The sequence below is a fragment of the Vombatus ursinus genome, unplaced genomic scaffold, assembly GCF_900497805.2.
Source record: "Vombatus ursinus unplaced genomic scaffold, bare-nosed wombat genome assembly UNPS02014802.1, whole genome shotgun sequence".
NCBI classification, from domain to species: Eukaryota; Metazoa; Chordata; class Mammalia; order Diprotodontia; family Vombatidae; genus Vombatus; species Vombatus ursinus.
The window spans coordinates 19,337,600-19,481,778 of NW_020954580.1; the positions used below are offsets into that span (position 1 = coordinate 19,337,600).

The window sequence follows — 144,179 nt, forward strand, 5'->3', positions numbered from 1 at the left end:
AATGGCTAAATAAATAGGACACGTAAAAGCAAAACAAAAAGGAAAACTGGGAAAACTTGTATATACACATTTATTATAACTATATATTTTTTAGGTGTTCATGAGTACAAGTAGACAAAAGAAGAGAGCAGAAGGGGACTTTGAGGAAACAATGGAAGAACTGTTATTACAAAGTTTTGAAAATTGAAAATAGCTTTATGTATTGTTTCACATTAGCTTGTTAATTTAAAAATTAAATGAATTTGTTTTTTAAAAAAAGAGTTGCTGTCTGGTTAAATTAAATTTTAAATTTAATTTGTTTTCATAAAAAATAAAAAGAAGTGTGCTTCAGAGGACATAGAGAAGTAGCACTGAAGCCAGCTTGAATTGGTTCATAAGTGGCTATTGATAAATTTTTAGTGTGAGCATCTACATCTCAGAAATGAACAAACACTACATATCAGGGCTTGGTTTATTGGTTTTTGATTGACTAAGATAATGGAAAAAATGGTAATAATACACATTAAACTTAAAATGTGCCCAGCTACATTTCCCCCCCATGTTTATTAACATGGGTATTATTAGCATACCCCTTTGAAACAGTTTCTTAAATCTGATGTAGGAAAGAAGAAATGAGATGGAAAAGTAACTGCAAGTTAGATATTTACTTAGGACCTCCCAGACATTTATTTTGTTTTGTTTACTTAATACAAATACATTATTTATATTAAGTCTTTGGCAGGAGTCTGATAAATACAGACCCAAAAAATTGAGCAAACCGTATTTATATCATTAGAAAAGCCAGGTAAGCACTCTATAAATAATGCCTCACTCAGGAGCTGCCCATCATGGTTAACAGGCATAGCAAAGAGGCAGTTTCCCTAACAGTTCACTATCAGAGTTAGCCACAAAATGAGGATCAAAGACCTAAGCTCTTATTTTTTTATCAAATATGAAGACAAGGGATAATTTTTCACTGACCTTGTGAGTGTGATTTGTTTGTTTTTCTACTCATGACCAGTTAAAACTACATAAATAAAAGGCAGATTGATCTTCTTTGGTGAAATAGCTGATAAATCTCTGGGTTATCTCTTTATTCTGAGAGAATAAAGTATAGTGGAGGGGTACCAGCCATATGTCAATCTGACATGAAAAACAGAATAATATGATGTCTTCCAAGGGCATATGTCTGTAACATAATAGGAAGCTAAAACTTCTCAAAACTGATGAACACTACCCATTTCTGGTAAGTCACATCAAGACAAAAGATACTACCAGAAGAAACTTAGAAAACAAAGGCTATAAAATCAAAGGCTATAGAAAACTGAGGATATTAGAAATGTAGATGTAGGGGGCAGCTAGGTGGTGCAGTGGATACAGTGCCAGCCCTGAAGTCAGGAGGAGCTGAGTTCAAATCTGACCTCAGACACATAACATTCACTAACTGTGTGACTCTGGGCAAGTCACTTAACCCCAATTGCCTCACTAAAAAAAAATATATATATATATATAGATAGATAGATATAGATAGATATAGATGTGCTTTTCTTTTCATCACTGTCACTAATGAAAGTACACAGAAGAAAAAAATTGAGTTTGGGAAATTAACGTCTCATTAATAAGATGTTTTCTGTGAATAATGTTTGAATTTTGGGAACTTTGTGTATAAACAATAAAAGAAACAGCAGGTATTGCATGGTCTAAAAGAATAGCACCAAAATAAGTGGCCAAAAGATACCAACAATTCTCAAAAGAAGTATTTTGAACTATTAACAATTATAAGAAAGATTGTTCCAAATCACTAATGATCAAATAAATGTAAATCAAAACAACACTAAGATTTCATCTCATATACTGCAAATTGGCAAATATATAAGATGGGAATAATAATTGGACAGGAACTGTGGGTAGAGCTATAAATTGATCCAATCATTCTGGAAAGCAATTTGGAATTATGGTAAGAGAGTAACTAAAATGTCTACACCCTTTGACCCAGAGAGCCATCCCACTATTAGAACTATACCCCCAAGGACATTAAGTTAGGTACCATATACAACACAACATTTATAGCAGCAAACAAACCAAGTAGATACCCAACCATTAGGAAAAGGCTCAACAGATTGTGGTACACAAATATAATAAAATATTACTGTGCTATAAGAAATTATGAATATGAGAACTATAGAGAAGTATGTGAAAACATATGAACTGATGCAAAGTGAAGTCAGCAGAACCAAGAAAATAACATACACAATAACTTTTTTGTTCAGTCATTTCAGTCGTTTGACTCTTTGTGACCCCATTTGGGGGGTTTTCTTGGCAAAGATACTGGAGTGGTTTGCTATTTCCTTCTCCAGCTCATTTTACAGATGAGGGAACTGAAGCAAACAGATTTAAGTGACTTGTTCGGGTTCATACAGTTAGTATCTGAGACCAGATTTGGACTCTCAAAGATGAGTCTTCCTGACTCCAGGCCTGGCTCCCTATCTACTGCACCACCTAGCTGCCCCTACACAAAGACTACAACAATGCAAATGGAAATAACAAGAAAATGAACTGAATGCTATGTAATTCTGGTGGCCAAGCCTCAAAGAAGAGATAAAAAAATATAACTTCCTCTCTTCTTTGCATGTACATCATTTCGTGGACCAGGAGACTTGGTTAATGTGATGGTTATTTTTACTCAACTGTTTCTTCCCCTTTCTTTGTAACAAAGGGTGGCTTTCTGGGTAGAGGAGGGTGGAGGAATATATTTGGAAATGAAAATAACCTTAAAACAAAATACATCACTAACATTTAAAAACAGAATAGTGCCACAAATGCTGAAGCTCAGAATTATCTGAAGCTGGGGATGGATGAAAAAGAAGTTTAGTTGCGTTTTCTTTTTAACCTGTGTTGAGGGAAAGAGGAAGATAAAAGAAGGGACAAGACCCCTGCTCTAAAACAATGTGTGAAGCTATGATAGATGACGCAAAGACAGAATTCTGTTTTCTACACCCAGAAAAAAGAATTTTGGACTAAGGACCAGAAAGGGAAGAACAAAAATGATTAATAGAGACTTGAAACCCAAAGGTAAACAAAGAGATTTCAAAAGAACAGTAACTGTGCCATTAATTAGTTTGAGTCACTAAGTCCAGATGAACTTAGCAATTAAAAGAAATAGCAGATTGCTGGAAAATCAGGAACACAGGATGAAATATACTTCCTGCTTCCTGACAGAGAGGTGATGGCTCCAAGATTCAGAATGAGACATAGATTTTCCGACACAGACAGTGTGGGAATTTGTTTTGCTTGACTATGAATATTTGTTGCTAAAGTTTGATTTTTCTTTTTTTTTTTTCAGGGTGGGATGATGATAGGGAGAGAAAATAAATGCTTGTTAATTGAAAAAAGGTTTAGAAGAAACCCTTAATATACCAAAAAAGAAAAGGAGGTGCCACAGAACTAAAGAAGGGCAAATGTCCCCATTTAAAAAAAGGGGAGAGGGGAAAGAATGGAATCAAACTGTTAACTCAACTTTGATTCCTGGTAAAATTTTAGAACCTGTCATAAACCACATAATTCAGCTCTGTATTCAATGTGCAGTTTTTCCCAAGATAAGTATACCTCCATTATAACAGCTCAGCTGGGAACTTTTAACATCATCTGACCTCAGTTCATATCTAGCTAATAGACTAAATGAGGAATATAAATTGTAACAGGAAAATATCTATTGGAGACTAAAATAATTAGCAAAGAGGTAGTTTAAAAAAAAAGATATCAACACACACACACACACACACACACACCATGAGAGTTAGTATTTCAACCCCAAGAGGATTGTGGGGAAATTAATACCCTCTGATACTCATGCTCTAGTGAGGGAATGGAACGGCAAAATGGAAAAATTCACTCATACCTTCTCTGTAATTCTTCTCAGCATGTTCACCAGTCTTTTCCAGGCCAATCAATCACAACAGAAGATCCTCTGTGATCTTTCAGCTCTTTTTCAGTAGCCAGATGCTGTGTTACTGCTGTCCCCCTTTCTGTACCAGGTACTGCCATAATCATCCTCTCCATGTACTTATTCGGCCTTCCTCCCTTCCCTAAATCTATCCCTCTGCTGAAGCAATCGCCCTGAGACACCTAGTCTCATGGGAAATGAAGTTCTAGGAACTTTAATCAGATCCAACCTTGAGGCCTAGAGCATTCTAGAAGACACAGTTCTTTCACCTCAAATGTTTCTCTATTGCAATATTACTTAAGAAATAGCTTGTGAGTATTTAGAAAAGGGAGTAATGATAACTATGGCTTCATCAAGAATGAGGAGATTACCTAGCCTTGTATATTAAGAAGGTAGCTGGGAGGAAATCCAAGGACCAGAATAAGGAAGCATGATAGAAAACATCTGGGTGAAGATCAACAGAGGAAGAAAAAGAAATGATATTGTTATTGAATATACTATAGACCACCTAGACAGAAAGGGGAAGTAGATGAGGAGTTCAGAAAACAGAACACAAGTTTGACCCAGAAACATGATATAATGGCTATGTAGGATTTTAATTATCTAGACATCTGATGGAACCCCATCTTTGTCCACTTGGATTGATTTTTTTCTTTTATTCACCTTCATAACTAATTCATTCTTCAAAATATGGAGGAACTAACAAAGGAAAATCCTATTCTACACGAACTTCTGACCAACAAGCTGTAACCATTCACTGGTATAGAAATGATGACTATATTGGAGAGAAATGACCACTATAGCTAAGAATTTGTCTTAGAGGAGAGAAAAATAGGGTATAGTGTAGGACGCATTCTATATTTGAAAACAGATTTTCAAGTGTTCAGAGAATGTATAGTTAGGATACTGTGAACTAAAATTCTAAAGTGAAAGTTAGGCTGGATGGAATGGGAAGCTCTCAAGAATAAAATTCTAAATATATGATTAGGAACAATTTTGATGCAGACAGAAAAGAATTACCTAAACAGACCAATGCAAATGAATAGAGAACTCACCAACCAAATTAGATTTTTTTAAAAGATACATATTGAAAATGTGAGGGAGGATAGGTGAATAAAAAATGAATATATCAGTGCAGCATATTCCTTTTAGTTCTCTTCAAGTTCTGCTTTATCTCATTTTTTTTTCTGCTCCTGTTCTACCTTTTCCTCTTTTCCTCAAATTCTTCACTTTCCCCTTCAGCAAAAATTTTTTTTTCATTAAACCTTTCTTTTCCTTCAACTTATTTCCTTCTCCTTCAATTTCTCCTTAATTCTTCCAAAATATTTCCTCCCTAAATTCAATTTCTGGTCTGCTTTGCAATTCCAAAGGCCGTCAAGCCACTTTCTTAATTTGTTTTTGTTCTTCACTTTCTCTTTCTTCTTCAATTCCTCTTCTCATTTTTTTCCCATGGAAACTAGAAGAAATAGGGTATCAAGCAAGACAAAAAAAATCATAAAATGGTATTTGCCATTTTATCACTGATATTCAGCTTTGACTCTATGAGGTCCTTTGATTATTCTCCTTACTTGGCACTCCTACTTTGTTGAAACCCCCTTGATGATCAGTTATAAGCTGCATGCCAAGGGTAGAACTACATAAGAAGTTACCATGGATACCACCCAGAAGGCACAATAATGCTTTTCCCTGGCTCTACCTATGCTCCCACCCTGCTTGCTCCACAGGTGTTACTGCCAGGTCTGGCCTACCATAGGTGAGGGCTAGGTTGTTCTAAAGGAACATGTAGGTCAAAGGTCCTAAAAGTTCTGGTTGGACTATGTAGAACATGTGATAAGAGAGTGAGTAGGGGTCCCATTCTATTACCACATCTATAGGAAGGAATAGTCCAGATCTTGACCAGTGAATTTCCCTCAGTTGGTTACAGTAGGAATGTAGATGGTGATGATAACTCATGTTTTAGAAGTTATACTTAGGTCTTTGACCTATGTATAATTAATTAAATAATATGTTTGATAACTTTTAAAACAATTAAATGTTCAAAAAGCTGACACTTTATAGTCATTACTTTGAAAGAGGAAGAAACTGGTGGGGTCACTTTGTTTGGTAAACTGGTCTTCAGTAGGAAATCCATTGGTGCTCAAGAGATCTGATTTTTCTTCTTCCTAGAATTCATTTCCTCAAGTCTCTTTTTTCCCTCATCAGCCAGACTATTATCTCAGCCCTATAATTTGTGCCTCACACCCTAATGGTCTATGGTGCAATGGTAATTTTTTTTTATTCACTGGGCAATTTTCTGAAAATGGTGCTTATTGCATAGTTTGGGGGGTTAAAGCTTCAAGAGCAGAAGCAAAATGCTAAATAGACTCTTGCTCTTAAAGTACACTAAATTCGTATCCATTGGAGACATTTTGTTCATTTTAGCTAAGATTACATGTTCCCAATGCTGTTGCTAACTACTTCCAGGGAGTGCAAGGCAGGTCATTATTATTCAAGTTCAATCTGTTCATAAATCAAATTCCTCAGCATCCAGATTCACGGACCTCATTAAAATCAAATGGAAAATAGTAGCCAACCCAAAAGGCGAGCTTGGCATTGCTTTGAAAAGTTGAAATATGATGGCTCATTATTTTAAATGTCTCATTATAGTAATTGCATTTCATCAAATGTGCCTGAATCTTCCTATCACGTCATTATCTAATTTTATGGAAAATTTTTCTAAATGGGATGCTGACACTTGATCTCAGATTCTTTGTCTATGTGCCGATTTCTAAACCTACATCATAACAAACAAACTCTAAGCAGCTATGGGTTAGATTTTAGTTTTAGCCTTAGTATTCTGAGACTAAAAATTGCCACAGCTGATTATATGAAATCAGATTTCATTTTTATTCTTTCAGCTTAAGATTTCATCTTTTAAAAAGAAGACTTGATAAGGTGTTTTCATGTCCGTTGAAATGGCAATAAAATTGTCACATTCAAAGTAACCCGGTATCAGTGGAATGAGCATATTATGGCATATCATTGTCAAGAGGAAAACCTAATTTTAAAGCCAAGGGTTCTCACTCCTGAGATCAGAAGTTCTCAAACTTTTTGATCTTAGGACCCCTTTAAATTCCTAAAATTTATTGAGAACCCCAAAGAACTTTTGTTTCTGTGCATTATATCTATTAATATTCACCATATTTTAAATTATAACTGATAATTTTTAAGATTACTTGTTAAATCATCTTAAAATGGCAATAACAAACCAATTATATGTAAATAGAAGTAGCATATTTTTATGAAAATAACATTAAAATAACAAAAATAACTTAATGAGAAGAATGGCATTGCTTTACATACTTCTGCAAATCTTTTTAATGTTTGGCTTAGAAGAAGACAGCTGAATTTTCATATCTGTTTCTGCATTCAATCTGTTGAGCTGTGCTGTTCTGGTTGAACTGTATTATGAAAAAAAGAATCCCAACCTCACACAGATATGTAGTTGGAAAAGGGAGGAGTATTTTAATAGGCAAATAACATCTTAGTATTATTATGAACATAGCTTTGACCTCATAGACTCCCTAAAAGCATCTCAGGGGCATACTTTGAGAACCCCTGACCTATCTTTGTCAGCCATGACCATGCTAAAGAACTTTGGTACCATATTTATAGCAGCTCTTTCTGTAGAGACAAAGAACTAGAAATTGAGAGATGCCCATCAATTAGGGAATGGCTGATCAAGTTGTAATACATGATTGGAATGGAGTACTACTGTTCTATAAGAAATGATGAGCAACCTGATTTCAGAAAAACCTGGCAAGACTTATATGAATTGATGCAAAGTTAAGTGGGCAGAAGTAGAAAACATTGTACCCAATAACAGCAATATTAGACGATGATCAACTATGAATGATTTAGTTATTTTTAGCAATACAGTGATCCAAGACAATTCTAAATGATGAAATTCCACGATGAAATATGCTATCCACCACCAGAGAAAGAACTAATAGAGTCTGAATGCAAATCAAAGCATACTATTTTCATTTTCTGTATTTTTTGTGTGTATTTTTTTCCTTCGGATCTGTGTCTTCTTTTACAACATGACTAATGTGGTAATATGTTTTACATGATTAAACATGATATATCTAATTGCTTATTGTTTCAGGGACGGGGGAGGTGAAGGAGGGAGGGAAAAATTTGGAACTCAAAAATTTTTTAAATGAATGTTAAAAGTTGTCTTTACATGTAATTGGGGAAATAATGAAAATGTTATTTTTTAATAAAAAAATGATATTTGGCACCTGTGGCAAGAGTACTAAGAACCACGTAATTCTTTACAAGAAGAGCTAAAATATACAAATTTACATCTAACATATATGTATATGTGCTGGTCTCAAGTCCTTAATCAGTTCTATGGATTTCTCACTTCTGTCTTTCCTCATTCCTTTCCAACCTTGCTCCTGAGCTCCTTCAGCTATCAGTCCTCAAAAACACCATTTAATAACGTCTTAACTATGGTCAGAAACTTCTATAGGTCAATTGACCGTATGATCTGTGAGATAATGTTCTTTTCTAAGAATACACTACTGATAGTTAGTTATTTCTCTCCCCTGGCATGCCCTTCTTACCTATCTGAAGTCTACCCATTCTCCCAGGCCCAGCTGAAATTCTACTTCCTCTGAGATTCTTTTCCTAACCACTCCAGACTATAACTCTGACCTCCTCCTATTACTTTTGTCATCCTAAACTCTCCCTTAACCCAACATAGACTTCTTTGTACTGTGTGTCTTGCGACTAGATTTGCCAATCATTTAAATAGTTTATTTTGCAATTCATTCAATTGAACTTACTAATGGACTATGTGCCATCAGCATTTATGTCAACAAATATTTATTGAGTATCTGCTTTGTTTGGTGCTAGAATTATAGAATCCCAGAGTTGGAACAGACCTTGGAGAGCATTTGGGTCAATCCCCTGGCTGATAGATATATCCCCATGAGTGATACAAAGAAAATTCTAAAATCTTATGCATAAGATATGATCCCTGGTCTCAAGGAACTTAAAATTTTGATTGCAAACATAGTGGTGTATAAATACTAGACACAATCATATGTGTTGGTTAATAAATTATGGAATTATGGGAATTCAGTTGGTCTACTAATGGAAGTGGTCTGATTGACTAGAATGCTAGAGAACAGATACCCTTCCTACTGTCAGGAAATCAGTTCAACTCATTGGAAAAGGGATGGATTTATCATGAAGGAGGTGGTGAAGATTCATCCTTTTAAGACAAGGTTCTAGGGGTTAAGATCAAGGGAATGACCATTTCTGTGTGCAGCTATAGTGGGGTAGAGGAGTAGGTCATGGGAAATGAGTAAGTTAAGGAACCTGGAGGTTAGGATGCTTGAGGGAATATCAAAATGTACGTTGAAGTCCCTTAGTATGAGGGCAGAAACTGGGGAGGAGAGAAAGACTGTGAACCAGGCACTGAAATTGTTGAGGATGGAAGGAGAGCATCCTTCCATCTAGCTAGAATTCTGGTTCTAGCAAAATAGATTGAGCGTCAGAGAACCTAGACTGTCTTCTGACTTTGTGATTCACTTGTGGATTTATTCTGACCATCCCTTTGTGGCACAGGGATCCTTTGATAAAGTGAAAAAGACAGCAGTTTTTATTTTATAGTGAGGGCCTTGTGATGAAATTATATACATGGACTTTCCTCATTAATACTTATGTCTATCTCAGTTGTTTCTGTATACCGAACCATATTTTATATACCATGTTATCTCTGGAATGCTTCATGGATAATAATCTAGCTTTCATCTTAAGCTTTCTCCTTTCCCAGGACTTACATCTCCTTGCACTTACGGCTTTCTTGACCTACTCCTTCCAGTACTGATTGCAATTTCACACATACCCCACTCACTCACTGGTCATAGTAGGAAAGCTGGAATACTCCTTGCTCCCCATTGCCACTTCCAGGCTTTCCCTCTCCTTTGAGATTCATGAAATCCACATTTATCACAAGATTCTGGTGGCTGTTGTCTACCAATCTCAAGGATGCTCTCCTTCCATCCTCAACAATTTCAGTGCCTGGTTCACAGTCTTTCTCTCCTCCCCAGTTTCTGCCCTCATACTAAGGGACTTCAACATACATTTTGATATTCCCTCAAGCATCCTAACCTCCAGGTTCCTTAACTTACTCATTTCCCATGACCTACTCCTCTACCCCACTATAGCTGCATACAGAAATGGTCATTCCCTTGATCTTGCCATCACCCACAAATGTATCACTTCCATGTTTACATGTATGACCATCTGCTAGTCACTTAACTTCTGTTTGTCTCAGTTTCCACAACTGTAAAGTGGGAATACTGATAACAGCACCTACCTCCTGGGGTTGTTGTGAGAATAAAATAAGTTAATACTTTTAAAGTGCTTAGCACAGGCTCAGATTCCTAAAATCTAGCCAATAGCTTACTAATGTTCAAACTCCTTAAGAGTCTGCCCAATTTGACTGATGTTCTAATAAACCTTGTCTTTGGCTGAAAGAAGGCTTGGGTCGAATTCTTTCAGGCAGGACCTGAATATTGTGATTCTGGGGTCCCAGGACCCCTAAACCCCTAAACCGCATCATTTTAGTGGCCGGTATGGGGAAACTGCCTAACTCCAAGTTCTTCTCCCGCCAAGACTGGAAGGTATGTAAGCCTCCTCCCTCCCCTCCTTTCTTGCTCTGCAGTTGGGGTCGCTCTCTAAACACCAAGGCTTGGAGGTGCTTTTCATGCAGACAGTTACAAAGCTGTCTCTCACTCGGCCTAACGCTCCTAGGCTCTTGGTCCGCCGGGTTGGCTCAAGGCCATTGACCTGGGTACACCTTCCGCAGCATAGAGGACAAGAATGGACACCCTATCCAGAAGTGTAGGCCCAATTCTGTCAGTTCTATTGGCGCTAGAGAATTGCGGAAAAACTGCAGTTGCTTTTTGGTTCCCTGAGGCTTACTTACTCCCTTCCCTCTGCACCTCTGAATCCTCCTTCATGGAGGTTACAGGGAAAGTTAGAACAGCTAAAAATAGCTTGGCAGATTCTGGAGGTTTTGTGATTGATATGAAGCAGTTTTGAAACACCTGTACAACCTGCTCACTTCCTTCCCTTGAATCAAGAGGGTATCTATTAACCCCTCTCATAGGAGAAGAGAGTTTCACCCTTTACCCCTCACCTTTGATTTCCCCCTCCCCCACCTGGGAAAGGAAGGAGGGGGTAGGAGCAGCAGCTACAACATGCCCCCCCCCCCATGGCCTTGGGCCCTAGGGAAACCTTTGCCTGGAAGCATCACCCAGGTTCAGCACATCCTGTTCAAGGTAATGAAGCTAGCCTCCAAACTTGGGTAAGCACACTCTTTTAAATTTGTAGTTTTAACTGTTAATGATGAGATGTTGATTCTCTGTATAAAGTAATTTGGAAGTGCATTTAACAAAACTGAAGTCACCTGATTGGTAATGTTTGTTTCAAGTTTCAAATTGGTGAACTTTTTGTATCAGTTATGTCAAGCAACTTTTCATAATTTGGTTACTGCTAAAATAATTTAGCTATTGTTGGTTATTGTTTTAATGTGTAAACTAGCCAAAAAGCTTGTTTGGGTTATGTATGGCTTGCTGAGAATTTGCAAGTGTATAGAAATCTCTAATGATTGGCTTTTTACACCAGGACAAATTTAAGTTTGAGATGTAAATCCTGGAAAAGTTTTTCCTAAGCTGTGATTAGTAAAACTTGTTGTTTGAGATAAAAGCTCATAGGATTTTATTTTGAGTTGTCTGATGGGTCATAATCCATCGATAATCAATAATCCACCATCTGAGAGAAATGCCACCATCTGAGAGAAATGCCACAAGCTGCTCAGAGAAGGTGATACTGGCAGGAAGTCCCCATTATGTTCTTTTGAAAGGGAAAGTTACCCACCTGGCTATTCCTGAGTCTGTCTATGAGGTGGATTTGATACTGCATGGTTGGAAAACTGAATTATCTGAATCCAAACAGAGCTAAGGATGTTTTATCCTCTCATATTTGGGCCCTAAATCTCTAGTCCCTGTTTTATATCTGGGCCCTGCAGTCTTTTCTGTCAGATTTATGTCTTCCAGACTATAGGCCATTCACCTACACTTGGTAGAAAACAGCGAGTACCAGCCAATGTCCCCAAACCTTGCCTTATATTTCACTGAAAAAATTGAAGCCTCCCTGGATGTAGCCTGTGCTCGGTTCCAGTCAACCACCTCTTTGGCGCCCCCCCGAGGCAGGGACAGCTCTACACCCCTTGCCAGTAGGAAGCAGTTTCAGAAGCTGAGACCTTCACCCCTTACTCCAAAAGAATTTGGAGTATTTGAGGGGGCAATGGGATGGGGTCGGAATCTGGGCCCCAGAAAGGAAAAACCCTGGACTTTCCCACATGGCCAAATCTCTGGCAGTGGCCTGAGGCTATAATCCCATCAACTGGCCTTTCACTGGGGCTATACCCAATCTCCCCTCCATCTTCTTGCCTCCCTATGGCTCCAGGCCACTTCCCACCCTTGGTAATTCTATTACCTCATGGACTACTTGGCTACTCCTAGATCCCTCCCACAGTCTTTCTGTATATAAGTTCCATCTTGTCTCCATTAAGATGCTTAGATTCCTAAAATCTAGCCAATAGCTTACTAATGTTCAGACTCCTTAAGAGTCTGCCCAATATGACGGATGTTCTAATAAACCCTGTCTTTGGCTGAAAAAAAAAAGTGCTTAGCACAATGCCTGGCACATTTGGGGTGCTATATAAATGCTAGCTATTATTATTAATTATAATATTTTTATGAATTTGGAAATTCCTTTATCTTATCACAATCTGTTGTCATTTCATTTATCCCTCTGCCTTACAACCCTCCAAATATGTTTTGTCCTCACTGTGATCTCCAAACACTCCACTCCCTCACTTCTTTCCCAGGCCATCATCCAGCACTGACTACACTCTTCTCCCTTTTCCGTCTTGTCAACTTGATGAACCAGTTCAACTCTACACTGTCCTCTTCTCTCCATTTCTTCATTCCCTTGTCTTATTAAAGCCCTTACCCTGCAAAAAGTCAGCCTTGGATTTGTCCCACCATCTGTTGTCTTTGATTCTACTCATGCTGCTGAATGTAGTTGAAGAAAACAATGAAATTGTACTAACTAGGCCCACTACACATTTAGATTATATAAGCTCAACTTCACCCTCACTGCAGCACGGTAATCCTTTTAGCCCTCTCTAACCAAATCTCCACCCCACTCATCATAGGAGCTTTTCCAAACCTTTCATTCTCATTCAAACCTCCCATAGCAAACTCGCACCCTACACTCTCCACTGAAAACCTTGCCTTATATTTCACTGAAAAAATTGAAGCTGTTTACCAAGAGCTCCATCTTCTTCCCTTCTCATCTTATGTCATTCAGATGCCTTCTGTCACTTTCTCCTCCTTCATCCCCATCTCTCAAGAAGAGGTGGTCCTTCTCCTTGCCAAAACAAACTCCTTTACTTGCACAAGTGAAAGCGAAGCCGTTCCATCCCACCTTTATAGCAGATCACCCCCTCTGTCATGCCTGCTCTCTCACTTATCTTCTCTCTTTCCCTGTCTACTGGCTGCTTTCCTACTGTCTACTAACACTTCCATGTCTCCTCCATCCTCAAAAAAAATGTTCACTTAATCTATGCATCTTGGCTAGCTATAATCCTATATCTCTTTCCCCTTTTGTGGCTAACCTCAACTAACTCAGCTCAAGGCCAAAACAACTCATCCAAGTCGCTACAGCTCTAAAGATTTTGTCCATGAGAAACAATTCACTCAAGTCAGACAAGAACACAAGGAGAACTCTGTTCTTCTCACTGGGAAATAAGAGCGTTGCCGTACTTTAGAGTTATAATTAGAAAGTTGTTGAATGTTGATAAAGAACGTCCAGTAAAATGCATTCGTAAAATGCATTCCTGCTGAGTTCCCTCACACCTCAGACACTGCTTTTCTGACAGAAAAGGGAGCTGCTAAACAAAATCTAATCCTATATTTGATAATACCGTTAAGCACACTTTATAAAAAGATCTCATCTCCCTGATGCTGTATTTCCAGGGGCATGAAAACCCAGTGTGGAGCTGCTGGCACATCTCATCCCTACCCCACCCCCTCTACCTCACTCCCAAATCCAAGAGTTGCTTTAGTCACGAGGGCATTACAGTGCTGAGGAAAGTCTTGGCATCAGGCCAGTACCAGTGTTCAGTAGGATAAAGACCTCAAAGTCTAGCTTCCTGACCATGCCTGCCCTGAAGAAACAGGGCAGAGAATGGCACTAGCATAATGAGGCAGTTGTCCAGTTGTTATGCCAGGAAAAAAGAAAGAAGTCATTTTTTTCTATTTTTGACAAACCTTTTAAGATAAAGATAGCTTTTTTTTTTTAATAAAATGATCTCTTATCCCATGCATAAATTTATGCTGTGTTAAAAGTAAATAAACAGGAAAAATAGAAATGACTTTCATTAACAAAAATAATTTAACCTACAAAGTATTTCTGTAATGTGATGTAAGCTTCAGGATACTTTGAGCAAGAATGTTATTTTAGTATTAAACAGTAAGGGGGGAAAGAAATGATTTATTTTGGATCAATATACTGCAGCAAGAATTGACAAGTGCTCAAGAATGAAGGGTCAAGTTGCAGGCCCTTGTTCTTCTTTCCCCTGGAAGCAGAGTCTGGACCAGTCTGGACCAATGCAAGGAGTATAAGAAACATTCCTCACCTCTAAAATATCCCCCATGCATTTTGCCAATTAGAAAAATGTTATGATACCAACCTCTTCTTTAAAATATTCATACAATCAAAGTTAAGCATATCAGCTATTCTCACTTTAATGTGAATTACTTGAATCAGACACTTAGGTTGTTTTTCTATCTGAGATCAGCTACACAAAGTACTGAAGTTTTAATCATGGGAAGAAGAGAGAGAGGGAATGAAAGATATTTTTGAAGCATGGGTTAGAGGACAAGCTTGGGTGGAGTGCTAAAGTGGGAGGCTATAAATACCAAGAGGGTAGCATGACAGTATTGTGGGAGGAAAGAGCACCTGAAATTAATAGACAGGCACAAAAAGAGAGGATAGCAAATGTCCAAGGTGGAAAAAATTATACCACCTTCAGCCTTTGGCTCAGCTTAGAATGCCTACTCTACTGCACTTAAATAAAATAAAATTTTAGATTAAAATTTTAAAATTAAAATTAAATTAAAATTTCAGATAAGATTCTGACAAAAAAAAAAACCAACAAAACATGGATATATTATTGTATCACATCTGTGGCTCCAAGATCTGTTCAGTCATAATGAAAAATGAGTCTCAAAATAAAGTTCTTCTAAAAAATACATCTTTTTCCTTTTTTCCATTCCTTTATCCTTTCATTTCTTCCTCCCTTCCTTTCTCTCTCCCTCCAGGAATCAGTGAATAGTGTGGGAGAGATTTTTTGTGTGTGTGTATGTGTATGTGTATGCACATATGTGTATTCACGACTTTCTCTGCTTCTGAAATCATCCCTAAAGGAATTTAGGGATAAAAAATGAATTTCAGTGATCCATACAGAGAAATAAATAGAAATTAGTCTTGAGAAGAAGAATGATGGTATATACATTGGTGCTAAATGGTCACACTGAGAAAGGGGGTTACCCTGGCCCTTAACTGATACGCTGGTGGAATACCACAAGGTGAGGTGAAAATATGAAGATCCCCTCAGGGAGAAAGGACACCACCTCATTGGATGTCAGCACCCAGGGGTAAAGCCCCATTTCCACAGGTTAGTTATGGCTCTAGACTCAGGACACAAAAAATGTGATCTACATACTCAACATGGGTCTGCCCTTAATGCCCTTAATCATTGACTATAGAAAGAAGAAAAGGGTACATATGAACAAAAAATATATTTATAGAAGCTCTTTTTGTAGTGGCAAAGAACTGGAAATGCAGAGAGTGCCAATCAATTGGGGAATTGTTGAACAATTATGTTATATTAATTTAATGGAATACTAAAGTGCTGTAAGAAATGATAAAAGACAGTTTCAGAGAAGCTTGGAAAGACTTACATGAACCGATGAAGAATGAAGTGAACAGAACAAAAACAACAATTTATAGCATAATAGCAACATGTAAAGAAATACAACTCTGAAAGACTTAAAAAATCTTATCAATGCAGTGACCAACCAGAATTCCACAAAATCAATGACAAAGCATGCTATCAACCCGCTGACAGAGAGATAATGGACTCACAGTGCAGAATGAGATACACATTTTTGGAAATGGTCCATGTGGGAATTTTTTTTTGTTTGACCATAAATTTTTTGTTACAAGACTTTGTTTTTTCTATTACAGTGGTAATGAAGAGAAGGAATAAATTGTTGTCAATTTAAAAAAAGAAAAGAAAAATATTAACATTAGCTATGAATCTCTAAAATGAATCTGTCCTATACTGTTTTAAAACCTATAACCTAAAAAAAAAAGTTCAACCTTTGGGGGATAGAATGGATTCTATATCACCTCAGTGCAAACAATATGATAAATACTTGTCTTTCAATTAATTTATCAGTTGAAAGATTGTAGGTTGAACATTTAGATGGAAACAGTTACGCTTCCTGTTTGAGTTTGTCCCTTCCTGTCTGTTTATAATGTCACCAAATAGCAGGAAGTGGGAGAGGTTAATTTTTTTTTTCTCTTCACAAAATTCACATAACACACATGTAATTCAGGTAAGTATTGCCTTTGCCCATGCTGGAGTTCTCTGACATGGCTTCAAGTACCCATAATGGAGAGGCAAGGGAGCTAGCATTCATTGGAGTAAAGCATAAGACAGCAGAATCCTGTGAGACTTGTACCTAGATGATGGGAGTGTGATAAAAGGCATGATATTGGAAAGAAGATGGAAATCAGCAGAAGGGAAACTACACAGAAAGGGGGTGTTCCTAAGGTGCCCTAGATAGCGTGCTGAACTGGGGCAATACATTGTTGTGGGACAAAATCTAACGAGCCAGAGAAACTAGCATTTCAGCTTGTGATCTGCGTGTTTGAGCTTTGGTAATTACAGAGGGTGGAAACTCAGAAGATTTATTCCATATGAAAGGAACTGGTAACCCAGAACCAGAGCCAAAGTAAATATATTCCCAATTAGCTGTACTAGATCTTCTTGCTGGTCATGGAAAGTGACCAATTAAGAAGAGATGGGGAAACAAGTGAGTTTCCTTTTCCTAGTCATCAAATTGCAGGAGGGATAGTTTTCCTACCTCTATGTAAGTTTTCCTTGAGAGTTTTCCCCCATTCACCACCTCTGGAGATGTTGTTTATGCCTATATATAAATGGGGAGCTGAGAACAAATCTACTGCCTGATTATTTTCCCCTTGTTATCTATTTTTAATGTCCAAATCCAATACTTTACTATTGAATTTGGGCTTACTTGGTCTCTGAGTGGAGAATATTTCACTGATGGGAGCTCAGGCTATAATTGCATAACTGGTGACTCAAAATATTCCATTGAATTTGGGGGGAAAATTGCAAGAGTATGAGTATAAATTCAGGAATACATTTTGTTGGTGGTTTGGTGATTTAGTCGTAGATATTAGGATTGGATACAATAGATAATTTGGTCTTATTTCTAGGTAGTGTTTTCTTTTCTAGCATACTGCTCTCTTTTTTAAAATATTGGCTCTAAATCACTACTGATTAAAGAAATGAAAAGTAAAACAACTCTGAGGTACCATCTCATACCTATCACATTGACTAATATGATAGAAAAGAAAAATGATAAATGTTGGAGAAGATGTGGGAAATTTGGAACACTAATGCATTGTTGGTGGAGTTGTGAACTGATTCAACCATTTTGGATAGCAATTTGGAACTATGTCCAACGGACCATAAAACTGTGTATACCCTTTGATCCAGCAATATCACTACTAGGTCTGTATCCCAAAGAGATCATAAAAATGGGAAAAGGACCCACATGTACAAAAATATTTATAGTAGCTCTTTTTGTGGTGGCAAAGAATTGGAAATTGAGAGAATGCCCATTGAATGAGATACAACCTCTGTGAAGACTTCTCAGGGTGGTGATGAAAAGACTGTCTCGAAACTAGAGATAGGCTCTGAGAGAATGAACAGGCCATAAGTTTAATTCGGCCCTAAACCCTCTCCTGATTGCCACTGCCACGTCAGCATTAGGTATACTAAATAAGGACACGTATGTTTGGATTGGCTATACCCTGTTTCCTTGTTCTTTGGGAATGGGAAAGATTTTTGCACCTAGAATGTAAGCCCGCCTCCCAGCCAATGGGAGTAAGGGATAGTGGCAGGGTGGGAGTTTCTTGTTTGCGTTAAGATATATAACCTTGCTTTGTCTTTTGTGCCTCGGCTCTCTCCTGCTGGTAGTATACTGGAGGAGTAGACGCCCTTTCTCGCGAGATTGTAATAAAGAGTAATTTTTGCTTCCTTGAGAAGTCTCTGAGTTTAATTGTGTTAGAGTTGCTGTACCACACACCATCAGTTGGGGAATGGCTGAACAAGTTGTGGTATATGAATGTAATGGAATAATATTATTCCATAAGAAATGATGAGCAGGAAGATTTCAGAAAAACCTGGAAAGACTTACATGAACTGATACTGAGTGAAGTGAGCAGAACCAGGAGAACATTGTACACACCAATAGCAGCATTGTGCAATGACCAATTTTGATAGACTTAGCTCTTCTCAGCAATATAATGATCCAAGACAATTCCAAAAGACTCATGATGGAAAATGCTATAAACATCCAGAGAAAGAACTATGAAGTCTGAATGCAGATAGAAGCATACTATTTTCTCTCTCCTTTTTTTTTTTTTTGTTGTTTTTTCTTTCTCATGGTTTTTCCCTTTTGTTCTGATTCTTCTTTCACAACATGACTGATGTGGAAATATGTTTAACATGATTGTACCTAAAATAAAATAAAAAACAATTATGATCTTAATATAAAAAACCAAAACAATTAGTCAGACTTGCTTCACAACTATTTTAATCTAAAAAGCTTAATTTTTAAGGTTCAAAATGTCATAACTTTTCAGTCAGGATTCTTTGTCCTTTCACTTCTATTTATTTTTCCTCTTCTATAGTCATAGTTCACGTGCATTCCATTCTTCTCATTCTTTTTCATTTTGCGTTATTTCATTAAAATTTTGTATATTTAAATTTTTTATATTTATCATTATGAATTAAATGATAGATAATATTTCATAAATTAACATACCCCAGTTTTATTTAACCATTACATGTTATTAAATTTTTAAGTTACTTGTAACTACTACTTTGAACTGCCAGATTGTTTTCAAAAAAGATCTACCGGTTTGCAACTTCACCAGCAATGACTTCTTTTTCCACAACTCTATCAATAGGAAGTTTTTATTACTTTTGATTAGTTTTCCTAGTTTGATAGATGTGAAGTAGTACCTCAGTGCTATTTTATCTCTTTGATTTTTAATGAAATTAAGCATTTTTCCGAAGTATTGCTAACGATATGTTTTTCCCCTTGAAAACTGCTTATGCAGTGTTTCTCATACCAGTTAGTGATTCACTGAGGACATTGTGTCTCAATAGCATCAAGTGGGAGAATGAGAAAAATAATTATTAATTACCAATTACTAATATGGGGGGATCCAGGATTTGGGTTCTTTTTTTTCCCTTTCTATTTCCTCCTTTAGTTACTAGGTCAAGGTCTCTGAAGGACAGGGCTGTTGATGAAATTGGGTTCATTCTTGGGTTGGACCCCACCCAACTGGGAAAGTTTAGTTTTGATTACTGGATAAAGACCATCTAGGTGAATTCCAGCCCATTGTTTAACTACATAAGTGGTTTGGGTGGAGGATAAATCCTTTTTTATAGATTGCTGGAGGCAGAATGATTCCAGTAGAGATGAGTCTCTTTGTGCAAGAGCTACATAATCAGTAAATCCCCAGCCTCTCATTAAAATAAGCCCGTCCCTCATTATAATACTCATTTTCTCATTAATTGTTAACCAATCAGCGTTGATTTTCACTCATCAGGAACACCCACTCTTCCTAGGGTATTTCGGCATTCAGGTGACCCCAAGGTTCGTCTTTGGTTTACAAGAGAAAGCCACTGACCTCAATCTATTAATTACTTGCTAACCATAATTAATAAATTGATTAATTACCCAGAAAAAAAGTGTTCATAAACTTCAAATATTTATCCATCGTAGAATCATAGTGTCTAATAGCCCTACAGCCTGCAACAAATTACCCCCTGTAACTGATTCTGGTTTTTGAAAAATTTCCTTTTCCTCTTCATCCCCAGCTAGAGATTTACATGAGTAAAGTGAAACAGTGTCAAACAATTATGAACTTATGAAATATGGATAATTCATAGCAACAACCAAAAAAAAACTTTCATGGCCTGAATCATCAGATCAGGGCTAGTTAACCCTTTTTGTGTGTCATATACCTTTTTGGTAGTTTAGTAAAGCCAATTGACTCCTTTTCGAAAAAACGGTTTAAAATGCATAAAATTAAACATGTAGTATTACAAAAGAAACCAATTATATTAAAATAGCTATTAAAAAACTCAAGTCCATGGATTCCCAGGTTAAGAACCCCTGATCTAGAGTGACTGATGATACTATACAGCTTAGATATAATGGGTAAATGCTCAACTGTACAGGCTTGCTTTATAACAGCAGATCCTGGGGATAATAAATAATAAGAATTATGCCTTTGTTGTAGTCCTTTTCTGAAATCCTGAAATATTTGAAATCGTCCTTGCTGGAATCCTCTACTATGGGACCTCAGTGATTGGTGGCTCCCTGCCTATGACATCAGAGGTGACAAGTCAATAAGATGCACCTTCATTAGACACATCCTCCGATCCTTTGCTATAAGATACCTTTGCTGCTTTAAGTATCCCCAGTTATAGTTGGGTCAGTCTGTAAACAATTATAACAACAATAACTCCTTTGAACTTCATCATGCCCCCAGGAACCTCATCATCCTGCAAGATTGCATCAGCCTTAGTACTCACACCTCACTGATATCCTCTGTACTCTCTACCTGGAGGCCTGAGTGGAGAGCTTTTTCCAAAACCTCCATTTAAGGAGGGCTGCCGGGCAAGCCATCTATTTTCCACCCAGCTGCACTCCTCTGGAGTGCCTTCACACTGGATACCCCCTCCCCTTCTTTTCAGGTTCCTTTTAAGTGTTGTCCTTCCCCATTAGATTGTAAGCTCCTTGAGGGCAGAGACTGTTTTTTTTTTCTTCTTCCTATTTGTATCTCCAGCACTTAGCACAATGCTTGGCATATAGCAGACATTTAATAAATGTTTATTGACTGATTAATAAGCATTTATTAAGCACTTAGTGTTTATCAGTCACTATGCTAAGGGCTTATTGCTTTCAGCAATGACTGGGTTGTCAGGTTCTATGAAATCCGTCTAGTCCTAATAACTCATGCAAATAGCCTTCAGCCATGTAATATATATCCAACCTACTACTTTTACCACTTTCTTTAGGTCAGTGCTTTAGATATTTAGATTTCTTTCTTACAAAGCACTTAGCAGAGTGCCTGACACATAGCAGGTGCTTCATAAATGCTTATTGAATGACAAAGGTACTAAGGTCCTTTACTGTAAAGATAGTGAAAGAGCAGTCAGTTTGGTATCAGAAAACCCGGGATTTGAATCCCAGCTCTATTACTTATTACAAATATTACTTGTAAGTATACTTATTACTTATTGACCCCAAACAAATCACTTAATTCTCATCTATAAAGTAGGGATAATTATATTGGCACTGCCCTACCCTATAGAAATTATGTGAGGATGTACTGAAGTAATATGACCAAGACATTTTGCAGTTGTAGGGTGCTATATAAATATGAGTTGTTATTGTCATTAGACCTCTGGTTATCTTAAAAAAAAAAAAAACTCACAAAAGCCAAGATAACCCTCTAGTAAGGGGACTCACCAGGGCCAATATTCCACCCCATCAGTTATTGCTGCAGACAGATGTGCTGGAAGGGTAAGGGTGGAGGTGGGTATGCTCCACAACGAAAAGCAAAGCTTCAATTTTTCCAGAGCAGTAAAATCCTCCAGATTGCCCAAAGCTAGTCTTAAAATACACAGGGCAGTTCCCTAGAAGTGAAACCATTTCTTATTCTTATGTATTGGCATTCTTTCTCCGAAGAACCTTAAAATAAAAAATAAATTATTATCATTAATTCCATTGTTAGAGGACATCCTGTAGATAGATAATTGGCAAAAATTAACATTTCTTTTACTCATTAATGGAACACAAGGAAACTTGGACTTGGTTGGGAAATCTGTAGGTATATTTTTATCACTACCTGACTTTGAAATGATTTCCTGAAATCTGCAACTATAAATAAAACTCATTTCAAAGATCATTTGAAAAAGCCCTCTCTGGCATTTCTAAAACACCTTACCACCCAATTACTCCTTATGCAATGTGATTTTTTTTCCCCAGTGGTTCCATACATATACACATAAATGTATGTGTATGTATATCTATATATCTTTTCCCCAAAACTGAAATGGAAGTTAAAAAAGGAACCTTTCTCCCTTGTTTAAAACTGCACTATGCAACCCACAGTGTCAATTTCCTTTCAGAAAGTAAACCAAGGTTACTCATATACACAGGCACCCTGACCAAAATTATTCCATTGTGTAATATGCATACTGCTTGTCTCCCAAAGTAGATGATTATGGAGAGCAGCAGGGGAGGAGGGGAAGAACCACATTCACAACTAGTTCCAGAGAGTTGTATAAAAGCTGCAGAACTAGCATCCTTCCTCATCCACCGTGTCATTTCAAAAGCCAAGTGAGGAGGCTGGGAAAGCTGTGCACTACAGTTGTTCTGAAATCCACACTGTTTTTCGTTCTGGACTCCAGAGGTTACACCCAGGATCACAATAACCTCTCTTTTGGACAGAAAATTAACTGGTAAGTGGGTTCATTCTTGTACTTTCCTGTTTGTTTTCTCCATAAGTTAACACGTTTGCAGTTGATTTGATAATGATTTTTGTAGACAATTTATTTACCTAACAAGATTAGAATGAGTAACAGCTAGCAGAAAAGGGATCATGATACTGAAAAAGAAAGAAACATAAAGAGAGAGAGAGAGAGAGAAGAATTCTCTATTTGCAGGCTCACTCCAAATTCATATTCTTGGTCTTATGTCAAAAGTGTTAAGAGATCATGCAGGGTTTGCTGTAGCTGGAAATTAACTCTGAAATTTCAGAAAAGAAAAAAATAGAGCAAGGAGAAGAAAAAAAATTAGACACTTCAAGTCATTTTCTGAGCCTTTACATAAGTAAGAACAGTCTATAAGTTTCTATTTAGAATACTTGAAAGCCCAGATATAGTCAAATAACTTTTGTAAAGCTCATTGTTGTGATGTTCAGCACGACTGTTCATCTTCACTAGGTGATAAAATGGCCAAGAATCTAAGTCCAGTTAGCAGGTGGTTATTTTAGGAAGAGGTTTTGCAAAAAGGCTTCACTATATTTCTTTTGGTGTACCTGGATTTACCACATCCCACAATTAATAGCATGCTGAAATAATCATGCATGTAAATGACATGCAAGTAGTAGTTCAAGTCTGGGTTCTTCCTAATGAAGGGCTAACAGCTAATTATAAGATCGTGGTTTATGGGGCTAGTTGAAGATTAAGTAATTTTTGCATTCGATTCAGTTAAACTTTACAAACCTCTGTGACCCCACTGTGTTCAAGGCATTTGTAATTAGTTGCCTTTTACTGGCTAAAAAGCAAGGTTTCACCTGTAATTTTTCTCTTCAGTATCTAATATTCTCTTTCCAGGTTAAGATCTACTTTTTCAATGAGGAATCCACAGGCTTGTTACAAAATTTCTTTCAGGATATTTTTACCAGCAGACTTATTTGTGTTTATTTCTTCCAAAATCCAGTGAAACTGCCACCTCCTTCTCTTAGCTCTCAGCAGTAATTTCTTTCTGAATACTTCACAAAGGGTGTGCTTTTAAAGTAATTAAATGGCTTAAAAAATTCTCAGAATCAAATGAAAGCCGGCAAGTCTATTTAGTTTCTAAGAAAACTTCAAGCATTTTTCTTACCTGCTTTTCTTTGCCAAATAAAGCTATCCTGTCACTCTCCCAAGGCTTTACAACAAAATATTTCAACATCCTCCCTTCAAAATCTGCCTCTCTGTCTCTTTTAGTGATGAAGTTCCAGCCCTCAGGTTCTTCTGATGAGGAAAAACATAATGGGAACTTACTCTATTAATCAGTGTGAACTTAATGTTCATTGAACCACTCAGAGGTTAAACCTTTAAGCTAGTATAGACTTTTCAATCCTAATTCACTTCTACTTTTTTTCTGGATAACCTTTTAAATCAGGGCTTCTTAACCTTTATTCAGTCATGGACCTCTTTGGCCATATGGTATAGTCTTGGGATCGTTTACCTCAGAATCATATTTTTAAATGCTTAAGAAATGAATAAAATGCATATATAAAATATATAGGATTATAAAGGAAACCAATTGTATTGAAATACAGTTATTAAAATATATATGTATTTATGTGTACATATATACACATACATACTATATATACATATATATTATATATACACACTTATACAGGCCTTTTTGGAGTAGTATAAGATATATATATATACTCATATATATGTGTGTGTGTATATACATATATTTTATATGTGTATATATACATATCACATACTACTCCAATAAGGCCTGCTTCCATTCTTTTTTATTGGACAGATGGTGTGGTCCAGCTTCAGCTGAAGCCCTTGATTATAGCTCCTTCAGTACCTCAGAAGAAGAGTGGGCTCTGCAATGATCTTTTAGTTTAAAATCCCAAGACTTAAAAAAAATTAGCTCTCAAAAATAAAAACAATAACATGTAATTGGGGTGAAAATATATTAAATTAGGAGGAAAAACCCTAAAAATATCCTTAGCCATGAACCCAACAGGAGTCCCTAATGGGGGGGGACCTTTCCAGCTATTTTTCCTTAAGGAGTGGCCAATATTGATCCCTGAGGTCCCTTATATCTCCAAAGCTATGACCCTATACTATCCTTAGGGACCACTTGGAGAGATGTGGACTGGATGCCAATACAGTATATTAGCCTTAAAACTGGTTGATTGATTGGATCCTAAGTGAGTTAACAAATGAATTGATGTCAACCTGGACTGAAGTCTGTGGCGTATTGTCACAATGCTCTACCCTTTACTCTATATTATTCAATAAATTTATTTAATAGATGGCATATTTATCAAATTTGTAGGTAAAATGAAACTGGAGACACTAGCTAACACATTGTATATCAGAAGAGACATTCAAAAGAATATTGACAGGCTAGACTGAAGCTAATAAGATGAAATTTTTTCTTACATCTAGGTTTAAAAAAAAACTACACGTACAAGATGGAAAAATCATGGCTAGAAAGTAATTCACATGGTTTTGAAGTTGAAATGGCCTTTGTGGTCACTTAGTCCAACTTACAAAAAAAAAAAGAAAAAGAATGGCTTATTTTCTTCCTCCTAGAATCATGGCAATAAGGCCTTCTATTCCCAGTAGAAGATTATTTATAGCAGGTGCCAAACTCCCTAGGACATAAAGCAGGATTCACCCAGCTAACTGGTACCATCAGGCTTAAACTCCTAGAGCTAGGGTCTCTCTCTTGTAGACTTCACTCTAGCTTAGGTTGGGCATTCCTTGGGTAACCAGACTCATACCCAAGCCTGGTGGGTTTTGTGTCCCAACTACTTAGGCACAACTCCAGCTTAGTTGAGAGAATTGTTAGTGCAAAATTGTATACATAAACGAGGGGCAGAGTTGATGAAAGAGGTTTGGGGAAAAGGAGAGAGCATTTATCTTTGAGAAAGGAAACATGGTGCCAAACTCTTTTTAGAACCAACTCTAGACATATGAAGAGAGAAAGAAAGATTTCGGAAGCTGCAGACATGTAAGGGAAGCCACTTCCTCAATACATCCTTGATTTCCAGCTACCCCTCTTGCAACTTTGGGAAATTTCCTCCTGGGTGAAATCATGACCTTTTTCTTGGTTTGAGTTGTGTTATCTCACTCTGTGTATTTTTTTTGTGTGTGTGTTTTCTTTAATCTGTAACTGCTCTGATTTCTGTTAGCTATTTGTTTGAATAAATAGGTTTACTTGCAGTCCATTATTTGTGGCAGTTTTCGGTGTAACCAGTATTTGGGTAGGAAGGAGTTAAACCTACAGGTGTAAGCTTGGGATAACCTTTTCCCCAAGATTCTTAAATGCATCCAGGAAGCAGCTTTTGTTTTGAATCAGTCATTCCTCTAGACTAGTAATATTGAGATGGACAAATAGATATAATTCAAATCCCATGTGAACATATAGATCTTACATGGGCACACAGTGCATATACCTTTCAATTATAGCTCCCAGTTTTAATCTCTGATGAGGAGACTATACCTAGCCATCTTCCACACATGTAGAACAGGAAATGGAGTATTGTGTTCCGGGAAGAGCAAAAAAAGGCCAGTTTGGCTGCAAGGTAGAGTGTTGAGGGGAAGTAACGTGAAATCTGTCTTTATTCTTAACAAACTGCCAACATTCTAGGGTTCCTCAGTTTGTCAATTCCAAAATTCCTTCCACTCTCCTGTGCAGATCAATGGGTAGGGGAAAAGGCAGAGAAACAAAGCTAAGCCCAGGGAGCAAGGACATTACCTTCCCCCAGCCTAGTCTTTCCTGCCTTTAATATATATCTATATGTACACATATAGAACACACATACATACATGTGTCTATATATGTACACATAAACATGTATACATATATGTCTACATACATATATATATATAACCAGTAAAACCTCAAAAAGCTTTAAGTCTCCAGCACAAATAGGTAGAATTGTTTCCAAATGCACCTCCAATGCTCTTGACTCTCCCTCACTAATTTTAGCCAGTCACTGGCTGGTTGGTTTTATATCAATAATCAATAAATTGTATTGATATTATATATGTAAGTTATATATAATCAATAAGTTACATCAATAATTACATTTACGTCAATAATAAATATTGATATAGTATATATAATATGTAAGTTATACATACAATCAATAAATTACATCAATAATTACATTTACATCAATGATCAATAAATTATATTGATACATATAACTTGCAAGTTATATATATAAAGTCAATAAATTACATCTGTTCCCTTCTCTCAGCTCACACAACTGCCAACACCCTAGTGGGGCCCGAATCCCTTTTCTCCAGGACTATCACAAATGCCTTTAATTGGTCTCCCAGCCTACAATCTCTCTCCTCTCCAATCCATACTCTGCACAGATGGTTGGTAAATTGCTGTTCTTGAAGCACCAAGTCTGGTCGTATCGCTCCCCTACTCATGAAGCTTCAGTGGTTCTTAGGATAAAATATAAATTCTTTTGTTTGTCCTTTAAAAGCTCTTCTTGGTCTTTTTCCAACCTGACTAGACAGATTTCACGTTACTTCCCCTCAACTCTCTACCCTCCAGCCAAACTGGCCTTTTTTTGCTCTGCCGGGAACTCAATACTCCATCTCCTGCCCTCATCCTTGAGTGGGAGGATTGCCTTCCTCACCTCTGACTCTTGGAATCCCTGGCTCCCTTCAAGGCTTAGCTTAGTTCTCCCCTACATAAAGTCTTTCCTGACCCTCTCTCTTTTTAGTGCTCCCCCCTCTTTGAATTTACTTTGTAAATTATTTCTCTATGTAGATGTCCTGCCCCACTCCCACCCCTCCAATATATGGTCAGCTCCTTGAAGGCAGTTAGCATGGGGCATTTGTGTAAAGCATTTTAAGGTTTACAAAGCGCTTCACATATATTATCATTTGATAATAAATGCTTACTGAAAAATTTCTGTCATTGATAACATCTAACATTTATGTAAAGCATTTTAAGGTTTACAAAGCGCTTCTCGTATATCATCATTTGATAATAAACGCTTACTGAAAAATTTCCATCATTAATAATATCTAACATTTATGTAAAGCATTTTAAGGTTTACAAAGCGCTTCTCGTATATCATCATTTGATAATAAACGCTTACGGAAAAATTTCCATCATTAATAATATCTAACATTTATGTAAAGCACTTTAAGGTTTTACAAAGCACTTCACACATATTATCTAATTTGATACATCTTGGGTCATCATTTGCCATTACCATGTGACATAATTCTTATAGCCACCACAGAGCTCCAATACGTCGCAGCATAGAGGAGAAGGCATTGAACTAGCAGTTAGGTGACCTGAGTTCTAGTCTACATTTTGCTGCTTGATTAAGCTGCCTCCCACCTCCAACACACTAGCTGTCACTGAACTTCTCAAGGCTCTAGGCCAGTGGTATCGAACTCAGAAATTGTTGTTGTTGTTGGGTCATTTCAGTTGTGTCCACCTCTTCGCCACCCCATTTGGGGTTTTCTTGGCAAAGACGCTGGAGTGGTTTGCCATTTCCTTCTCCAGCTTATTTTACAGATGAGGAAACTGAGGCAAACAAAGTTAGGTGATTTGCCCAGGATCATATAGCTAGTGTCTGAGGTCGGATTTGAACTCAGACTTTCTGACTCCAGGCCTGGTACTCTATTCTCTGTGCCACCTAGGTGCCCTCAGATTGAGATGGGGGCCACTAAACAGTACATAAAGATCCCTAAACCATATATAAGGATGCCTGAGACTACATGTTGAATTAGAAAATCACATAATAGACATTATCTACGTTCTATTGTATTTTCATTTACTTAATTAGTTATTTAACTGTATTTAATTTAATTATTTAATTAACTATTTCCAATTACATTTTAATCTGATTCAGCCTGAACTTGGGAATGTTGTGGGCCACAATGTAGTGTCTGATACCTCTGCTTTAGGTAATTCTCTAATGCAATAAAATATAGAGAAGGTGCCGACGTTCATTGGTGGAGGGAGTTTCCTCCCCTGGGAGTCCCTATACATGCAGAGCAGGTTAGAAGGCTAAGAACTACCCAGAGGCCAGACTTGTTCATCAGTGAGTGAAGCTTTATTGTGGCAAAAGCAAACGGAACCAAGCAGTGTCAGGAAGCTGGTTAGTCGTTGAGAGAGCCAGGATTCAGGTTTATATTGACCCAGGGTAGTGGATTTCTGAGGAACCTGAGGCAAGTTCTAAGAAGTTCCTCCCCAGGGGAGGAGTGCGGAGTGGTTTTCCTTTTATGGGGCTTCCAGGGAAGTGAGGAGGTGGGTAGCTTTTTCCAAGGAAGTGTGTTTTGCTTTTGTTTTTTTTGTGAGGCAATCGAGGTTAAATGACTTGCCCAGGGTCACACAGCTAGTAAGTGTCAAGTGTCTAAGGCTGGATTTGAACTTAGGTCCTCCTGACTCCAAGGTCAGATCTCTATCCACTGTGCCACCTAGCTGCCCCTAAGGAGGTGTGTTTTGCCCCGTTGACACTCTCGATCAAATTCGGGGGTTATTGCGCATGTGCGAGGGAGCATTTGCGTGCTCAGGAAAGGTCCCTTAAACCACAAGGCTAATGCTAATTGGATGAGCCAGAGCCGTGCTCTGGGTGTGGGGAGAGGATAAGATGATGTGGGGGAATGGAATCACCGGTCTGGTTCCTACCTCTGTAAAAGAAAGAAACTGGATTGGATAATCTTTATGGTCCATTTCTAAAATTCTACATTTATGTTGGTCTGTGGGAAAGTTTTATGAAAATAACAAAGTTACCAGGGAGAGACAAAAAGGCTGAAGGCCACGCCAGACATGCAGGCTCTTTGCAAAGGCCAGAAATAAGTGAATATCTGGACTGATAAGAAATAGGGCATTTCTGCCAAAGCATCACTGTGTAAAGGACTCTAAGTGTGACTAGTTTTAAGCAATTTTTTAAAGTATATTATTGAGCTTGCAATGACCAAGTGTGAAAAAGGGAGCGTTGTTATGTATTGTCCATTAAAACTCCTCGTATGTATTTATAACATTGTCCTGCCCTCATTCAGTTTCACGTTAATCTTGTCATCCTTGTCATGATTCCTATGCTTTTTAGATATTGGTCTTTTACTTTCGCAAAGAAATTTGATGTAAGGAATACAATTTAGTTTACTTTCTAAATTTTATAACTTTGAAATGAACATGTAATTTGGTTTTCCTAAGAGAGGGAGTTAAAAAGGTACTTGATGTACAGCAGATGTAGGGGATGGGTATTTATTTCTTCACACAAAAGGAATGATAAACACAGAACCCTCACAAGACAAAAACCAAGTTAAAACAGGCTTCATTAACTTATGACTATTATTGCAATTCCCTGGGAAGATACTTAAGCCTCATCAGCACACAAAGCCATTTGTGAATACTGATTAGGCATTTCACAACTGTTCTACCCTGTCTAAACCAAGAATCAGCAAACTATGACCACAGGACCCAATCAGGCATATGGCCTGTTTTTATATGGCCTGATAGCTAAGAAATGGTTTTTATATTTTTAAATACAATAAAACTTTATTTAAAATTGTTAAAAAAAAAACTCCTTAACTCTTGCCAGCTGTACAAAAACAGGCAACAATTTGAATTTGTTTGTCAATGCCTGGACTCAATAACAAAAACAAAACAAAAAACAAAAAACAACCAGGTTTAGGCCAATCCCAATATAAGTGGCCATGTTTTCTGATGAGGAATCTTTTTCTGCTAACCTGCTGTATCTACTAGACTCCGGACTTCCAGGACTATCAAATTCATAGAGTTACCTCCAAGCCTTGCTAAAAAAAAAAAAAAAAAGGCAGCCAGGAACCCAGGAGCAAGCTCAGTTAAGTGCTGTGGGAGCGGTGGGGAGATAGGGGGAGCAAAAATACAGCCTACGTGCCTACCTCCCCTCATGGAGAGACTAGAAACAGAGCACTTTACTTGCTACATGGGTGAGCAGAAGCAGTAAAAATTGAGACGGAAGGATTCTCTCCTTTTAAAAGGTCCACTGAGTCATCAGCTCCTCTAGATCAGCAGCCAATGATTATATCATGATTCCAAAGCACCTATGCCTTTCGGCACTCAGCTAGCACAGGGAAGCTGCCAGAAAGAAGTTCATCGTCTCTGATGTGCCCAAATGCTGAGTCACTTCAGCCTCAGAGTCCCCAGAAGTTTCCGAGGGAGACCCTGGTAGATAATCTAGGGGTGCCCCTACAGGCCAGTTCAACTCTGCAAAATGGTATTTTAAGATCAATCGGACAGACAGGTGTAAGATGGAGGATGATACGGTGTTGCAGGTAAAAACTCAGTTGAAGCTCTTTTAGACAAGCAGAATGGGAAGGCATGGGGCCTCCCTTAACCTCAAGAGGCTGAGGCATGTTCCTACTACTGAGCAAAACCATATTACCCCTTGGATATAGTGTTGTTCAGATCCTTCCCTTGTTTCATCTCAATATGTCACACTCTTTTATAAATCTCTGCTTAGGTTCAGGCGGATGTTTCTGCCATAGCCCACAAAGACTGCCACCCAGATCATCATCTTGCTTTTCTCTTTCCCTGACGGATCTCTGATGTACCTACCTGATTTGGCAGCCCTCTGCTTTGAATGCTGATGGGGTCCTCTGCCTTGTCCTTTGGGCTATTTTCTCCATTGACGGCAACCTATGATGTTGTATTTTTTAGAAACACCGTTGGCTGGGGAATCATAGAATCTCAAAGTTGGAAAAGACTTCAGGGGTCATGAATTCAACCCATGATTCACATGAAAACCTTCAACAACACTCCCCAGTCAGTTGTCGTAACAGCTGTAATTGTTAGGAAACTTTTTTTTTTCCAAAACAGCATCATTTAATCTTCTTCTTGCAGTTTCCGCCCATCTTTTTTAGTTCTTTTCTCTGGAGCTGGGCAGAACATGTTTAATCTCTTTTCCATATGACAAAATACTTGAAGACACCTGTCATGTAACCTTCAAGCCTTCTCTCCTCCAGACTGAATATCCTTAGTTCCTTCAACCAACTGATTCACAAGTGACATAGGTTCAAGTACCCTTCACCATCCTGATTGCCTTCTTTTAGAAACAGTTTATCCTCCTGAAATGGGATGTCCGGAAAACAAATATAATATTGCAGATGTTATTCTGACTAGGGCAGAACACAGTGGGCCAGTGATTTCTTCTTCTCCAGACACTCTTTTAATGCAACCCAAAATCACATGAAAAGCAAAATGAAGGGCTAAATAAAGACTAGTGTCTAGCACTAGAGTGGAGAAGTCTTGGTATGGTAGGAGCAATATTACCCGCCTTCCCCACCTTTAGCTTTTCCTAAGACCCTGTCCCATGCACTAGTTTCTCCAGAGTGTTGTCACTCAGTCATTTCAGTCACGTCCAACTCTTCGTGACCCCATTTGGGGTTTTCTTGGCAAAGATACTGGAGAGTTTCTCCTTCAACTATATTAAAATTATCCTCAGATTGGGTCAAGGGAATAAGGCTCATTAATTTACCTGGCTTCTTGGTCACCCAAGAGTATAAAAGAAGCCTATCCACATGAAGTAAGGGCCTGATACTCTTGGCAGATATCCTAAGTCATACAAATTACCACGCCCTTCCCTACTGACCAGATTCTTTTTCATATGGAGGCCAGAGGGGCCTCGTTTACCCAAGCTAAGTGCTGTATTATTATTGTACTTCTCTTCTATGCTATGGCTAAGTAAAATTTTTTTGCTAACTTATGGTTGTATAGGGGAATTCATCTTCTTGGGACAGACATAGCCATCAGCAGGGGTATGATGGCCATGGGTCAGAGATAGGAGGACAGACTGAAAGTAAAGAGATTTATTATCATCTTAAGGAATCTGCTCTTGCTGGCTACAAATTCAGATTTCTGAATTTGGTTTTTGCAACCTTCTAGGCAAGCTTGAAGTGAACAGCCAATCAGCCCATTCAGAAGCAACTTGGAACAGAAAACTAAAGCATTTCATAGAGGGATGGATGACAAAAAAGGGAGCCCAGACAAGGAAGAAAAGGGGAGTATTTGAAATGGAAATAGCAAGATTTATAATCAGAATAAGAAAACATTCCCTGTTCAAGGGCAGCAGATGAGGGGGAAAGACCAAATACTTTTACAATTGTGAAAGCAGTCCCTTTATCCAAAGACAGCAAGTAATAGTTAAAACAGAGGATAAAAGAAACCATCATTTTACTAGTAGATAGTGATTGCATAGTGGCCTAATATTAGGCCACTAGATAGATGGGAGAATTTCTACATTGTTAGTACATTAAGATATCACAAAATAATTGTAGTTCCTATTTTTCCCCCAGAAATATTTCATTTTTTTTTTACATTATCAGACCTAAGCTACCTGGAGACTAGCTTGAATCAGGCCCTTGCTAAAATACTTGGGTTTAAATTTTGCCTCTGGTATATACTATGTGACCATGGGCAAATAGTTTAACTTCTCAGTACCCTAGCAATGCTTTTTTTTTTTAATTAAAAAAAGTATTTTCAATTAGCAGAAAACCTATTTTCACTCCCTGCCATCTCTCCTAACCCCACTGGGGGAAAAAAAAAAAGGAAAAGTAAGCCCTTGTGATCAATAATAATAGCCAAGTAAAACAAATTCCTGCACTCGCCTTGTTCAGAATGGCATGTCTTCCTCTGTACCATGAGTCCACTCCCTGGTAGGAGACGGGTTTGTCTTTATGGTGTTGTTACTATATAAATTGTTCTGCTTGTTCTGCTCACTTTACTCTGTATCCATCCATGTAGGTCTTCCCAAGTTTCTCCGAAATTATCTTTTTCATCATTTCTTACAGTACAATAGTATTCCACTAAATTTACATAGTATAATTTGTTCAGCCATTTTCAAATTGATAGCCTTCCCTGTAGTTTCCTTTTTTTTTTTTTGCTACCACAAAAAGAGCTGCTATAAGTGTTTGTTCGTATGGGTCCTTTTCCTCTTTCTTTGATCTCTTTGGAGTAGAGGACTAGTCATGGTATCCTAGAAAGACTCTTTAGGAAAACAAAAGTTACTGATGAGTTATGATCTGTATTAGCAGAGGGAATTCCCACATAAGTAACTGTACTAACAAAAATCATCAAGCTAGGCTACCTCCAAAAATCTGTTAGCTTTTTTTGGTCACCCCATTTGCTCATATCAAGATTATAGTCCTCTTAAGAGATAATATTTATAAAGCATTTACCATAGTGTCTGACACATAGTGGGTACTTAATAAATATTTGTTTGCTTTGCTTCTATTCCCTTAAGAAGTACAGATCTTTTTTTAGGCAATCCTTGTCCAGCCATGCCTCCCAGTCTTATTCTTACAAAATAGACTGAAAAAAACAACATTAACAACAACACTTAAGTGTGGGACTTTACTTTTGCATTTCTTAAATGTTATCTTATTAGATGTGGCCTATTATTCTAACCTTTTGGGATATCTTTGTATCCTGACTGTCATATAGTTTGTCCACTCTCTCTCTTGGTTTGTGTCATTTGCAAATTGAATTAGCATGACATCTTATATAAAATAATATAGGGCCAACCACAGATGCCTGGATACTTCCTTCCATATTGATATCAAGCTATTAATTTTTAAATAATATTTTATTTTTCCCAATTACATGTAAAAATAATTTTTAACATTCATTTTTTTAAATTTTGAATTTCAAATTCTCTCCCTTCCTCTCTCTCCTCCCCCCTCCCTGAGACAGTAATTTGATATAGGTTATACATGTGCAATCATGCAAAACATACTTCCATATTAGTCATGTTGTGAAAAAAGACACACACCCCCAAAAATAAACCCAACAAAATAAAGAAAATGAAAAATGGTATGCATTGATCTGCATTCAGACTCTATCAGTTCTTTCTCTGGATATGGATCCATTTTGCATCATGAGTCCTTTGGAATTGTCTGATATCAAGCTATTAATGACTACCTTTTGGGTTTGGCCATCCAACTAGGTCCATATCACCATAGCTGGACAATTATCTCTCCCACCTGTGTCCAGCCACACTCTTTCTATGGCACTGAGGTTAGTCTGCCATGGCCTATTTCAAATGAAGTCATTCCTGGCTCTTTGTCCCGTCCCGCGGGACATCAACGGAGGTCCGGACCTGTAAAAGAAGGAGGGGAGCAGGGGACACAGGAAATGGAGACAAGACAGGCTTTCTGATCAAGTCTCGTCTATTGAAGGCTAGCTCAGGGTAGTTATACACACCGTAAGAGGGAGTGGGGGAGTTCCATCACCGGTATAGGGGCGGGGTATTCCAGGAAGAGGTACAGCTTTGTCCGTAATTTGTTCTTATCACAAGGACCACCAAAGGTATAGGGGTATTCCAGGAAGAGGTAGTAATTTGTTCTTATCACAAGGAGGCCTTGACCACTGCAACCTAGTAATTTTCCAGAGGTCATACTGGGCCTGTGGTCCCTTACAGCTCTTCATGATCACTATTTGCTCCTTTGGCCATTCAGTAATCATCCTTTAAAAATACATTCCAGAATTTTGCCAGTAATCAAGGCCAAGCTCACTGACCTATAGTTTACAGACTACTGTTCTCAATTTTTCTTTTTGAAAACTAGGACATTTACTCTTTCCAGTACTGTGGCTCCTCTCCCATTCTCTTCAATCTGGCAAAGATCACCTACTTAGCAATTACTTCATTACATTCAGAACTCTGAAATGTAGTTTCCTCTGGAACTGATGACTTGGGTACATCGGGAGTAGGCTATCTCTTAGCTATTACTCTCTGTTATCTATCTCTGATCTTTCCTGTTCAAAAAGCAATTCTCACTGGAGGAAAAAAGGGAAAATAAATGTTGAATAGTTCTACCTTTTTTATTATTTTTATCTACGTTTCCTCACACACACCTTTTCAGGTTCCTTTTATGAATTTTCTTCCCCTTATTAAAATGTAATCTCTTTGAAGGCAGGGACTACTTCTTTCCGTTTGTACTAATATTCCCAGCATATAGCACAGTGCCTGGAACATAGCAAACACTTAATGAATGTTTGTTGACTGTTAACTATTATCATTATTCTCTTTTCCCTATGAGGTCCTATTCCCTCTTCTTCCCAAAATAACTAAAGGAATGTTAGTTTTGCTGATCTTAAAATTAATTTCCCACCCCAGTTCATGCTGAATTTTAGTGCCCCTAATACTATTCTTATAGAAATTTCCCTCTCTTTTCTATTCTTCTTTTAAAAAATAAAATTGAACTCCATGTCTCTTTAGATAATTCCCTCATTTCTTCTACATTGTAATGATTTATTTTTGTGTTCTTAGAATTTCATTCTTGAGAGTTTCTGCTCCTTCTTATGCTTAGGCCATGAAGTGCTGCAGAAAAAGAAGCATGTTAATGCGCTGTTAATGGAGCATTGCATTGGTCCAGCCATTCTGGAAAAGCTATTTGGAACTATGCCCAGAAAGCTACTAAACTGTATATATCCTTTGACCTATAAATACCATTACTAGGCCTATACCCCCAAAAAGATCAGAGAAAAGGGAAAAGGACCCATATGTGCAAAAAGTATTTTAGCAGTTCCTTTTGTGGTAGCAAAGAACTGGAAACTAATGGGATGCTCAGCAGTTAGGGAACAGATGAACAAATTATTGCACAAGAATGTAATAGAATACCATCGTGCAGTAAGAAATGCAGAGATGACTTCAGGGAATCCTGGGGAAACTTATATAAGTTGATTCAAAGAGAAGTAAGCAGAACCAAGAAAACCATATAGTAACAACATTGTAAAGACAAACAATTTTGAAATGCTTAAGAATTCTGATCATTGTGATTCCAGGAGACCATTATTGGTGTATACTACCTGTCTGCTGATGGAGAGATGATGGACTCAGGATGCAAACTGAAGCATATACTTCTTAAATATGGCCAAAATGAGAGTTTGTTCTGCTTGGCTATGCATAGTTGTTTAAAAAATTTCTGCTTTTCTTTCCTTTTTTTCCCTCCCATTGGAGTGGGGGAAGGTGGAAGGAGAGAAATTAGATTATTTTATTTTTTGTTAATTGAAAATAGTTAATTTTATAAAGAATTTACGGCCAGGGGATTCGTACCTAACTTTTCTCTAAATTTGAGGACCTTAATTCTTTAGACTATAATTATAATGCATCAGGATATCAGGCCAACATCGTCCCTACCCATTTTCTGCCCCAGAGAGGTAGAAAAGAGAACATAGGGAAACATTGAAAGCAAAGAGATTAGTTAGGAGATATTTCAACAGTCTATGTACAAGATAATGAGGGGCTTAACTAGAAGAACAGCAATAGGAATGGAGAGAGGAAGTTATGGATATGGATATTTTTAGGAAAAAATAATTGACATTATGATGATTTTTTTGAATATGGATACTAAGAAATGGGAAAACAAAGCATAGATAGATCTCTATGGATTTGATTTGAATAGTAGCATTGAGAGAAGTAGGGAAATATGGATAACTAATTGGATTTCTGAGAGAAAAATAATGACTTTAGTGTTTGAATTGAAATGATCAACAAATAACTGCATTTCCTCTTGAGGAAAGTGGTTTGTATTTCTTTGCATTGCATTTTGAAAGACATGGTGGATTGTAGAATAACAACACCTCAGGGTTTGGTTTGGTTTGGTTTTTACCAAATTGTTCTCTTCAGTTTGGTTCTTCTGCCAAAAGCTCAATGAAAAAAAAAATCATTCGACTTTATTTCAGGAGAAATCTCTGTCTCAAACTTAACGTGTGACTTTTAAACAAAGTAGTCCAGTCAGCTGACATATTTCCAAACTTGAAAGAGTTAGAAAGTGAAGGTCCAATTCCTACTGGAAAGTGAACTTACTCCATTTGATAAAATATGTATCATCCTGTCATTTTCCATTTGGAAAACTTCCTAAGAATTTTAGAGCTTTTATACATGGGATGGACTGCTGTGGGGTGGTAGCTTCTCCTCAGGGGACTTCTTCAAACAAAGGCTTTATGAGGACCTCAAGTTCCTTATCTGTAAGGTAAGGATATTAGATGTTATCATTTCTCAGATCCCTTCTAACTCTAGCAAACTATGATTCTTTGAATTGTCCTTGTCTCTATGAAAAATAATTTTCATAACAAATTTTGTTGTTCAGTAGTTTCAGTCATGTCTGACTCTTCATGATCCATTTGGGGTTTTCTTGCCAAAGATACTAGAGTACTCTGCCCTTCTCCAGCTCATTTTAGAGATGCAGAACTGGGGCAAACAGGGTTAAGTGACTTGCCCAGGGTCCCACAGCTATGTGTCTGAGTCTGTATGAGTCTGAGGTCAGATTTGACCTCAGGAAGATGAGTTCTTGACTTTAGGCCTGGCACTCTATGCACTATGGCACCACCTAGCTGCCCCTTGTAATAAATTAGGTCATTGAAAGTGAAACCAGATTTGTGTAGCCCCATCAGTGTTGATTTATAATATGTTTTGCTCTTAAGAAGAAACATGATGATGGTGTAGTAAACTTTCACCCTTCTAGAATGATTAAAGACTAAAGAGTTCTGGTTAACTAAATATTCTGGTTGCCTAAGAGTAACCACAGACAACTTTCACGGATAACCAACATCAGAGAACAAAAATGCAAGGAAAAACACAATGTTACAATAATACAATGGAAAAAACACTGGACTTGGAGTCAAGGGATCTGAAGTATGATCCTAGCTCTGTCACTTAATCTTTCTGGGTCCTACTTTCCTTATCTTTAAAATGAACTTGGGAAATATGGAAAATTCGTAACCATGTTTTATCTACTTAATTCACCAGAGATCTTTTAGTTTTTTTTTTATATTTCATGAAAACTAGTGTAACATTTAGCCATCTGATATCTCTCACTTTCATATATGACTGACCCTTCTTCCTTTCTTAGGCTATGCATGTCCTTACTATTTTTATGGTATCTTTTTTGTAACTGTCATCACAGTTAATATGTGATGGCAGCCTAACTGCCCCATGGTTCACTGACAACTATGATACTTTTGAGGCCATGGGGTGCCCCATGCTTTGTACCTGTATAGCATTTCCAAGAGAAAATTTATATTAACAGTGGTGTTTTGAAGCAGTCAGCAGATTAGGAACATTGAAAATGCTGTGCAAATTAGCAGGAGTGACTTGGATGAAGACCCAGCAAAGGAGGCAGAGATAGGAAGGTCAGGTAGGTAGGAGGAAAACCAGGAGAGAGAAGTGCTGGGAAAACCTAGAGAGAAGAGAATATCAGGGAGAACAGTTATTCTACAGAGAGGTCAAGAAGAATGCATCCTGCTAGCTTGAGTCTATTCAATTCCAGGCTCAACGCATTTTCTGTCTATAGGTCTTGTCCAAAAAATACATATTGATAGAATACCCATCCAACTGCATGTCATATTCTGCACAATATGTCACTCAGTCAATAAGTATTTATTAACCCCTTACTATGCTCCAGGCACTGTGCTAAGCACATCAGGTAGAAAGACAAAAACATGCTCCCTACCCTCAAGGAACTCCCATTCTGATGGGAGAAACAACATGCAAAAAGAAAATGTGTACATACAAGATAAATATAATGTAATAGAAGGTCATGTCAGAGGAAAGGCAGTTGTAGTAGAGGAGGGGGTAGAGGGAGATGACCAGTAAAGGCTTCTTGCAGAAGGTGGAATTTGCTGGATCTTGAAGGAAGCCAGGAGGCAGAGGTAAGGAGGAAGAGCGCACCAGGCATGGGGGCAGCCAATGGACAAGTTTTCACCTCTAATTTTCTCTGTGTAAATGGCTAGGCTAGTCTCCATCATTTATCCTTAATATATGAAATGACATGAAAGGATTTCCGCTTAACTGAGAACAAAAGATTACAAATTATTTGGCAAATATAAAAGCTCATACTATGTCTGCTTGATATTAATAATATCAGCCTAGTGAGAGGCTGTCTTCACTTCTCCCCTAATAATGATTGCTTCTGTTTACTAACAGTTCTTGAGCTAACTGAAGACTTGAAAAGAATTAGCACATTTCTCTGGAATGAAAGATACCTCTTCTCAGTTCTCAAAATTCTCTTACCACCTGTAAAAAGAAAAGAAGTAAAAATAGAAAGAAATGGACTTGATAATTAGTATTTACTTACTTTCTCTCCTCAAAATCTCTGCCAAAGCTTTGGGAGGGGTGTGTTCAGATGAAAAGGAAAACAAACAGCTGCTGTCCACATGCCAGAGTTCAGTCCTTCTGAGCTTCTTTGCCTGGGTCTCCACACCTCAAAAATAACTGTCCAATTCAATGACAAAAAACAAGCAAATGTAACCCCTGTCCCAAAGCCCATTGGTGTGGGACTATCTCACAAACAAACAAATAAAAAACCAACAATCTGGCCATTTGGTGTCACTTTCCAAAACAATAAGTTCACTAAATTTTTCACTTTTCAACTTTCTGGTGGGTTTTTTTTTAAAATAAGCATTTATTAAGCACCTATTATGTTGCAGGTGGGCAGCTAGGTGGTGCAGTGGATAAAGCACTGGGCCTACAGTCAGGAAGACTTGAGTTTAAATCCACCCTCAGACACTTACTAGCTATGTGACCCTGGACAAGTCACTTAACTTTGATTGCCTCAGTTTCCTTATCTGTAAAATGAGCTAGAGAAGGAAATGGCAAACCACTCCAATATCTTTGCCAAGAAAACTCCAAATGGGGTCACAAAGGATCAGAAACAACTGAACAGCAAAATGTTCCAGGTACTATCACATGCACTTCACAAATATTATCACATTTGATCCTCACAGCAACCCTGGTAGGTAGATGCTATTATTGTCCCCATTTTAGAGATGAGAAAACTGAGGCAGACAGAGGTTCAGTGACTTGCCTAGAGTTACGCAACTACAAAGGTTTTGAGGCAGGATCTGAATTCATGTCAACTCATTGTATAGTGCCACATGGACACGAAATGCAAACTCAGTACCTCATTTAGTCCCTGCATCAATCTTGTGAAGTTGGAAATGTTCAGTATTTTATTGATAAGGAAACTAAAGCTGAGGGGTTAAATCATTTATGCAAAGCCACACAGCTAGTAAGTAATGTAGTTGGGACTCTAGCTTCGGTCTACTGATTCCAGGGACCATTTTAGCACACCCCATTGTTTCCTATGCAGAGTCTCAGTCTCTGGATTTGATTGTCATTCTCCACTCTCTCATGACTTGCATTGAGAGCTGGAAGGAAGAGATAACTGCTCTTCACAAACAAGCTCCTCACTTCTGCCTTGCTTTCCCTACCTGACACTAAAAATATCATCCTCACTCTTTAATCCCAGATCTTCTTTAACATGACTAACTGTAAGGTTAGGAAACAGATAACAAGTTGTGCAATGTGAAAGCCCTTGCATTTGATGATAAGAAAAGCTCCACTGTGTTCCTGCCATTTTACGTAGTGTTTTTTCGGAGTTGTCTTTGATACAAAATGTCTATAACTGCCAAACCACCTGGAAGGGTTTCAAACAAAACTTCTATAACTGCCAACCTGTCTGGAGTGGTTTCAATAAGGCTAGAATTATAGACAAATTCTTAATTATATATAGTTGTATACAAATTCTTAAAATATAAATGATGGTCCATAGTACCTTTGGGCTCACATGGATTGTGCTTACCCTTTGGGGTTTCAGAATAACTATATAATGACTCATTTTGCTCCCAATCAGACTTTGCCCTGGGAACATCAGAATTTTGTTCATGCCACCTCCTGGGTCAGAATCTGAGCTTTTTACTACAACTACATTACTTACTAGCTGTGTGGCTTTGCATAAATGATTTAACCCCTCAGAATCTGAGTTTTTCTCTGAAAGGGCCCTTGAGCTCCCCAGAAAGTACTAGGCTAAAAAAAAAATAGATCTTAGGTTTTATTTAAGCCACTATCCATAAAGGGCTTGTACCTGAGCCCATAAACAGTCAAAAACAGCACCCCTTTTCTCTCTAGTGGATGTCTCTCTACCTTCCCCAAGGACTTACATACATATCCAAACTTATTAAAGTACCTGAAGGAAAGGAACTCCCAAACTCCCAAGGGGAAAGAACTTATGGTTACTCTCTAAGCTTCAGTTTCCTCCATAAAATAGGAGGGCAGTCAAAATGGATAAGATTTTCTTTTCACATATCTTCATTCCCACTTAAAACCAAATCTGGTTCTCCCCAAGGTACAACAAGGCCAAAGCAGAGTACAATATTAAATCAAAAGATTTTTTAGAACTGAAGGAAACCTTTGAGATGACCTAGCCCAGGTCCTTCATTTTACTGATGTAGATGCTGAGATCCAGAGTAGTTAAAAGAGGCTGCATTAAACTGTGTTCTTCTTAAGAGCAGGAATTGTCTTTTGCTTTTGTGTTCCCAGCATTATGTGTGGGGCACATAGTGGGTACTTAATAATATTTATTGACCGTCTGACTTAGCAGGTGCTGCTCTAGACTTACTCTTAGCTATTCCCAGTTTTATATTAGCTCCCCAAAATATTGAGTATAATCCATTTTTTTAAAATAGGGCTATTTCTTTCTGTGCCAAATGGACCAACTCTTTAAGTGGCTGACTGGCCGGTTTCTTAAAAGATGATGATTTCTGCCTTAAACAATCTTCAGCAGATCAGAAAACAATTCCTCCATCAAATTAAAGAGGAAAAAAAAACCTCTGAATTTTTCTGAAAAAAAAAATGCTTTCTCTTATTGGAGCTAACAGCTGGTCTGTTCTCTCTCACAGAAGGTCATGACAGTAAGAAACCAGGTTCTATAACACCAATAGTCATCAGGAGAAGGGAATTAATCTACAGAAATCATTCGGAGATAAATAAACTCTCCCTAATAGAAGACAATCAGAGCATCATCATTACATCCTACTTTGTAAAGGAATGTACACAGCTTCAAGTTAGCAGTAGGAAAAAAAAATTATCCTAATACACTTGGAGTGGTATCAGTCAGTTGACATTTCTTTTAGTAATAAACACAAATCCAAAAATGTTATCTAAACTAACCACAAATAATGTTGTAAAATCAGCTCTTGAGTTACAGCTGTTGGCCATTAAGTAAGCTGGATGCCCAAAGGAGTTGCTACTTTTCAACATAGACATCTGTCAATAGTCCCCCACTTCCTGCCAGCAAGGCTTTCTTAATAATAGGTCCAATAGAGAACAGTATCAGCAAAGTAAAAATCTGTGTTTATGTTTCATGTTGTTGTTTTTTCTGTCTGTACTTCAAGACTTGCCCTTGGTTTGACAGCTCTGGATGAAATAAGAAAAAAATGGTGGGGGAGGAATAGGATGATGGTGCAAGACGAAGGAGAAAAATGTAGGAAAAGAAAATAAAAAGAGTTAGCAAATGAGAAGATGGTGGGTGAACCGGTAAAACTGAGGAGGAGAGAAAAGAAAGAGGGTGACTTAAGTGGAGGTAATTGTTAATGGCTATGCAAAAACCCATAACCTGGCAGGGAACTCTCTCTTTTCATCATGGGGCTCTAGCATCCAGCTCACAAAGACCAGATTCAGTCCTGGGAGTGGCTGACCCCAAAGAGAAGGGTCAGGCATATTCTCACATTCTCTGGCTTATTATGCCCCCACCCCAGAGCAGCACGGGGAAGGCCACAGGAAACCTATTTTTAAAATTGATTACTGTGAATATTCTTGGGAGCTAATTAAGAATGACTCGTGTCTAGACTATATCCAAAATGGATAAACAGGGTCCTCTCTAGAAAGGTCCTTAGTGTACAAAATAAATCAGGTATAGGGCAGTTATTTCCTTCATCTTAAAGGAAATGTTTGAAATGCAAAAGGGTCATACATTCATTGAAAAAAAATCCTGGTGCAGCTAGATGGCGCAGTGGATAGAGCACCGGCCCTGAAGTCAGGAGGACCTGAGTTCAAATTCAGCCTCAGACCAAACACTTGACACTTACTAGCTGTGTGAGCTTGGGAAAATCACTTAACCCCAATTGCCTAAAAAAAAAAAATCCTTAAAACATGATGCAGTAACTCATCATACAAACTCTGGCCAAGAGGTTGACACTTAAAATACGAAAGCATGAAACACTTGGTGAGGCTGCTGAACAGGTGTTTTGATCTCGCTTCAGATCTGTACTGCCCTTGCAACTCACTCAAGGTCCAGATTTTCTGGGTTGGGCTCTCTTAGTACTTTAATTTGTAGTAATATCCTGGTAGTATCATCTTCAAGAACTTGTTGCAGACATCGGCTCCTTCTGAGGAACCAGAGCCTGGACTCAGGAGCTCCCTTCTTCTTGAAGTCATTATGTTGTCACCAATGTTAGGAATGGTCATCTCAAGATTACTGTTTGGTCACCTGTGCTCAGGGAAAGAAACTCAAAGCAGAACAACTCTTGAGACCCAGTCTCAAGCTCATCTAAATAAACACGTGGATTTATTACCATGTGCAAAAAGCTGCTATTGCTGCCATGGGAGTAGGATTGGAAAATCAGGCTAATTGCCCAGGTATATGATAGGAACTAGAAAGAATTTCAAACCCAAACTCAGGTAAGAGTTTAGATTGAGAAAACTAGGGGAGAGCAGGAGAAAAGGAAAACCTAAGATCAGGAGACCCAAAAAGAGCTTAAGATCCAGAAGGTTCTCCCTCCTTTGCCCTGTGGGAAGCAGCTATAGAGAGCAACAGTAACAACTCAGGAAATGAAGGTGCTATAGTGTAGCTGATGACCAGCAGAGAGCAGCTCTGCGGATAGCCCATCTAAGTGCAGCCTGATTACATCATGGGAGAACGGTTCTAGAACATTGGAGGTGTCAGCTGTCCCAGCCATGCCTGCTCCCTGGCCACAGTGTGTGTCCATATGTGTTAAACCTTGGTTTTCTTGACTTCCAGTCTAGCTCTCTTTTCCACTCTTCTTGACTACCTTGTTCTTCTCAAAAAGTGTTTGCCATAATGTATGTTGTTGTTTTAAGAAATGTTTTCATGGAGAAAACCTAAAGGACTAGACACAGGCTACTCCGTTCCACATTAGCAGCTACCTAGATTACAGATATAGTACCAAGGAAGAATTAATCAGCTCTTCTAATACTACTCTTGCGAACTCATATCAAGCATCATTTTTAACCTGTTTTTCAGATATGATAGTAATTAGATAGATAGTAACTGGTGATATATTGTTGTAGCCAGCATTTTATTTAGGATTTTTGCATCAATATTCATTAGTGAAATTGATCTATTATTTTCTTTTTCTGTTTTTGCTCTTCCTGGTTTAGGTATCAGCACCATATTTGTTTCATAAAAGGAATTTGGTAGAACTCATTCTTTTCCTATCATTCCAAACAATTTGTTTAATATTGGAATTAGTTGATGTTTAAATATTCAGTAGGATTCATTCATAAATCCATCTGATCCTGATGCTTTTTTCTTAGAAAGCTCATTTATGGCCTGTTCGATCTATTTTTCTAAAATAGTTTTATTTAGACATTCTATGTCCTCTTCTATTAATCTGAATAGTTTATGTTTTTATAAGAATTCTTCTATTTCACTTAAATTGTTAAATTTATTGGCATATAATTGGGCAAAATAACTCCTAATAATTGCTTTAATTTCATCTTCATTAGTGGTATGTTCACCCTTTTCATTTTTAATACTAGTGATTTGGTTTTCTTCTCTCTTTAAAAATCATATTAACCAATGGTTTATCTATTTTATTGGTTTTTTCATAAAAACAACTCCTAGTTTTATGTACTAATTCAATGGTTTTCATTTTGTCCATAAGAATTTTCAAAATCAGGGGATGTTAATAAAACAATGATTACTATATAGGGAGCCATGAAATATTTTAATGTTTTAAAAAAGCCTCCTATTCAAAAAGGTTTGTGGTTTAGTGGCTAGATTGCTGGACTGCAAGTCAGGAAGACACAGGTTCAAATCCCACCTCTAACACTTGCTGGCTATGTGACTTTACCTCTTAGAATCTCAGTTTTATCATTTGTAAAATGAAGATAATGCCTTTAGGTGACTGGTTGTAAGACTCCAGAGAGAATAAATGTAAAGTGCTTTACAGACATTAAAGTGCTATATGTAAATGCCTGTTGTTGTATTATGAATCATTGATCTCATGAATATAATTCAAAAACACTCAGAAGATATGGAATGTCATTACTAGCAATAATAACAACTCCTGCTTGTTGGAATAAATGAATGCATTTTATCAAATATATCACCTGATCAAATGAGGTAGCATAGGAAAAGTGCTTTGCAAACCTTAAAAGCATTGTATAAATATTAGCTATCATTATTTTAACCTACTAGGTTGGGAACTCCACTAAATTACCACTCCAATGCCTCACTGTAGAATTGGCACTACATTGAAAGGTGATGCCAGCAGATCACAAGTTCTAACAGGTTTTAACAAACTGGAAAGGCTTTGAGTATAGGCCTAGCAACAAACTATGTATCTGACATACAAGGACTAACTAGTATGACAAGCAGGAAGACTGTATGCTAAGTTGTAGAAGGCTTACAATCTATATTAGTGGAGGAAGTACCCATACTGGTGATGTCACTGAAAATAAGTAATAAATTTAGGAGCCAACTCAGTTTTTATGCTTTCAAACCTTGTATTTAAATTGATCTCCTTAGCAGATCCCAAGACCTAATTTATTCAAAGTCTCTAGTTTTGTTTCCCTCTTCTTTGTAGAAGTAGATATAAGGGATCCTGTAGAATATGGCTAATTTTTACTCTACTAATCCACAAACCTGGTAATATCCACTCACACACACATACACACAGAAATGTTCAGCTTCTTCAAATATTTAAGACCCAGTAGTAAAAATAAGATCTCACTAATCCTTAGATAGATGGTACTAGGATAATGTCAAATGGAATCATTTTGTAATTCTTAGTAATATTTTTATTCTACAAAATGTACTATCTTTATTCCAAGAAGTTTCAGCAGCTTTAAAAATATTAAGTCATTCATTATGACAGCCAAAAGAGAGGCAGGTCTCTTTCTAGCTTATTATCAAATTAGCATGCCTAATAAGCTACTGTCCTTTACATGATACTCTATCACCTGGACTCCTTGCTTTTTTCACTAGCTGTCCCCCATGCCTGGATTACTCTCTCTCCTCCCTTCCTCTTCCTGGCCTCCCTGACTTCCCTGATGTCTCAGTTTAAATCCCACCTTTTAAAAGTGGCCTCTCCTGTCTCCCCATCCCCTACTGCTAATGCCTTCCATCTTTACCTCCCCCATTTACCTCATATGTATTGTGTATGTACATAGTTATTTGCATGTAGTCTCACCAATTAGAATGTGAGCTCCTTTAAATCAACAAGCATTTATTAAGTGGCTACTATTTGCAAGGCACTGTGCTAAGCATTGGAGATACCAAAAAAGGTAAAAACAGTTCTTGCCCTCAAAAAGCTGACAATCTAATAAGGGAGACTGTATGTGAACAAGATATATACATGATAAATTGGAGAGAATATCACAGGAAAGACACTGGAATTAAAGAAGACAAGAACTGTGTTTTTTTTTTTTTCTTTTCTTTTTATCCCCACTGCTTAACTCAGTGTCTGGCCCATAGCAAACTCAATAAATGCTTATTGACGTTACTAATCATAGGAACATAAGAACAAAAAGCTAGGAAAAATCTTAGAGATTATCAAAGTTCAACACCTTTGTTTTCTTTAAATAATAGTATTAAATATTAATTAATTATATATAATAAATTATAAATAATTATAATGAATATTAGTAATATAATAATTAATAAGACAGTGTTTTCTTTAAATAATATTAATATTTATATAATATATTATAAATAAATGCTTTATTTATACTCTTAAAAATAAAAAGATCACTGCCACTTCTCCTCATCATTGAACCCGCTTTTATAACAAATATAGTTACGCAAAACAATTGAACACATGATCACATCTGATAACTTATGCCTATTACTTCATCTGTAGAAGCTTCTCTCTGATGTAGGAAGGATTACCATTCATCTGAAGTTAAGATTGATTAGTGTTCTGATATGTCTTAATGCTATTTTCCTTTACATTACTGTGGTCATTGTGTTAATTGTTCTCTTGGCTCTTTATTTCTACATCAATTCACATAAATCTTCCTAATTTTCTCTAAATTCTTCATATTTGGCATTTTTGAGTACAATAATATTCCATTATATTGATATACCACAATTGGTTCTACCATTTCCCCAATTGATGGGAACCTATTTTCCCTCAAGTTTTTTGTTACCACACATACACAAATGCTTTTATAGCTCATATATATATATATATATGTGTGTAAACGTTTGTCTTTGACCTCCATAGGGTCTAGACCCAATAGTGATATTGCTGGATCAAAGGGTATGTACCATAGAGTGTCTCTGCGTGTCTGTTTCAAACATTTTAGTGTGTTTACCAGAATGGTTGAATATTTCAATAGCTCCACCAATAGTCTATTAATGCGCCGATCTTCCCATAGCCCCCAACATTTATCATTTTCACCTTTGTCAATCTAATGAGTGTGGGATGAAACCTCAAAGTTGGTTTATTTTATATTTCTCTTATTGTTGGTCATTTGAAGTCTTCTTTTATTTGTTTGTTGATAGTTTACATTTTTTCCCCAAAATTACCTATTCCTCTCCTTTGATCCCTTATCTATTGGAAAGAGATAGTCATTGTTCATAATTAGGTCATGTCAACACAATTAAAAATTATAATATTACCTAAATTAATTTACAAATTTAGTGTCATACCAAACTAACTTGACAAAAGTAATAAAATTCACTTGGAGAACCAAAAAGTTAAAAATCTTGTGAAAGAAAATTAAGTCAGGGGAAAAAGTGAGAGAAAAAAGTAAGAACGAAGAGGGCCATAGAGGATGTTAGGGAAAAAGGAAAGAAAATTACTGAATAGTTTGCTTTAAAAACAAATACTTTTGAGAGTATTTGAATTTTAGAATAGTCAGTAGGCTTATTCTTAGACCCTTTGACCCAAATATATTGAAAGGGAACATGATATTTAGTCAAGGAAGTTTATAGATACACAAAAACCCGTCTTCATTCCTTTCACCCTGAAAGCTAAGCACTCCTATCTGCATAATTCCTGCCTCCCTGAAGTCGTGGACCTGTCATTCTACATGAGGCTGTGCCACTTTCAGACTCCATGCACAGAGCTGTTATCACCTTTGCAGAGATCCCAAGCTATGGTCCAAAGGAGAGGAATAAGCATTTCAGGACTCTCAGACCATCCCTGCGGGCAAGCAACTCAACAGCCATGTTCATCCGGTTCTTCAGTCTCAGCCGTTGCCTTCTCAAACAAATGAGCTCATTTTTCCATTTGGCCTGTGGCCCTACAACCTGTCAAACTGGTCCTGAGGATGAGGTGTAGTCTCACACACAAAGGCAAAGCCAGGTACAAGTTTTAGCTTCTCTGCCCCAATAAGAATGCCATTGTTTCCTTCTTCCGAATTTGTCTCAAATGTTGTTGTAGGAAGAAGCTCCCCATCCCACTTATTCAGCCTCCTCAATCCACTCCTAGCTGCTTTGCTCTTCAGTCCTCTGCAAGCTCCCCTGGACTAATTCACTGCTCAGTTTCTTAGCAGTTTCCTTGGAAAGGTGAGTTCTGCCAAGAGGCAGGTGTAATGACTTGCTACCACTCACGTTTATGTGTGTTAACACACCTTCAGACATCCGCCTTCTCAGTGTCTCCCAATCTATGGTCCTTTCTTATTTTCTCTTTTTTTTTTTTCTTTTTTTTCTTTTTTTGTATTCTCTTGCTAAACCATACCTGTCCCACACTCTTCCTGAGGCTGGGTCTGACTCAAGGCTATTATTTCTCATCTGGATCAGCTGTAGTCAAGGACTCTATTGTCTATAATGCCACAGATTTATTACTCTGTGTCAGAAATATACAAATCAAGATTAAAAAAAAGAAGAAATATACAAATCAAATCCAAATCTTGATTACTGATGAGGGAGGGATCACTTACTTTTAAAACACCTAAATTAAGGCCAGGATTTTTTTTCTCTAATATTGCCCTAGCTTTACTAAGATCCCTCCCAATCTTTAATTTCCTCATCTGTAAGATGAAAATATTGCAACTGCTGATTTTTGAAGTGGACTGGAGACGAAGGAGAGGAACAGAGACTATAGCTGGAAACTCAAGGGTAAAAGATTTCTGTGTCTTTTCCTCTATATCAAATGCAACTCAAACATTCTCTCTCTCTCTCTCTCTCTCTCTCTCTTCTCTTTTCTCTCTGACTCTCTCTCTCTGTTTCTCTGTCTCTGTCTTTCTGTCTGTCTCTCTCCATGTCTCTCTGTCTCCCCCCTCTGTCTCTGTCTCTGTGTCTTTCTTTCTCTCTCAGAGGATCAGTTTCCTACACTGGCTTTCTTTCACCTACTTCTTCCTACAGGGGAGTAGCTTTCCTTTCAAATTCAGCCCATCCAAAATGGTAGCCAGTGGTTTGAAAATGAAAGTGAGTTTACCCATGTTTAGATCCCTCTTAGCCTGCTACTCTCACTGGATCAAGATTTATTTCTGCTGAATCCCAAGCTCACAAGCCAGACTTATACAATCTAATTACAGCTCTCTCTCTGGGTCTCTTTTTGTGTGTCTCTCTCTGTCTCTGCCTCTCTGTGTCCCTGTCTCTGTCTCTGTCTCTCTCATTTTGTCCTAACAGCTCTAAGCTCCCATATCAGCCCCTGTTGATCAAACCTTTTGTTTCTCTAGAGTAAGGAATGCTATCTTATCACCTCTCTATTTGAATTTAAGCAAAATACACTCATAGGTTAGCATTTCTTCTGGCCCACTGTGTCTTCCCTGTAAATGAGATCTAAATTGAAATCAACAGATAAAAGAATTCACTAGCTTGCACACTTAACTAGAAAGCAAGAATATAGCATTGCTAGGGCATCCCATCCTCTGGACCAACTTTCACTCTCTACCAGATGTGACTCCTTAGCAGTGATGCTCCCACCACACCATCTGAATCCAAATATTCCGAGAGGCTCTCGTGGCTTATCTCTCAGCAGCTGCTCCCTATCATGCTCAATGTACCAGTTCCTTCTTTCTGTTTGCCTGGCTCTTGGATTCTCTTACCCATAACTTCCTTTTCCCAAAGGAGAGGAAGGCAATCTTGCGAGTCAAGATGAATCTATCCAAAGGTCAGCCCTTACCCCAAGTCTTTCCTCTCTAAGGAAGGTTTGCCTTTCTCCCCAGAGCCAGAAAATATTTTATTCTCTTGCAAAATCAATAGTGGTACACTTGACATCTGAATATGAGCAGCACAAGCAGAAAAGTAAACATCATGGGGCAGCTAGATGGCGCAGTGGATAGGGCACTGGCACTGGAGTCAGGAGGACCTGTGTTCAAATCTGGCCTCAGACACATAACACTCACTAGCTGTGTGACTCTGGGCAAATCACTTAACCCCATTGCCTAACGGGAAAAAAAAAAAAAAAAGAAAGGAAAAAGAAAAGTAAACATCAACACTTAAAAAAACAATGATGGCTATCCCAGGTGATCATCTCAGGGTGCCATTCATAGTAAATATCCATCCACAAGACCTGCAAGAGATATAGCAGAATGCAAAGCATCACTCGACAAGCTGCTTCAGCGACTACTGGTCTAAATTACATAGAGGATATGATACATGGACATATCCTGGCAATATATGTATTATCCATAGAACACAAAACATGCTACAGCAAAACAGTGCACACTAGTGCTGCCATATCAATAGACCTATAAAATAATAGAACACTCTAAAATAAGCATAAAATAAGCATACACACCACTGATACAGGATCAAATACACCTAAACAGCAAAGCAAGAAACAGCAGCAAAATTCAGGGCATGCAGTAATTAACATGTGCATCACTCAACATGTACAATTGCATGCAGGGTTCATGTTACGTGAATAAACATGGCTATTTGTCAAACTACATGTGTAACCACTTCTCCAGGTTCACCTGTAACCTCATGGGTTAACCTGGACATAAGCTGGATAGCTATGGCTCCCTTGTACTTCTGGTCAGCTGCCTACTAAGGAAGCTAGGTGGCACAGTACTGGGTTTGAGGTCATTAAGATCTGAGTTCATATCCAGCCTCTGATACTTACTGGCTGTGTAACCCTGGGTGAATCACTTAGCCTCTGTTTTCCTCAGTTTCCTCAACTGTAAAATTGGGATAATAATAACACCTACCTCATAACTCTATCCTCACAGTGGATAGACTGCCAGGGTGGGAGTCAGGAAGACCTGGGTTCAAATCCAGCCTCAGAAACTTACTAGCTGTGTGACCCAGGAAAGTCACTTAATCCTGTTTGCCTCAGTTTCTTCATCTGTAAAATGAATTGGAGAAGGAAATGACAAACTGCTCCAGTATCTTTAATAAGAAAACCCCAAAAAGGGGTCACAGTCAGACATGACTAAACAACAACCTTATAGGGTTGTTGTGAAGATCAAAAAAGATAATATCTGTTAAGTGTTTAGCACAATGCCTGATACTAGTAGGTACTTAATAAATGCTTACTCTCTTCCCCCTTGCCTCTGTACCTGAACTAGTTGATGGTATGTGCTCATCATAGTGCACACCTGAACTATATATAGTCTACCTCAAAGGGAGGCTTCATATTGAATTAGAATTTGAGCTTGAAGGAATTTTATCTAGCCTGATTAAAAAGTCTATTTTTGGAAACCTGTTAGGGAAAAAAAAGGATTCTTGGTTTTTTTTTAATCTTTCCAGCACTGCCCCCCCAACAATAAAAATCAAATCAAGTAAACAAGCATTTATTAAGCACCTACTATCTGCCAGGCACTACAGTTATAAAGAAAGATAAGAACCAAAAGTCGCTGCTCTTAAGAAAATTTGTAAAATGCTGGTTTAATTTTTTTTTTTTTAAGAAGAAGGGGATGGGGAACTCAGAAGAAATAGATCTGTAGTAGAATGATTGAATTAGAATTAGAATTCTGCATGTTCAGCAGCTACAAGAACCAGGCAGCATCAAGCACATGGTATTAAAGTGAGATCATGGACCTAGACAAAGTGTACCTGAACAGGTGTTTCACCTGTATAATTTAGTGCTTAAGGTTCTACAGGTCACTAACCCTTTAGGCCCTTAGTGAGTAATTTACATTGGTTAAAATGCAAGAGAGGTGTGGTTGAGGCAGGTGGAGACACACCTACACAGAATGCAAGGAAGCATGGAGCAGAGAATTAGCTAATGTGTGTGTTTTACCAAGTACCTCTTGGGAAAATGTCCACATCTTGCAACCTGGTTCAGAAACATCTCTACCATGTATATTACAAATAGGGGAACTTGTCAAAGAAGGAGTAGCTAGACACATCCCATTATGGAAGGCATAATGCTACGAGAAAAGAACTAATTACAAAGAAGGTTTTGAGGAGAAGGATAATAGGTACTGTCTGAAGAACTTTTGGGGTGCCTTGGTGCTGTGTGAATCATACTTCTCAGGTCAGTGTGGTGGCAGTACATATTTAGAGACTAAGAAAAATGACAGTCCTAAACCTCTCTTCTTATAAAACTTTCATCATCTTTGAATACCTGGGTAATAAAAAAACATTTAAACTCAAAATAGACCTTGTAACTGCTATGGTGGCTACTTTGGAGGGTGGTTTCAGAGTCAAAAGATTAAAAAAAATGAACTATTTCCTTGTAGCAAATTGTCAGACAACCTGTTGAACTTGGATCCCCGAGAAACAGGTTTATATTTCAAGCTTAATGCCCTTCTCAGTTGAGTCTTTTGCTTCACCTTGTTAGAGCAAATGTTGCAGACTAGAACTGCTAGAAATTGTTCTGATATTTGAATTGATTTATTTTTAAAAACATTATTGGACAAGATGACTTTTTTTTTACTGAGTTCCTTTCAAAAGTCTGTTCAGCCAGGATATAAAATATTTATATTTCATTTCTACCAAGATGTACTGTATGGTTTGTATAGGTGGCAAGATCTCTCTAGATGGTTTCTTGAGACCATTATTCATCCCTCTCATGAATATCCATCATCATAAACTATCCACATTTGAAGGTTTATGCCCAATTGTCTCAAAGTCATTCTGGGCCATGGACAATAATATTTGAAGTGAAAAAAAAGGAAAGTGAAAATTAAAATGATTTATTCTAAGAACCTAGACTATTATTGCTACATAATCTTTTATCTTTGCCACCTATTTGCGTAATGGTGTAGCCAAGAGAACTCAGAATTACTTTCTTCTTTTTCCTTCCAACCCCTGATCAGAAGGCAGATAAGCGGAAGCAGGGAAGGATGAGAATAAAACATCGTACTATAAAAAAAAAAGGTTTAACCATAGGGAAGAGAGTCTTTAAATATCAGAGTTCAAATTCAACTTTTAAAAAATAGACCAGGATCTTTTTCATTTGGGAAAGGAGTGAAAGGGAGGAAAAAGCAAGATTAGGCAGTGTGTCCAAATATTTCCTTTTCTTGATATCCAGCCAATGAACTTAAACATTAAAAAAACAATTTAATTGGTAAGTAGAAATTCTTTTTAGTATAATTCAGCTCTCTTTCCAACTATTTTGGGTACTGCTGCATGTTTATAACCTTTTCTTGCAGATGTTATAGTTTATGAAAAGTGACTCACCAGGGTGGTACTAGTATCTTCTGCACAGAATGAAATCCCCTAAGGGGATCGATTGCACAAGCCTGGTTTTCTCAAAACCTGAAATATCTGCAGGAAATATTCCTGGAAAAAATAAATGTGTAAGAGGCAATATGATATAGTGAGTGGATAGAGAGCTGACTTAGGAGTCATAAAGGACTTGAGCTCAAGTCCCATCCCAGATACTATGGGCTGTGTGTGACCCTGAGTAAGTTATTTAAACTCCTCAGTGCTCTGACTAGCTCCCCAAGAACTGTAGCAGATATTCATTGGTGTGAACTAGAGTTCCATTATAGAAATAAAATCACATGGAGGGTGAGGATGAAGAGTGGGGAATAGAAAGGGATAGAGGGACAGAGACACAAAAAGCCTTGTCATATTTATGTGACTGAAGAAGGGGAGGAAGGCTGCCTTATCTACTTCTTTTTTTTAGGCAATTGGGGTTAAGTGACTTGCCCAGGGTCACATAGGTAGAAAATGCCTTATCTATTTTTAACTAGGTAGAGGAGACTCGTCATGAACAATGTGTATGCTTGGTGGGATTTGGTTTTAGGTTTGCAGAATGTTTTTCATTGGTAGATATACTTTCTACAGCTTTTGGTTCCAATGTACAAAAATCTGTTAACAAATAGTTCTGGAATGCTTACTCCCTCTGTGACCTTGGGTAATTCACTTCTCCTCTGGGAATCAGTTTCTTCACCTGCAAAAAAACTTGATAATCCATAACAAGTCTTTATGTTCTAAATGCTCTGATTTTGTGAGTCTACTATATGTGAACTTCTAATGATTTGTTGTGTGTGTGTGTGTGTGTGTGTGTGTGTGTGTGTGTGTGTGTGTTCAAAGCATGAGGAAAGAAGAAATCAGATAGCAAAAGATCTAGGAGACACTGTTCCTGTTTATGAAACTCGCTTGACATATGGTTGAGCAAGATCAGAGATAGAAATGAGGATTTACAGCTAAAAGGGAATGTAGAGTTCATCTCAACAACCTGTTTATTTTATATCTAACATTATGAAACACCAGAAGGGCTGGGCCACTGTACCCTCTATCCACTAAAAAGCCACTCTTCTCTGAAGCCGTGCATGCAAACTGTACTGAGTTCAGTCCTAGAGGAGTCTGACTGCTAAGGAGTGTTAGATTTCTTTTCTTATACTCTGGCTCATTACATACACCATTTCAGAGGCCTAGGGAAAATTACTTAAAACTTAGATTTGAACTCATGTCTAGGGTCTCCCCAAAATTAAAAGTAGAAAGATAATCAAGGTAGGTACATATGAATCAGGTATGGGACAGCCATTTATTTTCTACACATAAATGAAATACTAAACATAAAACAGAAGTAAACATTGTCAGAAAAACTTTAAAAAGGATTCAGTAAACTATAACTACAATTTTACTCTGCAAGTAACTTCATCAGAATATAAATCGATTTGCAGAATTACTGAATAGATATTTTAATCCTTCACCTCAGCTTTTCAGTGTCCTCTCAAAATCCATGTCTATTGGCCATTTAGTCAAGGGTTTGAGTTCTACCTCTTGTTGGTGATCACTTTCTCTGTTTGAAACACTACCAGGATGTTCCCTCTGACTGGCCCAAAATCTCTAGACTTAGTGACCTTACAAGCGCGCCACCAAGTCTATTCACTTCATTTCAGGGTTGATATTCAGTCACCTGTACTTAGGAAAGAAACTCAAAACCAAAGAAGGAACGATGTGGCTGAGTTCTAGTCTCAAGCTCATGTAGGCAAGACACGTGCTTTAGCTGCCATGTGCTCACGGCCATGTGTTAGCCAGGATGGAGGACAAAAGCTAGCTACCTTTCCTCACAACCTGTCACAGAAAGAGGTCTATTGCTATGCTCGGAAGAAGGAAAGAGCAAGAGACAAATGAAAGAGGATTATTTCCTTTTAAAGGTCTACTGCATTGTTGGCTCTTCCTGTGCTGTGGCAAATAAGGAGACTGCTTTGTCATCTTCAAAGTTCCGCTTAGTGCCTAGTCAGTCGCACACGCCTAGTCAAAAACATTGTATTCCCCGTTATAATCAAGCTCCAAGCCAGAGTATGTGGCTGGCCACAATCAGGCAGGGAAGTTCCACGAATGCTCCATGCAAACCCCATGTGCATACAGATGAGGAAACTAAGTGCCAAAATGGGAAAGGGATTTATCCAAGATCACAAAGTTAGTTATGGCAAAGCTGGAACTAGAGCCCCATTCTGCTGACACCCAGGTCACTGCTCTTTCCACCACACTACTCTGCCTGATATACATGAGGATGAAACTAAGGCCAGTCTCACAAGGTATCAGATCAAATGTCTCTTTTTAGGTAGAAAGAAATGGAAACTATCTCCTTGGCTGAGATGAGTGCAAAAGGGATCAGGTGGGTTTCTGGTTTCCACTTTTACCAACAGAACCCTGAATAGACATAGAATAAGCTGAACATCTGGGGATTCTGAAAACTTTTGAAAGTAACTCACAGATATCCCATCACCGCGGTGTGATTAGCTAGAATGCCTCATTTAAAAAAAAAATGGGGTTACTGAGAACATGGAGCAGCTAGGTGGCACAGTGGCTAGGGTGCTGGGCCAAGAGTCAGGAAGAACTGAGTTCAAATCCAGCCTCAGATACTTACTTAGCTGTGTGACCCTAACTCTGTTTGCCTCAGTTTCCTCATCTGTAAAATGAACTGGAAAAGGAAATGGCAAATCACTCCAAGAAAACCTCAAATGGGGTCACAAAAAATCAGACATGACTGAAATGACTGGACAACAGCAACAACAATAACAAAATACTGAGAGCATGGAACAGTCAATCAATGAACATTTAGTAAGTACTGCTATGTGCTAAGCACTTGGAATACAAAGAAGGGTAAAAGCTAGTTCTTGCCCTCAGGGAGGTCACAATCTAATGGGGGGAAGACAATATGCAACTAACTATGTTATAAACAAGCTACAAGATAAATTCGAAATGGGTAATAGGTCCAACTCTTTCTCCCCTGAAGCCTCTGTGTGTACACCCATTTATAAAAGTATTTTCCAAGGCTTGATAAACATTCCAGCTTTCACCTTCCCTAAACAACCCAAACTAGCCTAATACTCTCTATCTCTCACAAATCAGTTTACTTTATCAGTAGATTCTGTCCAAAGGTATATATATATATTTATGTATTTCTAGTTATTATCCTCTCCATAAAAAGCAAAACCAATACAAACAAACTATTATCTGGCAGCATAACACAACTGAATGAATAACACAAACGGCTGACCCCAGGAAGCAATGGGGAAAAGAGAGCATAGGATATATAGGGTATTGTAGTGGTGTTACTAGGCTTACCCATCAGATCATATTTGTTCATCAGGCTAATTAAATTAAGGCCAGTGCTCTATTTCACTGATGCATTGGAGTGGACTGAATCAACACCAAGTGGATGGTCCTACTTTTGGATAATAGAAATGCTTTATGACAAGTGGGTCAATCTCAAAATGTCAGAAGGTAGTATAGGAATATTTCTGTGAAAAACAGGCTAGTCTTTGGAATTCAGAATCAAGGAAAAAACAAAGATACAAGGAAGGAAAGGAAATAGGCAGACATTTTAATGAGGTGTTTTACAAATGGGTTATAGGAAGATCAGGCGTGCTGCTGGCATAGGCTGCAATCCTGGAACAGTACAAGATATAACCTTGCAAATATCAGCAGGAGAACAGATTCTGATCTGAGCATTGGGCTTGTGGGATCACTGCGGTTCTAAGTTATCCATGGTTATAAGAATGTAGCAGAAAGCATAATGAACTTAAAGTCAGGAGACGCTTGGGTTTGAAGCCTGTCTGTAGCACTTATTTGATGCGTTTTTATTAAAGGCAGTTTATTTAACCTCATCTGTAAGGGGATAATGATAAGAGTTACCTCACAAGACTGTTAAACGAGAAAATGTATGAAACACACTCTGTAAACCTTAAGGTGTTATATGACTGTCGGCTATTATTATATGACAAGAAAAAATAAAGATGTTCTGGAGCCACAGGGGCTAAGGGATGATTAGGCCACAGAGAAAAGACTGGAAAGGAACCAGCTATTTTTGCAATGCTCTAACCCTGTTGGGAGGCTCCTTCCCTTAAATGTACCAGGACGGGGAGGATACTAAGGAAAAGTCTTACTTTCTCAACTCATATTTGTACTAAGAAACACTTTGATCTTAAAATTTTAAGAAGGGTCTTCCCGAGATCATTGTTGTAAAATTCCAGTGCCAAAAAAACTAGTGATGTTATTTTCACATGCCTGAATCTTCACAGCAAATGATTCAGCCCACAGAACTCATACTTTGTCCAATAGCTTAATCTTGTTTTGTTTACTATTTTGCCACCATTTCATTTATCCTACACTTCTTCCTCCAAAAAATATGAAAAATTCCATTCCGAAGTTCAGAAACTGCTAGACTCTTTTTTTCACCCCCCTCAACCTTCACCAAGCTGACAAAACCATTCAAATACTGTCTGTCTTATCGCTTTTGTTATAAATGAAGGTTTTCCTCTCCTCCACCCATCACAAAGTTCACTTACCAATTTGTCTGGGTAGGATGTCTTCTATAATTTAGCTTGGATTCAGGGTGTACCTAGCTATTTCTTACTCTTCAGGAGAATGGTCTTCCCTTTCTTTGGGAGAAAATAGGTTGATTTAGAATAAAAGGAAGAAGTGGGAATTTTGTATCCTACCCTATGGGTTACAGCTTCCCACTAACGTCTTTATTAGGCAGAATAGATAGCCAAGAATTGAAGTGTCCCCTAGAGACAAATTAAGGATGACTTAAGAAGTTGAGGTACGTTGTGGAACGTATAATCAACAATACAGCAAAATTCAGTTTTTTCTCACAATCTAAGCACTCTGCCTTATGGGACCTCCGTAGTTTCCAAAGTCAATGGTTACATTGTTTCTGATAAAAAGTTCTTATGTTCCCTGCCAAAAATTTCTGTCTTACGAAAATGCAGTTGGGGGATTAAGTGCTGCTATGAGCAAGATTGAAAACTGGATTTAGGAAGGTAAGTGTTAATTATCAGAACCTAGTTAAGATCACTGGGCAGTCCCCCTGACAGAGCTTAGAAAACAGTATCATGAAAGAACTGAAGCCTGAGACATTATCCCCCACTCCCCGGTAGCAGAGCCCAACCTTAATATAAAGTTAATAGTCAAAGAATAGGCCATTTTTAAAAAATGAGTAAAAAACAGAAAGAATCTGACCCTAGGTAACTACTATGGCAATACAGAAGATCAGGCTTCAAACTCAGAAGACAAAATAGTTTCTTGTAAAACTTCAAAAAAAATATGTAAAATAGTAACAATCCCAAAAAGAGTTCTTGGAAGAGCTTAAAAAGGACTTTAATAGTAAAATAAGACAGGTTGAAGAAAAATTGAGAAAAGAAATGAGTAATACAAGAAAAGCAAGAAAATTATGAAAAGAAAGTCAACCAATTAGAAAAAGAAATCTAAGAACTTACAAAAGAAAATAACTCCTTAAAAATTAGAATTGGGCAAAAGGAACCTAATAACTTCATAAGACATCAAGAAGTAATCAAATAAAATGAGAAGAATTAAAAAATAGAAGAGAATATGAAACATCTCACTAGAAAAACTACTGATCTGGAAAACAGATTGAGGAGAGATAATCTGAGAATTATTGAACTACCTAAAAGTTATGATAAAAAAAGAGTATAGGCACTATACCTCAAGAAATCATTGGGGCAGCTAGGTGGCACAGTGGATAGAGCACTGGCCCTGGAGTCTGGAGGACCTACTTTCAAATCTGGCCTCAGACAGTTGACACTTAGTAGTTGTGTGACTCTGAGCAAGTCATTTAACCACAAATGCCTAGCCAAAAAAAAAAACCAAAAAACCAAAAACAAAACACTTACAGAGAAGTAGGAGGGCAAGGGGATAGGATAAGAGAAGGACTCTTAGAAGGGTGTGCAGATTAGGGAGGCAGTGGTCAGAAATAAATTATCTGAGGAGGGAGAGGGTAAAAAAGAGAGAGAAGGATAAACTGAGGAAAAATAAGATGGAAAGAAATATACAATTAGTAATTATAACTTTGAATGTGAATGGGATGAACTCAATCTTAAAACAGAAACAGATAGTAGAATGGATCAAAATCAGAACCTGATAATATGTTGTTTATAAGAAACACATTTTAAAATGAAAGATATACACAGAGTAAAAATAAAGGGCTGGAGTAGAATTTATTATGCTTTAGCTGATGTAAAAAAAAAAGCAGGAGAAGTAATCATGATCTCACACAAAGTTAAAGCTAAAATAGATTTAATTAAAAGAGATGAAAAGGGAAACTATATTATGTTTAAAAGTACCATAGATAATAGTCACATCAATATTAAACAAATATGCACCAAATACTGTAACATTCAAATTTTTAAAGGAAAAGGTAAAGGTGGATTTAGATAGCAAAACCATAATAGTGTGGGATTTCAGCTTTCCCTTTTCAGAACTAGATAAATCTAACCAAAAAAAAATAAAAAAGAAAGGAGTCAAGGAGATGAATGGAATCTTAGATAAACTAGATATGGTAGACATCTGGAGATAATTGGATGGAATTAGAAAGGAATATGGGGCAGCTGGTGGTACAATGGATAGAATGCTGGGCGGTGCTGGGCCTGGAGTCAGGAAGACTTTTCCAGAGTTCAAATCTGGCCTCAGACACTTACTTACCTATGTGACCCTAACCCTGTTTGCCTTAGTTTCTTCATCTGTAAAATGAGCTGGAGAAGGAAATGACAAACTACTTCAGTATCTTTGCCAAGAAAACCCCAAATGGAGTCACCGTAAGACATAATGGAAAAATGATTCAACAAAAACAAGAAAGGAATATGCCTTTTTTCTCTGCAGTACATAGTACCTTTACAAAAACTGACCCTATGTTAGACCATAAAAGCTTTATAGTTAAATGCAGAAAAGCAGAAATATTAAGTGTATCCTTCTCAGATCACAATGCAATAAAATTATATTTAATAAAGGACCATGGAAAGACAGATTAAAAGTTGATTGGAGACTAAATAACCTAATCTCAAGAAATAAGAGGATTAAAGAATGGGTCATAGAAACAATAAATAATTTTATTAAATAGAATGATAATAATGAAACAACATATCAAAACTTAAGGCGTGCAGCAAAAGCAGTAATCAGAGGAAAATTTATATCTCTAAATGCTTAATAAATAAAATAGAGAAAGAGCAGATCAATGGACTGAGTATGTAATTAAAAAAAAAACTAGCGGGGCAATGAGGTGACACAGTGGATAGAACACCAGCCCTGAAGACAGGAGGACCTGAGTTCAAATCTGGCCTCAGACACATAACACTCACTAGCTGTGTGACTTAAACCCCAGTTGCCTCACCAAAAAAACAAAAAACTAGAAAAAGAACAAATTTAAAACCCCCAATTAAACACCAAACTGTAAATCCTGAAAATTAAAGGTGAGATTAATAAAATTGAAGGTAAGAAAACCATTGAAGTAATAAATAAAAGAGTTTGTTTTATGAAAAAAATAATAAAATAGATAAACCAATGGTTAATATGATTTTTTAAAAAAGAAGAAAACTAAATCATTAGTATTAAAAATGAGAAGGGTGAATACACCACTAATGAAGAAGAAATTAAAGCAATTATTCGGAGTTATTTTGCCAAATTATATGCTAGTAATTTTAACAATTTAAGTGAAATGGAAGAATAATTACAAAAACATACACTACCCAGATTAACAGAAGAGGACATAGAATATCTAAATAAACCTATTTTAGAAAAAGAATCGAACAGGCCATAGATGAGCTTTCTAAGAAAGAAGTTTCAGGAGCAGATGGATTTACAAGTGAATTCTACCAAACATGTAAAGATCAACTAATTCCAATATGTAGTAAGTTATTTGGAATAATAGGCAAAGAAGGAGTCATACCAAACTCCTTCAATGAAACAAATATGATACTGATACCTAAACCAGGAAGAGAAAAATCAGAGAAAGAAAATTATAGACCAATTTCATTAACAATTTCACCACTTAACATTGATGTAAAAACCCTAATTAATCCTAAATAAAATACTGACTAGGAGAACACAACAATATATTACAAAGATCATACATTATCACCAAATGAGATTTAAACTAGAAATGCAGGGCTAGTTCAACATAAGGAAAATGATTAACATAACGAATTATATCAATAACAAAAGTAGCAAAAGTCACATGGTTGTCAATATATGCAGAAAAAGATTTTGACAAAATACAACATTCATTCCTACCAAAAAATTTGAAAGCATAGGTATAAATGATAAGAAACATCTACCTAAGACCATTAGCAAGCACTGTCTGTAATAAGGATAACCTAGAAGCCTCCCCAATAAGACCAGGAGTGAAACAAGGATGCCCATTATCACCAACATTATTTAATATTGTACTAGATATCCTAGCAACAGCAATAAGAGGAGAAAAAGAAATTGTTCTTTTTTGTTTGTTTGTTTTTAGGTAGTTGGGGTTAAGGAACTTGCCCAGGGCCACACAGCTAGTAAGTGTCAAGTGTTTGGTCTGAGGCTGGATTTGAACTCAGGTCCTCCTGACTTCAGGGCCAATGCTCTATCCATTGTGCCACCTAGCTGCCCCTGGGAAAAAGAAATTAAAGGAATCAGAATGGGCAATGAGATAATAAAAATATTACTTTTGCAGACAATTTGATAGTATACTTGGAAAATTCCAATTCAGCTAAAAAGCTAGTTGAAACAATAATTTTAGTAAAGTAGCAGGATATAAATTAAACCCACATAAATCTTTCATATATCACCACCAAAGCCCTGCAAGAAGAGATGGTAAGAAATAGTTCATTTAAAATAACCACAGACAATATAAAATACCTGGGAGTATACCTGCCAAGACAAACCTAGGAACTATATGAATATAATTATAAAACACTTTTTATACAAATACATATGCAAAATTTGTGTACAAATACAAATTTTATACAAATTTATACAAAAAATTATATAAATAATTTTATACAAATTATACAAATTTATACAAATATACAAAAATAATACAAATATTTTTATACAAATAAGTCAGATTTAAATAATCAGAAAAATATTTATTGTTCATGGGTAGGCTGAGTTAATATAATAAAAATGACAATTCTACCCAAATAAATCTATTTATTCAGTGCCATCCCAATTAAATTACCAAAAAATTATTTTATTAAGTTAGAAAAAAATAATAAAATTCAATTGGAAGAAAAAAAGGTCAAGAATATCAGAGGAATTAATGAAAAAAAAAAATAAAGGAAGGAGAATTAGCAGTGCCAGATCTTAAACTGTATTATAAGGTGGTAATTATTGGAACTATCTGGTACTGGCTAAGAAACAGAATGGTGGATCAATGGAATAGAGTAGATATACAATACACAATAGTAAGGGACTATAGTAACCTTGTGTTTGGTAAATGTAAAGATTTAAGTTTTCTGGATAAGAATTTACTGTTTGGTAAAAAGTTATTGGAAAAACCAGAAAGCATTCTGGCACAAACTAGGTATAGACAAATATCTTACACCATTTCCCATGATATGGTCAAAATGTATACAAAGATATAAAGGGGGATATCATAAGTAAATTAGAAGAACATGAAACATATTACCTATCAGATTTATAGATTGGACAACTTATGAATAAATAAGAGATAGAGAGCATTGTGAGATGTAAAATGGATAATTTTGATTACATTAAATTACAAAGTTTTGTACAAATAAAACCAAAGTAACCAGGATTAGAAGAAAAGCTGCAAATTGGGGTGGTGGGGGTGGATTTATAGACAGTTTCTCAAATAAAGGTCTTATATCTCAAATATGTAGAGATCTTTGTCAAATTTTTAAAATTTTTTATATTTATTTATTTTTAGTTTTCAACATTCATTTCCACAAGATTTTGAGTTCCAAATTTTCTCCCCATCTTTCCCCTTCCCTTACTCAATCTGCCCTCCTTTCTGTCACCTTCCCCCCACTTCTCTTACTCCCTTCCCCTTCTATTTTTCTGTAGGGCAGGATAGATTTCTTTGTCCCATTGCCTGTATCTAATTTCCCAGTTGCATGTAAAAACAATTTTTAACATTTGTTTTTAAAACTTTGGTTCCAGATATCTCCCTTCTTCCCTCCCGTCAAAATCCTTTTTGAGCTCTTCAATGGCCTGGGACCAATTCATATTTTTCTTGGAGGCTTTGGATGTAGGAGCTTTAACTTTGACGTCTTCTTCTGGTTGTATGTTTTGATCTTCTTTGTCACCAAAGAAAGATTCTATGGTCTGACTTTTTTTTTTGCACAGTTTGCTCATGTTCCCAGACAATTACTTAACTTTTAAACTCTTTGTTAAGGGAGGGCTCTCCAGCGTGGAGGGTGTACTATCCCAAGCTTCAGGGGTTTTGTGCAGCTGTTTTCAGAGATATTTGTAGGGACCTGTAAATTTTCAGTTCTTCCAAGGTGATATGATCAAAGGTGAGGTGTTTACTCCTTTCCTGACCTTGCTCTGGTCTATGAGTGACCACAAGCACTCTTTTCTGACTTTGAACTGTGAAGAGGGTTCCCTCTCTACTGCTGCCACAAGCCCTGCTGTGCCAGTGCTCCTCCTTGCCCCAGGACTACCTCTCAGGACTGCAATGCAGATTCAAGCAGGAGCAAAGCAAGAGAATCCTGTCTCAGCACCAGCAAAGAGATCCCTGCAATCCCCATCTAATCAGCCGCTTGATTCCGCCCCCATCAATGGGCTGGGAGCTCTGGAAGTAGCCATTGCCTCAGGGCTGCACCAGGATTGGGGCCGGGCTGTGGTCCTCTCTCACTAAGGTCCGGCAGACCTTTCTTACTGACCTTCTAAGTTGTCTTCGGTGTTTGTGGGTTGAGAAGTCTGGAAACCGCCACAACTGCTAGTGATTCAGTCCACTGAGGCCTGCTCTGGATTTGCTGAGGCCCAGTCTTTGCCTGTGTGGCCCATGCTGAACTGTGCTCCTCTCTCAGCCTGGTGCAACAGACTTTTCCCATCAACCATCCAGGTAGTTTTGGGCTGGAAATTTGTTTCACTCTGTCTTTTTGTGGGTTCTGCTGCTCTAGAATTTGTTTAGAGCCATTTTTGTAGGTATTTGGAGGGGTTTGGGGGAAATCTCAAGCAAGTCACTGCTTTCACTCCTCAATCTTGGCTCTGCCTCCAAACTTTGTCAAAGTTATAAGAACATGAGTCGTTCCTCAACTGATGATAAATGGTCAAAGGATATGAACAGGCAGTTCTTTAATGAAGACATCAAAATTATATATAGCCATATGAAAAAATGCTCTAGGGGCAGCTAGGTGGTGCAGTGGATAGAGCACCGGCCCTGAAATCAGGAGGATCTGAGTTCAAATCTGGCCTCAGACCAAACACTTGACACTTACTAGCTGTGTGACCCTGGGCAAATCACTTAACCCCAATTGCCTAAAAAAAAAAAAAAGAAAAAGAAAGAAAGAAAAAATGCTGTAAATCATTATTGATTAGAAAAATGCAAATTAAAACAACTTTGAGATACTATCTCATACTTATCAGATTGACTAAAATGATAGAAGGGGAAAGGGACAGATGTTGGAGAGGATATGGAAAAATTGGGATACTAATACACAATTGGTGGAACTATGAACTGATGCAACCATTTTGGAGAACAAGCTGGAATTATGCCCAAAGAGTTATAAAACTGTGTATAACCTATAACTAAGTAATACCACTGTTAGCTTTGTTCCCAAGGTGATTGGGAAAAAAAGAAAAGAACATACATGTTCTAAAATATTAATAGCAGCTCTTTTTGGTAGCAAAGAACTGGAAACTTAGGGGATGCCCATAATTGGGGAATGGCTTAATAAGTTGTGGTGTATAATTGTGATGGAATACTATTGTGCTGTAAGAAATGATGAGCAGGTTGATTTTAGGAAAACGTGGAAAGACTTGCATGAAGTAATGAAGAGTGAAACTAGTAGAACCAAGAGATCATTGTATACGGTAACAGCAATATTGTTCGAGGAATAAATGTGAATGACTAAGCTATTCTGAGTTATATAAATATTCAAATCAACTACAAAGGACCAATGAAGAAAGATGCTGTCTGCCTCCAGAGAAACAGCTGACGTATGGAACTAGGTATCGTATAGTTCCACATATATATCTGTTTCAAATATTGGCCTTCTCTAATGCAGGCTTGAGAGGTAAGGAGGGAAACGGCTTAGAACTCAAATGTAACAAAAATAAAATAAAATAGATATTTTTAAAAGATTGATTGGCAGAGAGATATTTTGCATTATCATCTTACCCAAACTTCAATATGGAAAAATTAATGTTAAGAGCCAAAGATAGAGAATGTAACTAAAAATTAGGGAATAAAAATATAATGCTGTATGACCCTACAAACTCCTGTGACTCTTATTAGCAAGCAATCCTGGCAGAAATGGATAATGATAACTCACATTTACATAGCATTAAATACATTATCTCATTTGGGCCTCACATCTACCCTGTGAGGTAGAAGCTACAATTTCTATTATCCCCGTTTTAAAGATGAGGTAACTGAGACTCAGAAATACTAAGAAACTTGCTTGTGTCTCATAGCTCTGTTTCTACCACTATACCAAGCTGCTTTCTATAAAACAGTTGGTCTGGAGTCTAATAACAACAACGACAAAAACAATAATAATAGCTAACATTTAGATAGTTCTTAATTGTCACAATACCCTGGGATGTAAGTGCTATTATTACAGATGGGGAAACTGAAGCAAACCGGATTAAGTGACTTGCCCAGGGTCACACAGTTGGTAAGTGTCTGAGGCCAGATTTGAACTCAAATCTTCCTGACTCCAGGCCTGGCACTCTATCCACTGCCTTACCATGTTGCATCCTATTCCAGAATTGGAAGGGAGTGCAGTCTTTTGGTAAGGCAAGTCACATAGGTAGTATCCTAAGAGAGCTAGTGTAGTTTTAAGCTATGAAAGCTTAATTTTAACAGCTCTAAAATAGATGGGATTTGTCACCTAGGTTATTGTCATTTTCAAGTGAAAAAGAAACCTAATTAGAGTGCTTGCTATAAGCCATTCCCTTGTCAATATTACCAAAGAATTACTGTGTGTTCAAGATTCTAGGTCCAACTATACCACTTACTAGCTGGGTGACCTTGTCCAAATCATTTAAACTCTCTCAGCCTTGGCCTTCTCAAAAAAAAAAAATTAGCCCTATCTACTTCATAGAGTTATTGGGAGGATCAAAGGAGATAATATGTGTTTGTGAATTGCAAAGTGCTAAATAAATATGTAACTCCTGGCTTGAAGGGTTATGTATATGGTGGGAAGGTACTCAAGCCTTGGGCATAAAGATTGGGGCCCACCCTTTCCTGTTAATGAATAGCAATCAGGAGTTTGGCTCGAACCTAAATATTACTTCCCCTAGACTAATATTTAAGGGAGCAAATAGATATAATTCTAGGCTGGTACTTGTCTCCCTGAGAACAGAGTGGCCTGCCCCTAGCTCCATCCTCCTGTTTCCCCTCTTGGCAGGAACCAAAGTCTCCTTTAGAGGAAAGTAAGGAGAAGAGATCCATTCTTGCCTCCCTATGAGCCACATTGAGACAGTCACACTACACGTATAAGAAGTTTATCATTTTTTGCTAAAATTATTGCTAATTACGATAATCCGACATTTGTTGTATAAAAATAATTAGTAGTATAGCCCTTAAGGAGATTTGGCAGTCTGATGCCTGGTCTTTCAGATGTAGTCAGGAACAACCATACCAACCTAATCCTTCTGTGCTACTTATTAATTCTTTCTTTCCAGGTTCAAATTCAGTCTAGTGACTGTTCAGGCAAATCACATTAAATTACCAAAACCGCAGAAACTCTCTAATTGTCTTGGTTCCCACTCCAGAAAAAAACTGGGGACATCTCTTCTCCCATGGAAGTTTTCCTTCTATCAGTCTCAAATTGTGAATTTATAAGCTTCAGGAGAGTTATCATTAATGGCCATGTTGTATTTTAGAAACAAGTAACATAAAAAACACTGATAAACACTCAAACAAGACCCGCAATAACCTACAAGACTTCTGTCAACCTTTCTCTCAGATAATCCTGAGGGGACACTGCTGAAGAAAGGTCTGAGATGTAAACTGACTGAAATTTTCCCTGCACTGTGCCCTGAGAAAGGCAGGGATCTTTCTTCCCAAAAAGAAAGGAGCTGATGACTAGACTTCACTCTTACCAACTGCCAGAAGTGTCAGTTCTTTCTGGTCTCAATGGCATGACGTGCACTTGTCTTCTTTCCTCTTGCTCGCTTGCCTAGGTATTCCTCTGCTTTTATCTTTCTCTCACTTCTCCACCTCATCTGTGTGGCACTCCGAAACTCAAGCAGAAGTCTCTTCCTCAAGGCCCCAAATAAAGAACCCCAAAGTAAACAATTCTCCTGAATGCCTATGAACAGTCAAGCCCCACAATTCTCTATCATCCCAGGATGGTCCTCCCAGGTCTTTGTGTTTCTAAAGTCTCTGTTATCTCAAGGAGGTCCTCCTGAATCATCTTGGGTTTTAGCACCCTGGAGCTACAATTGTAATATCAGTATGACCACATATTTCCAAACATTTCCCATCCTAGCTTTCTAGAGCCATCATGGGAATCAGGCAGAAGATTAAGTTGCTGCACCTAAATAGATATGCTAGCAAAGCCACAGATAGCTGTGAATAGTGATAGACAGATAGATAGATAGATAGGTAGAGAGATAGATAGATAGATAGATAGATAGATAGATAGATAGATAGATAGATGGAGTTAAAATATTTTTAGATCCCACTTAAAGGTCCTCTTACTCCCTATAGATGCCAGCTATTATTATTGGGCCTGCTGGGTGGCACAGTGGATAGAGCACCAGGTCTGGAATCAGGAAGACTTATCCTAGTGAGTTCAAATCCAACTTTAGACACTTAACTGCTGTGTGACCCTGGGCATGTCACTTAACCCTGTTTGCCTCAGTTTCCTCATCTGTAAAATGAGCCAAAAAAGGAAATGGGTAAACCACTCCAGTATCTCTGCCAAGAAAACCTGAAATGGGGTCACAAAGAGTCAGATATGACTGAATAACAACAATATTGTAGCCCCAAGACAGGCCTAGTCCAGTTAACTCCATATTGGTCCTTATACCAGAGCACTATTTATGGAATCACAGATATCTTCACCCCTAATCCCAATCTAATGTTGAAGATGGCTTAGAAGAATCCCCAGTGCCTAAAACCCAGCTTGCTCCCTTCTTTGAACGTCGGGATGGAAAAGTCAAAACAAAGACTTCTTATCGATCAGAGCATCTTCTCACTCTAAGGATGAATTTGTTCTCCAACATCCCTGAGAGACGACCAGTCTCTGTCAGTGACCTGGAGTGAGTTACTTAATGAGGCAACCCATTCTGTTGTTGGGCAGTTCTAATGTTAGAAAGTTTTTTAATTAAACTAAATCCTGAACTGAAATCTGCTTTCCTATAGTTTCCAACCATTGGTAATCATCATTCTTTCTTGAACAACGCAGAAAAAATCTACTCCAATTTCATACAGTAAGCCTTTCAAGCATTGAAAGACAAATAACATGTTCATTTCCCCCAACTCTGAATGTCATTTTCTCTAAGCTACATACCCCCAGGTCCCTTAACTATTCTTCAAATGGTACAGTTTCCAGAACCATCATGACCATCCTCTTCTGGACCTAGTCTCATTGTCAATGTCCCCTTTAATGTGTGACACCCAAATTAAGCACGAAAATTCAGATGTCTGAGTACAATGACACTATTACTTCCCTTCATGGTGAACATTAAAATTCTAATAATGTAGCCCAAGTTCAAAGTAGCTTATTTTTAGCAACCAAAACCTACTGCCTGCCTCATTCCCATTCTACAGAATGAGAGCCAAACCCTTCTGCTCCTGCGGGAATGGCAAGTACCTTTTTATCATTATCTTAGAACTGACCTTAGATCAGTTTCCTAGGGGACAAGGATGTCCTTTATTCCCTTGTAGCTGCTGAAGACACCCTCAAAACAAATAGAACCCATTCTGTGAGCACTGCCTCTAGGTGTTCAGTCACCATTCAGCACACTTCAAGAATCGTGAACAGCCGACAGGGTTATCATTATTCTTTGGGAATCATGTGGTTTGGTTTTTTTGTTTTGTTTTTTCTGACAAATTGCCCTGAAACCCAGTACTGTGTAAGAACAAGCTAGAATGTTAATTCCAGAATGAAAAGTGGAGCTTCAAGAATCTTATCATATAATTATTAAAGCCATCTAATAGCACCCCAGGCAAAATCATAAGTTCAGCATAATTGAAATGAGGTCATCTGGGGTAGTGGAAAGAACACTGGATGAAGAGTCAGAGGACATCAGCTCTTTTTTTAAACAGCCTCACCAGTGTCTAGATGTGTAACCTTGAACCAGTAGTTTCCCTTTCCCAGACCTCAGTTTCCCCATCTGTAAAATGAAGGTTTTAGACTAGATCATCTGTTATATCCCTTATAGTTCTAAAATACTCTGGTGTGATTCATCTCTGCGGTACCATGACCAGAGAAGCACAGCCAGTTAATTGTCCTGTAGGTTCCTTAGCCAGATTAAGTAACTGAAGCAAATTCGTGTCACTGTCATGAGTATGAGATAAAAGACAAATTTGTTTGTTTGTTTTCTCCTTAAATTTCAAGTGTGACTCAAGACGAAGACTTTCAGAAGTGATTTCTAAATTTGAATCAGCCTTCATACTGGGAATTTAGGTTTTCCAGTTAACAAGATAATTTGAACTGGGAGTTTCCCAGAGGCTGACATGTACAATATTGCATGTGGACAATTTCCGGAATGAATGGAAAGATTGGAGAGAGAATTGTGTATTGGATAGATCTCAGACACAGGAAGGCTCTTCAGAGTATGGCCCCTCTTTCTTGTTATTGTCTGCCATTAGCCTTAAGATCCTTCCCCCGGCTCTAAACTGCCCATTTTTAACTGCATGGAGTAGTCACTCCAAGTCACTGGCAAGAGGGGAACAGCCTATAGTAATGAAGTGTCCACATGTAGCTCTGCCATTGCTGGCTATGTGACCTTAGGGAAATGATTTAACCTCTCTGAGTCTCATTTTCTTCATCTGTAAAATGAGGAGGTTGGACTCTAAGATCCCTAACATCTTCAAACCTACGATCCTATGAGTTCCTTTAGCAGAGTGAGCCTCAATTATTTTATCTGTAAAATGGGGACAATAATGTTTTTGCTACCGATCTTGAAGGGTTGTTGTGAAGAAAATGCTTTGTAAATTGTAAAGGGCTTACATTCGAGTGGAATGTAAGCTCCTGGAGGGCAGGATCAGGCAATTTTTATTTTGTCTTTGTATCCCCAGTGCTCAGCACAGTGCCTTCAATATGCCCGGCACTTACTATTGGTTGAACTGAATTGCTAGTAAATGTGAACTTTTCTCCCCCTCCTGCCCTTGTTGATTTTGTCTCATTTTCAAAATTCACTGATGTAGGAAATTAGGAAGTGGCACGTTCCCAGTCATTGGCCTGAATCCCAACCTGCTGACCAGCTGTGGAGAAAGACCACATTTCAGCACCCACAAATGGCACCACCACAGTCTGGCAATGCTAGTCTTCCGTGGCCTGAAGTTGAGCCACTGTGACATTTTTCTCGCTGATAGACATCGAACATTCAATCTTAACAGTATTAATTGGCATGGATAGGAAAGATGCTGAGAGATAGAAAGCTCTAATGATTAGGGGCGTGGAAGACTATATCTTCTCTGGGTTGAGGAAATATCCTTTTCACCCCAACTGACTTAGATAGTGACTACCAATCAGAAGTGAACTGTCAACATTGGTGACTACCAATCAGAAGTGAATTGTCAACATCGGTGATAGAGAAATCAACAATTTCACAAGCTGGAAGCAACTCAAAAGCCAATCTAGTTAATCCCCCTCGTTTTACAAATGAATTTACTATAGGCTGTTCCCCTCTTACCAGTGATTTGGAGTGACTACTCCATGCAGCTAGAAATGGTCAGTTTAGAGCTGGGGGAAGGATCTTAAGGCTAATTACAAATGAGGTCTAAAGAGATTAAGTGACTTGCCCAAGGTCAAATAGGTGGTGTCAAAGGTGAAATTTGAACCCAGTTCCTCTGACTCCAGAATGAGTTTTCTTTCATCACTCTCCCTCCCTTGTGTGGTGGCTAGACAGGATGTTCTTATAAAATATTTCTTTGCCTCAGCGCCCTTCTGTAATCTTTCCCTCAGGACATTCCTCCAAAGAGAAATTAAGGATATCATTGATGCGAAGCATTTTGAGTATGTCCTGGGTGGGGCAGCATTTTATGTTCTACACCAAGTGAAAAACATTCAGATATAGCTCTAATCAAGCCCCACCCACCCCTCTTTTTGAAACTAGGTCAAGCTCACTTCCCCAGGAAGACAGACAGATCTTACAAAATAAGCCCTCCACAAAGTTCACTAATCAAGTATTTTATGTCTTCAAGAATGAGGTTCTTTGTAAATAAACTAGAACTGATATTTAGCAAGTAAAGTAGGCTCCTCTCATACATCTATGTATTCATCATACCCATTCTCATCATTTATATCCTGAACTCAGAAGTCAAAAATCTCCTGCTATGAGTCTTTGGCATCTTTTGTTGTTGTTCAGTTGTTTCCGACTCTTTGTGACCCCATTTGAAGTTTTGTTGGCAGAGACACTGGAGTGATTTTCCATTTTCTTCTCCAGCTCATTTTACAGATAAGTAACTGAGGCAAATAGAGTTAAGTGACTTACCCCAGGTTGCATAGCTAGTAAGTGTCTGAGGTCGGATTTGAACTCACAAAGATGAGTCTTCTTGACTCCAGGCCTGGAGTTCTATACATTGTGCCACCTAGCTGCCTCTTTAAATATAGCATCTTTACAAAAGACCAACTTCACTTAGAAATATGGTATAATCTGAACAGTGTGATTTTTTTTTTAAGTTTTGTTGATTTGTCTTCTTTTTACATTACATACATTTACAATTCACTTCCACTTTGTGAGAGGTCTTTTGTAACAAAATAAAACAATTAAGTAAAACTAAAAATGTAGTGACTTCATCTGAAAATGCACATAACATTTCATGTCTATAATCCCCAATTTCTCTATTTAAAAAAAATAAACAACTGAAATCCATTTTTGTTCCTTCCTACCTCCTACCCATTTAAAAAGAAAGACTAACTTTTTGCTTTGCAACAAGTATGCAGTCAAGCAAAACAATTTCCCTCGAGGAGCATAAATACAAAAATACCTGTGTCTCATTCTTCATTCTAATTCTGCCATGTCTCTGTGATGAATAGTATGTTTCATCATCAGTCCTCTGGAATCATGAATGATCATTGCATTGTTCACAATTCTTACATCTTTCAAAGTTTTTTGTCTTTACGGTGTTATTGTTATTGTATAAATTTTCTGGTTCTGTTCATTTCATTCTTCATCAGTTTATATACATTTTCAAAACTGTTCATTTTTATAATATTGATGTTATAGTATAAATTATTCTTCTGGTTCTTCTGGCTCGCTTCACTTTTCTATCAATTCATATCCGTTTTTAAATTTCCCCCTAAGGACTGCTTTGGCTACATCCAAATTTTGGGATGTCTCATTGCTGTCATCATATTTAATGTTTCTCACACTAGAGGACGCATCTTCAATTTAGCTAAGAATTCAATAAAAAGCTTTTCCTTCCTCTCTCTACTCATCCAAAGCAAATGGCTTCAGCCAAGAATGATCACAGAAGAGAACCGCTTTGGTGTCCATGGTGAAGGAAGAAGCAAAAAGAAAGACCACTGGGGTAAAGGAAAGTACCTCAAACTGATTTGATCTCCAGAACAGAGAGAACCTAGATCTAAACTTGTGAGGTCTCTGAAAGAGAAAGAAAGAGAGAGAGAGAAAGAAAAAAGGAAGGAAAGAAGGAAAGAAAAAGAAAGAAAGAAAGGGAGGGAGGGAAGGAGGGAAAGAGAAAGGGAGGGAGGAAGGAGGAAAGGGAGTAAAGGAGAGAAGAAGAGAAGGAAAGAGAGGGAAGGAAGAAAGAAGGAAGGGAAAGAGGGAATAAGGGAGGGAGGGAGGAAGGGAAAAAGAAAGAAGAAAAAGAAAAAGAAAAAAGAAAGATTGTGATTATATGGAGAATATATGAATGTTTGGTTTTCTCTTTAATCTCTACGTGAACTATCTGGACTTTGTAAAGTGCAAAACTTTTATCATAAAGTTCTGATGTAGGTTTTATTGGAACAAGCATGACAAGTACATTTTTTTGGAGGGCAATAATCTAAACTACACATAAATAGCTGATCATCAGATTAAGCTAAATCTTAAGAATGTTATTTCTGAATAACAAATTTCCCACTACATGCTAAACTTCAGAGCAGACTCAAGATAGTTGGTCATATTTAAAAGTTTCCCAAAAAATCCATTTCTGACCAAATATACTTAGTTACTGATCTGATTATTATAATAATCTTGATTTTATAGATTAGTCATCTACCCATTCTGTTGGCAACGTCTTACAGCTCATATACCCCCTTGAATACTTGATTTCAAAGCAGTAGATGGTAATTTATTCCAAAACTGAAATAGTGCCATTGTGGTAGGTAGGTGAATGGAATATGGAATATTTTCACAACTTTTGTATGACCATAGCACATGGATGTCTTTGGGAAGTAGACGTCTTCAAATCCTCCAGGTCACACCCCTAACTGGGAGGAATGGTTCTAAGAATTTAATTCATACCAGACGATTTTCACAATTTTCTAACAGATTTGGACAACTGTATGCATATGGTATGTCTGAGGAGGAGAGAGAGAGGGAGGAAGAGAGATAGAATTATGAAATATTGATGTCAATTAAAAGAAGAAATGGGATATGCAGAAATGTTTTAACATGAAATGTCCAGTCTGTGCCAAAATATAGTGTGAGACATGAGATTTTTGCTGTCATCAGGAATGCCATAGACAGAGCCAAATTGTACCTCTTCTGTTACCTCCCAACCTGAAGCTCTGTGAAGTTTCCGGAAAATTTGCATGTCCAGGTGCTAGCTGACAGGGAGACCATGATGAGAAAGGAAAAGGGCACACAAAGAGATGAGTGAGTTTATTCCAAGTCTCAGAGGGAGGCAGCAAGAGGAAAGACACTTTAAGGGTGTCCCATTGTCCATACCTTGGAGTGAGAGAAAGATCATTTAAAATAATTCATCCTATTCTGGGTGGGAGTCAAAGCTGATGACCTCAAGTTGGGGGAAGGAAGGGAAAAAATATGGCCACAGTCTAAGCCGCCATTTTTGATACTTCATAGATGAAACAAAAAGCATGAGGAAGGTTAGGTCTAACAACAGGCAGACGGCAGGCTTGGATGGTATAAAGCTAAAAAAAAAAAAAAGTACTAAAAAACATAAGCAGCTCTGTGGAGCAGCAGAATGCATTGACCAAAGGCAACTAGAAAGCCTGGGACTACAGTGGCAGAAAAGAGATGTGGGGTCAAATATAGCTATAGAGCTTCTGAGATTGACAGCTGTGGAAATGGCAGAGCTGTAACACTTGAAGAGCTAAGGGTTTTTACAACTGACAGCTGTGGAGGTGGGGCTTTGGAGAGGACCAGCTGCAGAGGCAGTTTCCCTCAAATGACCCTGGTGGACGCACAAATGCAGCAGGTGACAGCTGCCCTGAGAGGCGGGCCAGCCACAACATGAAGTAGCCCTCCCTCTAGTGTCCTCAGAGTGGAAGTTCATGCCAACTTGGGCAATACATTCCCGTTTCCACTGGCATGGAAGACTATGAGGAAATTGTCAACCTACCAAAGGACTGAACGTTGTAAGACTGAAATAAAATGGAGGTAAGAAAGGTCAAAAATTGCAAGGAAAATAATGAAATAAACAGTGAGAAGGAAATTGCCTAGCAGTACCAGATCTCAAACTATACTACAAAGCAGAAAGGATCAAACCAATTTGGTATTGGCTGAGAGAGAGAGACAGAGACAGAGACAGAGAGATCAGAGAAACAGATCAGATACCCCAACACACAGAACAAAATGAACCAAGCAGCCTAGTGTTCAATAAACCCAAAGACTCCTAAGGGCTCATTATTTAATAAAATATGCTAGGAAAATTGGACAGTGGTTTGGCAGAAATTAGATTTAGCCTCCCATTTTATTTCTCCTTTGTTTATGAGGGGGCTAAAATGATTTTATTATATAAGTTTACTCATTATTTTCACTTTACTATACTCAATTAACTGATTTGATTTTAGCCTTCTGGTGATTTGCTTGACCTTTGAGTATAGTCTTACTGGATGGGGACTCAAGCTATATATTCCTCCTCCTGCATTAAACCCAAGTAGCATGAGGACCCCAGGTTGGAGAGACACTCATGAGATTTAAAGAAATCTTAAGGGGAAGCACACTTGTGAGAAAATGCACATGAGAAGGTGGATAGAGAAACGTAGGTGAAGGAAAAGAATATATCAAAAGGGAGATCTCAAGTGAAGGAGAAGAGATGCCAAAGCTAACGCTTACATTTATGCCTTTCATCCCATTTACTCCATGAACACGGTCCATCGGGCATTTCCTTTCTCACTTTCATTCTCTCCCATTCTACTGACTTTCTCCTTTGCGTATAACCAGTTGTCTCTAGTCTCCTCAATGATAAAAAAAAATACAACCTTTCTTTTGGCACTGCTGATCACTCAATACATTTATATTACTTCTCCCCTTCACCACTACACTTCTAAAAATGATAGCATAAGTTTGCTGTTTCTCCTTCATCACCAATTCAATCTTCAGCCCCCTACAACCTGGTTTGTGTCTTACTCTGCATTTTGTAAGCAGAATTATCCCTTTGTAGGTGAGATGTTATAGGCATAACTCCTCCCCACCTACTTTTTCAAAGCCCTTTTTGCTCTTTCATCTTCCATCTCCATGGGGCAGCTAGGTGGTACAGTGGAAAGAGTGCCAGCCATGGAGTCAGGAGGACCTGAGTTCAAATATGACCTCAGACACTTACTAGCTGTGTGACCCTGGGCAAATCACTTATCCCTCTTTGCCTCAGTTACCTCATCTATAAATGAGGTTGAGAAGAAAATGGAAAACCACTCCAGTATCTTTGCTAAGAAAACCACAAATGGAGTCACAAAGAGCAGGACAGGACTGAACAACAACAATACCCCAGTTTCTCCAGTCACAAAAGAAAATGATCGGGGCAGGTAGGTGGTGCAGTGAATAGAGAACCAGCTCTGGAGTTAGGAGGACCTGAGTTCAAATCCGGCCTCACACACTTGACACTCACTAGCTGTGTGACACTGGGCTAGTCACTTAACCCCAATTGCCTCAAAAAAAAAAAGAAAGAAAAGAGAAAAAAAGAAACTGATCTATTGTGTTACTCTTCTCAGTAGTATTTGCATTTTAAAAGAGGACCACTGGTAAGGAGCAATGCTTAATCCAAGGAAAAGGATTTAGAATGGTGGAATTTCAGACATTTTGGCATCTGGGTAGGAGAGAGATTCTGGGGAGATAGCCTTCATGAAGCCACTCAAATCATGCTATGTATGTGACTACCCACTTTGCTTATGCGTAAGGCTGTTTTGTCTCTAGCAGCCTCTCCTGTAGGTTGTGTTTCCTAAGCATTTTGCATATAGTTTATTATGTACTTGATTACTCTCTGGACAAAAGAGAGAACCTGGTCTAAGAGACAGAGGGCTGGACGTGGAATCAGAAAGACCTGTCTCTTTGACATTAGGTATGTGACCAAGTACCTTAGGCAATTCCCTAGGGTTTAACTATGAATTCATAGCTCTGATTAGTGGAAGGGGTTCCCACAGTGAGAATTCTCTGCAGCTGGTGAAATCATGGGTCTTCTCTGAGCTACATAGTAAAGGAAATAGTCAGGATTTGGAGTCAGGTGACTGACATATGAAATCTGATGCTACTTTCTACCTGCATAACCTTAGCAAAGTCACTTAACCTCTTTCAGTCTATCCCTAAAATTGAAATGGTTGGTCCTAGAATCTAGCTCTGAAATTCTAGGATTCACTCATTCATTCAACCAGTGCTTATTCAGCATCACCTATGTATAAGACAATGTGTTGAGTGCTACTGTGGAAAATACAAAGATCTAGGGCAGCTAGGTGACAAAGTGGATAGAGCACCGGCCCTGAAGTCAGGAGGACCTGAGTTCAAATCCGGCCTCAGACCAAACACTTGACACTTGCTAGCTGTGTGACTCTGGGCAAGTCACTTAACCCCAATTGCCTAAAAACAAAACAAAACAAAACAAAAAAAAGAAAGAAAATACAAAGATCTGTAAAACATAATCCCTGATCTCAAGGAATTTACACTTGTAGTCTTAAGTAGATCATAAATTATTTGCATATAGAGATCATGTTTTCTTTGGTATCTCTCCCTGTGTAAACATTAAACACCCAAAAGCTGTTTATTGCATGTTAAAGCTTCTAATGAACCCAACAAATTTAATCTGAATCAGATTCTTAGAACTGTCTAGAAAATAGTGTAATAAAGTGATGTTAATTTAGAGAACCTTAAACACTTTCTAAATAAAAAGCCTTACAATTTCTCAACAAATTAAGTAAATGATAATTATTTTTTTTCCATTTACAAATGAAGAAAGGGAGGCTAAGGAAGTAACTTTTCTAAATACAGTATTTGTGTTGCTTAGCACAATGCCTACTCAGAAAATGTGATGACTTGTATTTGTAGTAGAATTTGAACTCCTGACTAGAAACTAACTGCAATATTTCAGGTCTACCGTGATGAAAAGTGTTCTTTCATTAGTGCTCATCATTAAATGAAGTTTTCCTTTTTCTTCTAAACTTGTTTTATAATTTCCTGATTTCCCAGGCAGCAAGACATCATGGAAGACTTTGACTACTTCTTTGATGGATTTGAGAATTACACTTATCCCTTTGAGTATTCTCAAGAAGAGCTGGAGTTGGGAGAGAAAGCTCACCTGGGAGCTGTGCAGTGGATTTCCCTTGCATTATATAGCCTAGCATTTGTCCTGGGGGTGCCAGGAAATGCCATTGTCATCTGGTTCACAGGGTTTAAGTGGGAAAAGACAGTCGCCACTCTCTGGTTCCTCAATCTGGCCATTGCGGATTTCATCTTTGTTCTCTTCCTACCTCTTTACATCTCCTATGTGGCCATGAATTTCCATTGGCCCTTTGGCACCTGGCTGTGTAAAGCCAACTCCTTCATTGCCTTGTTGAACATGTTTGCCAGTGTGTTTTTCCTCACGGTGATCAGCCTGGACCGTTATATTCATCTGATTTGCCCTGTCTTCTCTCAACGTTACCGAACACTAAAGAACGCCCTTTTTGTCATTGGCATGGTCTGGCTGGTGGCAGTTATAATTGGTAGTCCCACCCTGTACTTCCGAGAAACTCTTGACCTCAACAACCACACCATCTGCTACAACAATTTCCACCCGAATGATACCGGCATTATTTTAATGAGGCACCATGTTCTGACCTGGACAAAATTTGTTTTGGGTTACCTCCTGCCCCTGCTCACCATGATTATTTGTTACTCACTTCTTGCCCTCCAGGTGAAGAAGAGAGTGACCCTGACCTCCAGCAAGCACTTCTGGACAATATTGGCCGTGGTGCTGGCCTTTGTGATTTGTTGGACCCCCTTTCACCTCTTTAGCATTTGGGAGCTGTCAATTCACCATAGCAGCCACTTTCACCACGTGCTTCAGGCAGGACTCCCCCTCTCTACTGGTTTGGCCTTCTTCAACAGCTGTCTGAACCCTCTTCTTTATGTCTTGATTAGTAAGAAGTTTCAGGCTCGCTTCCGGACTTCAGTTGCTGAGCTCTTAAAGCATACGTTACGTGAGGTCAGCTGGTCCGGGACAACGAGTGAACAGTTTAAACACTCAGAGGCCAAGAACCTGTGCCTCCTAGAAATGACTCCATGAGGAGGGTCCCCAAAATTGAAGCTAAAACAAAAGAAACCCAAACTGACCATGACATGACATGCCAGTAAGAAGCAACTGGTTTTTGTTTTTGTTATTTTTTTTAATAAAATAAGCAAGCCAGGCAAATACTGGCTAGTTAACCACTTTATCAGTGAGCCATTCTTCTCTTATTTTTCCACTGTGCAGTATAGCTTTTGTGTGTGGATGTGCCTGTTTATGGGTATCTCCTAACTAGGATATCTTTGAATCAAATCTAATTACAAGATATCCAGTAAGCCATTTTTCTATGTTGACTGAGGCAGCCCTATTTAGGGTTGCCATAGATGTGGGAAGAAGCTTTTTTAATTTGATTCTTGCTCATTACACTACACTGACATAATCTCTGATTTTGAAGCATTTTATTATTTTCTTAGAATAACTTAAAAGATCCTGGAGTCTATAATTAAAGATAAGATAGATTTTTTTTTTACAAGAATACTAAGGTATATGCTGCTTCTAACGTTCGTTTTCATTTTTGCAGATAGCCTCACAGACATATTCACAATGTTACAAATAGGTTTATTCTTAATTATATGTAATTCGTGCATTCTGCCAGAGAATGTATGTTATATTCATTTAAAGTTTATTACTAGGAATTTAAATAGATTCTCAAAACTGGTGTTATGTGTATGTGTGTGAGTGGATGTTAAGAACATCATAAACCCACAAGGTTGACATCTAAGTAGACAATAGACTTGGACAAAAGATAATGGGAAAAATATAGAATTTGGAACCAAAAGAACTGGGATTGAATGTTGACTTTGATCTCTACCAACTCCATGACATTGGACAAGTTACTTCACCATTCTAGGCCTCAGTTCCTTATCTTTAAAATAAGGAAGTTGGAATAGAAGATGAACTATAAGGTTCCTTCTAACTCTGCATCCTATGATCCTATAATAAGTTCATAAAATGAAGGCTTTGATGACGCATTAGCTTCATTCCACTATTTCTCCATATTGTAACTTTTTAAAAAGTCCAAGCAATAATGCACAAGAGTCATCTTAAAGAAAAACAATTCAATTCAACAAAGTAAAGTGCCTACTGTAGGCAAGGCATCATGCTAGGTACTGGGGACACAAAGAAAAAAAGAAATGAATAATCCTGCCTTCAAGGAGCTTACATTCTACTGGAATGTTCACAAGTACATACAAATGTAACCCAAGCCTCAAAGCACATTTATATGAGGCTCTCCTATTTGGTGGAAATTGATTATTTAATGATCTCTACCTGTCAAGAAGTAGAGTTGGTATCTAGGGGGCAGCTAGGTGGCGCAGTGGATAGAGCACCAGCCCTGGATTCAGGAGGACCTGAGTTCAAATCTGGCCTGAGACACATAACACTTACTAGCTATGTGACCCTGGGCAAGTCACTTAACCCCCATTGCCCAACCCAAAAAAAAAAGTGAGATTCTGGTCTTCTGGCTTCCAGCTTCAAGAGAGAAGTCATGCCATTCCTGAATCTCTTCAGTTTGCTAAAGAGAGAAAGACCTGGGAAGACCTTCTTCTGAGAAGCTGACATATAGAGGAGCCAGCATTTCAATCATGTCCCTATTCCTGGTTTATAACACTAGAGACTTTAGGAAATTTCCCCTTGGATGAGATCTGAGACTCTCTTGGTTGAGGTGAATTATCTCACTCCCAAAGAGAGAGCCCATTATTTCTGTGTATTTTCTGGTATATAATCTCATATGTATACTTTCTCAGACTTCTGATTACTATCTTTTGAATAAATGGGTTTATCTGCTATTTGCTATGTGTTCATTGTTTAACTGGCGTCTGATAGGAAGAGGAATGGAGCCTTGGATATACAGTTTACAGTACTCCTTTCCCATTAAGAGACAGAGATCAGGAGTTCAGTTTGAACCTAAACATTGTTTTCTCTAGATTGACAATATTTAGAAGAGCAGATAGATATAATTATAGCCTAGTACTCTCTCTTTCTCTAAGAAGAACAGAGGAGCCAGCCTTTGGACCCAACCTCCTGCTTCCCCTCCTGGCAGGAAACAAAGCCTCCCTTGGGGAAGGATTGGGGGTTGGTGGGAGGAGGAGACTATAGAATGATCTTTTTTGGACTCCCTGTAAGCCACATCTAGAACGCAAGGGCATGCATAACCTACGTGGACAAAACACGGTGGTGTGCCCACTCCACCCTTTACACAAAGTACGTATTAAGTAGTACAAATTAATTTCAGAAGAGAAATGTATAAATAACTGGAGGGTGAGGGAAGGAGAGATGGCCTGGTGAATGATAGGAAAGGCCTGTGTAAGGCCTGGTACTTGAACTGTGCTCTGAAGGAAGCTAGGGATTTTGTCCTTCAGTTAGTCAACAAGTTTTGATTAAGGTCGTACTGTATACCAGGCACTAAATTATAAAGATACAAAGAGAGGCAAATACACTGTCCTTGTCCTCAAGTAGCTTACGTTATAATGTGGGGAAACATGTAAATACTTTCATATAAGATAAATACTAAGTAAATGAAAGGAAAGCTCAGAGGGAAAGCAGTAGCAGTGTTGGGGAAGAAGGGAAGGGAGGAGTGACTAGGAAAGGAAGGGGGTTAGTCCAAGCATGGGGAACATCCAGGAGTACCAAGGCACAAAGATAGAAGAACAGCAAGTATGGCAATGTATCTGATCACAGGGTATGTGGAGGGGAGTCATGTAAGAAAGCTGGAAAGGTAAGAGGGAGCCAGTTTGTGAAGGGTTTTAAAGGTAAAATAGAGGAGATTATGCTTGATCCTAGAGATGACGGGGAGACACTGGAGTAGAATGAGTAATGGAAGGGGGGTGACATGATTAGGCTTATGCTTTAGAAACATCACTTTTGCAGCTGAGGGGAGGCTGGATTGAAGTGGAGAAAGATTCAAGGCAGAAAGACCAGTTAGAAGCTATTGTTACCGTGCAGGCTTGAATTGAACTAAAATTTCATTTCAGAAGTTGTGTCCAGACACAGACCATCAGGGCATCTGTGAAAGTCATGTATTGAAAAAGAAACAGATAACAGAAATTCATGGTTCATGTACTATCCTAGTTATCTGTTCTCCTTGATATCTGAAAAAACTTGTGTGTGTGTGTGTGTGTGTGTGTGTGTGTGTGTGTGTTTGTTAAGTTCAGAAAGAGAAAAAAAAAGGTTGTTACAGGGAGCAGCCTGGCATAATAGAAAGAACTTGGAGGTAGAAGATCTGAATTCTAATTCTGTTTCTGCCATGAATCTAGCTGTGTGCTCTTGCTAGTTACGTCATTTCTCTGAGCCTCAGTTTCCTCTTCCACAAAAATGAAGACTTTGGCCAAGGTGACTTTTAAGTTCCTTCCAGCTGTGACATTCTGTAATTCTAAATAATATTTGAAAAGTAAAGAAAAATCACTTTAAGAAAAAAATTCTTTGGAGCATTTCCTAGAAGGATTCATGCAGGAGAATGAAATCAGTTATGTGTTAATATCTTAATGTTTACAAAGCATTTTCCTTGCGACAACCTGTGAAACAGAAAGTACAAGTATTCATATCCCCATTTTATGGATGAGCAAAACAAGGCTCACAGAGGCTATGTGATTGCCCAGGATCATATGGCTAGTAAGTATTGCAGCCAGGATTTGAATCTAATTTTCCTGACTCCATGTTCATAATTCTTTCCATTTATAGCACCCTGCTTAGAAAAAAAAGAGATGAAATGAAAAAAATAAATTTTTTATGTCAATCCTTCATATTATGAAGTTGTTTTTCCTATTTTTCCCCTCAACAATTCCAATTCCAAGCTGTTTTAAAATGAAAGTAAATGACAGGCCCCTCTTTTCTGATTGCCATTGTTAATTTGAATCTTTGATTCCTCCAGCAGAGCTAAGAAATCAGAATTGATGACGCTAGTTCTGTTTCTGAGCCATTTTACCCAAAAGGCTGTTATAAATAATCCAAATGCCAACACACATTAAACCGTTTACTTAACGATTCCAAAACCCCAAGCGAGGAGCACTTGCAGTATATTAGAGCACATTAACTTTCAAGTTAATAGCCACCAAGTCTTCGATTCTTGAAATTCCTGGGTTTAAATCTCATTTTCATTTTTAAAAATATGCTAGTAGCTCTAGGGGCAAGCTAAAAAAAAAAGAGAGAGAAAGGAAGGAAGGAAGAAAAATGTTCTCCATTAGGCAAATTAAACGAAAGCATGAAATGCAAGTCTCTCATAGGAACCCCTAGATCCGTAATTAGAATCAAATCTTGTGTGACCTTGGGCAACTCACTTAACTTTGCTAGGCCTCAGTTTTCTCATTTGTAAGATGAAGGGGGTTAGACAAAATAGCTTCAGACATTCCCTCCAGTCCTGGTTCCAAAAGCCAATGAAAATGAGCAAGTATAGATTGATGGATCTGGAAAGGAGCCTTAGAGATCCTCTACTGCTAAGTCCTTGTTTCATAGATGATTAAATTGAAACCCTTTATTAGTCTGCTGTCTAATTCATCCATTTATAGCCAGGTAGACTCCATTGGAATCGTCTTTAATAAGAAAGACCGGTTTTGTTTATAAAGATGAGAAGCTGGTTTCGCAATCTTTTCTAGTAGCAAAGGCATTAATAGTAGAAGTTCACATTTCTTCACTGATTTGCGTTTATAAAGTCGATTCTTCACGCCAACCCAATGAAGTAGATCTCACAGGTATTATTATATCCATTTTACAAATGAGGACAGTGAGGCTCAGAGAGGTTAAATAATAATACAGCTTCTCACAAAAACCCCACAAAGTGAGTATCAGGGAAATTATTACTAAAAGAAGCAAAGAAAGAAGTACTAGATGGTACCAGATGACTCTCAGATGTGATTTCTGGGCCATTATCAGTACTATTTCAAAGATCACATAAAACAGAAGAGGTGACATAAGATTGGAGAAGGCCAAGTTGTCCTGATTTTCATAAAAGAAAAGAGAATGGAGTCTTTCAACTACAGGTCAGTGAGCTTGACTTCACTTCCTGAGAAACTGGGTCACTGAAGGGATGGTAAATGAACGTCTGGAAAAGGGAAGCAATGACTATAAAGAAAGCGGCAAGTGTGACCATTAGAAATAGGTGGTGCTGGGGCAGCTAGGTGGCGCAGTGGGTAGAGCACCGGCCTTGGAGTCAGGAGGACCTGAGTTCAAATCCGGTCTCAGACACACAACACATGACACTTACTAGCTGTGTGACCCTGGGCAAGTCACTTAACCCCAGTTGCCTAACAAAAAGCAAAAAAAAAAAAAAAAAGCATTACAAATAGGTACTGCTTAGCAGCTCTTTTTGTGGTGGCAAAGAATTGGAAATTGAGGGGATGCCCATCAGTTGGGGAATGGCTGAACAAGTTGTGGTATATGAATGTAATGGAATACTATTGTGAGATAAGATATGATGAGCAGGCTGACTTCAGAGAAACCTGGAAAGACTTATATGGACTGATGCTGAGTGAAGTGAGCAGAACCAGGAGAACATTGTACACAACAGCCACATTGTGCAATGACTAACTTTGATAGACTTAGCCCTTCTCGGCAATGCAAGGATCTAAGACATCTCCACAGGTCTCGTGATGAAAAATGCTATCCACATCCAAAGAAAGAACTATGGAGTTTAAATGTAGATCAAAGTATACTATTTGCTATTTTTTTTCTTCTGTTTTGTTTTTCTTGTAGTTCCTTCTATTGGTTCTAATTCTTCCTTACAACATCACTAATGTGAAAATATGTTTAAAAGGAAGGTATATGTATGGCCTATATCAGATTGCACACCATCTTGGGGAGAAAAATTTAAAATTAAAATTTAAAATTTAAAACTCAAAAGCTTATGTAAGTGATTGTTGATAAATCAAAATAAATTAATAAAAAAATTAGGTAGTGCTACACTAAGCTTATTTCCTTTTTTGACAGGAATGTTAGGCTAGTAGGTAAAGGGAATGCTATGGATATAATTTACCTAGACTTCAGCAAAATTTTTGATGTTATCTCATACAATTCTTACCAAAAAGATGGAGTGATGTGGATGGGATGATATAACAATCAGATTCAGAAATGGTTATATGCCAAGAATCAAAGAGTAGTTGTTAATGTCAATCTGGCAGGAGATCTCCAATGATATGCCTTAGGAATCAGTGCTTGATCCTCTGCTATTTTTAAATTTTTTATTTTGTTTAAATTAAATTAAAATTTTAAATTATTAATTTATAATAATATAAATTAATTGATTAAATTAAGTTTAATTAAATTTGAATTTAAAAATTAAAATTTTTAATGTATCTTTATTCTAAACTTAACAAACACCAAATAAAATAGGTAACTCCATATCCAGAATAAAATGGAAAAAAAGGAATGTAAATGTAACTATGTACAACTTATTTTTCTTTTTAAATATCTAATCAATTCAATGTGTCACTTTCCAAGCTGACTTTCTTGTCTGTGATTCTTTCTGACTTTCTTTTTCTTGTATCCTCAGAGCTTAGCACAATGCTTGGAACAGAGTAAGATTGTTTAATAAATTCTTGTTGACTGATTGGTTTCCTCTTCAGAGCATTTTTTAAAATGCTTCAATTATCATCTTTTCTTTCTTGGGAGGAGGAGGCTACCCTATCCCTAGTCTCCCTCTCCTTCCTAAATACTTCACAACCCCTCCAATGACTGTTACTTTCCTTTTTTTTTTTTTTTTTTGCCAATCATTTTTGCCAATCAAGCCTGTGCCATTTAACATTTTTATCATTGACTTAAATAAAGGCATGGATGGTTTGCTCACCAAATTTGCAAATGACATCAAAATAGAAGGGGTAGCTAAGACATTAAACGATAGAGTCAGGATCCAAAATGCTGAAGCATTGGGCTAAATCTAATTAGATGAAATTCAAGCCTCTTCACTTATTTTGCCAGAATGTTACAAGTATAGCAGCAACGTCCTCAGCATGTATTCCCACAAGACTTTTAGGAAAAATGAGTTTCTTGCAAAGATACAGAAGCAGAATTGTCCCATCTCTTAATGGATTCACATGAAGACTGTCAATAATATCAATCACAACTCAAAGAGAAAGACAAAGCTGTCAGAGCAACAACACACCCATTTATTCTGTACCAAGTCCAAACATTTTACTATACCACCACTCCTCATAGGGAGTATGAGCTATCTGCTAAGGTACAAATATAAAGTAACATTGGTGAAGGGACTACTCATGCTTATTTGCTTCCATGCAATGTGTTGATTGATTTAGTAATAAATTCATGTATTATTTTTCAAAGTTGAAATTCAATAAGAATCAATGTAAAGTTCTATACTTTGGCATAAAAAATCAATTTCCAAGTATATGATGGGGAAGATGTGGTTTGACAACAGTTTTGAAAAAAATCTGGTGGACTTAAGGGATTGTAAGCTCATTAGGAGTCTAGTGTTACGTAGCAGCTAAAAAAGCAAACACATAGAGATTGTGACTTCTGAGCTCTCTTCCAGCTCTAAATCTATGATCCTACCTTGTATGACATGCTGCTCTATATAGACTGGCTTCATAAATAGCTCCAGCTGTCTTATGAGACTAGAGAGGGTTTACAGATACCTTTGAACTATATCTGTTGCTTGGGAGTCAGGGAGGATTTATCCAGCTTATCATTTTATGATCATACCAAAGTGCTCAGCAATTATCTATCCTCCAGCTCAAAGCTTTGAGCTGTAATTGCCCCTCCTTAGGCAGGGAGAAAATAAATTACACTACTGTTAAGGATTTGTTAGTTTTATTATCTTTATTAAAACTATAATGAATAGCAATAAAAATAAAAAGGCAAACGCAATCTTGACCTGCCTTAAGAGGGACATTGCTTCTTGGAATAGCAAAATGGCGCTGCCACTGTTGGGTCCTCCTCAGAACACCTCTGGAGTATCGTGTTCAGTTCTGTGGTTTAGGAAGGAGATGGATAAGCTGGAGATTGTTCAGGGGAGGACAACCAGGGCCTTGAGTCTATTCTTTGTTCAGCCTTTCCCCAAATGATAGGTACCCCCTCCATTTTTAGTGCTTGGCTATCACAGAAAAAGAGCTGTTGTAAATTTTCTGTACATACGGGTCATTTTCCCTTTTCTGTGATCTCTTGGGAATATCATTATAATAACGGTATCACTGTGACAAAGAGCATGTATTATTTCAGGACATTTTAGGTCATGGTATCAAATTTCTTTTCCAAATTTCTAAAAATCTTTCCATACTCTGAGGCCCAGCTCAAGGCCCACTTCCTCTACAAAACTGTCCCTCACTACTTCATCCTTTTCTGAACTTCAAGAACGTTCATTTGGGCATGTAATCATAATCTTTATTAATACCTAAATAGTAACCTGTACATGTTTTACTTCCTGAACGATTAAAAAAATCTCACAATTGTCCGGGCATACCCCACCTAACACTATAAAATTGTCCCATCCCATTTACATGAGAACTATCAATAATATCGATCACGACTCAAAGAGACAATGGAGAAGGACCAACCTGTCAGAGCAATGACATCCCCATTTATTCTGTACCAAGTCCAAGCACTTCATCATACCACCGCCTCTCATAAGAAGTTTGAGCTACATAGATAATTTGGTTGGTCAACAAACACTTATTATATGCCAGGCACTGTGCTAAGCACTAGGGATACCAAGAAAGGCGAAACCATGATCCATGTCTTCAAGGAGCTCATATTCTAAAGGGAGAGACAATAAGCAAACAACTTTGTATATACAAATATATACTGTACAGGAGGAGGTAATCTCAGAAGGAGGACACTAGGAGATGGAGAGCTGAGCCTTGAAGAAGACCAGGGAAGCATGGAGGTGGAGGTAAGGAGAGAAAGGATTCCCATCATGGCAGACTGCCAGTGAAAAAGCAATCACACTCTTAATGAAGTATAGCCAAACCTCATCATAGTAATGAATTGTGGTCCCAATGATGGACTGTGTATCTAAGTCAAAGAATTGTATTACTGTTACTATTAATAGTAAAAATAATAATAATAATAATAGCAGCTAGTATTTATACAACACTTACAATGCTCCAGGCAGTGCTAAGCACTTTACAAATATTAATCTCATTTGATTCTCACAACAGTCCTAGAGGTAGGTAATAATATTATCCCCATTTTACAGATGAGGAAAATGAAGCAAACAGAAGTAAAATGACTTACCCAAAGTCACACAACTAGTAAGTATTTAAGGTAGGATTTTAACTCCAGGCTCCACCCTCTATGTACTGCAGGCGGTATAGTAGATAGAGCCCCAGGCCTGGAATCAGGAAGACTCATCTTCATGAATTGAAATCCGGCCTCAGACACTTACTAGCTGTGTGATCCTGGGCAGGTCACTCAATCCTGTTTACCTCAGTTTTCTCATCTGTAAAATGAGCTGGAGAAGGAAATGGCAAAACCACTCTTTGCTAAGAAAACCCCAAATGGTGTCATGAAAAGTTGGACACAACTGAACAACAATTTTTAGAACATAACATATTCAATTGTTTTGGGAAGAAAAAAAAAGTCCTTGCTCCTCATTTTTACTATAGAAACCAGATGCTATGTGACGATTCCACTCCTCATCCACAGATCTGAATAACAAAAAAAGGAAAAACAGTAGGAATTAAGGAACAGGAAAAGTAATTTAGGGGTGTGACCTAAAGGTAAACTATAGGCCTGGAAGAGTTTAAAATAGAATGTTTAGTTAACTATTGGGGAAGAAGTAGTAAAAACAGCAGTGAAAAGATTGTCCATTGTACCTAACTTTCACCCGAGGAATTAAGTTTCAGGTTTAGACTTAGGCCATAACTGCTGCTCATAGTAGGATGTGATCAGTCATAGGGAAAGTAGCTCCCCCACAAAAAATTAAGAAAAGGAAACTCTAGAGACAAAGATAGTCAACTGACCGTATCCATTTAAAACTGGGAAGGACATGCTTGTGTGACCATGGACAAGTCACTGAAATGTTCTGAACCTCAGTTTCCTCTTCTGTAAAATCAATTTAATAACAGTAATTATCTTGTGGAATTAAACAAGCTTCAGACACTATAAGTGTTAGCCATACTTAGTAGTCTAACTCTCATTTTACAGATAAGGAAAGAGGAGACCAGAAAGTGAAAAACTAATACATCATACAGGTCGATAGCACAGTGGAAGAATAGAGTTTCAAATCCAGGCACCAGACTTGACTCCAAGTCCAGCCCTCAGCTTCATCGGGGCTCCTCGGTCTCTTGCTGGGACTACGAATGCCATCAATTTCAGTCACTACTTGTAGATAAGCTTTGTTTCCCTGCATTGCTATGTCACTCAGCTGTCCTATGGAGCCAGATCTTTTGTGGGTTAGTAGTTAATTGGAACTTTCCATTGAAAGGCATATTGTTTCTTTATTTGGTTGGTGTTTGCAGCTATACACAAATTTTATTGAAAATTCAGTGATTGTGATTCAAAAGTTCATGTGGTCTTTTAAGTGCCTTTGATTTAGGTGCTCAAGTATCTAAGTGAACTAAGATATATAAAACTGAAAAAAAAAGGTTTAAGTGACTTAGAGATCCTGCCTTGGTCTACAGTAGATTTCTTTCTTTTTTTCTAATCAGTTTTCTCTTATATTCAGTTCTAAGTCAAATTCTCTCACTCTATTGTCTGACGACATAAATGCTGCCCTCTGGTGGTTTGTAAGGTACACTCTATCCTAGTGCTAACACTAAACTTAATATTAGGCTGAATCTATGCTTGCCTTAAATAATGGCGGCATAATGAATATAGTGATTTTACTTCTTTTATAAACTTAAGTCAGCAAAAACCTATGTCTTAACTCCAGAATATCAATGAAGAAACTAACTGAGAAGACTAACAGCTTCAGTAAAGTAGCAGAACATAAAATAAACATGTAGAAATCATCAGTATTTCTGTACAGTACTAATAAAAAACAGGAAAAATAATAAGAGAAATTCCATTCAAACAGTCACTACAAAATGTACAAAATTACTGGGAGCTAACCAACAAAGATGCAGGCAAGATTAATATCCACACATTTACAAATACATTATAAAAACAAAGGAAGACAACTGAAGAGATATTCAGTCCTTCTAGATGGGATATGCCAATATAATATTTAAAATAATGATATTACCTAAATTAATTTATAAATTTAGTTCCACATCAATCAAATTTCTAAAATGGTACTTTGTAGAACTAGAAAAAAATACAAAATTCATTTGAAGAAACCAAATGTCTAGAATCTCAAGGAAAATTTAAAAAAAGAAAGTAGGAGTACTCAAAGGAAGTCAAAGACAGAAACAAATGCCCAATATGTTTCAAAATATTCATGGCAACATTCTTTGTGGTAACAAAAAACTGAAAATAATGTAGATGCCTATCAATTGGGAAATGGCTAAAAAAATGATATACTAATGTAATGGAACATGTTGTACAGTAAGAAATTATGAGTATGATGATTTGCAGAAAAATACAAAAGGATTTGTATAAGTAAATGTAATTAAATCATCACTATAAGGAAACTGAACTCAGAGTAATAAAAAAAAAACCAATGAAGATCCTGGAAAAGAGACAATAAAATAGACTTCCTTCTATATGATAGAAAAGTGGGGCTATTGAAGAGAAAACTGTATACACAGTCAGACATGATCACTATATCAGATATTTTTGTTTAATTGGTTTTTGCCACAAAGGAGAGTTCAGTCTGGAGTGAGATGAGGGAGAAATGTCTGTTACTTAAGGGTGAAAGAAATCAATAAAACTATTTTATATGAACAAAAATAATAGTAATTAAAGAGGCATAAGCGTTATCAGACTCCAAACTATGTTGTAAAAAATAGTTATACAAAAATATTTGTTTAAAAGATAGAAATATATCTCATGGTTCCTCCCATTAGTTCTAATTGTTCTTTACATCATAACTAATGGGAAATTATGCTAAATATGAATGTTTAAATAGAGCCTATATCATATTGCACACCGTCTGAGGGTGAGGGGAGAGCAGAATGGGAGGGGGAGAAAATTTAAAACTCAAAATCTTATGGAAGTGAATGTTGAAAACTAAAAATAAATAAATTATCAAGAAAAAATGCAGATCGAAGCATACTATTTGCTCTTTTTTTTCTTCTGTTTTGTTTTGTTTCCTCTTTCTTGTGGTTCCTTTTATTGGTTCTAATTCTTCCTTACAACATCACTAATGTGAAAATATGTTTAATACGAACGTATATGTAGAGTCTATATCAGATTGAACGCCGTCTTGGGGAGGGAGATGGGGAGGGAGGGAGAGAAAAATATAAAACTCAAAAGCTTATGGGAGTCATTGTCGATAAATCAAAATAAGTTAATTAAAAAAACAAAAAAAGCAAAATAATTCATTGGGAAAAAAATCTTTGTAGCAATTTTCTCCAATAAAGATCGTACTTCCAACTGATTCAAAGTTATAAGAATAAGAGCCATTCCCTAATTGACAGATGGTCTACGAATATGAGCAGGTAGTTCTCAAGAGAAAAAACCTAGGCTATCTATAACCATATGAAAAAATTATCCAAATAAGAATAATTGTTGCTTGGTCATTATTCAGTGGCATCCATCTTTTTGTGACTCCATTTGGGATTTTCCTGGCAAATATACTGGAGTGGTTTGCCATTTCCTTCTCCAGATCATTTTTACACATGTGGAAACTGAGGGAAACAGGGTTAAGTGATTTGCCCAGGGGTCACACAGTGTATGAGGCCAGATTTGAACTCAGGAAGATGAGTCTTCCTGTCTCTAGACCTGGTACTGTAACCACTGTGCCATTTAGCTGCCCCATGGATAATTAGGGAAATACAAATTAAAGCATCTCTGATGTTCTACCTCACATGACAAAGATGATTTTTAAAAAAAGAAAATGATAAGTGTATATCATGTATAAGAAAATGAGCACATTGATGTTCTCTAGGTGAATCTGTGAATAGGTACAACCATTCTAGAAAACAGTTTGGAATTATACACAAAAAGTTGCATGGCTCTTTGACCCACCTATCCTGCTACTGGGCCTAAAATCAAAAAAGACCAAATAAATAGAAAAAGGTCCTGTATATATAAAAAAAATTATAATTCTTTTTGTGGTGACCAAAAACTGGAAACTAAGGAGATAAACATTAATTGGGTAATGACTGAACAAATTATAGTATCTGCATGCAATGGAGCTTTTTTTACTTTATTATTCTTGATTTTTTTGGTTTGCATTTTCTTTTGCAAAATGGCTAATATGGAAATGGTTTGCATGACTGCACGTGTACAATCTATATAAAATTGCTTAATTTTTTGCTTTCTCAAGGAAGGAGAGAATTTAGAACTCAAAAGTTTTTTAAATAAGTGCTAAAAACAATAACACTCTAAAAACAAACAACTTTGAAAATGGTAACCTAATCAGACAATGAAGATTTATTAAACACCTACTATGTGCTAGGCACTGTGCTAAGTGCTGGAGATGCAAATACGAATAAAAACAAAGACAGTTCCCTGCCTTCAAGGAGCTTACAATCTAATGGGGAACGATGATACCCAAAAGGGTGCTGAAAAGTGAGGGTGGGGGCATGACGGAGAGTTCCAAAGAAACCCAAAAGAGGTATAACTGGTGGCAAATGGGGAGAAACACTGCTGAGCCTTCTCTTTCAATAGAGGCCCTGGAGCCCAAAGCTCTGTCCATAATGGTAGGTAATGAACAACCATGCATGATTCCAGGGGATGAATGATGAAGCTTTCTATATCCACTCCTGACAGAGAGGTGATGGATTCGGGATGTAGAATGAGATATATTGTTTTAGATGCAGCTAATGAGGAAATTTGATTTACTTGATCATGCATGTTTGTTACAGGGAATTTGTTTTTTTATTTTTCTTTTTAATGGCATAGGGAGTGAGAGGGAAATAAAATATATTTCTGTTCATTAAAAATTTTTTTTAATTAAAAACAAAGAAAATAAAAGAGATCTTTCATATTCTTAGATCCAGGAATTCCACTATAGGGCATGCATAAGGCCTATGTGGAGGTCAGAGACAGAAACAAAGGTCCAATATATACCAGAGTGTTCATAGCAGGACATTGCTTCCTGGCTTCTTTAGTTTTCTTCAAGTCCCAGCTAAAATCTTACCTTTACAAAAAGCCTTTCCCATTCCCATTACTTTGATGTCTTCTGTTGATTATCCCCAATTTATCTTGTATATAGCTTATCTGTACATAACTGTTTATATTTTGATTTCCATCTTAGACAGTTTAGTTTCTTGAGAACAAAGACTTGCACTTTTTTTTAATCTGCTGCACAGTACCTAGGACACAGTAAGTGCTTAATAAATGTTTATTAAGAAGTAGTTAGGTGATGACCAAACAAGATATAGAGAACATTATGAAATGCAAAATGGATAATTTTGATTATATTAAATTGAAAAGTTTTTGCACAAACAAAGCCAATGCAACCAAGATTAGGAGGGAAGCAGAAAACTGGGAAAGAATTCTTGCAATCAATGTCTCTGAAAAGGGCCTCATTTCTAAAATACATAGAGAACTGAGTCAAATTTATAAGAATACAAGTCATTTCCCAATTGATAAATGGTCAAAGAATATGAACAGGCAGTTTTCAGATGAAGAAATTAAAGCTATCTATAGTCATATGAAAAAATGCTCTAAATCACTATTGATTAGAGAAATGCAAATCAAAACAACTCTGAGGTACCACAGCACACCTATCAGATTGGCTGACATGACAAAATAGAAAAATGATAAATGTTGGAGAAGATGTGGGAAAATTGGTCACTAATGCATTGTTGGTGGAATTGTGAAATGATCTAACCATTTTCGGAGCAATCTGGAGCTATGCCCAAAGGGCAATAAAAGTGTGCATACCCTTTGACCTAGCAATAGCACATCTGGGCTGTATCCCAAAGAGATCATACAAATGGGAAAAGGACCCACCTATACAAAAATATTTATAACAGCTCTTTCTGTGGTGGGAAAGAATCAGAAATTGAGGGGATGTTCATCCATTGGGGAATGGCTGAACAAGTTGTGGTATATGAATGTAATGGAATACTATTGTGCTATAAGGAATGATGAGCAAGCAAACTTCAGAAAAACCTGGAAAGACTTGTATGGACTGATGCTGAGTGAAGTGAGCAGAACCAGGAGAATGCCGTACACAGAAACAGCTACATTGTGCGATGACTGACTTTAATAAACTTAGCTCTCCTCAGCAATGCAAGGATCTAAGACATCTCCAAAAGTCTCATGATGGAAAATGCTATCCACATTCAGAGAAAGAACTATGCAGCTGGAATGCAGATCGAAGCATACTATTTGTTCCTTTTTTTTCTTCTGTTTTGTTTTGTTTCTTCTTTCTTGTGGTTCTTCCTATTGGTTCTAATTCTTCTTTACAACATGACTAATGTGAAAATATGTTTAATAGGAATGTACATGTAGAGCTTATATCAGATTTCATGCTGTCTTGGGGAAGGAGGTGGGAAGGGAAGGGAGAAAATTTAAAACTCAAAAGCTTATGGAAGTGATTGTTGAAAACTAAAAATAAATTAATTAATTTAAAAAATTTTAAAAACACTACAAAAATTTAAAAAAAAAAGAGAAGTAGTTAGGTGGTGCAGTGGATAGAGCACTGGCCCTGGAGTCAGGAGGAACTGAGTTCAAATCTAGCCTCACACATTTGACAGTATGAACCTGGGCAAGTCGCTTAACCCCAATTGCCTCACCAAAAAAAATTTGTTTTTAATGTTTATTTACTGAATATGAGAACAAAATAAAAAGAATAAACTGGAAACAAAGTGTAGCATGACAAAAAAAGGAGTGGAATATTATTGTAGAGTAAGAAATTTAAGTATAATAAATTTGGAGATTTGTATGAACTGATGCAGTGATATATGGTGAACAGGCAAGAATGATACACATGAAGAAACTGCATTTGGGTCAGTGGTAAAAGCTGCCTTCTTGCTGTTTGCTACTCACATCTAGCCCTAAGTAAAATGGTAAAATAGACAAAGTTTGCTTGAGGTTCATCTTTCAACTTTTCTATGGTGCCCTTCCTGTACCCTTGTTCAGTCTCTGAGTGTCCCGCTTACTAGCATTTCCTAACAGTGTGAAAATGGTTTGTGATGAGGGATCAGAGGTGTATGACACACAGGATCTACTCACATGGAGCTTAGGTCACCCAAAAGGAATGATTGTTTATTGCTGAAATTTTACACACTGTGACTCCTCGGTTGGTGGGTAAGGATAATTTTGGATACAGAGATTTTCCTTAAGTTATACTGTGTAAGTTACTGCCTATTCTATCTAAGTATTAAAAGAAATGTAGTTCTTTAAATATATATATATATATATATATATATATATATATGTATATACATGACTATAATAACATAAATAAGCAGACCCCTAAAAGTAATTCTTGAGTAATTAAAAAACCAATAATGCTCTTCAAAAACAGGTAATGAGGGCAGCTAGGTGGCGCAGTGGATAGAGAGCTGGCCCTGAAGTCAGGAGGACCTGAGTTCAAATCTTACCTCCGACCAAACATTTGACACTTACTAGCTGTGTGACACTGGGCAAATCACTTAACCCCAATTGCCTAAAAAGAAAAAAAAACAACAACCAACTAATGAAATCTACCTTCCTTTCAGCAGAGAAGATAGGACCAGTATGGTTCCTGAAAGCTGGATTTTAATATTACCATCACTTTCAATCAATCAATAATTGATAAACATTTTAAAATTACTTGTCTAGTATTTTTCCCCAATTACAAGCAAAAATAATTTTTAACATTCGTTTTTAAAATGTTGAGTTCCAAATTATCTCCTTCCCTTCTCACCCTCTTCATTAACAAGGCAAACAATTTGATATAGGTTATACATGTATAGTTATGCAAAACATAAATAAACACTTATTAAGCATCAACTATGTGCCAGGTACTGTGTTAAATGCTGAGGATACAAAAAGAGGGAAAAAGACAGTTCCTGCCCTTAAGGAGTTTACAATCTAATAGGAGAGCCAACATGCAAACAAATAACCAAGCAAATTATATATAGGTTGAATAAGAAATAATTCACAAGGAAAGCACCAGAATTTAAGAGGAATTGGGAAAGGCTTCCTGTGTAAAATGGGATTTTAATTAGGACTTAAAGAAACCAGGGAGGTCAGTAGTCAGAGCAGAGGAGAAAGGGTGTTCCAGACATGGGGGACAGCCAGCCAGAAAGACTGCCCAGACAGGAGAGATAGATGGAACACCCAGGAGCCCAGTGTCACTGGATTCAAAAGCTGTCAGGGACTAAAGTATAAGAAGAAAGAAAGGTAGAATGGGAATCAGTTACGAAGGGCTTTGAATCCCAGACAAAGCATTTTTGTATTTGATCCTGGAGGCAATAGGGAGCCACTGGAGTTTATTGAGTAGAGGTGTGATATAATTGGACGTGTGTTGCAACCTTTTTGACCTTGGGGAAGTCACAAATTCTTTTCAGTCATTCTCCAGTAAATGAAATCTACCATTTCATTCTTTGCTTTTATAAAAAGCACTTTCACACCAAGTCCACGGAAGAACCTAAACCTTCATTATCTTGGTACTACTCAATGATACATGGTGTTGTTAGAGAGTGCTGGATATGATATCCAAGAATTGTGGTCAAATCCCTCCTCCACCCCTTTTGACTCTGGGCAAGTAACTTAACCTGTTTCTTCATCTGTAAAATAAAAGATTAGACTAGATTACTCTCACTCATCAATCAGGGTTTCCTCCACTGGGTTAGATTGTAAACCATCACTACCTACTCATCATACCTTCCCTGTAAATCCTCCATAGATGAACTGTTGATGGATCTGTGAATTGGTCACCATTCTAGAAAGCAATTTGGAACTGCACCTCTAAAGTTACTAAAAATGCACCCATTATGAGGCCTATATCCTAAAGAGATTAAAGTAAGATGAAAAGGAACTACATACAAATACAAAATACAGCAATTCTTTTTGTAGCAGCAAAAAAAATTGGAAACTAAGGCAGATTATGCTATCAAGGAATGGCTAAACAAATTACAGTATAGGAACGTAAGGGAATATTAGTGTGCTATTAGTGATGAAATGGACAATTTTGGAAGATACTGGGAAGATCTCCATGAACTGCAAAGAAGTGAGCAGAATTGTAGTAACATTATAGAGAAAAACGACTTTGACTCTATCTCAATAGCAGTCTAAATCATAAGTCCAAAAGGATGAAGATAAAATATACCACTTGCCTCCTGATGGAGATAAGAACATTAAGAGTTCACATCACTTGTGTGTTTTGGATGCAACCAGTGTGAAAACTTGTTTTGCTAGACTATGCAGCCACATATGAAGCTTTATTCAATTTTGCTTAGTGTAAGGGGAAAGGAGCAATTTTTTTGGACATTTATACTATGATATGCCACATCTATTTCAGTATAACTTACTGCTGAGTGGTGCTGTTACCCTGAACTTAAGCAACGAACCACACTGCCAGAGGATTGGTAAAAATACTGTTTTATTGTTACTAAAAGTATTTCAATGCACTGCTTCAATGGGGTAGGACCAACAGCATTAATTGGGAATTAATAGGGACTATTTATTGGAAGAAAAAGGGGGAAGTGGCAGCTAGATGTTGAAGTGGATAGAGTGCCAGGCCTGGAGTCAAGAAGTTCAGGTGTGGCTTCGCTTACTAGCTGTGACCCTGGGCAAGTCATTCAACTGTTTGCCTCAGTTTTCACCTGCAAAAATTAGCTAGAGAAGAAAATGGCAAACCACTTCAGTATCTTTGCCAAGAAAACTGCAAGCAGGGTCACAAAAAAGTTGGACACGACCAGACAAATGGAAAAAAAAATGTTTTAAATGCACAGGACTTAAAGTGGACATCATTTGTGTTTTAAAATCATTGTATTGTTATAAAAACCAACTTATTCTAGTCTTCCAGAGGACCTAGGCAATATACAGGTCATCCATCTCTTCATTATCTTGCTATCTGGATTGTAACATTTCCTTTTGGGATCAGATACATCTTTTGATATACAAGCCACCTTTCATGCACATCATTGCCAGTACACCTATATTCTTCATGTATCTTTTCCCTTTTTGGGTCATAATGAAATATGGTATTGAATCAAGAGATTTCACGAACTAGTGCACCCATAATCAATTGTGTAATTTGTCCCAACACTCCCTCTCCATTGTACCAAGCTTCCAATCTACTCCTTTTAATTGTAGGAGTTGGCCCCTTAGGACAGTAATTACCATGCTGACTCTTTAGAGCAGTTTCATTTATCACTAAGAAAACCTGACACAGCCACCATCCCCCCCCTTCCCCTCATGACTTCAAGGTTAGGAGACTCCTTGGAGGGAGGACTAAGGGTCAGGGGCAGCAACTGTTAATAGCCCTGATGCCCACTTTATTTTGGGGTGCACCAAGTTGAGATCCATAGTAGACTCAACGCACAAGGGAGGGTTGCAATAGGAATCACTGATTTCAAACCCATTACTTCTCCAACCTTCCCCACTTCAATTAAGAGAACTCATCCTTCTCACGACTCACGTGTATAACTTGTCTCTTAATTACCGCTTCCTTTCTAATTAGTTGCCTAATTTTGTCTTCTAATGTAATGTGTACTAGCTCCCATACCTCAACTTCTCAATAAATCCAATTGGCTTCAATTAACTCACCCCTCTCAGAAAGTCTAATTAATTTATGTGTACACAACCAATGGCACAATGCTACTTATCCAGGCCAATACAGTGTTAGGTTTTTTTTTTTACTTATGAGGGAGTCAATCAAAAAAAAACTTAAGACCACTTGCCTAACAGTGCGCGAGTACTGGGGTAGGAGTGCGTCAGAAGACATTGCTCTTTACTACCAGACACTGGGGTAGTCCCGCACTTAGTTACCAACTCAAATCAAATCCCTAATTGGTATTTACAATTTGAACCCAGGCTACCTCACTACCTACAGGACCTTATTATATAACCCTAGATCATTCCCTCAGCTTAAAACTTATTTTTGGCTATAAAAATGTCCATAACCTTTGATCCAGCAATAGCACTTCTAGGGCTATATCCCAAAGAGATCATACAAAGGGGAAAAGGACCCACATGTACAAATATATTCATAGCAGCTCCTTCTTTGGTGGCAAAGAATTAGAAATTGAGGGGAGGCCCATCCACTGGCGAATGTCTGAGCAAGTTGTGGTATATGAATGTAATGAACTACTATTGTGCAATAAGAAATGATGAGCAGGCAGACTTCAGAAAAACCTGGAAAGACTTGTATGGTCTGATGCTAAGTGAAGTGAGCGGAACCAAGAGAACATTGTACACAATAACAGCCACGTTGTGCAATGACTAATATTGACAAACTTAACCCTTCCCAGCAATACAAGGATCTAACACATCTCCAAAGGCCTCGTAAGGGAAAATGCTATCCACATCCAAAGAAAAAACCGATATTTAAACGAAGATTGAAGCACACTATTTGCTTTTTCTTTTCTCTTCTGTTGAGTTTTGTTTCCTCTTTTCTGGTGGTTCCTCCTATTGGTTCTAATTTTTACTTACAACACCACTAATCTGAAAATGTTTAATTTATTTAAAAAAAAAACACCTCTGATTTTCTCTATGCTCCAATCCTTAGGAAAAAAAGAGCATTTGGCTTTTTAACAGGTCACCTCCCCTAACAAATTCAAATTCAGCATACCCTTTCAGCTCAACCCACCCCCGCCCAAGATCCTACAATTGATTCCTGCAATACTATTACTCCAAAAATGTATGTAAATACCCTTCACCATTACAAAAATCACATTCCAAAAACCACCTAGGAGAATGGGGAAATCTATTAAGGTAATCTGGTACATAATGGGAAATCAAGGAAAGCTAGGAATGTGGCTTAGATTGGAGGAAATTAAGCTAATGAAAGGGGGAAAAAAATCACCCAACAGTGTGAAAACACAAAGGTCTTGCTTGCAAATATTTTTATTTAAATGCAATTTGAGGATGGTAGTTTTTAGATCTTATTGAAGGCAGCAACATCCATGGATTGCACATAGTCTTCAAAGGCAGTTATCTGTTCCTCTAGCATATCTGTCCCAACTTTATCATCTTCAACTACACACTGTATCTGAAGCTTCTTGATGCCATATCCCACTGGAACTAGTTTAGCTGAAGTGGGAAAACAAAAGATAAGGGTCAATCCTAATACAAATTTAGGATAGATGCCAATCAATACTTAAGTTAAATGTTTCAACTTACAAGATCCCCAGACCAAGCCATCTGCCTGAATGCTTCTGACACATTCCTCCAATTTTGCCATATCTGTCTCATCATCCCAAGGTTTTACATCCAGTAAGATGGAAGACTTGGCAACAATTGCAGGTTCTACAGAAGACAAAAGATTAAAAGCTTTATTAACTAATAATTCTTACATATTCTTTAAGGTTCAAATTAAATGTCATCTTCCTCCTCCCAGTCAGAATACCCATCTTCCTACTGAAATAGCAGCAATCTGTGCTTTTTATTTTTATGTACATAACTGTGCCCCACTGAAGACTTTATGGAGGGAAGAACTAACCATTTTCCCACATGGCATCTTGTTCTGACAAGGTACTCAGTTGTGGAAGAAATGTTAAACTAATCACATCTAATTAATTAAAACACTGACCAATTCTCAAGCTAAGAGAAGACTGAGATCAACTGGCAGAAAGTTAAACTGACCCTTCAAGTTGCAAAAACTCAAAGCAGGTGGACACCAAATAATAAATTTATGTCAGATTACGTAGGTTCTTGAAGATCGAGATGTGCCTCAGTGTCATAATTACGAACATGAATTGTCACTGTATCATAGGACAACTGAGTTCTAACAGAATTCGGAAAAACTTTTACTTTACGTAACAAAACTGCTAAAGATTCAGTATTATCATTTCCTGTTAAAATGTCTGTGAAGGAGGTGTCTGTCACACAAGGAATCCACTTTCTTTTGCATTAGAAAGAGGTGATTTAACAGTGTAACAGTTTCTTTTCCACAGTGGAATACAACAACTGCTACAGATGAGAACAGTTGCAGACCAGTAGCTGTGGGATGTTTTTTCTCTATCTCTTTCAAAATTCCAGTAAGCAGTGAATACACAGATTGGTGCAACTAGAAAATTCAAGCTTACCAACAAGGACAAGTGAGCTTACAATAACACCACATTCTTGCTTCCCTCTCAAGAACTATAATTGGTAAGGTCAAGTCTTAAGACAACCTACTTTTTGACTTCTTTGATTCATACTGAGCAAGGCGTTCTTCTCTTAGTCTCTTCGCTTCTTCACTCTCCTGTGAAGAGAATCCAATACATTTCAGGGCATTAATTTGTTGTCATTAAAATTAGTTAACAATTCACATAGAGTATGAACCAGCTAATCAGAAAAAAGCAATTCCATCATGAATTCAGCCGAAAGATGGTGATTTGATTTTATTCATCATGTAGCCAGTAAGTTTTAAAATTAGGTACTAGTCAAAGTTTAATTACATAACTAGAGTCACAACCATATGATCCAATTCATTTTTTGATGACCTCTAAAACACCCAAAATGTTAACTTAACACCAGTGTTCCCACTGACACATATCTGTGAAAACACTAACCTATATGGCTAGCTGTTAACTACCGAGCATACCTACAAGGACTCCAAAAGAACTTTTATTCTGTAATCAATTTTATCATTCCTGAGATAAATCTTGTGAATTCTTCTATAAACATGTCTTATAAGACAGCTAATAAGATGTACTTACAAACATCTGTGGGCACTTTAATATCAATGATAAAAAAAAAAAGCCACCACACATTCTACTTGATATCATACCTCCTCATCATCAGACCCAAAGAGATCAATGTCATCATCATCTTTGCTATCTGTAGCTCCACCACTTCCTGTGGTATCTTCTACATCAGCAGGCCCATACTTGCCCAAAGCCTTCTTTATTCCTGGCAAGCTTAAAAGAAAAAATATACTATCACTTCAATGTAACTTCAAATGCTAAAGTTGAGGTCATTAAATCGAATTTGTATTAAAGCACTAACAAGTTTTACCAAGGCCAGTGCCTCACATCAGCCTTTCAACAATTTACAAACTGATAAATATAAGACCTAAAAGTAGCATTTTCTGCAACACTACTCAGAACACTAACAATCAAGATGCATTTAATCTGTTAAATCTAAATCTAATGCAGAAGCTGAAATGGATTACTTTTGACCTAGTTTTTAGGAATTGGAATTACAGGAGATGGGGGAAGTACATGAACACTGACCTCAACTCTCAAACTGCTCTATAAAGAGGACAAATTAACTTCAGTATTATTTAAGTCAATATAATTTCAGTACTCAAAACTACCCCCTGCAAATATTTTCACCTTTTAAAGATTCTCACACCCAAACCACTCTGCTACCCTGGGAGACATTATATTGAATACTCACTATGATTTAATCTTTCAGTATGTACATTTTTGTTTGAGATTTCATAACAGTATGTTCAGTTCCGTTCTTAGTGAACTGGTTGTCCACTTCCCCAAACTTCCACCCTTGTTGGCAGTTTCAGAAGCATGGCCAAGGATTGAATGAATGAGCCATAGATGAACTACCCCTCTCACCCCAGAGGTGGCCCCCCCAGGTCAGGGTCGAGGCATATTGGCAGGACAGTGTGGGGAAAACTTGAATTGCTGTTGTCCATGTTCTACCTGTTCTGTGAAAAAATGGGAGGACTTCAGTCTCTTGGCCTAGCAAGGTGGCACAAGCAATTAATTAAGCTTACAACATCTCAGCAAAACTATAATAGCCTAGGTCCAAATTTGGAATGTGAAAAACCTTACTATGAGTTGCTTTACTTCAGAGAAAGTTCACACACCAGCATAACCTTACCTTGCTTTCTGCTTCTCATAGGATTTAATGTGGTTATACCAACGGAGAGCATGGTACAACTCGGCAGGTGGTGGGCCTGAGACTGCTTCAAATACTGCTATGTCAGCCTGGGATGGCACGTACCTAAGGACGAAACAAGGCGAATTAGTAAGCAAAGCCAGCCGGCTAATTATAGCGCACCCAAAGCAAGTTAACCAGGCCCAGCACCACAAGATACACTTTTTAAGAAGGGCCTCGAACGAACTCCGTTTAAATGGGCTTTCAGGAAATCCCAGGAGGGTCAAGGCCGGAGCGGGAAGTCAGCGCACACGTGAGCACAGCCGGGGCTTGGGGCCTAGGGCCCGTCTACCCAGGCCAGGCGGGTGACCTAGGTACGCACCTTCTCCCCTTCCCTCCTGGAGGTGGGGTGGAGGGGCTTCTCGGGCCCGAACCCGGGCCTGCCCCCCCTGCGCGAGGCGCTTCTGCCACGTGTCCCTCCCAGGTCGGCCGGGCCTGGGCCGCCGCCTCCTCTTCCTCCCCCCCAACCCCGGATGACCTTTCAGACATGCCCCGCTTCTCCTCCTCCACCTCCATGGCCCCAGAGCCGGGGCAGCCCGCTTCCCACCAGGCCGGAGCGGCGACGGCGGCCTCGTCCCCCTGCTCTCATCCACCACCCGCGCTGCACCCACCGGGCCTCCCGGTGACACCGCCCCGGGGTTCTCGCTCACCCCTCGATGTAGCTTTTGTCCGCCAGGAAGTCGTTGAGGTGCTGCAGGCCCGCGGGTGTCTTGAGATCTCCGAAGCCCATGGTGGTGGTGGGAGGGACCGGGAAGAGGCGGCGGCGGTGGCGGCACCGGAGGAATGGAGCGCGGGGCAGGAAAGGAGCGCAGCGTGCAAACACGCTAGCGCCGGCCGCCGACTGAAAAAAGGGCCGCGCGTCATCAGCGACTCCCTTATATAAGGTCAGACCATATCCTTCCGCTCCGCCACGCTAGGAAAGAGAGAGCGGAGTTCAAAGGGCAAAGTTCTCTGTTGTGCCCGCTCCCAATGGGCCTTTAAAATTCGTTATCTTGATTGTTACAATCTCAGGTAGCTCTCCCGGCACTTGTTTCCCCGACGCTCAGATTGAAAAGAATAAAAATGGTCATTTCGAAAATTTTCTCCCTCGTCCGCTGCGCCCCCACAGGCCCTGGGGACATTCGAAGTTCGGGGCGCCCAGTGGTGGAGGATTACCGAAACGTCATCTGGATCCCCGAAGATTGCCGAACCAGGCTGGCCCCGCCTCCGCCAGAGCCGCCTGACTGACACGGCCGAGTCCAGTCCCGCCCCACAGGCCGGAAATTGCCGAAGTCTTTCTCCCAGCAACCTGGTCTCATTCGTGTCGGCGGACGGAAATTGCCGAAGCCGCCATAGAGAATAAAGGACAGGGGAGCCGAGGGGCTGATCGGGTCCTGGAGGCCCCACGGTGCCGGCGCGCCCCCGAGAAGGTAAGGCCGGGCTTGGGGGGGAGGGTCGTGTCGGGGGTGGCCGGAGAACTCCGTGCTGGCCGGCTTCTCGGCCCTCGGGGCCCCGAACCCCTCAGCCTCCCCTTGTCCTTGAGTCCAGGTCAGTCAGCGTCCCCGCCTCCGGGCCGGGCCGGGGTGCCGCGGGAAGCCGGCACCGTGAGGGCCGGGCAGCGCGGCTGCCCTTGGTCCTCCGAGGCCGAGCGGGGCCGCACCCTGGCCTAGCCCCGAGCCCGCAGCCTTGGCCGAGTACGGTGACCCCGGGAGGCGGGAGGGCGGTGCGGCCTGCCCGGACACTCGAGCCGGCCGAGAGGGTCAGCCCGAGAGGCGCCCGAGCGACCCCCCCCCCCCCCCGCGCCCCGGGAGGGGCCTGAGAACCTGGAACCGGGCGTGAGGACCAGAGGTCATCCAGCCCCGACCCCCATTTATACTCGCCCTGGGAGAGGCCGGGTGACTAGCGCAGGGGCACTCGGGGTGTAGACTCCGAATTGGACTGGGTGGGGAATTTAGGATGATTTTCCTCAGAGACGAAGGCCTTTAGGAAGCCTAGGCTTGTCCAGCTCCCCCATTTTATAGACGAGATGACTGAGGTCTAGAAGGGTCATATCACTTGCCCAAAGTCACATGGAGAGTAAGTGGCAGAACCTGGTGCTCTGACTCCCAAGTCATACCCTTTCTTATGTGGTGCTGTCATGTGTCTCTTTGGCCAGCTAGCCTAGCATCTGGAAGACCTGAGTTAAAATGTGGCCTCAGGCACTTACTAGCTGTGTGACCCTGGGCATGTCACTTAACCCTACTTGCCTTGGTTTCCTTATCAGTAAAGTGAGCCGAAGGAAATGGCAAACCACTCAAGTATCTTTGCCAAGAAAACTCCACTGGAGTCAGGAAGAGTGAGACCAGACTGAAAAACGACTAACAACCACAATGTGTTTCTTTGCATTTTTTCCCCTATTGGTGATCTTTGAATACTCTTGAGTAACCCCAACATTGAATTCTTCCACCGTTCTGGAAAAATGAGTTTGTTGTACTGTTGTCAATATTTCTGTAGTGCAAAACTTATTACAAATTAAGGAGAACTTGGGGCTAGGAAAGATTTAATTTTCAGTGACCCAATTTATTACACAAATCATTTTTCAGAGATAGGGACTATTGGAAGAATCACCATACGTTCAAGTAAGTAGAACTCTAAGGGATCATCAGACTTTAATAACTTCTTTACTTGGCAAATGAGGAAACTGAGGTTCAGAGTGACAGCTTCCCTTCATTTTCTTGTTCATCCTTTCTGAAAATGTCACAAATGTGTCATCAGCATCTCCTAATTATTGGACTCTTACAGATTATTTGGCATCATATTAGGTACAATACAGAGAGGTAGAGAATATGGAATGATTCCTGTGTTTAACAAATTGCAGACCATTACAAAGCAAACTCCACTTGTAGAAGGGTCAAGAAAGCAATGTCATCATTGAGGATAAATATGTGTGTGTGTGTGTGTGTGTGTGTGTGTGTGTGTACTGCATATATATTGCATATATACATATAATAACATTACAAAATTTAAACAAAGTTGCATGACATATCTTGGAGATAGGCAATCTCCTGGTCTGAAAATTAATCTGGATGTTAATTTATTGACTCCTCTGTTTGGATGTCCTCAGTAAAATGTAAGGTTCTTACTGGGGTAAACTTTTTGGGGGGTAGGGAGAAGTGGTCTTGGTGTCCCCAAATGCTTTGCGTATGGTAGGTGTTTAGTAAATGCTTATTGAATTGGTCAGGGAAGACTTTTTGAATAAATTGAGTATGATTGTGTGAAAGTATTTTACTTCATGCTTTATAAAATAAAATATTCAAGTTTTTGGTAACATTTTATGCAGTAAGAACAAATAATTTCTGCAAATTGATGAATAATGTGAAAGCAAAACTAGAAATATAATGGCAAACGGATGGAAGGAACTCAACAAGTACTAGAGAATTGTAATTCAGTTTTCCCCTTTCCCATAGTCGTTTTTTCCGTCCTCTCAAAAGTCAGATAACTTTAATTCTATAATTATTTTGATAACATCACTTTACTGCTGAAATAAAATTTTTTTAGTGGGAAAAACATTGATTTGGAAAACCCCGTTTAGTTCATAATTTGAATCTTCTATTTAACTCATAAAAAGACAATGTTCAAAGTTTTTAATAAAAGCTGTTTGAATTTTAGAGATTTAGGTTGGAATCCTACCTCTGATACTAGTTGATACTAGTTGACCACACTAATATCACATAATCACTCAGAGCTTTAGTTTTTGTTTGTGTGTGTGTGTGTGTGTGTGTGTGTGTGTGTATGGAATAATAATAGCTATAATACTCCCCGAGGTTGTTGGGAGGATCATATGAGGTAATACATGTAGGTCTTTGTAAACAGTGAAACACTACACAAATATTATTAATGTTAGGAAAAGGCTATGACAGAATTTTACAGAAAAATTAAGCCATCCCTCAAAGCTGGGTGAAGAGAATAAATCATTTATATAGCTCCCTATTATGTGCCTGGCACTGTGCTAAGCACTTTTAAAAACAAATATTATCTCATTTAATTCTAATAACAACCTGGCAAGTAGATGCTGTTATTATCATTTTCATTTCACAGTTGAAGAATTGAGGCAGAGGTAAATTGACTTACCCAGGGTCACACGGGAAGTATCTGAAGGTAGATTTGAACTCAAGCATTCCTGTGCTCCCAGTGCTCTGTCCACTGCCTATCACCAATTCCCTCCAAAGGTAGTGGGGTAAAAATACTTCTCTAAAGTTATAGGGAATGTGTAACAAGATAACAATGAGTTGTAAATGGAAGTTTCTACTTTTATATTGTTTTACACAGACATTCACTAAAGCCAGTGCCATTTAGTGGCAAAGAGGTGACACCAAGTTCCCTGTGACAGTGACATTGAATCACAAATTCTGGCAAATGCAAGTAAACAAGCTAGAAGAGCTTCAAAGACAGGCCTTATTTTGATGGTCAGAAGGACCGCACTGTCTAGGTGCCAGAGAAACATATCACCAAGTTGTGATTTTTTTTTTTTAATTCAGTCACAGCAACTTAGACTTTTGTTAAATCGTAGAAGGTGACAGTCTGTAGAGCTAGAGGGACTGTCTACCACAGTAAAATCATGGTATCTAGTCAACTCTTGATTGTTCATACTAGTAATTTTTTTTAATTGTTATGTTTGGTTTGGAAAGCAAATTTTATTTGTAACATAGTATCTTGTACCAAAAACTTAGCCTCTTAATTTATATTTTCCTTAAGCAGATCCTAAAACTATTTTTTGCATTCCATATTTGCATAATACCTGCTAACTTAGGGGAAGCACCTCAGAAGTATGCTGAATGGAAGGAGGAAGAAAACCAGTTTCTCATATTTTTAAAAATTCAGTTGATAATCTACATGTGGTTAATTGAGAATTGATTTTATAGTTTTTAATTAATTGACATTGCAGAGTCCTATCTGGTTGCTAAATTTTAAGTGCCTTGAGGTTATTGTGTGGGAAATTTTTCAGTATATATTTTGAGGTATTTCTTCTCAATATTGGACAATCCTATTAAGAATATATTGTATGTCAAGGAGTTGTGTACTTTAAAGCTTTGTGAATGATAGCTCCTTTGTTTCAAAGAAACAACATTCAGTACTTAGTATTATTAGATACTTAAATAGTACTTCAGGTTTTTTAATCATCTCTTTTAATTTGCCATGCAATTTCATTTTACTTAGCAGAAGGACAGATTAAGTATAGCTATCTAACAGTTTGTAGCATTATATTAGATAAAATTTATAACATTTTGATGGAATTCTGTTATTAACCAGCATGAACTATCAAATGTAAAATAAAGGTGTTAGCAATCTAAAAAAAGTTAGCAACTAGAATATATTCCTACAAAGAACCTTAAGACTTCTCTGTTTTATTTTTAGCAAGATGTTACGACTACCTGTACGCACAGTCTTAACTGGCCTTGTTCAATGTCCTAAAGGATGTGGTGAGTATTTTTTTAAAATTTGTTCTTATAGAGGAAAAATGTTCTTTAATAAATGTGTGGAACTAAACTATCTGACTCTGTTAAGTCATGGAAATAACTCTTGAAATTTCCTATACGTGTGACTGGTTCTAAAAGTTGCTTACCTGTAGGTACTTAGATGTTTAATGAATTGGATTATTGGGTATGAAATTGTTTTTGTTTCTGCAAAAACAAACAAATTGGCTTAATTGAATAGGATATATCTCAGTTGATAATATATTTGAATTTTTAAAGCTAGATTTTTAAAGAGATAGGAGCAAAAAGTAATCAGAGTTTCTCAAGGAATAGAATGTTGCTAGAACTGGCTATTAGATTTCCTACCAACATATATAGTTAATTCTGTTTTGAAAACTAGTCTACTGCCTTAATGCTGATGTTATGTTTACTGATAGAATAAGTTTGCATTTATGCTACTCTTCAACATAACCATTGACAAGGTATGTTTTTTTACTGTTTGTGGTCTCTTAATTCAGTATTTTAAAGTCAGTTTTTCTAGCTTAGTTGTTAGAGTAAACAAATCCATTATCCCTATGCCATAGCAGATTCAACTTTAGTTAACTTGAATTCCCAACTCAATGTTTTTGATGGTCAGTGCGAACAACTACCACAGCAGCCAGCAGCTTGATTGAAGTGTTTGTTGATGGTCAACCTGTCATGGTGGAACCTGGAACCACAGTGCTTCAGGTAAACATGAAATCAAAGTTCTAAAGTATTTTCTTTTTTGTTTTAATTTTATAAAACTTATTTTAAATGTTTTTCTTTCAATATGTCAAGATTTCTTGATAGATATCATATAATGGCCAAGTATTTATGGAACTAATATAAAAACCTATTAAAGTTGGATATAGCTGCTTATTCCAAATTGATTTACTACTCCTTATCCTACTACTCCCCTTTGTGTGCCCTATGCTCCACTCAAATTCATTCTGTCTTCTATTCCATGCATCCAACATGTTACTTCTCATTCCAAGAATGGCTTTTCTCCTTTTAAAATCCTTCACTTCCATTAGGTACTAGTTCAAAGGCAACCTTTCTCTTAATTCCTTTTCTGATTCTCCCATTTCCCATCCTGGAGGGGAAGTGATCTTTCTGTCCTGAAATATGTTGCTCTTTTACCCCTTCTGTGTACCCAATCATATGTTAAACTTGTAAGGTTATTCATTGTACATTGTCTTCTGCCAGACTATAAGCATTTTGAGGCCTTTCATTTTTTTCACCTTTGTATCCTCAGTACCCTGTACGGTGCCTTGTACATACCAGGCATGGAGAACCTATGGCCTTGAGGCCACATGTAGCCTTCTAGGTCCTTGGGTGCAGCCTTTTTGACAGAGTACAAGTTTTACAGACCAAATCCTCAAAGCCGCAAGTTCCCCACTCCGTAACTAGACACTTAACATTTGTCAAATTGAATTATTCTGTTACTGTTTGTTTCATAGTCCTGTTGCATCCATTTCTTTAACTTAATCTAACAGAAAGTATAAACAGATTTGTAGTTAAAAATATACAAGCTTGACTTTCACTAAAAAGGACAGTAAATATATATTAGTTTTGTTTCTTAGCTAACATAAAATCGTGTGCCCTAGGCAAGTGTTCTTTAAAAATCTTCCATATCATGGACCTCTTGAAGTTTTTTTTACTTCTTTGTTAACCTATATGTTTTTAGTTCTACATTTGTGAGTTTTACTTGTAGTAAAGGGATTGTATTTTTCCCTATGTATTGATTTACATATTCAACACTTAATCACCTGAATTCACTAGTTCCAAAGCCTAACAGAAATAATTGACTGCCATAGGGGGGAAAAAGGAATTATTTTCTATGTAGCAATCAACTTGGAAGGCAAATATTCAGTATTCTCATATAACATAACTTCTTTTTATCTCCTAGGCATGTGAGAAAGTTGGTATGCAGATTCCTCGATTCTGTTATCATGAAAGGTTATCGGTTGCTGGAAACTGTAGGATGTGTCTTGTGGAGATAGAAAAGGCCCCTAAGGTACTTGTTACCTAAAAATATTTCATTCTTTTATAAAGGAGAAAAACTAAAGTAATCATTCTTCATAGTATGTTTTTGAGTGAAAGCGAATGTGATCCTTGTGGATGGAGCAAGTGGCATCATTATCATTTTACAGATGAGAAAACAGCTGTAATTTTCTAAAATGACTTGTCCAAAGTCACATAGCTATTAAGTAGTAAGACCTTTGAACTGATGTCTGCTTACTCCAAGCCTACAGTTCTCCGTGTTATTTTTAGTTTGGGTGCTATATTCTCTTTGCAGGTAGGAGGAAAAGAGCCAACAAGCTTTGTTTCCACATAGCCCATGCTGCTCTAAAAGTGAACAGTCTAGCTTCAGTGAGACTTATTTCCATTTAAGAAACCCCTAGTTTGTAACTTGTTTAGAATTCACAGATTTCAGTGCCAGGTGGCTATCAGTAGTCTTTTTTTTTTCCCATTTGTTTTATTTTTTTTTATTAAATTTTTTTTGATTTATCAATAATCACTTCCATATGCTTTTGAGTTTAAAATTTTTCTCCCCCTTCCTCCCCACCACCCTCCCCAAGACGGCGCACAATCTGATATAGGCTATACATTTACATTCATATTAAACATTTTTACATTAGTGATGTTATAAGTAGAAATTAAAATCAATAGGAGGAACCATCAGAAAGAGGAAACAAAACTCAACAGAAGAGAAAAAAAAAATAACAATTCGGCTTCCATAGTTCTTTCTTTGGCTGTGGATAGCATTTTCCATCACAAGGCCTCTGGAGATGTCTTAGATCCTTGTATTGCCAGGAAGGGTTAAGTTTAGCAATATTAGTCATCACACAACGTGGCTGTTCTTGTGTACAATGTTCTCTTGGTTCTGCTCACTTCACTCAGCATCAGACCATACAAGTCTTGACAGGTTTTTCTGAAGTCCACCTGCTCGTCATTTCTTATAGCACAATAGTAGTCCATTACATTCATATACCACAACTTGCTCAGACATTCACCAGTGGATGGGCATCCCCTCAATTTCCAATTCTTTGCCACCACAGAAAGAGCTGCTATGAATATTTTTGTACGTGTAGGTCCTTTTCACATCTGTGTGATCTCTTTGGAATATAGCCGTAGAAGTGCTATTGCTGGGTCAAAGGGTATGTACATTTTTATAGCCCTTTGGGCATAGTTCCAAATTGCTCTCCAAAATGGTTGGATCATTTCACAACTCCACCAATAATGCATTAGTGTTCCAATTTTCCCACATCTTCTCCAACATTTATCATTTTCCTGTTTTGTCATGTTGGCCATTCTGATGGGTGTGATGTGGTACCTCAGAGTTGTTTTGATTTGCATTTGCCTAATCGATAGTGATTTAGAGCATTTTTTCATATGACTATAGATGGCTTTAATTTCTTCATCTGAGAACTGTCTATTCATATCCTTTGACCACTTATCAATTGGGGAATGGCTTGTATTCTTATAAATTTGACTTAATTCTCTATATATTTTAGAAATGAGGCCCTTATCAGAGAGACTGGTTGTAAAAATTCTTTTCCAGTTTTCTACCTTCCTTCTAATCTTAGTTGCATTGGCTTTGTGCAAAAACTTTTCAATTTAATGTAATCAAAATTATCTGTTTTGCTTTTCATAATGTTCTCTATCTCCTGTTTGGTCATGAATTCTTCTGTTCTCCATAGATCTGACAAGTAAACTATTCCTTGCTCTCTCAGTTTGCTTATAGTATCAACCTTTATATCTAAATCATGTACCCATTTGTACTTTATTTTGGTATATGGTGTGAGATTTTGGTCTATGCCTAGTTTCTGCCATACTCTTTTCCAGTTTTCCCAGCAGTTTTTTCAAAGAGTGGGTTCTTATCCCAGAAGCTAGGGTATTTGGGTTTATCAAATAATATATTACTATAGTCATTGTCTACTGTGTCTTGCATACTTAACCTATTCCACTGATCCCCACCACTCTATTTCTTAGCCAGTACCAAGCAGTTTTGATGATTGCTGCTTTATAATACAATTTAAGATCTGGAATGGCTAGGCCACCTTCCCCTGCATTTCTTTTCATTAGTTCTCTTGATATTCTGGACCTTTTGTTCTTCCAAATGAATCTTGTTATTATTTTTTCTAACTCTATAAAATAATTTGTTGGTAGTTTAATTGGTATGGCACTGAATAAGTAAATTTAAGAAACCCCTAGTTTGTAACTTGTTTAGGATTCAGAGATTTCAGTGCCAGGTGGCTATCAGTAGTCTTTAAACAGTAACTATAGCAATTGACAGTAGACTGTAATAGAAAAGCACTTGTTTGGAGTCAGAGGATCCAGTTCAAATGTCAGCTCTGCTACCTGTGTGCTCCTGGACAAGTCATTTTTCAGATCCTCAAATGCTTCATCTGTAAAATGAAGGGAGTGGACTAGAGGACCTCTTAGTATCCCTTCCAGCTTTAAATCTGTGATCCTATGTTGCTTTCAAAATCTTAATCAAAAATCACTTTTGTGTTAAATATCATAGTGCATATTTAGTATCATACTTTATCTCTGTTCTTAAAATGAGTAATTTGTGGACCTGTCAGCAATTCGAGTCACTTGATATTTATAGAAACTTAAATGGTGCCTGACGTTTGGGAGTTACAAGTACTTTAGATTATTTCTAGCCCAGCTCCCAAAAACCTACTTCAGCAAAATCCTGAAGTTCTCACCCAGACTGAATAATGATCAAAAAATCCAGTGAGAAACTACAGTAAGTGACTTCTTCCTCCCCTTCTCCCCCAAATGCATAAGAAGTTGGCAGGAACCAAGAAGGAAATAAGAAAGCAGGTTATCAATAAAGCCAGCACAAATATAGGGTAGCCTCCCAGCACTGCTAGAAAGAGGAGAGGGACACATGTTGTCTTCAGGGCTCTGTGTCTGCATCAGCAGGCGTTAAGAGTCCTGTTTCTCTTACTGCCCCTGCAAGAAATCCCAAATTGGGGATCTTAGAAGTCCCAAGGAGCAGCAGCATCTAACACTACAAGCATTGCTCAGACCCGGGCAGCCCAGGGGTTCTGATTCCCAACTGACATAAAAGGCAAGAGAGGTTCCTGAAGACCTAGTACACCGAACCTCAAAGATCTGGAGGTTTGTGGGGACGGGGCTAATGCCTGGAGATGGCTGTCAGCCCAGGAATCTAAGGAAAGACCAAGCGAAAATGAGCACCTACACAAATGCATAGTAGAGAGCTGAGCCTGGCCCTGACACAAAGCCCCACTTCAGGAACTTAAGCTGGAGAGAAATGTAAATCAAAGAAAACACTAACCAGTATTAAAAATTGTTAACACTAGGGATCCCTGAGGAGTAATTCCATAAACAACTGTAAATAGAAACTTAATGAAAAAAATGAACTTTACACAAGGATTACATGAATATGTAAAAGAAATGAAGCAAGAAATAACAAATGAAATATAAATTCTTGATTAAAGAACTGAAAGGAAAATAAATAGCTTAGAAGAGAAAGTTTTAGACCTTACTCAAGAAATATACTTCCTGAAAACTGGAATAGATCAAATCAGTAATTCTATGAGACAGCACAAAATAAAGTCTAAGATCTATTATAAAAAATGTTTTACCTAGAAAACAGGCCAAAGAAATATAATTTAAGAATCATTAGGATGATATCTAAAAAATAAAATTAAGGGGTGAGAGAGAAATGTACTCGGAGAAAGAGAAAGGGAGAGGTAAAATGGAGTAAATTATCTCACAAAAAAGCTTTTATGGTAGAGGGGAAGAAGGGGGGAGGTGAGGGGGAGTGAGTGAACCTTATTCTCATCAGAATTGCTCAAAGAGAGAATAACATACACACTCAATTGGGTATAGAAATTTATCTTACCCTACAGGAAAGTAGGAGAAGGGGATGGGGGGGCAGTGATAGAAGGGAGGGCGGATTGGAGGAGGGAGTAGTTGGAAGCAAAATACTTTTGAGGAGGGACTGGGTGAAAGGGAGAATAGAATATATAGGGAAGAATAGGATGGAGGGAAATATAGTTAGCAATGGTAACTGTGAAAAAAAATTTGAAGCAAGATTCTCTGCTAAAGGCCTCATTTCTCAGACAGATAAAGAACTGAGTCAAATTCATAAAAGTAAGAGCCATTCCCACAATTGATAAATGATCAAAAGATATGATCAGTTTTCAGATGAAGTAATCAAAGCTATCTATAGCCATGTGAATAAATACTCTCACTATTGATTAGAGAAATGCAAATTAAAACAATTCTGAGGTACTCCCTCATACCTTTTAGATTGGCTAATAGGACAGAAAAGGTAAATGACAAATGTTGGAGGGCATGTGCATTAATGCACTGTTGGTAGAGCTGTGAAGTGATTTAATCATTCTGTAGAACAATTTGGAACTATGCCCAAAGGGCTATAAAACCATGCATACCTTTTGAATAAGCAGCATCACTGCTAGGTCTGTATCCCAAAGGAGATTAAAAAAAAAACCCAAAAGGAAAAGGACCTAAACATACAAAAATAGTTATAGTAGCTCGTTTCTGGGGGCACAGAATTAAAAATTGAGGGGATACTCATCAATTGGGGAATGGCTGAACAAGTGGTATGTGATTATGATGGGATACTACTATACTATAGGAAATGATGAGCAGGATGCTCTCAGAAAAAACTGGAAGATTTGCATAGGCTGATGAAAAGTGAAATGTACTGTGTAGAAAGTAACAGCAATATTGTGAGATGATCAGCTGTGAATGACTTAGCTATTCTCAGTAATACAACAATCCAAGACAACTCTGAAGGACCTATGATGAAAAATGCTTTCTATCCCCAGAGAAAGAACTGATGGTGTCTGAATACTGATTGAAACATAGTTGTTGATTTTTTTTTAACTTTATTTTTCTTGAGGTTTGGTGTTTTTTTTGGTTTTTTTTTTTTTTTTGGTTTATGTTTTCTTTCACAAAGTGACTATTATGGATATGTTTTCCATGACTACACATGTATAAACTATATCTAATTACTTGCCTTCTCAATACGGGTGAGGAAGGGAGAGAATTTGGAACTCAAAGTTTTAAAAATGAATGGCAAAAATTGTTTTTACAATTTTTAACTGGGGGAAAATAAAATACTAAATAAAAAAAAAATCATTGGGCTGGGTATGGAGATGAAAATTTCTAATCCCTGCTACTCAGGAGGCAGGGTTTAGTGTGAATTGCTTGAGCTGAGTAGTTCCCAATTTCAGTGAGCTAAGATAATCAGGTGTCCACACTAAGTCTGCCACCAAAATGGTGAGCCCCTGAGAGCATAAGGGAAAAGGGGAAGGGGCCCATTCGGCCTAAGGAGAGGTGAACTAGCACAGGTTGGAAATGGAATAGGATTGAGTCTACGAGAGACCTGCCACACTTTTAGACTGTGTGAGAATAATTGGGCTCCTTGAAAACTAATTTTTTTTTAAAGCCTGGACACAATATTTCAAGAAATCACAAATCAAAACTACCAGGGTCTACTGGAACCAGAAAGCAGAGTAAGCAAAGAAAAGTCTACCCTGAAAAAAATTTAGAGCTCATCCATCAAAGAAAAGGTACAGCAAGCATTCAGAAAGAAGCAGTTCAAGAACCAACAAACTAACTGGGGCAGCTAGATGGTGCAGTAGATAGAGCACTGGCCCTGAAGTCAGGAGGACTTGAGTTCAAATGTGGCCGGAGAGAGACACTTGACACTTACTAGCTGTGTATCCCTGGGCAGGTCACTTCACCCCATTGCCTCACCCAAAAAAAACCAAAAAACCCCAGGATCGCTCAAGACCTGGCATTGTCTATTAAAAACCAAAAGGCAAAGGAAAGAGACTCACAACCAAGAATGACTTACTCTTCAGTACTGATTATAATACTACAGGAAAAAAAAGAACCTTTAATAGAACAGAGTACTTCAAACATACGTGTTAGAGAGTCCAGAGCAAAGTAGGGACTTTGAGATATAAACGCAAGAGTCCAAAGAAACCTGGAAAGCTAAATTTATTAAAGGAATTGGGAGCTACTCTATGATGGTGTCTTGCTAACATTCTAATGTGGAGCAAAGCAAGTATCCCTTTAAAACTTAATGTTTTCAAAGGGCATTGACAGAATTAAGAAAAGCAGAACTTGCTCAAATGGTTCTGTTCAGAGGGTTTGAAGAAGGAAAAGAAAAGGGAGGGTAAAGGGGCAGCTAGGTGGCGCAGTGGATAGAGCACCGGCCCTGAAGTCAGGAGGACCTGAGTTCAAATCTGTCCTCAGACCAAACACTTGACACTTACTAGCTGTGTGACCCTGGGCAAGTCACTTAACCCCAATTGCCTTTAAAAAAAAAGGGAGGGTAAGGCTGAATATACTGCTGTAAGAAAGAAGAAGAGATTGGGGTACATGAAAAGAAGAGTATGCAAACCTAGAGAAAGGTAGGAAGAGCTGGCATCAGATGAATCCCTTACCTGAAATGGACAAAGGAAGTTTGAACACCCACACAAAGAGTTTGGTGTAGAAATATATCAGACTCAACAGGGAAAACAGTGAGATGGAAGGAGGAATTAAGGAGGTGGATTTTGCCCAGAAGGGGATAGTCGAAATCAAGACAAACTTCCTGATCCTAAAGGAGAAATTAATAGGGAAAGAAAGAACCATAATAGAATAGGGTGCCTCAGATTGCCTTTTAGACAACTGATTAATGGCTGAACAAATTGTACTATGTGCTGTTAATGAAATATTATTGCTCGTTATCTGATGAAAGAGACAATTTCAGAGAATCTGGGTAGTATGAACTAACACAGTGAAGTGAGCAGAACCAGTAGAACAGTTTGTGCAAGAACATTGTTTAAAAAAACATCTCCAAAAGACTTAACCTTGTCAATACAGGAACTAATGGGGTTTCCAGGGAACCTATTCTTAAGAATGTTACTCCCCTCCAGACAGAAGTGATGGATGAAGTCATACATGTTTTTGGACATATCTACTGAGTGGATTCATTTTGCTTGACTGCTTATTTGTTACAAGAATTTTTTTTCTTTTCAGTTTTTAATTGGAGACAGGTTAGCAGTAGTGATGTCAATAAAAATTGGCCATGAAATATTTTTAAGTTTAAGAAAAATGACAGTACCTTAATGGTTCTTTTATATCCCAATAAGAAGAAAGATTTTCTTCTAGGACTCAAGATTTAAGGATGCTCTGTATTATTGTACTATTTCTAAGATGAAAAGATAGGATTTATCATGGTGTTTGTCATGTGATTACTTTGTTTTCTGGTTTCAAATGCCTTGGGTTTGTTTTTTGGTTTTTTTTTTTTCTGTAAAATATTGGATTGAGGTATCTAAAGGGAATTTATTATTTTTACTGTCAGAGAGGTGCAAGTGTTAATGGGTTTTCACATTGAAATTCCAGCCTGTAGCAGCTTGTGCTATGCCAGTAATGAAGGGTTGGAACATCCTTACAAACTCAGAGAAGTCCAGGAAAGCAAGGTACTTTACTATTTATTATATTTTGAGTGTTAATCTCTGTAATTTTTATCCCATGAGTCTAAAATTTAGCTTCGGACTTGTGAAAGTTGTCCTTTATGGTTGATGAAAGACGAGGACACTGAGAATAAAGGCAATGCAGGGAAGCAGGTTGTGATGATATTGGGCCATGGGAAGATGTTAGTCTGGTAGGCCAGAGCTGGCAGTAGAAGTAGTTTGCTCAGCTTGTGTTAAGTCTGCAGTTTGCTTACCTGAGAGCTTTGCAGGGTAACTTCAATTACCACTGCCACGTACACTTGGGCAGTTTTGCTGACTCATTTTTGTAGTGTATAATCTATTTGTATTACAAATGTTCTGGTTTTGTGATTGTGGGAGAAAGTGAGACATGAATGCCCATTTTTATTGTCACAGGTCATAATTAGGTTTGTCAATGAAGTTTTAAGTTCTGTGTCTTCATTAATTTTAGGTTATATAACTAAAATTATTTGCTAGAATAACTTAAATAATAGACAGTTCTGTTGCCTCATGTTTAATAACAGATGCAAGGTCTTAAAGAAGAATTGCCTATTAGTTTTCTGGGTCGAAAGTCAGCATGGCATAACAACAGTTCCAAAACCAGGAATGTGAAGGTCCAACTTTGACACATTCTGGTTTTGTGACCTTGGGCAAATAACTTAACATCTCTGTGCTCCAGGCAACTCTTTTAGACTAGATTGTAAGTTCCAAAGAAGGTGCCAGCATACATTGGTAGAGGGAGTTTCCTCAACTGGGAGTTCCATATGCCATTGAAATCATAGATTTGATTTCTATCCCCATCCTTATCTCCTGATCAAAGGGTCAATATTAATTGAGGAAAAAGTATGTGTGAAATGTGTTGACTTCCTTGGGTGAAAAGTAATATGTAAACACAGGATAATGGTAGTTATTTTCTTAATTTTACACATTATTTTTCCCTTACAGAGAAGGTGTAATGGAGTTTTTATTAGCAAATCACCCACTAGACTGTCCTATCTGTGATCAGGGAGGTGAATGTGATCTGCAGGTATGTAGTCTACTGCTATAAAAATTATTGAGCTTGTCTTGAATTTGATTTTATTAGGTGCCTTGGTTTAGCTGTCTCCTGTGATTTAATCTAGGACCAGTCAATGATGTTTGGAAGTGATAGAAGCAGATTTTTAGAGGGAAAACGTGCTGTGGAAGACAAGAATATTGGTCCTCTTGTAAAGACCATTATGACTAGATGTATACAGTGCACTCGGTGTATCAGGTAATTTTTGTGTGTGTGTGACCTATGCATTAATTTCCTTTCATTTAGTGTTTATAAAATGTGGTTGAATAATAACAGTAGGAAGTAAAGTTTTCTACAGATTAAAGTCCCCTGATAAACTATAAGGTTTTTGAATGGTTTAGCTGTAGAGTAATTTTTTTAATTGTGACACTATATTTCAAGAAGTCAATTCTACATCTTGAAGACCTGGACATGAAACAGCCCTTCTATAACTAAGCCCTCAGTAAAGAATGAATTAGCATATGAAAAAATTGCTTTAAACCCAGTAGGAGAAAAAGGAGACGTTGTACATTCATTGATAGCAGTTTTCCAGCTCTTATATCTTCTTGAGTGATGCTAGTTTGTTTTAGTGGATAGCATAACAGTTTAGATGCCTTCTTTTTTTGGCGTGGTTCCATTGGTGAGGGATATTTGAAAATGGGAAGAGAAAAGGAGAAAATAATTATAAAGAACTTAGTAACTTTTGGTAGACCTTTTCTTTCCTCATTTACAATATAGCATAAAATCAGGAATTTTGTCACAGAGAAGTAGCTGTTACATAGATGGGAGCCAGAGTATACATTCAGTTTAGGAAATTTGTTGGTAACCATATTAACAAAGCACTGTTACTATGAGCCAGGATACAAGGATAATTTTGATATATACAATTCTTCTGTCTAATGTTATTATTATGGGATTTTATTTAGAACAGAACTAGGCTCTAGGGTATAAGTTATAAGGTATGGTCCTTGTTATCAAGGAATTTATCTAATTTTGGAGATAAGACATATGGAAGGTGCAAGACATATATATGCCCAATGTCAAATGAGTACTACAGACGGAGGTCTACAAGAATTCCCAGGACCCTTGGGTTGGAGTCATTAGAGAAGGCTTTAGAGTGGAAATAAGAGGTAGGGAAGAACAGAGTCAAGATGCCTTGAGTGAGAAGTAGCAATTTTGCCTTAACTCCACTACAGCCTCCTCCGCAATGACCTCGAAAATAAACTTAATTAAATTCTGATAGTGAAAACCATTAAGATATCACAGTGACTCATTTTTCCAATAGAAGGCAATTTAGTAAGATAGAGAGTCTTTAGACACTAGAGTCGGGGCTGGCCAGGGACACATTGCAGCAGCAGCAGAGGGAAGAAGCCTAGCACCCACGAATAGCAGGGAGACTAAACACCTGAGCAGAAAGAGATCCTAAGAGATTCCTGTAGTAGCATGGGGAGTAAGAATGGGTCCATCTAGCAGCTCTGTCACCTACTCTACAGTTCAGCGTCATAGTGCCAGGGTGGAGGGAGGTGGTCACTAGAGACAGAGGGCGTAACTGTGAGTGGGATAAGAACCAAGTTCCAGAAACAAAGCTGTGTGTCTCTGAGCTGGGGTGGGGTGGGGGGTCAGTTCTAACTTTTAATCCTGCACATAAACCTACAGTGGAATAAATCAGTGAAGAGTAGAATAAACCATGAGGGAGCCAGCAGTTTATAGAAACTCAACCACATACAATCCAAGTGACCCAGACCAGGTGAGGAACTTGTAGAACTCAGACCAGGAGAATAGTGAACAGACTTCTATTCAGATCACATCACTTTGGAAACACTGGATTTTAATTGAAAACTTGTTTATTATGTCACTGCTATCATCGAAAAAGATAGTGGATCCAATTTGTTTTCACATAGGCTATGAAGAGTGAAACAGTCCTATTCACAAAATTTAGTGGTTAGGAACCACCAAAAAAGAAAGAATATTCAAGAAAATTCTGATGTAGTAGTTCCAACTGCCTGAGCAAACATGGAGCCCTGAAAACTTTCAGGCCTTCAGACTGACCTATTGAAAGTAGCAGAGGGATGAACATGAAAGACAGAAGCTTGGGCTAGACCTCTCCCTTCCTCTCCCCCCTCCCCAAGTGAGCAGAGCCCAACACTAACATAAAATCCAAAATCAAGAGATAGGCTAGAAGAATGTGCAGGCAACAAAAAAGAACCTGACCATAAAATGCTACTGTGGTGATAGAGAAGATCAACACACAAACTCAGAAGAAGACAATGTCTACAAGCAAAGCTCCAAGAAAAATGCAGGTTGAACAACAAGGCCAATAAGAATTCCTAGAAGAGCTAAAGAAAGATTTTTAAAAGAGATTTTAAAAGAATAAAAAATAGTAGTGGTATAGAAAAATTGGGAAAAGAAGTGAGAGTTATGCAAGAAAATTATAAAAAGAGAATTAACAAAAGAGGTACAAAAATAGTCAGACTTGACCAAGTGGAAGATAGAATGGAAGTAGGATTTCAAGCTAAGTAGATAAAAGAAACAAAGGTGACCTTTCAGATAGAGGGAATGGTTTAGACAATACATAGAGGCAGTAATACACATGATATGATTGTTAGAGCAACTTGGTTATATATTTGCTTTCTTTGGCTTTTATCTGTTGACCTTGAAATAGCTAAAGGCCATATAGACAAAGTGGCAATAATAATATTATTTTTATATACATACACAGTGTTTAAAGGACTTTCACATATACTTCTACCAGGTTATCTGCAAGGGTGACTTTCCTTGGCCTTGTTATGAGTAAACCTCACCCATGAAATTACAAATCTTTGAAGTACTAAAGTGTCAGTTGATCTTAATAAATTTTCACAGCACTTTTGTGAGCTAGGTAGGGCAGATATAAATATTTCCATTATGCAGATGAAGAAGATGAAATTCAAAGAAAAAACTTGGTGTGTCATGATAGAAAAAGCACCAGACATGAGGAAATGGGTGTTCAATCGCCTCTGTCTCTCAGTCCGAATTTAAAATAACAATAATTATAATTATACCTGTAGTACATTCTTTGTGGAGCTGTTGTAAAGATTAAATTACCTAAATATGTCTAGAGTGCTTTGCAAACCTTAAAGTACTATAAAATGTCAGGTATTACTGAACAACTTGCTCAACTTAGGTTGGATTTCAAATCAATATCAAATATCAATAAACATTTATTGAGTGCCTTTTATTTGCAAAGACTGCTCAGTAGAGATACAGTCATTCAGCACACATTTATTAAATCTTTACTGTGTGCCAGGCAGTGTCCTCAGGCCTGGATTACAAAGAAAAAGTGGAAATAGTCTCTACAGTTAAGGAATTTCCATTCATTTGGGTAGACAACTTATACCTGCACCTGTATGTGTGTATGCAAAGAAGCTTACAGTTTAGCTGAAGAGGTGAGGCTTAAATACGTGAAGAGTTACATCATGTGAGACAATACAAGGAAAAGTGGGGGAAGGTAGGAAAAGCGCTGATTTAGACCCAGGATACCGAGGTTTGATTTTCTGCTTTGACACTTTGTGACTGTGGAGAAGCCCCTGACCTCTGTGAACCTTGTTGACTAATCTGTAAATACTTGCCTTACTCATTTCATGAGGTTGTAAGAAAAGTACTTCATAAATTGTAAAGTGATTGCCATTGTTACACAGGTCATGAGAAAATATTAATTACTAAATGAGTAATGTGGATAAAAACTCTAAAAGAAAAAGAAAGAACTGTGAGGGAGATCCTTTCTTTTTTTTTTTTTAGTTCTGTAGCCAAAGGAAGGGACTATTAAGTGGTTTACTTTTTATATTTTTGGTCTCTAATTTTGTTTCTCTGTTCTTTATGAGTCCTTTGTAGGATAGAGAGTTAAATAACCACTTTGGGGTGTTGTTGTTTTTTAACTAAACTCAGGAGGTTCTTATTCTTAAAAATAAACCGGCATTTTTAAAAAATGTTTTCTTCTTTTAATAAAAGTTAATGGGGAAAGGTATATAATGTTGGATTTGAGGATTTGATGGCATATTTTTATCCACTAGGTTTGCTAGTGAGATTGCGGGAGTGGATGATTTGGGTACAACAGGAAGAGGAAATGAAATGCAGGTTGGAACATATATCGAAAAAATGTTCATGTCTGAATTATCTGGAAATATCATTGATATCTGTCCAGTAGGGGCTCTTACATCTAAGCCCTATGCCTTTACTGCGCGCCCTTGGGAAACAAGGTTTGTATCTTCATATGCACACTATATTTGTTTTTCTTATTACTTACCTATTACTTAAAAAATGAAAATGGTGTAGTGATTAGAGAGCTGCCTTCAGAGCCAGGAAGAACTGGGTTCAAATTCTACTGTCTCTGTCACCCTGGGCAAGTCACTTAGCCTCTCAGTAGTCTAGGAGACTCTCTAAGACTATAAATTTCTGAGGTGCCAGAGTTCTCTATACCAATGAAATCAGAGTTCCATTTCCTATCCCTAACCCTGTCCCACTTCAGCAATTTATAAGTACTTTTTTTTTTTTGAAGTGTGATAAGTACTCTTAAAAGCTATTTAAACTCAGTTATGTTGGTTTGGTGAGATTTTAGTTGTGTCCTTAAAAAATTCGAGATAATGGGCAGCTAAGTTGCACAGTGGATAGAGCCTTGGAGTCAGGAGGACCTGTGTTCAAATGTGGCTTCAGACAGTTGACACTAACTAGCTGTGTGACCCTGGACAAGTCACTTAACCCCATTGCCTAACAAAAAGCAAAACAAACAAACAAAAATTTGAGACAATTGGCTACATTGCATTCTATGATAATATTTAGCCTATGCATATTATATTCCTATAATGAACTTGGAAATGAAATCCAGAAAGCCTATCCACAGATAATGAATTTAAATAAAAGACTTTTGTTTTCTATCTTTTTGGTATGTCACTGTTTTCCTATGACAACTAGTCATTTTCAAAGCTGTTTTTCTGTGCTAGCAGTCATTGAAGTTGTCTCCAAATTTTCAGATAGACTTTGAAAAATTACCCCTCTTAAATCTTCATTTGGATATTAGAAAGTCAGAAATTGATTAGAAACACCAGTTTTCTTAAGATTTGAAGCTCATTTTTGAATTTCTAATACACTTTTCCTTATTGGAGTCAGCACAAATTAATATGACCGCCTTTCTCCTTTCTCAGAAAGACAGAATCTATTGATGTTATGGATGCAGTTGGAAGTAACATTGTAGTCAGCACAAGGACAGGAGAGGTGATGAGGATTTTACCAAAGATGCATGAAGACATCAATGAAGAATGGATCTCTGATAAAACCAGGTGTATATATGCAACTGCACCAATTTTCCTAAAGCCTACTATTGAGGCATACTTTAAGCATACATCTTTAAACCAAGATGTTTGATGTTTACAAAACACCTAAAGGAGGGTGGCTTTTGATTGCCATTAGCTGTCTGCCATATTATTTCCTATGTGGGCTATTGTATAGGAACTGGACAGTTGGCAAAGAATACTATTACAAGGTGCTTTCTAATAGTTGTGGAGAACTAATTTAATCTTAAATTTTTCCATTTGGAAATATGTGATCATACTTTACACTATGTAATATTGATTAAACAGAAATACTAAAGTTAAATATTTGTAAGTAAAGGTGATCACAGAAAAACAAGAAAATGTTCTAACTACCGTGTTAAACATAGTAGCAGTTCATGATTTCATATGCAGTCCTCTTTTTGTATTCTTTGTATAGGGAAATGTTCGTGCTTGTTGACATTTGTCAAATTCATGATAACAGAGGAAAATTCTTCTAAAGCAAAAGTGATCCAAGTTGTTAACATTCACAAAATTTGCCTGCAGTTTAACAGCTGATTTCTTAAGTGTATATTTTCAGAGTTGACTGAACTTTAGAAGATACTAAATTTTAGTTTGAATTTTAATGTTTTAGTAAACAGATATTTTCTGCTATTTGTTAGTCCTTCATTTCCAAAAAATGGGCTACATTGTTAACATTTAGTAGTTCTAAATTGCTTTGGACACTTTAACCAATGCAGTACTTTTGTCACATTTCTTCTGTGAAGTCTTTAAACTTGAATGTTATAGTTGATTCTTGAGGAGAACCCTATAAATAGTATCATTATTGTTGTCCAGGTTTTCCTATGATGGATTGAAACGGCAACGACTTACTGAGCCAATGGTCAGAAATGAAAAAGGGCTTTTAACTTACACTTCATGGGAGGATGCACTCTCTCGTGTAGCTGGAATGGTAAGGAACTTAAAAAAACTCTGGTAACTGTAATTTTTCAAAAGGGACCCACACAAGAATAAGAGAAATGTTCTCTGGTTCCCTGAATTATGTTTCTGATGGACAAGGCTATAGCATTTAAATGGAATTGTCATATGCTTTGGACCACTATTGAGGATTATCCACCCCTTAGTTCAAAACTACTGCCACCTTCTGTCCTACCCATCAAGGTAGCATCATTTTCCTTGGTCTTGACATCACCTTTGTTTCTGATTTTTTTCCCCCAACATTTTAGATATATTTATTTAAAGTTTGTGCAATTTTACATAATAGCACTGACTCCCTGCCATGCTGTGTGTTGAATTTATAATTTACTAACCTTAAAAAGCAGAACTTTGGTCTATTTTTTTTTCTACTAGAAAACATTTCAGCTTTGAACTTTTGAATGATGGCTAGGTTCATTGTTTTTATCTAGCCTATTATAATAGACACTGAGTGTTGACTCATTGATATTATTCTCTTCTATTTCTAGTTACAGACAGTTCAGGGCAATGATGTGGCAGCAATTGCAGGAGGTTTGGTGGATGCAGAAGCCCTCATATCTATCAAAGACTTACTTAATAGAGTAGATTCTGACTCCTTGTGTACTGAAGAAGTCTTCCCTACTGCAGGAGCTGGGTGAGCCAACTTATAAACTAGATATTTTTAAAGGTCTCATGTAGGATCTTTTATGTGTTTTAGTTGTGAATAATTGTAACATAACAAGATAATCCCAAAATCATTTAAATTTGGAAAACCAAGAAAAATACACATAAATACCCACACATATATGCTCCTATAACCATGCTGTCTTTGACAAAGACCCAAGCATAGAGCAGTAGAAGCTTGGATGCTCTAGATGAATACAATACTTGATCAAGACTAATGTAATTTGGAGAACACTTCATGTCTTCTTCACAGGCAGTTCTATTGATTAGATGATGAGCTTTTAAAAATTGATTGTTTTAATCAGTCACAAATTCCCTTCTCCTCATCTTACCACTTCAGTTTCCATAATATTTTATGTATATTGTGTTTCTAGCACAGATTTACGCTCTAACTACTTACTTAATACAACAATTGCTGGTGTAGAGGAGGCAGATGTTGTCCTTTTGGTTGGTACAAATCCACGTTTTGAGGCACCCCTGTTTAATGCTAGACTTCGGAAAAGGTTGGTATTTCCAGAGATATAAAAAGTTTCTGTAAGAAAATTGTTTATATTTCTACACAGACCTGTTTTTGTTATTTATATAAAATCGTGTGTTGGCTTATTCCTAGTATTTAACAGAATGTGCTTTGACATAGTAATGTAAAAGATAAAACAAACTACATGTTTGGATTTGTAAAGATAAACATACCCTGGAAGACTTTTCTACCTTTTCTCATATAATTTGAAAGCTCCTTCATTCTTCCACTGCATTTGGAAGGAGCAGCAGCTTATTTGCTGGAAGTTTATAAATTACACTAGAGCATCTCTGTGAATAGCAGAAGGGGGGATAGGAGAGTGTGGGCAGGGAAAATAGAATAAAACATGCAGATTTTTTTCACTTTTCCTGGTTCCCTCTTGAGAACAGTACTTATGCTTCCATTTGGTTGACATGTTAAATGGTTTGGGTTTAATTGCAGATTCAGGTGTTTTGTTTTTCTGAACATGTAGAATTTTCTGTACATTGATTGGACTAGCAATAATAAAAAAGTTTTAACTGCTTGACTCAAAATTGAAACTTTATTGTGATTTATTGTCTTTGTTATTCCAGCTGGCTTCATAATGACCTAAAGGTGGCCCTTGTAGGCACAAAAGTTGATCTGACATACAGCTATAATCACCTGGGAGATTCTCCAAACATCCTTCAAGAAATTGCTTCAGGAAGCCATCCATTCAGCCAGGTTCTCTTACAGTAATACATTTATTCAGACTTCACACAATAGCCTTAGCAGGCTGTCACATTATATTGGTTAAGACCATAAACCAAGACATCTCTATACCACTGCATTAGCTGGTAAATAGTATGTTTTGAGTACACCTAAGCTTTAGAACATCTTGTCACAAATGCAGATTTTTGTTAGTTTTTTTTAATAGCCCATTTCTTAACATTTCTTATCCTTGGGGGGCAGTGGGTGGGGAGGAGGGGAGTGTGCATATGCATGTGTGTACACCCACGTTAAAGGTGTTCTTGCCTTTGAAATCACTATTTTCATTGTTTCTTTTGTACAGGTCTTGAAAGAGGCCAAAAAACCAATCATAGTTTTAGGCAGCTCAGCACTCCAACGGAGTGATGGAGCTGCAATTTTGGCAACTGTTTCTACCCTTGCACAGAAGATCAGGATAAAGAGAAAAGTTGGTGATGATTGGAAAATTATGAATATCCTCCATAGGTTTGTTGAAAATTTTTACCCATGTTTTAATTCTAGTACTTTCTGTTTTATGGACTGTGTGCAGTATTCAGTTCTTGGATTTGGATACTGTTTACTTATTAATTCAATACTTTTATGAAACAGTAACCATTCCAGTGGATGTTTGGGAAGAAAAATAACATTTTAATTGGTAGCATTTAGGAGAAAAGTCTTTCAAGTAATTAAGTGAGTCAGCATAACGTCAGCACAGTGGTACAATTGGCATTTCCTGCATTGATGAAATGAGAAGAATTGAACTTTTCTCTGTAAGATGGAGGTAAAATCATGAGTTAAATTGTGGGATATTTGTATACTAATTTTCACATTCCCTAAAATAGTAATGAAAAAATGCCTTGGCATTTCCTCTGACCCTCCCTTAAGTGTGAGTTATTTCTATGTGTCACTGCAAAGTGAAGAGAAGTTGTTATTTTTGCCGGTCTCCTTGTCTCCACGTTGCTAGGACTCTGTAAATATTGTACTTTTGTATTGTCCATAACCGACCTCTTTCCTTCTTATACTATCTTATACTATCCTTCTTATACTATCCATTAACTGGGAATTGGAGCAGGGAAAGGTCAAACAGATATGTCAGGAGGCTATGTGTTGATCTACACAAGTTTTGGGAGGAGTGGAGCCAGAAAAAAGGGCACAAAGTCTTTGTAACTTGCTTGACTTAACCTCAACATTCCCTGTTTCTGCTCATGAAGAAAGAAGGGAGGAAGGTCTTTGTAGAGCAACAACATCTATTGAGAGGAGAAGAATGGAAATTGTAGAGTCAGAACTGTCCTGTCCCCTGTTCTCTCCAATTATTTTTTTTGCAGAAGAGCAGCTAGCTTCATTTACAGAGGGTATTCACAACTAAAATTTCTCCCCTTGATTTCCATTTATTAGGAGCTAGGACACAGTTCAGTACAGAACACTTATCACATCATAATATAGGTGTGCCTGGATTTAAGAAAATTTAGTTATATACAGATCAGGGTTTACAAAACAGATAATATAAGTGCTTTATTTCCCTTCTTTTGGATTTATTTTATATTATTTAAGAATCCTTCATTTAAAAAAATAACTCACCTTTAACAAAAACTTCCCCTAATGATTTAAAATCGATTTCTTTTCAGTAACATCGATTATGTAATGAAAAATACATTTCTACATACTAATTCTTAGTAGTAAAGTTTGCAGACAAGTAACAGTAGTCAGTTTTCTGTTCAGTAGATTAGATGATTGATTTTAACTTAAACAACAAACATTTACTAAATATCTGTACAAAGTATACTATACTAGGTGCTGTGAGGGAATAAAGATAAAATAAGGTATGTTCTGTGCCTTCCAGGAACTTAATCTCATGGAGGACTTCAAAAATACACAAGGAATTAATAGATTACTTCAAGCTTAGAGCGTACTACTGTTATACATCATTACTGTCATGTTTGCTGTATCAGAAGCTTAATTGTTTCTGAAATATGGAAGCAATCAGCCAACAAGCATTTATTAAATTCTTTTTTAGCCAAGCACGGTACTAAACACTGGGGACCAGTCCCAGCCCTCAAGGAGATTATGTTTTAATAGTGGAGACATCACATAGTAATTAAAATACACAGAATACTTTACCTTGAGAGAGGGTTGTACTACTATTAGGGGACCAAGAAAGGACTCCCAGAAAGTGGTCTACTCAAGCTGAGGGCTCTGAAAGTCAGAACTTGGGAGGTAGAGCATTCTAGTGGGGCAAAGCCAGAACAGAGGGGCAGAGATGGGAGTTGTAATATTACGTACAAGGAACAGCAGATCAACCAAGTATGGCTGGATCACAGGAATGAGAAGATCGGAAAGGTAGAAGGAGGCTAGTTATGAAGAGCTTTACTCTTAGAGAGTAAAATAGAGTACTTCATATATGATCCTAGGGGTAACGGGAGCCAGGTATGAGGAGGGGAATAACATGGTCACACCTGCCCCAGGAAAATCACTGCCATCTGAGCGAAGGGTGGGTTAGAGCTGAGAGAAACATGAGGCATGGAACACAATTAGGAGCCTGTTGCAAGAGAACAGGTCAGAGGAGATAAGGGCCTGAACTAGGGTGATGGCTGTCTGAGTGGAGAAAAGGAGAGCTAAGGGATGTTGTAAAGGTAGAAAGCATAAGATTTGTCAATAGATGGGTTGTGTAAGGTAAATGGAAGAGAAGCCAAGGGTGACAGTTTGTAAACCTGTGTGACTCGGAAGGATGGTGGCACATTAGACAGTAAGAAAACTCAGAAGAGAGGAGAGTTGGATGTGAGGTGCCTCCTAGATGCCCATTTCAAAGGGTTAGTGATGCTGGACTACAGAGAGATACTTGAACCCATAGGAACTGGTGAGATCACTAAGGAAGAGGGAGAAAAGAGACACTCAGAGTTAGTGTGGCATAACACCAATGAAGAGCTAGCAGAAGATAGAGGACAGTCATGAGGACCCAGAGAGGAAAGAATGTCGTGACCAAAGCTGTGTAGAAGTCAAGAAAGATGAGGATTGAGTAATCAGAAGCTCTTTGAAGAAAGTAGTTTCAGTTGGGTAAAGGATTTAGAAGAGAAGAAATGGAGGCACCCGTTGTAGAAGTCTTTTCAGAGAGTTTGACAGAGAAAAATGTAAGTTCAAGGGAGAATGAGAGAGACATGGCTGTGTTTGTCAGCGTCAGAGAAGGAGCCAGTGATAATGCAAAAACATTTTCTGTAGCTCCAAGTTATTGTTAGCAGTGTGACTTCTTCCTTCATCCTTTGTGGCCCCACATCTTGTCACTGACTTACATTTGTGGGTCTTTCTAAATTTCTTGGTTTCTAAAGTCTAGCCTCTAATCTCAGCGCAAAAGGATAACTATTTTTTAGAAAGAATATGTAATAGAGATATTGTGACATAGTGGTTAGAGAGCCTGCCTTGGAGTCAGAAAGACCTGGGTTCAAGTCCTGCCTTTGACATTTACTGACTGTGTGATCCTGCACAAGTCACAATCTACACCAATGAAATCACAGGTTTGGTTTTCCCTCTCTTCTGTCCTCACCTCTCACACCCCACCAATATATGCGTGTGGTCGTCTTTTTGGTGGAGGCAGTGGAGACAATATATTGTGCCTTTAACAAAAAGGTGGCAGAATTGCACAGAAGTAGAAAGAAACTGACCTCTGGGTATTTAGAGCTCAGACTCTAGTTGTGGCTCTGACACTGATGGCTTTGTCTCCAAGGAAAGGTCCCTTCACTTTTTTGAGGCTCAGTTTCCTCCACTGTGAACTGTAGTTAAGCTAGGCCTGTCTCTAAAATTTTGTCTAATTTCAGAAGCCCTATGAAGGTATATTGAGAATGTGTGACTTCTTGCTATGGTAAATGGGAACCACCCAAAGAGAACATTGCAGTTAAAGATCCTTAGCTAGAGTTCTCTGTAGTATCCTTTGGTAAATATTGTATTGTGAAAAAATGCAGTGGCCCGAGAGCAACAGATCATCACCCAATTGCCAGTGAAGGGATTACAAATGACTTGTTATCTTGGTAATCACTTTTTTGATGTGCAAGAAAAGGAAGAAGGAGCTTTAAAAGTCGTATTGGCATCATTGGATGGAAATGGAAGTAGGTGCTTCTGCAAAGCATATCATTTTAATATAAATTTTTATTGTCATACCACAGGGTGGCAAGCCAGGTAGCTGCTTTGGACCTTGGTTTTAAACCTGGAGTAGAGGCAATTCGGAAGAACCCTCCCAAAATGTTGTTTCTTCTGGGAGCAGATGGAGGTTGTGTTACCCGTTCAGATTTGCCAAAGGATTGCTTCATTGTCTATCAAGGTAACTAGCACTAGTCACATATATTGAAATTGAATAGAAATAGAAGGGAACAATACAATCAGGCAGGGTCCCTCTTGAAATTTATCACCTTTTATTTTAATGTGCCTAAAACTATTTGTTCTTCAATACATTTAGTGAGTTAAATTTATTCCACTTGGCTATTGGGGGATCGGGCTTACTTACGTAAACCTTAATTTTATGATGTTTACAGTTAGTAGCTTCCATAAGAGTAATCACCTGAATATTTATGTGTAAAGTTACTGTGTGCAAATGCTGGAGAAATACAGGGTTTAAGAATAAAGTGTAGACAATAACATCTTGGCAGAAAAATACTAAAAGGAAATTGTTAATATGGCCTGTCTCATTAGACTGTTAGCTTTTAGCTGTTAAGAGCTATTTTGGGAATCTTCTATATAATACCTTAACGTTATGAGTCTTAAAATATTCAGTCAACATAGCTAGAACTTCACCATTGTACCTCAGAGAAATTAATTAACTTTAGGCTTTGTACTTCTTAGGCTTTCATTTTTTTCTTGACCCTCTACAATTTTTTTTTCCTACTAACGTTACTGCAGTTAATCTGTTTTTTGTTATACTACTTTCATTCCCATGCAACTTCGTATAGTTTTGGAATTATATGGAAATATACTGGCTCACCTTGTGTTAACATAAATATTGTATGTTAAAGGCATTCTTTTTAACCACTATATGCTGTAACAACTTATTGTTTCTATATTTCTTTATACCTTCTCTCCTTTTTTTAAACTTTCCTGTGTGTGTATGTGTATATGAATGAATGAATTGGCTTGCCTTTCATGACACTCCTATATTTAGAAAGCTTCTAACTCCCTTCGTATGATTTCTTTCTCAAGGTTTTTATTAATAATTAAGATTGTTGAATTATTTATCTTTATTTTTCTCTTAGTAGTCTTTTCAATCCCATAAATCAACAAGCTATTATTAAGTGCCTACTATGTGAAGGGCACTGTGCTAGGGATATAAAGACAAAAATGAAGAGTCCCTGCCCTCAAGGAGCTTACATTTTGACTGAAGAGACAATATTTACTTTAAAACGTACATAAAGAAGTATATACACACAATCAGTATAGGCCAGTTTGGGTACTGTCAGCTGGGGGGATCAGGAAAGGCTTCATGTAGAAGGTGGATCTTGAGCTGAGTTTTGAAGGAAAAAAGGAATTCTAGGAAAACCAGTGGAAGAGCATGGAAACAGGAGATAGAGTGCCATGTGTGTAGAACAAGAAGGCTAATTTGATTATATGGCAGAGTGCTAGAAGGGGATGATTTATAAAAAGTCTGGAAAGGTAAATTAGAGCCAAGTACTTAAAGGGCTTTTGGGGCCAAACTGAGTTTATATTTTATCCCACAGCTAATAAGAGACCATTGAGTCAGAGAATGACATGATAAGACCTGTTCTTTAGGAAGATCACTTTAGCATCTGTGGCACTGGGAGGATCTTGGGGTAGAGAGAACAATTTACTGCCATAATTTAGGCAACAAATGATGAATGCTTGAACAAGGAAGGTGGTCACAGGAAGAGAGAGAAGTGAATGGATGTCAAAGAGCAATCGGCAAGATCTGACTTCTGATTGGATTGGATGGGTTGAGGGAGAGTGAGGAGTGGAGGATAATTTTTAGGTTGCCTGAGTTCCTGGAAGGAAAGTGGTGTCCTTAATAAAAACGGGGATATTTACATGTTTTCTCTTTTGTAGTATACTAACTACTTTTATCTAACTTGCCCATTTTTCACTGGTATTTTCCACCTCTTTTTATCACTAAGCAAGAAGAGAAAAGAGTGGCTTTTCCATTTCGTTCTACCCATTCTTTGGACTTTAATTATACTTCATCTGCTTAGCATATTTGTGTTGCAGTATAGTTCCCTTCAGTAACTTTATATAAAGTCCTGTTCAGGATGGATTCTTGTGGAGGAGATTTATACATTGGTTGGGGGTTAGGCTTGATCCTTTGTAAAGTCCCCTTCAACTCCTAAGATTCTGGCGTTAATAAGATTTTGAACCAGAGAATCACTTATACCTGTGTTGCAGATGGACCTATCTTCTATCTACAGCATACTTTAAGTTTATACCCCATTTTCATTTGTTCATTCAAAAAACTCTGTGCTAAGGAAAATACAAGCTTTAAATAAAATAGTATTATCTAAGCCAGGGGTGGGGAACCTGAGGCCTTGAGGCTACGTGTGGCCCTCTATGTCCTCAAGTGTGGCCCTTCGACTGAATCCAAACTTCATAAAACAAATCCTTGATAAAAGGAATCAGAAATCCTGAGTTCAAATCTTGTCCCACTGTCATTTACCTTTATGATTTAACTTCTTTGGGCCTTGGTTTCCTCATCTGGAAAATAAGAGGGTTGGACTAGGTGCCCTCTTAGGTCCCATCTAATCCAGCATCCTCTCTGCCTCAGGAAAGTACCCTTTACAATTTAAGGTCTATAAATGAATTGGGTTTTTTTTTAACCTATGTCAAGGAGTGATTTTTTTTTTCCTACTCAAAATGAAATTTATTTATTTGGCGAGGCGAGTGGGATGAAGTGACTTGGCCGGGGTCCCACTGCTAGTAAGTTATGTCAAGTGTCTGATCTGAGACTGGATTTGAACTCGGGTCCTCCTGACTCCAGGGCCGGTGCTCTATCCACTGTGCTACCTAACTGTCTCATCAAAATGAAATTTAGAACATAATAGCCAAGTTCTCGTTTTTTCTGCTTGAAAAACCCTAATGCATTATATCAAAATATTTTTTATTTAAACTTATTTTCTGTTTTCATTTTTTTGGCAGGACATCATGGTGATGTGGGAGCTCCTATAGCTGATGTCATACTCCCAGGAGCAGCTTACACAGAAAAGTCTGCTACTTATGTCAATACGGAGGGCAGAGCTCAGCAGACTAAAGTAGCAGTGACACCTCCTGGCATGGCAAGAGAAGACTGGAAAATTATCCGGGCTCTCTCCGAGGTATGATTTTTAAGACATTTCAAAGTGAGATTGCTAACCAGGGCTTTGCATATGCGTGTTCATCAGGTGAGAATGATTTTCAAAGAAGTCTAAGATGAAAGTCTGAAATCACTATGAAATGCTCCTCTAATGTAAAAAGTGTTCTCAGAGCCTGAACATTCAGAATTGGTGTTCTCATTATTCTTTTTTTCTTTCCTTTTTGTTAAAGACATATACAGCACTGGTGAGGTTTTCCAAAGACAGCAAAATAATGTCACTGGGTCTCCATTTGCTTTTATTATGAAAAAATATCTATAGTGAAACAGAAAATTTTAATTTCTACGTGATTATTGTAGGTGATTAATCGCCAGGGTGAGCAGATGTTTGTTCAAATTTAACTTTAATAATTCATTTCCTTTTTTAAAAAATTTTATGCCATTTGTCTTTTAAATATTAGTCATTTTTAATACACCCTTCTTATCCAGTCTATGGACCTTCTAAAAAAAAGACTCCCCTCTAAAAAAAGTTGAGCAAAATCAATATGTCAACTGCATCTGAAAGTACATGCAACATTCTGCACCTGCTGCCCTTCCTGCCTCTCCAACTATCACTTATTTCTAAATGAATTCATATTTAAAGGCATGTTGTCTGTGGATGTTACACTCAAGATGAAACAATCAACTGAAAAAACAGCAGAAAGTGAAGAGAGCCCTGATCCTGGGGTCACAGCAGCTGGCTCTGCCATTGACTAGCTGTGTTTGAGTGGGCAGATCATTCAGCTTTTCTGAAGTTCAGTTTCCTCATCTGAAAATGGGCCTAATAATTTTGATACCTGTCTCACAGTGATTTATGATTTATGATATCACAAATTCCTATAAAAATTTATGGCTCTGAGAACTAGTGGTTAAAGAGTTGATAGCTAAAGTAAAGGCATAACAAGCGTTTTGTCCGTGCCAAAAAAAAAAAAAAGTTGATAGCTAATGGACACAAATACCGAATTATATTTTGTGTTAAATAAAATTAAAAGTCTTTTCATTTTTGTCAGCATCATAATGGAATTTTTCTTTCCGTCCGGATGATTTCTAGATAGCTGGTATGACTCTTCCTTACGAGACGCTGGATCAGGTGAGGAGTCGATTGGAAGAGGTGTCCCCTAACCTGGTCCGATACGATGATGTAGAGGGAGCTAATTATTTCCAAGAAGCAAGTGAGCTAGCCAAGGTGAGAAATGCTTGCCCTGAATGTTGTTTGTCTGTTTCTTTGTGCATTTATTTTTTAACATACGTCAGATTGTGCGGCGGTCCTATATTTCTTCTTGTTCTCGCTTCTTTTTGTAGCTAGTGAACGAACAGCTGCTTGCTCAGCCTCTTGTTCCGCCTCAGCTCACGATAAAAGACTTCTACATGACAGGTATGTCCTTCTACCTTTGATTGGTCAGGAGAGCGACTGGTAGCTGTAAATTTTAAAGTGGTTCTAGAAAACGAGGAAAATACTTGAATATTAGAAGTTATTCATTGGTCTTTTCAGTCAGTAAAATGTCTTTGAATCACAGGTTTAAAATGTAAAATTTAAGGTAATATTTTTGGAGTAACTACTGGGCAAGTTTTTTGGAACTTTACAATAAAGTAAAGTGAATTAAGGGACATTTGTTTTTCAATAAAATGTTAAGGAACATAGGTAAAAATCTAAACAGATCCCAGGAACCAAATCACCATAATGAGTGGCCACCAGAATTTCTGCTTACTCTATATATGATCTAGGAAGTAAGTACCCTGGTCAGATCTACTTAGCTTTACATATTCCCAGAGAATCTTTCAAGATCCTGCTCTATACCCCTGGTGACCCTAATTTAGGTCTCTGAGGTTGGGAACCAATGTCTTGTGGTAACATTCGAAAACCGAAAACTTATATGACTTCTAGATCCAAACTAAATTTGTTGTGCCCTGTATTAAGTGAGATGTCTTAAATACATTGAAGGTCAAAATATTAGAGAAGTAGATCAAGTATCTAGGGCAAAGATAGTAGTATTGGGTCATTGTGATTGATTGCTTATCTGATAGCATTATGAAAATATATTTAAATATATAATAATATATGTATTTTAAAAATAAATGTGTATATAAATATTATATTTAAATAAGGAATTATCTGATAAACTCCATATCTTCAAAATATATTGGTTGACATTTTAACCTCATAGTGTGCATATTACATTGACCCCACTTTAACTTTTTTCATTTAAAAGTAAATAAATAAAATCTTTTCTCAATATTTTCACAGATCCTATTAGCAGAGCATCACAGACAATGGCCAAGTGTGTGAAAGCTGTAACTGAGGGTGCTCAGGCAGTAGAGGAGCCGTCCATATGCTGAAACATTACACTCAATGAATGGAAACCCAGTTTTGCTGCAAATAGCTAACAAAGACAAAATTATGTTGTGATGATCCCTTAGAGGTTCATCACTCTATAAAAACAGTCTGAATAATGTAATATTTAAAGTTGTATACACCAGTGCTTACTTGAAAATTATATTCAACAAAGAGCTTACTGTATCGAGAAACATTTATTCATTTGAAATGTTCGAGTTGTGTACAAACGTTGTTAATTACATGGTTTATTAAATACAAATATGGATATACTTTTGTGTGAGCACAAAGATTTAATAGGAAGTCTTTGTAAAAGCAAATACAAAGAAAATTCTGAAAATGAGAACTGAAAAGTTTTTGTTTTATCTTCATGTGTCCGTTAAATTTATTACAGGGATAAAATGTGGGGGCAAAAGTTAAAAATCATCTCTTTCTAGGGCTAGGAACTTTACCTTGTAGCAAAAAATATTTTAGCGTACTGTCATTTTTAGAAAAATTCTTTCATGTATTAGACGTATACACGGATATATCCATTTTAGACAGTTGTGATCCATTATTCCTAGGAATTTACATTTGCAAGTTTTGCTGATACCCACGTTGTCCTTCTTACATTAGTTCTATCTTTTTTGTCTACTTGCTATGCAGCACTTTGTTTTTCTGTTAATAGATTTTTGTGAGTGTGAGGGAGGTAAGGGAAGTTACAGGACATAAAGAGGCTAGTACAAATAGAAAAACAGGCCTGGAATAAGAAATACAGATTAAAACTCCAGTTGTGATCACATCTTCATTATTATTTAACACAATCCTTTAAGTCCCTAGTCACCTGTGCTAGTATTGGAAGACAGAGCCATCAGTTTTTATAACCTTCCATTGTCACAGCAAAGAGAAAGTAAAAACAAAGTTACAACAGTTGACCTGGGAAATATTCATAGCCCAACTTCAGAAATGTCATGAATGGTTAAGTGTGTATTTAAGGAGAAAAAAAACTTGCATTTGAAGACTTTTTTTCTTTTTGCATATAGTGATAAAGTCCATCACACTAGATTTGGGAGGCCATTGGTTTTCTTGATATGCCAGAGAAACTCTTTGAATTGTGAATCATTAGCCCTATTATGAAAACAAAAAACAACATCTGGATCCACAGATCTTATTTCACTTCATATTAGGTATCACTTCAAAATTTACCCAATATAAACCCACAGTTGCTATAAATTATATTTCAGATTTAAACTTCATTCAAAAATCTTTTCTAAATCTCCCCGGGAAATGTAGTGAGGCAAGGGAAGTATGTTTTATAAAAGAGTACAAGAAAGGGAAGGGGCTGTCCCCAAATGGATGTTGGTCTGGTAGGATGGAAAACCTGCTAAATGATGAGGCTTGAGTCCTAGCTTTTCCCTTAGTTCTCTTACTGAGACCCATGGGCAAATCATCTTACCTCTCTGTGGCTTATGTTCTTCATTTGTAAATAAGAGGGCTGAGCCAGATACTGCAGGGGTTGGCAAACCAACATCTAGGTCTATTGCCTGTCTTTGGAGGCCCCGCCCCCAAGCTAAGAATGGTTTTTATATTTTAAAATAAAGTTACTGTATTGTTTTTGTAAAACAGGTCCTTGAGCTCTGAATTGGAGCATCTCTAAGGCCCTTTTCAGTTCTAAATCCAGAGCAAGTGACATACCTATAATTAAAACCCAGATCTTTTGACTCCCACAGTTTAGTTTGTTTGTTTTTTCCCACTGCAATATAATCTATCTGTTGAATGAATTCATTGTGCCAGAGAAAAGTTGGTCTTAGCACTTTATAGTCACACTTCATAAATATAAGGTTAAATATTAAGGTGAACGTGGATATACATATGTTAAAAGGGGCCTAAGTAAGAGAATACTATACCTTACTAGCCTAGGAAGGAAGATCTGGGATGAGGATGTACTTTAAAAAGAAAACAAATGGTTAAGTGGTCAAAAGATATCAACATACAGTATGGAAGAGGATTGCAGATGTGAAGGATTGTTCCATATTAAAACAACTCCCACGTTTTTGCCTCACATAGCTCAAAGTTACAAAGGTGATAAAAGCTTAAAAAAAAATGTCTGATGCATGGCCTATGGGGGAGGATTTGTGCAAACATTTTAGAAAACAATTTGGAATTGTGTGTGAAAAGTCCCTGAAGTATTCATACGTGTTGATCAAGATAGTCTACCACTGGGCATATATCAAAATGACTACAATAATGTAAATATTCAAGGAGTTCTCATCTAATTGTCATGACCAATCTCAAGTCAGTGAAACAATAATGAAGCAAAACTCTTGATTAGAGATGTGGGGGTGGGGCAATAGATGTGAATTGGAGTATTTACCTATTAGATGTTTTTCTTAGTTACAAGGCAGAATTCACCTTGGAGGAAGAAGTTAGGGAGAAATGGATGGTCTACAAATAAACACTATCCAAAAACCCTTTATTTTTTTAAAGACAGTAAGAATGCCATCAGTGAAATTAGAAGCTCAGGAGAAACAGAGAATAAATCAACCTCGGAAGAAGTCTGGGAAATAAAACATTGTAGACTTCCTTGGTACAAGAAACAAATCTATTGGGGCAGCTAAACGGTGCAGTGGATAGAGCACCGATCCTGGATTCAGGAAGATTTGAGTTCATATGTGGCCTCAGACACTTGACACTTACTAGCTGTGTGACCCTGGGCAAGTCACATAACCCCATTGCCTAACAAAAAAAAGGAAAAAAAAAACACAGTAAGACCTCCAAGTTATTTTGTTAATTCTGTTGTTATGAAAGGTCTTGGCTCCACAGTGGGTACACATTAGAGACATACATTTCCTGCCTTGAAATCACATTTGCAAAATCTGAAGCCACAGGTTGCACTTTAGCTACACCCATCCTCCAAGAGAATTGGCAAGAAAAAAATACTTAGATTCCATAGAATGAGGCAGGTATCATAACAGATTAAAGTCCTCCCTCCATCCCCCAGCTCCTCAGGGAGCTGTTGGTACAGTGGCTCAAGCAGTGAGCTTAAATGAGAGACCCGAGTTCAAATTTGATTTCTGACAACAACTAGCTGTGAAACACTGGACAAGTCACTTAACCTGTTTCCCTCAATTTCCTCAACTGTAAAATGGAGCTGTTTATAAGAAAGTACCTGGTACACAGTAGGTGCTATATGAATGCTTAGTTCCTCCCCTTTTCTAAGTACTGTTTCCATTTTAGCCACACCTGGCCATTTTAACAGGTTTTTAAAAATGTGTGGATTCTGGTGCAGAGGGGAGAGGAATGTTGAAAGGAACAGCTGCTTAAGAGCCCTTTACCATGCAAACAGGACAAAAAGAGATACTTTTATTTTATTTTATTTTATTTATTACAAGGACAAGTACCAGACTAAACATTTATTGCACAGACTTCCTTATAGAGGATTTATTGTAAAAATGAACAAAATATTGTTAACTAGAAGGGATCTTCGAGATCATCTAAGCGTTTTATGGATGAGAAAAAATGAGTTTTATTGGGGAGGGAAGTGGGGAGGGAGAGGGAGAAAAATTTAAAACTCAAAAGCTTATGGAAGTTATGGTTGATAAATCAAAATCAATTAAAAGAAAAAATGAGTTGGAAAAAATTAAATGACTGGCCCAAGAAAAGTCAACCAGGTTAACCAAGCAGTGTTACTACAATCCATCCTCAGGGGCATGGAAATCATTTTATTCTTATGTACAATCCTTTGCCAATATCAATTGTGATGGAGTTTTACCAGTTTCACTGTTTCGATGAATCTGTTTGGGAGGGCTGCCGAAAGGGAAAACTTCTTACCTCTGGTTGCCACCCTGAGTTGCGTAGGATCTCAAACAATGGGAGTTCCAAAAATATGTAAATGCAGACAGTTGGCTTCCTTCTCCAGCAGAAAACCTTAGGTGAGTGCTGGCTTTATTGTGATCACTCAAATAAATTGCTGCATCAGTCTTCATGTGACATAGGAGACGGGAAAAAAAGTTTAGCAACTAAAGCAGTGGAAATGTGTTTTAATAAATTAACACTGTACATTTTGTCAGAGGCTGTCATTACAAACCCTTACCAAAGGGCCATAATGGAGCTATGAAAATTGAGTACAAATAAAAACTCAAGTAAAAGATTCCATGCATAGCGCATTTTAAAGGTTAATCCCTTCCTAGCATATCTGTTTATAGACCCTGTGTTTATATTATGATTAAAGTAACTTGGGCTTTGGGGAGTGTGTGCATGGGAAATGCCTTGAATCATCATTCATTCATTCATTCATTCATTCAAATATTTATTGAGCCCCTACAGTGGTAGTCACTGGGGGAGAGAAAAAGATGATTAAGACAGTCCCCTGTTCTCAAGGAACTTACAATAGTAGATATACAAATAGAAATATTTTCAACTGGAGCAAAAATAATTGGATGGAGGGGAGGTGGAAAGGAAGTAGGGCAACAGGATCCTTGGGGGTCAAGGATGGGTAGGGGTAGCAGTTACACTACCCTGACGGTATGGACCTGCAGAAAAATGAGGTGAAGAGCAGAGAGTGCATGTTTTCATGGAGCTAGGGATGAGAGACCTCCCAAGGAAAAAGTCCAGTTAGCAATCATTTATTAAGTGCTTACTATGGGACAGGCATTGTGCCAAGTGCTGGGGAAACAAAGAAGGGCAAAACAAAATAAAACCATTTGCTCTCAAGCAGCTCCCAGTCTAATGAAGAAGATACGTAAATAACTATATTGTTGTTGATACAGGATAAATTGTTCATAATCACAGAGGGAAGGTACTAGAATTAAGGGAGATATGCCATCCATGTGTTGACCCTCCCATGGAAAACTGGGCTCCTCTCAGGTTGGTACACACACACACACACACACACAAATACAAAATAGAATGGAACGTTTCTGCCTAAAAGAAATAAAAAATATGTAAGTTCACATAAAATTCTTTAGAATATGAAGGAAATACATGTATTCATAAGCATGCTACCTTTTTTTCTAAAGATAAAAAGAATTAAAATTCCCTTAACTTTTTTTATTGTCTATGGTTATTTTATTTTATTTTATTTTGCCATTTAATAGTATTTTATCATCTTTTCCAATTGCATGTAAAGATAGTTTTCAACATTCACTTTTATAAGATTTTGAGTCCCAAATTTTTTCACTCTCCTCCCTCCCAAGCTGGCAAGCAATCTGATAATAGGTTGTACATGTACAATCATATTAAACATATTCTGGGGCAGCTAGGTGGCGCAGTGGATAGAGCACCAGTCCTGAAGTTAAGAGGACCTGAGTTTAAATCCAGACTCAGACCAAACACTTGACACTTACTAGCTGTGTGACCCTGGGCAAGTCACTTAACCCCAATTGCCTTAACAAAAATAAAAAAATAAACATATTAAACATATTTAAAAACATATTCTTACATTAGTCATGTTGTGAAAGAAAAATCAGAACAAAAGGGAAAAAACACTAAAAAGAAAAAAAAAATAGTGAAAATAATATGCTTTGATCTGCATTCAGACTCCATAGTTCTTTCTCTGGATGTGGATAGCATTTTCCATCATGAATCTTTTGGAATTGTCTTGGATCATTGTATTGCTAAGAAGAGCTAAGTCTATCATAGCTGATCATCGCACAATGTTGCTGTTACTGTGTACAATATTCTCCTGGTTCTGCTCACTTCACTCAGCATCAGTTCTTGTTAAGTCTTGTCATTCCCCAATTGATGGGTATCCCCTCAATTTCCAATTCTTTGCTACCACAAAAAGAGCTGCTATAAATATTTTTGGACATGTGGGTCCTTTTCCCCTTTTTTATGATCTCTTTGGGATACAGACCTAGTGGTGATATTGCTGGACCAAGGGTATGCACAGTTTTATAGCCCTTTGGGCATA

The 144,179-nt window shown here is 37.7% G+C and overlaps 3 protein-coding genes and 2 non-coding genes across 5 annotated transcripts; 2 read left to right on the forward strand and 3 right to left on the reverse strand.

The window, feature by feature from the left end:
• Positions 1–22,766: 22,766 nt before the first annotated feature.
• GPR1 (G protein-coupled receptor 1) lies at positions 22,767–81,894 on the forward strand. The gene is made up of 2 exons (XM_027873757.1): positions 22,767–22,916; positions 79,452–81,894. Exon 2 carries the CDS (start codon positions 79,465–79,467, stop codon positions 80,527–80,529), a length of 1,065 nt encoding a protein of 354 aa, XP_027729558.1. The 5' UTR covers positions 22,767–22,916; positions 79,452–79,464; the 3' UTR covers positions 80,530–81,894.
• Positions 81,895–101,511: 19,617 nt separating this feature from the next.
• Positions 101,512–105,355, reverse strand: EEF1B2 (eukaryotic translation elongation factor 1 beta 2). The gene is made up of 6 exons (XM_027873833.1): positions 105,156–105,355; positions 104,449–104,571; positions 103,397–103,526; positions 102,802–102,868; positions 101,806–101,931; positions 101,512–101,715 (listed from the first exon to the last, which is right to left on the reverse strand). Exons 1-6 carry the CDS (start codon positions 105,233–105,235, stop codon positions 101,561–101,563), a joined length of 681 nt encoding a protein of 226 aa, XP_027729634.1. The 5' UTR covers positions 105,236–105,355; the 3' UTR covers positions 101,512–101,560.
• On the reverse strand, positions 102,498–102,632 carry LOC114051507. The gene has a single exon (XR_003570152.1). It is a non-coding gene; the product is annotated as a small nucleolar RNA SNORA41 (small nucleolar RNA).
• Positions 102,949–103,026, reverse strand: LOC114051504. Its single transcript, XR_003570149.1, has one exon. It is a non-coding gene; the product is annotated as a small nucleolar RNA SNORD51 (small nucleolar RNA).
• A 442-nt stretch (positions 105,356–105,797) lies between the features above and the next one.
• Positions 105,798–138,557, forward strand: NDUFS1 (NADH:ubiquinone oxidoreductase core subunit S1). The gene is made up of 19 exons (XM_027873798.1): positions 105,798–105,914; positions 109,879–109,943; positions 110,575–110,666; positions 111,868–111,975; positions 119,367–119,443; positions 120,401–120,482; positions 120,577–120,707; positions 124,538–124,723; positions 125,666–125,800; positions 126,629–126,743; positions 127,255–127,400; positions 127,804–127,932; positions 128,519–128,648; positions 128,977–129,137; positions 132,803–132,957; positions 135,768–135,943; positions 137,009–137,143; positions 137,260–137,332; positions 138,203–138,557. The coding sequence occupies exons 2-19, from the start codon at positions 109,883–109,885 to the stop codon at positions 138,292–138,294; spliced, it is 2,184 nt and encodes a 727-aa protein (XP_027729599.1). The 5' UTR covers positions 105,798–105,914; positions 109,879–109,882; the 3' UTR covers positions 138,295–138,557.
• The last annotated feature ends 5,622 nt before the right edge of the window (positions 138,558–144,179 follow it).

Excerpts from the sequence above, each read along its gene's own strand:
- GPR1 (XM_027873757.1), top strand. The coding sequence starts at position 79,465 with ATGGAAGACTTTGACTACTTCTTTGATGGATTTGAGAATTACACTTAT.
- EEF1B2 (XM_027873833.1), bottom strand. The coding sequence starts at position 105,235 with ATGGGCTTCGGAGATCTCAAGACACCCGCGGGCCTGCAGCACCTCAAC. Across the intron at positions 103,527-104,448 it reads TATGAGAAGCAGAAAGCAAG|CTTGCCAGGAATAAAGAAGG; the intron begins GTAAGGTTATGC and ends TTTTCTTTTAAG. Across the intron at positions 101,932-102,801 it reads TGAATCAAAGAAGTCAAAAA|AACCTGCAATTGTTGCCAAG; the intron begins GTAGGTTGTCTT and ends TGTCTTCTGTAG.
- NDUFS1 (XM_027873798.1), top strand. The coding sequence starts at position 109,883 with ATGTTACGACTACCTGTACGCACAGTCTTAACTGGCCTTGTTCAATGT. Across the intron at positions 128,649-128,976 it reads GAAGCCATCCATTCAGCCAG|GTCTTGAAAGAGGCCAAAAA; the intron begins GTTCTCTTACAG and ends TCTTTTGTACAG. Across the intron at positions 137,144-137,259 it reads AAGCAAGTGAGCTAGCCAAG|CTAGTGAACGAACAGCTGCT; the intron begins GTGAGAAATGCT and ends TTCTTTTTGTAG.